The 119,537-nt window shown below is 40.6% G+C and overlaps 1 protein-coding gene across 1 annotated transcript; it reads left to right on the top strand.

Moving 5' to 3' along the window:
* Nucleotides 1-851: 851 nt before the first annotated feature.
* LOC127648398 (collagen alpha-1(XI) chain-like) lies at nucleotides 852-81,607 on the top strand. Its single transcript, XM_052133063.1, has 68 exons — nucleotides 852-1,130; nucleotides 17,111-17,278; nucleotides 20,003-20,216; nucleotides 20,884-21,046; nucleotides 28,139-28,261; nucleotides 28,427-28,444; nucleotides 30,701-31,123; nucleotides 32,958-33,077; nucleotides 33,182-33,307; nucleotides 33,747-33,797; nucleotides 33,887-33,928; nucleotides 37,490-37,552; nucleotides 39,212-39,286; nucleotides 39,572-39,655; nucleotides 43,326-43,382; nucleotides 43,494-43,547; nucleotides 43,662-43,715; nucleotides 46,036-46,089; nucleotides 46,946-46,999; nucleotides 47,179-47,232; nucleotides 48,139-48,183; nucleotides 49,197-49,250; nucleotides 49,380-49,424; nucleotides 50,516-50,569; nucleotides 50,711-50,755; nucleotides 51,125-51,178; nucleotides 53,143-53,187; nucleotides 53,962-54,015; nucleotides 54,970-55,014; nucleotides 55,234-55,287; nucleotides 57,106-57,213; nucleotides 57,957-58,010; nucleotides 58,261-58,314; nucleotides 58,446-58,490; nucleotides 59,521-59,574; nucleotides 60,136-60,180; nucleotides 60,296-60,349; nucleotides 60,463-60,516; nucleotides 60,905-60,958; nucleotides 61,074-61,181; nucleotides 61,408-61,497; nucleotides 61,714-61,767; nucleotides 63,787-63,894; nucleotides 63,989-64,096; nucleotides 64,183-64,244; nucleotides 64,316-64,370; nucleotides 64,456-64,563; nucleotides 64,901-64,954; nucleotides 67,237-67,290; nucleotides 68,879-68,932; nucleotides 69,118-69,171; nucleotides 69,260-69,367; nucleotides 69,452-69,505; nucleotides 69,618-69,671; nucleotides 69,760-69,813; nucleotides 69,893-69,946; nucleotides 70,027-70,134; nucleotides 70,273-70,326; nucleotides 70,477-70,530; nucleotides 70,818-70,925; nucleotides 71,502-71,555; nucleotides 71,742-71,777; nucleotides 72,070-72,123; nucleotides 72,210-72,519; nucleotides 74,302-74,414; nucleotides 74,534-74,602; nucleotides 76,632-76,865; nucleotides 78,300-81,607. The coding sequence occupies exons 1-68, from the start codon at nucleotides 1,049-1,051 to the stop codon at nucleotides 78,444-78,446; spliced, it is 5,670 nt and encodes a 1,889-aa protein (XP_051989023.1). The 5' UTR covers nucleotides 852-1,048; the 3' UTR covers nucleotides 78,447-81,607.
* The last annotated feature ends 37,930 nt before the right edge of the window (nucleotides 81,608-119,537 follow it).

Below are 119,537 nucleotides of genomic sequence, written 5' to 3' on the forward strand. Positions count from 1 at the left end.
AATAGAATTAAATGGTGGAAATAATGGTGATGTAAATTAGATTTTTTATGTTTTTATTAACTAAATGGCTGACTGCTTTGTTTTAGTTAAGGCTAATTTAACAGTTAACATTTTATGTAACCAAAAACACACAATTAAATAAGATTTCCACATATTTTGCATAATTTGGCAAAATTACAGCTTGATTGGAAATAACGGCCAGAACAAATTCTCCTCACAAGGGATATTTACCTTGATTTTACTTTGTTTATTTTAATTTCACAAGTCTCATATCTCAAGCATGCTCGTTACATACACTTTTGTCGACTTAACAAGTATACTAACTTTTGAAGGAACTTTATTAGGGGCAATTTATTTTTGGGTGTGATGGAAATGACCCCGTAATTAAAAGAAAAAAGAAAGAAATAATTTTCACTTAATAAATATTGTAATGGTTTATTTCAATCTTCATTTGGATTTTATATATATATATATATATATATATATATATATTATATATATATATATTAAGATTAAGATTAAGATTCAACGTTATTGTCATTGTGCAGTGTACAGGGACAGAGCCAATGAAATGCAGTATATATATATATATATAGGCTATATGAGAGCACAAGCACTAATATAATTTAGGCCTGTCGGTGCTTGTGCTCTCTAGAGATGTGCAGTCAGGTTGAGATATCCATAAAGGCCATCACATCAATGTCACATCAACCTATTTAGAGCGTCACGCAATTTGCGAAACGTATCCTGTGGAGGCACCGTTATCTGAGTCTCGACATAAGTGCATCATGGGAAGGGAGAGGAGTGGACGCGGAGAAAGTTTGGAGAGGAGTGAGAGGAAGAAACTAAATGAGAGGGACACAGCTGAGTGGTCTTGGATGAGAGGATTCTTAAAGAAACAACCGTCTCCATCTTTTGCAAGTGTAGACCGGGGCCGGACCATTTCCCGCTCTTTCTGTCTATGCTTATGGCTTCTGAGTTTCACCCATCATAACTAATCTTTTGGCTGTATGATAAAGCACTCAAGCGGAGGTAACCGGTCTTAAACATGAACCGGGTGAGGAGGTCTGCGGTGAGCGCGATACTGCCGCTGCTTCTTTTTATTTTGTGCACTACTAAGACGAAAGCAGGTAAAGTACATCAATTTAAGATTATTTTTTTATTTGTTGTTCGTAGATGAGTTCATAATCGTTTAATGTCTTACTGTAATGTTTCTCGCCTGTGCACTTGTTGCAGACGCGTTAAGTTGGATAAATGGGTTTAGATGAGGATATATCATAATATTGTACTGTTGTGTTGCCTGTTAAGGCTAATTTGACCACCCTTTTCTCTTCAGTGTTCTTTTTTAAGGTAATATTTTTAATCAGGTGTTTTAAAGGGATAGTTCACCCAAAAATTATCTCAAAATGTATTCACCCTCATGCCATCCCAGATGTGTATTACTTGTATCTTAATATGCAGAACACAAACACATATTTTTAGAGCAATATTTCAGCTCTGTAGTTCAGAACAATGCATTTAAAGGCAGCAAGAATGTAATCCATACAACTCCAGTGGTTTAAAAACCATTAGATGTGTGTGTTTAATCCAGGAGTGTGTGAGAAACAGATCAATATTTAAGTCCCTGCCCAGTAAGTTAAGATATGCACGAAGAATGTGTATCGCCAAAAACAAAAGAAGAATGTGGAAGTGGAGATTGAAAGGAAAAAATGACATAAATATTGATCACTTCAGAAAATAGGGATTTAACCATATGGATTACTTTTATGCTTCCTTTATTTGCTTTTTTCTCTTTAAAAATCTTCATTTGTGTTCTGTAGAAGAAAGAAAGTCGTACACATCTGGGATGGCATGAGGTTGAGCAAATGATGAATTTTTGGGTGATTTTTTCCTTTAAGACAGTTAACAGGCTCATATAGATGGAGTTGTCAGGGGAGGGAAATTCTCCAGCAGGCTGTGATGTCATGATTGAGTTTGCTCGTGACCCGTGCCGCTTTGCTGTGAAACAGTTTAACATTGGCCTGAGACATAGGTCAATGGGTGCTTACTGACCTACTCCAGTAGATTAAAATTCCTGTTTGGCAGTTGGCCAACTGTGCTGCTAAGGTAAAATGTAGTATACATGTCAAAGCCATAACCCCAAAACATGCTTGGTAGATTTTGCTTTGCTTTTGTGGCCGAAGCTATTTTAACTGAAAACTCAATGTGAGGGAGGTCAGGATTATTAGTTAGTACAATAAACAAAAAATGGCAATGGTTGTTATATTATAACATATGTGTATTAATAATGCAAAACATCGGGGCCTTGGTAGCTCAGTGAGTGATGAATGAGTAGAGACGCTGACTACCACACCTGGAGTCATGAGTTTGAATGCAGGGCATACTGAGTGACTCCAGTCAGGCTTCCTAAGCAACCAATTGGCCCGGTTGCTAGGGAGGGTAGATTCGCATGGGGTAACCACCTCGTGGTCGCTATAATGTGGTTCTCACTCTCAGTGGGGAGTGTGGTGAGTTGTGCGTGGATACTGTGGAGAGTAGCGTGAAGCCTCCACACGCGCTATGTCTCCGTGGTAACACGCTCAACAAGCCACGTTATAAGATGCGCTGATTGATGGTCTCAGACGTGGAGGCAACTGAGATTCATCCTCAGCCACCTGGATTGAGCCGAGTCACTATGCTACCACGAGGATTTAGAGCACGTTGGGAATTGGGCATTCCAAACTGGGGAGAAAAGGGGAGAAATAAATAAACAAATAATTAAATAATGCAAAAAATTTGTGGTGGTTATGAATTGGTAATTATGAGTATGACAATTGCTTTCATGTTTCATAATAAAGGTGGCATGTTTATAGTGAGATGATACACACACAATAATAATAATAATAATAATAATAAATAATTTTTTACAGCTACCGATGCGATGCGATTCACCCCTATTACGATGCAGTGCGATCCGATTTTGATTCGATTCAACACAATGATGAATAAGATGCATGAAAAAGAAAATGCTATGGAGTTCAATATGGTACAGATAGTTTGCTTTTATTTCTTTGGTTCAGACACACAGCAAACCATAAATTAACTTAAGTGCCTTCTGACTTCTAATGCATGGACCTTTCACAAACAAGCCTTTGTAGTGCATAAAAACAGATGTTCTTTTCATGTTTTGTCTCCAGTTACACAATTAACAGTGAAACAATTTAAGGATGCTCAGGTATAAACAATGAAGAAATGTTCTGTAACTTGCCAGGCGTGGAGGAGGTATTAGAAGCCCTCGTTCTCTGTAACGCTGAATATCTTTACAAATAAAAAAGGCGATTGCGTCGGTTATTACGTTGGGACGAGCAGAGCTGTTAGCCAGCAAGGAGTAAAAAAAGTGTAATCGTTTGCTCACCCGGCGTCCTGCTAGCAGTACCGCGACTAGTAGCTACAGCTGAATCCAAGGGTGAGGGCGAGGTGTGGGAGGCAGACGTCTATGCACTCTACTAATTATATAAATAAATAGTTTTTTACAGATGCAAATATGTTAGAAACGATGCATCGCGATATAAATGCCAACTTGTATCCAATGCACACTTTTTTAAATCGATGCATCGCATAGTTTACTTTTATGCCGATGCACCGTTGCGAATCGGTGAATCTTACCATCCTTAATGCCTGTATGCACCTCCTACTCTGCCTCTGAGGTTCTGAAACTTTACATGGCCTGATGTGGACTCCCACAAAAGAGCTGCCATGCATGTTCCTTTTGATCCCACTTCAAGTCAGAGACAAATAAGCAAATGAAAGAGTATGTTTGAGAACAGTATGTATGGGAAAGACAGTAGGCCAGTGTGGATGGGAGCTTCCCTCTCTAAACAGACAAGCCTCCCTGCTGCTGGCCATCAGTGCTGCTGTGCTTCCCTCTGAAAACTGTCATCCATCCAGCAACAATACAGACATCTGTCTCACAGAAGCAGAGCTTTATCCTCTTTCTAATATGGCCATATACTGTATTTTAGCATCAGAGGTGTTTTGTTCCTTTAAGAGCAGTGAAGTCCCTATTTACATAATAATACCCATGTAAACTTCACACATTTTTTCCACTTTAGTTTGTATATTTAAATTTGGAAAATTACAATAAGGTTCCATTTATTAAAATGTGTTAACTGTATTAGATAACATGAACTAACACTGAAATTGTTTTTAAAAAAATATTTTTTAAATCTTACTTAATGTTAATTTCAACAGATATTAATAAATGTTTTAAACCAAAAGTTGTATCAAGAAAAGTTGTATAACTAAACATTAGTTAATGCACTATGAATTAACATGAACTAACAATGAACAGTTTTATTTTTATTAACTTACATTAACAAAGATGAATAAATTCTGTAAAAAAATATATATTGTTAATTGTTTGCTCATAATACCTAAAGCATTAACTTGTTAACGAATGGAAACTTATTGTAAAGTGTTACCGATTAATTTAATTAGATGAGCAATGGCAGAAACTCTTAAAGAGAACTTATACTTTTATTTGACTATTTTATATGTTTTATGTAATTATGGTTTAATGGTGAGAGGTGCATATTTTATGTGGCACTAGTGGTACCAAACAGAGTAACTGTCATACTCTGTCTCCCTCATGTTTCCTAGGACTCTTATTTTGAAGTGTATCCCCCGGACTCTGTTACCCAGTATACACTGCCCTCATCAGTAACACATTTTTTATTTTTGTTACTATTACTATTACTATTCTTGTTATTGGTTGTGCCAATGTTGCTATGTTGGGCTGCTCAAACCAACAGAGTACTGTTGAAACAACATGACCACAAGGGAAGTCGGCATGTTGTTTCTGAGTGTACAGACCTGTGGATCAGCCACATTATGCTGACTCACCAACAAGCATCTCGTTTCAGACATTATTGCATCAGCTTTAGTGCTTTTATCTTCACCTGTGTTGCAACCGGAGGCGAGTTGTGCCATCTGCATGAGTGACACGGGTTCTAATATAATTTTTAAACCAGGAAGTAATTGTGTTGACATAATCAATTACGAGTACGATTTGGAGGGTGTATTTTTCCCTCTAACATTATATTTTTTCTCCACTGATGGATGTGGTTGGGAGGCTCATTCTTCAATGTGTTATATCCTGTACTGCTGAAAGCAACTCACTTCACAACTCGTTGTTCGCGCCAATCTGTAGACATTTTACCCAGGAAAATGGAGCTCACATGTGTCCATACACCCAACTTCACTTACCACTTCAGCCACTAGGGGCAGTGTTTCAATTTTGGTAAGCACAGACCTATTTCAGCTAAAGAAACTCAACATACTGTTTTGGATTTCACTATTTGATCAGTCTGGTTGAAAGCACCACAAAACCACATTAATGACACTCTTCAGAAATCAACCTACGAAATTATAGTTGTTTCATACATTAAGCTAAGATAGGAGAAAGTACATCTAAGTACATCGAAAAAATTACTCAGTTCCTTTAAGGTTTAATGCAGATTAATGACGATAAATCATAAATAAGTCAGGTCAAGTTGAGAGACTAATTACAGTTCCAATAATTGTGTGTTTCTCTGGACCCCAGAATACTAAGATTTGTTTTTGAGTATGGCTGGAAGAAGCAGCAGTGTTCAGTAAGGGATGGAGAGATGCAGGTGTTTCCTTAGTAGACAGCTATAGTCTGTCAAGCTGTGTATCTCACAGTGAGCAAATATCAGCAGAACAAACATCTGAAAGCCCACATACTGCTCTCAACGCCATAAAAAATTGAACAGACTTCCAAATATTTGAGATGGCTTGAAAAAGATCCAGTCTCAAAACTTATTCATGGATGTGCTCCAAGCTCAAAATGTTGGTTGAACATTTTGTCTGTCAGTTTCATTTACCGTTAACTTAAAGGGCGTTTATTTGAGAGATTTCAGTTGATGATTTCCATGTATAAACAAAACATACAAGAATTTTATGAAAGATTCAAATTGGATCCAACACAAAACCGAGGGATAAGTACATTTTGTATTATACAAACATTTAATGTAAAATATAGTAGTGTTAAAGGGATAGTTCAACCAAAAATGAAAATTCAGTCATCATTTGCGTTTGTTTCATACCTTGGTCCCCATTCACTTTCTTTGTATGGAAAAAATTTATGAAAGCAATGAAAGTGAATGGCAACAAAGACTAATATGTCTGACATTATCTTTTTGTGGTCCAAATAAGAAAGATAGTCATACTTGTTTAGAATAACTTGATGACTAAATGATGAGACAAATTTTATTTTTGAGTGAACTATCACTTTAAACAGGATCCAACACAAAACAGAAGGAAATACAACATTTTGAAACATGATCTGTGTTAAAGTGTTTGTAACTAGAGATTGACCATGGCTGAGGAGTGGTGGGCTGGAAGATTGTTTTTGTGCCTTTGGGCATGTTTGAGTTGTTTTGTCCTCTCTATCTTCGCTTCATTGCTTCTGCTGTCTACAAGGTTGGGCTCCAGGCCCCTTGAGTTCAGAGGTTAGGGCCAGTGAATTTGATTATATCCAGCCTCAGAAGGGTGTTAAATGTTTGTTTTTCCCCACAGATTCAGACACCTACAGATATCTGTCTCCAGTTGTGCATAAAATTATACTATTGTTTAATTATATTTAAAGGTTCACCCCAAAAATGTTTATTCTCTCATCATTTACTCACCCTCATGCCATTCCAGATGTGTATGACTTTGTTTCATCTGCCGAACACAAACAAAGATTTTTAGAAGAATATTTCAGCTCTGTAGGTCCATTCAATACTTGTGAATACAAGTGTCAAAAATGTTATGCTCCAAAAAGCACATAAAGGCAGCATAAAAGTAATCTTTACGACTCAAGTGTTTTAATCTATATCTTCAGAAGTGATATGATTTGTGTGGGTGAGAAACAGATCAATATTTAAGTAAATTTTAGCCTCCCTGCCCAGTAGGGGGCGATATGCATGAAGAATGTGAATCACCAAAAACACAAGAAGAATGTGGAAGTGAAAGTTAAAGTGGAGATTGACTGAGCAGTGAGGAGAATTTACAGTAAAACTGGACTTAAAAATGTATCTGTTTCTCACCCACACCTATCATATCACTTCTGAATTCATGGATTAAAACACTGGAGTTTTATGGATTCCTTTATGCTGCTTTATGCGATATTTGGAGCTTTAGAGTTTTGGAACCCATTCCATGCATTGCATGGACCAAAACAGCTTAGAAAATCTTCTAAAAGTCTTAATTTGAGTTCAGCAGATAAAGGAAAATCACACACATTTGGGATGGAATAAGGGTGAGTAAATAATGAGATAAATTAAATTTTTGGGTGAACTGTTCCTTTAAGTTAATTGTTTAGAATTGATTCTGGCTCTGTACATAAGGTTGTGGTAATACGTTTCCACATGAGTCATACTCACAGTGTGGTAAATATTCCTGCGGTCTGTAGCTTTACATTGTGAATGGATATACACAGAGTGATGAAAACCAAAGGGAGTTCCCTCAAATTATGGTTTATTTGCAGCTAATAATTTAGCCAAGACTCCTGTCCCCAGTGACTCAAGTTCAGTGATACATGCATGAGACAATATGAGTACTGTGGACATGTTAGCAAAACATTGGTTGATACTCTAGTGTAGCCAACATAAACCAAAATGTATAATGTTACATATGTTTGCGCTTATTGTAAACACATTAAATCTGTAACAAGATGTAGTGCAGAATTTAGCCAAAGCACTTTACTAGTCAATTTAAAGTTTGATTGGATAGAGTGGAATGTTAATCTTATATTGCACTATAAATATTCATAAATTTTTTACTACTAATTTTTTTGAAAATTGGATAATAAGTTAATGATTCACAGTCTGGAAAGCTGGCAGCATTGCTGACAGGGTTTTGTAATGCATAGAGACATTCCTGTCAACATGATCGTGACCTTAACAAGTTTGCTGTAGAATATTCCAGTATCCTGATATTGATCCCATTCTGCAGAGGTAATAACAGACATTTTTGCATCAGTTAAAATGTGTTTACATTTTTCTGTGGCGCTAATGATAGCATGTTGCACAAGCAGCCTCTGAGACTCAGGTTCTGGTCCCATGGAAACCAGGAAGTAATTGTGTTCACCTTAACAATAATGAGTGCACTTAGGGGCCTGGGTAGCTCAGCGAACATTGACGCTGACTACCACCCATGGAGTCGCAAGTTTGAATCCAGGGCGTGCTGAGTGACTCCAGCCAGGTCTCCTAAGCCCAAAATTCCAACCAAGATTGTCAGGTATGCTGTGGAAAATTATCAAATCCCACAAAAAATAAATAAATGCTTAAAAAAAATATATAATTTCAGGGAACCATTTTGAAACCATAATCGGTCTCTTTTGTGATTATGAAGAGCAAAGATTAATGTGAAAATTGACATTTTCACATTAATTTCATTTGACTCACGTCAGCTCTGCAGAATACATTGAAGTCTATGAAGTGACGTCACACCCGTCACAAAGTGTTTTTCACACCCACGTCTTTGCTTCACCAATAATGTCCTTGAGAGTACTAAGCAACAAGAAATATAAAAAAAAATATTTTAATTACATTTCCTTAGTTTAGGAATATCAGAGACCCCAGTTTTTGAACGAATTTAAATTCACCAAGAAAACGCTTCGACCTAAACATAAACGAGTCCTTTTATTACTTTCTGCTATCAAAGTAATTAATTAATTCACTCATTATGAGTGCACTCTGGTGATTGTATTTTGCCTCTAAGATTGAATTTTTACTCCACTGATGCTGAGGTTTAGCATAGAGGTTTGAGTTATAAACCCAGCTAGAGTAGAGTTAATAAAATATTAATTCCTGTTGACTGTATTACATAATTTACAACTAAAAACAACTAGCTTTTGCCGCCAACATGTGGACATTTCACTCGGAAACTGGAGCTCACATGTGCTAAGACATTCAACAGCACTTCCAGCTTCGGCCACTGGGGGCAGTTCATCGAATTTCAGTAAGCACAGACCAATTTCAGCTGAAAAACCTTCAACCTACTGTCACCGAATTCACTGTGAGATCAGTCTATTCCTGGTAAAGCATGGTACCAAAAATGTGTTTAGAAGGTGAGCAGGTTCACTCATTTTTACACATTTACAGTATGTTGAAATTGCTACAGTTCAGTGCAAGAGGAGGAGCAGCAGAGTGCTTTGTGTTCAAGTTATATAAATCTGTTAAAATCGTTTAGTGGTTATTTGAGGTTGGAAAGCAGCCACTACTGTATAAACCCCACAGATATGCCAGAAAGCCACACCAAGACAGGTATAGGTGACATAGCTACTGGTAGAACTGCGAGAGCAGCACTTGGCTGAATCGTACATGTGAATAAAACACACAGGTAGCTCTGCCTTGAGTCACACAGTTCCTGATGAATGCAATTTGTAAACTTGGCTCAGATTTGGCAGATGGCTGCAGTACAGAATATACAGCGCATCAGCATGTTGCTTCTGGACTGGCTCCTGATCTCCAACATGGCATCCAGCCACCTGCCCCAGGCTCCTTTATGATGCTTGGGGAGGAACATTCCCTAGTGCTGAGAAAAGAGCTCAGTGCAGAGGGGCATGTTTTGTAAAGGATTTGTTAACTGGGAAACAGGGTTTATTTTGGGCATGTGTTACCATTTATTTACTCTCCTATCCCTGTTCTGATGAAACCCTTGTAATCACATAGCTTTTTTGACCATTTTAGGTTATTCTGGTGGCATAATTGTCTGTTTTCCCAAGCAATATTTCAAACATTGGTATTTTTTCTTCATAGCTGATTGTAGTTCATTTGGGATGTTATTGGTTTAATGTCACAAATGTTCCTAAGAGGTATGATCGCGGTCTATGTCTCGGATGCTTTGTTTTGAGAGCATTCAAGAAAATGTTCACACTGTATCTTGGGGATTTTCTGAAAGAATTCTCATTCACAGGAGGCATTTCAACTCCTGTTCTCAAGCCATCAGGCCGCTGTTATTACCATCATGTGAATTTGTCTGAGGTCAGAGGGCAGATATTTATTAACAGTGCAGTGTTTGAGCTATTCCCTCTAGAATTTCATTCTATGTGTTTGGTCAACAAGGTCTATTTTCTCTTATGGCTTTCAGCTCAATGTGTGAAATATAAGTGGGTAGTTGACATGACATGCCAAGCAGTGACAGAAGTGTGCAGTGCTATTCTTTATCTAAAACTATTTGAAAAAGCAATTTTCTGATGTTTGTGTATGAAACATACACATTTTTTACTTAATATTAATGACATAGAGATACTACAATAAGTATTTGTACTTTTAAAAAATAAGTTTTTCACACCACAGGACTATTTATATGAGCTGCAAAAGGCTCAAAGGTAATAAGTGAAAAACTTAAAATAAATGTGACTAGTTCCAGCTCATTACACATTCCCATTAATATATACATTCTAATCTAAAATCCTGATGCCCATGTTTATACTGTTCTATTCAACTTGGTCTCAAACATTCACTTTTGTCTACCTACATTTTGCTAAATTATTTTTATGCGCCTTGTTGTACATCCCGTGACAGTTTCCTGCTGAAATGAACACTAGAGGCGCTACAACAATAAGTACTTTTATTAAGTAAAATGGCTGATTATCTGTTCATAAATACATACTTTTCACCCTGTTCCTCACACATTGCTTATGATATCAAAAAGCTCTTATCATTGCGTATTATAGTTGCATTACATCCATATGCATACGTTATCAACTCCATTTACTGGCTTGTCCAAATGCGATTACATTTTGTGGTAGCTCAACTCATAGAGCATTGCACTTGTGACAGAAAGGATCAGGACACAAGTCCTAAAGAGCACACAAGTCAACATGTGAGTCAGACTCAGAAGGGTTATAGAAGCACCACAAAATTATGTTGCTGCTTCAGTAATTGCATTTTTCTACTCACATTCTGACACTATTTGTTAAGTTTCAGTTAAGTGTAGGGTAGGGAGGTCGGTTTTGTTGACTTAAAACTTGATAGAGCATTAACATGAAAAACCTCATCTGTTTTTCATCTCAAATTTGCATTTTATGATACTATCAGGTTTAGGTTTAGAATTTAGTCTAGGGAAGTCAGTTTTGCTGATTTAAAACTAAATAGAGCATTAAAGGTGCACTCAATATTTTTTCCCCCCATTAAAAATGTTTTACTCCTAAAGAAATTAATTGTAATTTTGAAACATGTATAAAATCATGAGAACTAACATGAGATGAAGACTCGTATCACTAACCTTATACACTCACCTAAAGGATTATTAGGAACACCATACTAATACTGTGTTTGACCCCCTTTCGCCTTCAGAACTGCCTTAATTCTACGTGGCATTGATTCAACAAGGTGCTGAAAGCATTCTTTAGAAATGTTGGCCCATATTGATAGGATAGCATCTTGCAGTTGATGGAGATTTGTGGGATGCACATCCAGGGCACGAAGCTCCCATTCCACCGCATCCCAAAGATGCTCTATTGGGTTGAGATCTGGTGACTGTGGGGGCCATTTTAGTACAGTGAACTCATTGTCATGTTCAAGAAACCAATTTGAAATGATTCGAGCTTTGTGACATGGTGCATTATCCTGCTGGAAGTAGCCATTAGAGGATGGGTACATGGTGGCCATAAAGGGATGGACATGGTCAGAAACAATGCTCAGGTAGGCCGTGGCATTTAAACGATGCCCAATTGGCACTAAGGGGCCTAAAGTGTGCCAAGAAAACATCCCCACACCATTACACTACCACCACCAGCCTGCACAGTGGTAACAAGGCATGATGGATCCATCTGTCCAATTTTGGTGAGCTCTTGCAAATTGTAGCCTCTTTTTCCTATTTGTAGTGGAGATGAGTGGTACCCGGTGGGGTCTTCTGCTGTTGTAGCCCATCCGCCTCAAGGTTGTGCGTGTTGTGGCTTCACAAATGCTTTGCTGCATACCTCGGTTGTAACGAGTGGTTATTTCAGGCAAAGTTGCTTTTCTATCAGCTTGAATCAGTCGGCCCATTCTCCTCTGACCTCTAGCATCAACAAGGCATTTTCGCCCACAGGACTGCCGCATACTGGATGTTTTTCCCTTTTCACACCATTCTTTGTAAACCCTAGAAATGGTTGTGCGTGAAAATCCCTGTAACTGAGCAGATTGTGAAATACTCAGACCGGCCCGTCTGGCACCAACAACCATGCCACGCTCAAAATTGCTTTAATCACCTTTCTTTCCCATTCTGACATTCAGTTTGGAGTTCAGGAGATTGTCTTGACCAGGACCACACCCCTAAATGCATTGAAGCAACTGCCATGTGATTGGTTGATTAGATAATTGCATTAATGAGAAATTGAACAGGTGTTCCTAATAATCCTTTAGGTGAGTGTAAAAGCTGTTTTATTCTACATGAGGCAGGGGTGCCCTCATGGGGGCTGCCATTTTAATATCACATGGCCAACTGAATACTTTACTCTTAAAGGGATAGTTCACCCAAAAATTTTAATTCTCTCACGATTTACTCACCTTTAAGCCATCCTAGATGTTTATGGCGTTCCTTCTTCAGCAGAACCAAAATGAAGAATTTGACAAGCCCATTTCAGCTCTGTTTGTCCATACAACGCATGTAAATGGCTGCCATCAGGCTCCTGGCTGTTTGAAGTTCCAAAAGGCATATTTAGGCAGCATAAATGTAATCCACATGTCTCCAGTCAATCAAATAATGTATTTTGAAGCAAATCGATACATTTGTGAAAGAAACAAATTGATAATGAAAGTCATACACATCTGGAATGGCTTAAAGGTAAGTAAATCATTAGATAATTTACATTTTTGGGTCAACTAACCCTTTAAACTCGTTTAAACTGACTTGTTATTTGATTCTTGGATTAAATGAATCATGGCTGACTGAATAGTGAAGTTCTACAATGGCATCTGAAACTAAAAACTATTGATTTTTAATGATGCTGCATCCACACCACTATCCTACTGTGTCACTATCCAAGTTGACACGAATACTAAGTTACTAAGTGCACCTTTAACCTTAAAAACCTCATCTGTTTGGGAATTTTTTATTTTGTTATGTACTATGTGCTAAGATGAACTAACAATGAACCATTGCATTCTGATTAACTAACAGAAGCACAGATTAATTAATTTCATTCAGTTCATTGTTTGGTCATGATACCTAATTAATAAACACATTTTAACAACAGAGTCGGTCCTAGCCTTTTGGGGGCCCTAAGCAAAAACTTGTGTGGGGGCCCCCTTCAATATATTCATAACACTACTTACAATGTCTTTGACAGTGTGGGGGCAGATCAGGGGCCCTAGTTTGCAGATAAGGAGGATCGGCACTGGTTAACAAATGGAACATTATTGTCAATTGTCACCCACATTTTATATGTGCCTGTTATTTGTCAGCTACCCAACCACACACCTTGTATAACAATCCATTTGATTGTCATTCTGTGTAACATCTTGTTTAGATCATATCCTTTCTGATCAAACTACTGCATTTTTCATTGGCTTTGTCAGGGATAAATGCTTGTTTTTTTAGACTTGGCGATTGACTGGTTCTGGATTAGAGAGCAGTCTTAAAATATTGTTTTTGGTCACTGAGATATTTTCAGTTTCATAGTGTCTGATGTTTGCTGAGTCCTACCAGTTTCTTGTGATAATAAGGCCTATTATGTCACAGATTATTTGGCTGCTCAGACATCTAAACACCACTGCCATACTGACCTGTTTCTGCATGTGAAGTGTGTGTGTAAATGTACATTATGTGTTATTTAAAAGAGAGCATAGGAGCAGTGTATAGAAAGGGAAGTAAACAGACATAGACACACTCGATTTGCTGTATTCTACCAATCATCCGTATGACAGTTGCTTTCAGTGATGTATTTGCTTACATAGACACATTTACTGAACTGTCAAATACATTTCACGTCAGATTGATGTGCCTTAAATCAGTGACCATTAACAGATGTGGCAGCATTTATAGATGTTTGTGTGACAGTGGGCATTAAGCTGAAAACTTAATTTATTTACAAGGTCTGTGTAATGTAATATATAGGATTTGAATTGACACAGCCCTGTTTGAGGAATCTTTAAAGAGTACCTGTTGTTTTCAGTTGTGTTTGAGTCTCGCCTGTATTTTAGCAGTGCCTTTTTACAAGTCTGTTACCATTCTTTGAGTCAGCTCAGAATAAAGGCATCCGCTAAACAAAATAAATAATGCCATAAAATTCAGTTCTCTTTTTCAACAGGCAGTCGCTTGGCACAGACAAACTCTTCCCACATGTTTAATTAACAAAGGAGAGAAAGGAGGGCCGTGGAAACAGGAGGGCAATTTAAATTTAGGATCCTCATTCTGCCACACATGCCAGAGTTGTGGTTAAGCAACCCTCGCTCAAAAGACACCCCACAGGTTGCTACAGCCTCGTCAGATAAAACCCTCATTCCCATTCTATGTTATTATAGATTCATTAAATTATAGATTTATAACATGATTTTCTAAGACTCTTTTGATTTTTTTTTATAAAGTGTACTTTCTGTTGAATACATTTCATGTGATTGTAAACATCAGATCGAGGTATGGCACTATAGGAGCCCTTTTTGTTTGTTTTTTAGAAGAGGCATTGGCAGGTGTCAGCTGTCAGGTGCGTTTTTAACTGTCTCAGGCTAGACTGTGTTTTAACTCAATCCCATAATGACACCCCATTGATAACCACCTGTGGGCTTCATTCTAATACGGCTGCATCTTGGAGCTTCAAGGGAGATAATAGTTTGAGCTGGCTTCAAATCAGCTAACTACCGGCAGCCAAAAACTCAGCACTGTGTTCATTCCTGCTCAAACACGAAGGGGATTGGCTTACAGAATAATACAGCTGCAAGACTATCAGGCTTTAGTCCTTTGGTTTGCATTCATCCGTTCTAATGTTCCAAACTAGTGGTCTTTTAGAAAAGACTCTCAGGGTGAGAATTTCTATACTGCTTCTGGAAAGTAGACCCAATGTTATTTGGCTCAACTTTCTGGAAGCAGCAGCATATTCTCTGCCAAATAATAATGCTCATTAGTCTAATTGAAAGCTTTTTATGGTTGCGAAATGATGCAACTTGGCGCATAAATACAAAATTCAAAATGTACGGTCATAGGTGTGTGTTTATTGCCTATTTTATATTGGCTTTAAATGTGGCTCATCCAATCAGAGCACATTTTAGCTGAAAATGTCACTTTTATTTAACATGATCACACAGAAAATGTATATGCTGCTGTTCATGTACCCTGAAATCGACCTCATTCTGCTGAATTACTGACAAGCGCACTCCTAACGGAATGACTGACAATCACCCATCAGACATTTTTTGCTTCGATTTGAATGTGTTTACCTTTCCTTGTTTTGCTACTGATAGCATGTTGCACATGCAACTCTGAAAAATTGGTTCTGGTCCCATGGAAAGCAGGAAGTAATTGTGTTCACATAAAGAATGAATGATACATTTATATAGTGCTTTTCTGACATAACACTCAAAGCAACAGGGGAATGCAGCATCCGCCTGGATGATGCGACAGCAGCCACAGTCAGGACTTAATAGACCTTTTAAACTCTCCAGGTTTTGGAACAAATGGAATAAAAAATTTGCAGGGTAAACTTCGACAGCGGTGAATGGGAGATCACAGCAAATATTATTTTATATATATATATATATATATATATATATATATATATATATATATATAAGCACACTGATATATTGCTGCACTGTTTTAAAATGTACTCTTAAAAATGTATGTCATAAGAGCCCAGTTACAGAATCACCTTGAATATGACATCACATTACACATTAGAAAAATCAGTGTTAGCATTAGAGCCACAACTTACCTCAGTGTGCTGCCTTAAATTGGAGCTGCAATTTTAATCTTGTAATATCTGCTTTCTTGGTGTTAAATGAAGGCATTGCATGACAGAAATATATATTTTTTACTGTGTTGAGTAAAGAAAGTGTTTCATTTTAAAGAGCATGATGCTGCAGCAGCAGTGATGGAATTGACTTGAGTGACAGTGCGTGCAGCTGTGACCATCCGCTGTCGTAAAAGTCCCATTCAATAATCTCTCAATAAATTACACATTAACTAAAATTAAACCCAGTAATGTAATGACAGGAATAAATTATTTAAAAATAGAAATTCACTTGAGTGAGATTAAAAAGTACCCACTTTTAAACCTACTCTAAAATAAATTTTTCTGCAAAAAGTTACTCAAGTAAATATAATGGAGTAAATATAGCATGCTACTACCTACCTCTGGACATCATGTGGATAAAGTAGAGAACAGGTTGTTTTGGCAGCTTGGTGTCAACAAATGCCCTTTTTGCAGTGAGGAGGAAGTTTTGAGTTCTGAAACTTACAGTATGTTTTTATAGTACAATGAACTCTTAAAGGTGCACTCAGTATTTCTAATATTCTAATAGTATTTTTGTCAAATTCTGCAAATATTTTCTCACGGTCTGCTAGCTGTCCGTTCTGTGGGTGGGCTGAAAAAAATCTAGTATTTGTACACTGCACTGGCTCTGTAAATGGGACAAAAACAAAGTGGATCAGACCGATCTACACAACACTACTCCAGCCAATCAGCAACAGGGGGTGGTTCTTGCATGTGCACAGGATGGTGGGTGGGGGCAGAGTTAGAGGGAATCTCATTAAAAGAGCGATGGCAAATCTGGCTGATGCGAACTTTATAAACTCCAAGGAGGACAAATGGCTGAGAAACAGACCAAGAGAAAAAGGTCAGATGAATTTAAACTAAAAAAGAAGGATTATGATAAGTCATGGGCTAGGAGCCGCATCAACATCGGCGAGGCTTTTCAGCGGTGAAGAGACCACAGAGAGGTAAAATGAATGAATTTGTATGCATGAATTTTGGGGGGTGGAGATTCCAAGGAGCACTGAAGGAAGGGGTGTGTTCATCAACAGTGTTTCTCAGGAATCGCTGAGTGCACCTTTAAATGTGAAAAGATCTGTGTGAAAATAGTGAGCGCAAATTATTTAGACTTGTGAGTGCCTAAAATATCTACCATCTCTTTGCTTTGTGCAGCCAATCTGATTGATGCATTACGGGTACTGGAGCTGTCAGAAGACATGGAGGGAGTGTCGATAGAGGCCGGTCTTTGCACTGAGAGAAAGGACACGGCCAAAATGGACATGGCGTACAGGATAGACAAAAAGATTCAACTCAGTGCCCCAACTAAACAGCTCTATTCAGGTATGGACACTTTGAAATGTACTTGCACAACGGTTCAAGCGGCAATTCTACAAGTTATGTGTTATATGAGTAAATGGCATGACCAGGGCTGCCAAATCTCACGCATCGAGCATGAGACTCACGCAATCGACACTGTTCTCATGCTCTCACGTTACGCGTCCCTTTCTGGAGCAAAGAGGGCACTGACAGCGCATGGACGACAAGACAGAGCAGGCAGCACCGTGCAGCGGCAAGTTATTCAAACCAATCAGGGAAAAGCAGCAGCACAGTGCCCCCCCCCTCCCAAAAAAAAACTCTCACATCGAGCTGAACTAAAAAGTTGCCAGCCCTGGCCATGACACCACCTTTTTAATGTCCAGATCTACAGTATTTCTACTAATTATTACTAGTAATACTTTGGATGATTAGTTTGACATAATCTTTTATTATTATTTATTTAAAAAATAAGCTGTAAATCAGGTTTGTTTTAAAATGTTAATAATATTTGAAGGACTTTTCTTTGCTGTGTCTAGAAGCAATAAGTGGGCCCAACAGCTTATACAAGCACCCCTCAACAGGGCCTTGTGACTTTGAGGGCCCCCAGCCCTCTTATAGGACCCTTTTGCCTTCCTGTTTCTAATTACGCTGCCTGGTGAAAGTCTCCATGCTCTTCTGGAAGTAGAAGACCTTGTAAAATAATTTCCAAAATAGCTACCTTCATGTTTTTTATGTGAAATCTTTGCTGATTTTGATAAAGTAAAATTAACAATAAAGTTTATCTTGTTACTGATATTCCAAAATGAGTATTTATTGAATTTAAGCAACATGTGCTTACAATGTAATTATTTTATAGAAAAATAGGTTTAAACAGGTTTAAAAATATAATTTCGTGACTATTATTTTATATGTTAGCTTTATATGGTTAAGCTTTTCTTTGTATAAAATGGCTGTCTAACAAAAAATGTTATTATACTATTCATTGCTATAACTGCATGTTTGCCCTACATTACAAAGAAATAACTTGGCTTAGGTGGTTGGGTAAAAGAAAATATTGATATTTTACTTTATGTGGTTCAAAAGCATAGACTAAACTAGATACATAAAGTTTGTTGAGACACACTATAATGTTGGTCATACAAAACCTTGTCTGAAAATTTTAAATAGATTTAAATGCTTGAAGTTAGACATTTTTACAGGTTTAACAGTAAGAAAGAAAGAAAGAAAGAAAGAAAGAAAGAAAGAAAGAAAAATGAAGAGAGTATCTTAAAGCAGATTAAAGGGCTTACGTGGAACATTCCAAAATAGACTCATAGCTCATTTAAATATTCTGTCAATATAATGTCATCTAGGGAATTTTTGGGCATATTGAAAAGGCTTAAATGATGCCTTAGCATGGCTTTTCGATGGAAGAAAAATAAAGGTAGCCAAGTTGTTGGGTGACATAAATCAAGGAAAATGTATTACGTAAATCTCAACTTTAAAAGATAATTGTTCAGAGTTGACCCTATAAGAAAACTGGCCCAGGGGCCCTTGATAGTCATAATCCGCCCCTGTCTAGAAGGTAACACCCAGGCAGCTTAAAGGCCTTTGCACACCAAATGCAAATTTTTGCCATCACATGTCAGGAGCCGTTGCACTTAACAAAACCAGTGCAACAGGTGGAGTTAATGCACAGAAAGCTGTTTTAACCACCGACATCAAAAGCTTAAGGAACTTAAGGAAAAAATCCTGAACCAGCATTGAGGTTGTGCATTTTATTAGCATCAAATGCCTTAAAAAAATAATAATATAAATACAAATAAAATAATACTATTCTTAATTCTTACATGGGTTCTCTTAACATGTAAGGGTGATGGGAAGTCTGAATCATTTCCGCGAAGTCCTTTTGGATGGTTCGTTTCAATGAACTGGTTAAAAAAAAAGTGATTCAGTGATTCTTTTACATCATTACTTAACTGTGGTCATCAGAGAGAAGTTCTCAGGAGAACTCGTTTGTGTGTAAACTTGTCGTTCTACTTCTCATACGTGATGAGCAGAGGGCAGACCAGCTGATACCTCACCAGGGTAAAATTGCTCGTCAATAAGCGCCACCGGATTGCTAACAGCAATAATTTGTGTTGCTTCCTTTGTGAAAGGGCCATTCGTCTGTGATTCACCTCTCATATTTGCATTGCATTTGGTGTGCAAAGGCTTTTAGTCTGGTAAGAGTCTCATTTGCTGCTACTAAGGTTAGATTTAGGGTTGTAGTTATTGGTAGGGTAAAGGTTAGGGTTAGGTGTAGGATTTCTTAGGACTCTTAATAAACAGTGTGTGAACGCCACATGTGGCTATCGCAGGACTTTAGGTAACAATTTTTTTTCTCCCCAATTTGGCATGCCCAATATCCAATGCGCTCTAAGTCACTCAATCTGGGTGGCGGAGGACGAATCTCCGTCGCCTCTGTGTCTGAGATTGTCAATCCATGCATTTTATCATGTGGCTTGTTGAGCGCATTACCACGGAGAGCTAGTGCATGTGGAGGCTCACGCACAACTAACCACGTGCCCAACCGAGAGACACATTATAGTGACCACAAGGAGGTTAACCCAACTTGAGTCTACGCACCCTAGCAACTGGGCCAATTGGTCGCTCAGAATGCCCTGGATTCAAACTCGTGACTCCAGGTGTGGTAGTCAGCATCTTTACTTGCTGAGCTACCCAGACCCTGACTTTAGGTAACCTTAACCTTTGCTGTTTTCCTCACAGGCTCTGAGTTTCCTGAGAACTTCTCTCTGATGACCACAGTGAAGGCTAAGAAGAACTCTCAGTTCTTCCTGCTGTCTCTGTATGATGAGCAGGGAGTTCAGCAGCTGGGGCTTGAGGTGGGCCGGTCACCTGTATTCCTCTATGAAGACCACCAAGGCCAACCCTCCCCAGATCTCTACCCAATTTTTAAGAAAATCAACATGGCTGATGGGAAGTGAGTGCTGTCAAACTGTTCGAGTACTGTAGCTCGTGTGCTACAGTACTATGCTTCAATTTGAACAGGAAGCTACGGCCCCTAGTTTCCTTTTAACAAGCATCTATTTTAGAGTCTTTAATTAAGAGAACAGTTAGTTGTGTTAATGAGTAATTAATCTCCAATCGGTCTCATCCTCATAAAGAGTGTTGTGTGACCCCTTCTGAAACACACTAAAACTTAAAGATATGTTTGATCATTTGGCTGTGTTGAAACTCAAGAGTCTTAGCTAGAAACAAAAGTAGCTTAACTAGCTAGCTCAACACTCAAGCAAGTACCAAACATTCAAGAAGAGGGGGGAGTTTTTCCATCTCTAATGGTGTGGGACAATTCACTGTTAATTACAGATGATGCACAATGAATTATGTCTTCCATTTCTTCTTATTAATTGTAAACACATTGCAAAATGCTCAATGGTTTAAACATTTTGTTGAGTAACAAAACAAGGTTGAGTTCCACAGCCGTGGTGTGTCACATCATAAAATGTTGCTTCATACCCATAATCCACCTGTCTCAACCCATGACCCTGGATGATGTGTAAATATATTTTTTACCGCTGGGTTTCTAGCTCTGTTAGGAAGCTTTCCCATTGTTGATGCTGGTTAACCCTGCTGTCATCTCTTCTCAGATGGCATCGGATAGCCTACAGTGTGGATGGCAAATCTGTTACACTCTACCTGGACTGTAAGAAGGTTCAGACTCTGGAACTGATGCGTGGAGACAGTCCTGTGGTCAGCACGAAGGGAGTCGTTGTGTTCGGCACTCGACTGCTAGATGAGGAGGTGTTTGAGGTACGAAACCTCAGAAGCTTTCCATAATAAGGACATTTTCATATGCATCCAGCCAACTAAGAATGAAGTTAGGGTACCTTTTTATAGTTCATTCAAAGTGTATAATGTATGCACAGTATATTGTCATTCATCTAGCAGAACTCCTGACATTTTTCTCAGCATAAAAACATGTAATTTGGAGGTCATATTTACACACAGGTTTTTAAAGGAAAGAAATGTCACAAAGAATCAATTTAGGACTATTATTTTTTTTTCATTGCAATATGAAAATCAAGCACCATAAGTAGCTTTTATTGCCATAATGCTCACAGATGTTTAAATTTGAGAGTCTATCTCTCAATCGTTCTTATAAATAAACCTTATAATTCTCAATAATAATTCTTATTACATTCTAATTACTGTAATTTATTAAAATCCATTACAATTTAAGGCAGAACAACAATTGCTACCATTACATACTTTACAATTGAAAAAGAATGTTATTATTATTATTGTTATTATTTGCATTACAAAAGGGGAGGATGGGGGAGGAAGGACTTTATTCTAATGAAATAATAACAACTCTAAAAATCTTAATGGTGAAATGGTGACCTGGACATGTTCTGGAGCAGGCTGTGTGAAATTGATGACCTAAACACAGTAACAGGATTTTTATTTTTCTTGTATTGATCCACTTTCTATTTCTCTCACTCTTTAATGTTTTACTCTCTCTTATACCCTTCCAACCATCCATTCTTGAACTTTTGTTATAAATGCATTATTTGCTGGTTTCCACATGCACCCTAATGCTTATACTCCCCTGTGACTTTCAAACATACAGCAAACAAGAAATCTATCTTGAGAGGTCACAGCGGCTCTCACATTAGCATATTGTAATGTCATACACATTTTATATAATGTTTATGTGACAGCTTCGTTTGGATTAAGCTGCCACAGCTTGTTTAATTGAATAGTTTGAGGCAGAGTGAGTTTGGTCTTGGCTCCTCAGAGAGGAATAAACAAGTGCTGCCCAGGCTTGTTTCCGGAGAATACCTAGAAGTAGCACCCTCCTCACCTGTTTGAATTAGTGCTGTCTGGCTGAACATACTTCACGAGTATTTGATTTTAAAATGACTCCATTTGTGGATATTGCTGACATAAAATTGACTGTGTTAAAATGTTGCACGGAAGACAAGGTTTATCCTGGCATCAACACACCTGAAGACTTCTGTCTCCATTATCTTTATATCACACGGTCAATAGGCAGATATTTGACAATTTCTCGATGTGATATTTGACAGGAGTTTTTGTTAACTTCTATTTGATACTGTAAACCTTGGGTATTTGTTTCCATTGTGCCTTGAGTTTTGGGTTGTATGTGTATCTGGGGATCAACTGTATGTTACATTCTGATGAAGAAGATGATCAGTTTGAACATGCACTGCAACCAGGGATTAGAATCGAAATGTTTCTTATTTTATTTTATGTTCTGACCAGAAACTGTATTTTTACGTTCCTTCTCTGGCATTCCGCTGCCTCCTTTTCAAATTGTAACCAGTCAGAACGAAATAAAAAAAACAGTTATTAAAGTGAGAGTGGATCTACACCATGATAAAAATCTTTGAAATCAAACAACAAGTCATTCAGAAACAGGTGCAGTTGCAACCTAAACATTGTATTTGTAGATTTTTTTTTATTTTTATTTATTTATCTAAAATACATTTAAATAATCAAGAAAAATTAAGCAACAACATCAAGTTACTAACTTTTAAAAATAAAGTTTTCACTCTGGAACAATTGCATTGGTAACAATTTATAATTAGTTTCTATTTGTTAACTTTAGTAAACTACAAAAAAAAAAAAAAAAAAAACTTCTGCAGCATTTATATGTTGGTTGATGTTAAATTCTTCATACTAATGCATTTCTTCCATTACATTGGTTAATGCATTATGAACTATCATGAATAAACAATGAGCCATAGTTTTTTTTTGATAAATGAACATTAATTATGTTTAATAAATGCTGTAAAATGTAATTTGTTAATTTCTAGGGATTTTTTTTCGATAGCACTATACTAGCATTAGTTAATGCACTTTGAACTAACATGAACTAACAATGAACAATAATATTTGTATTTACTAACATTAACAAAGATTAATATATGCTGTAAAAAATATATTGTTCATTGTTTGTTCATGATACCTAAAGCTTTAACTAATGTTAACAAATGGAACCTTATTGTAAAGTGTTACCATTGAATTCTATTCCAGTTTCACATTCTGCAAAAAAATCGTTCATTTTAATTTGACATTTATCGCTCCCTGAACTGTTTCTAATCCCCAACTGCAACTCCATGTCTAATCTGTTGTTATTGCTTCTGCTATTCTTGGGCTGAAGAAATGGTTCTAGCTAAAATCCGAAGTGCATTAGATTTGAAGTCAAGTCACTGCTCTCATCCATGTCCTCAAGCATATATCTGCTGGACTTCAGCAGAGAGCACTGGAAGGGGCTGCTGTCCTAAGTACCATAGGACAACCTTCTGGACAGTGATGTTTTACATATTTAAATCAGAAACAAACATAGGGAAGTCTATTGTCAGTTGAATGGACTTTTTAAGACTCCTCTATCTGCTTTAACCTAAGAAACCAGCTGTTTCTTTAAGTCCAATGTAGCACATTCAACATTCCCTCCAGCGACCCTCTAATAACATAATAACCCTCCCCGACTCCTCCCATCCAATAATGTGGTCTCCCAAACCTATCCCACCCACAGCTGTTATTGTCTAAACCCCACCTTCAGAAACTTTATACCTTAAGTGCCCTATTTCATACTTCCATACTACTCCCAAATCAAACCCATCACAACAGGCCATTGTTCACCAAATCCTGTTAAGTGCGAAACAATTTCCCCAGACCTTCCTTCACTATGCATTTCTCACAACCAAGAAGGTCTATAAGGTACGTATATACCTGGGTAGGGTTATCTTGTTGCATTCCCATTCATCTCAGTGACAGTTGATCGACTGGTGCGTACGCCCTCCTGGAAGTTCACAACCTTTTTACAACCATCTTTTCTCATGAACACTCAGTTCTGGCCCAACCAATCTCCTGAGTCATGAATGCCATGTGCCTAATTAATCTGGAGCCAGTCAACCCTAAATGGCTGTTGGCACCACATCGTGCACAGTTGCCCTTCACTAGTGACTATCCTGCGGCTATACAAGCTGTGACATCAAAGACAGCAGACAGGGAATAATACAAATCTATTTTATGCTTTGAAGAGCCCTTCAAAAAATTATGCACTGGTTAAACGTAACAAGTCAAGTCAAGTGGTTTTTTATTGTCGTTTCAACCATATACAGTTGTACAGTACACAGCGAAACAAGACAACGTTCCTCCAGGACCATGGTGCTACATAAAACAACATAGGACAAACCCAGAACCACATGAGACTACACAGACTAAATAACATACCTATATAAAGTGCACGTGCAAACGTGTGCAAAAACTACGGGACGCTACAATAAATTACTAACAATGAACAGGACAATAGACACAGTAAGAGACAGTGCAGCGCCAACCAGTACACAGTAGTGCAAAAGATGACAGTTTCTAAATATGCCAAATGTAAACATATCATACTATGAGATAGTGTTCTATGCACATAGCAGTTATTGAGATGTTCTTACCGACATCTTCAACATCTCTCTGAGCAGCGCCGTCATTCCAACGTGCTTAAAGGCTACCACCATCATCCGCATGCCAAAGAAGTCTTCAGTGTCCTGCCTCAACGACTACCGTCCCGTCCCGTCACACTCACATCCATCATCATGAAGTGCTTCGAGAGGCTTGTCATGAGGCACATTAAGACCCAGCTGCCCCCCTCACTAGACCCACTGCAGTTCGCGTATCTTCACAACCGTTCAACAGACAACGCCATCGCCACCAGCCTCTATCTGGCCCTCACCCACCTAGATAAAAAGGATTCATACGTTCGAATGCTGTTCATAAACTTCAGCTCAGCATTCAACACAAACATTCCCCAGCACCTGATTGGAAAACTGAACCTGCTGGGCCTGGACACCTCCCTCTGCAACTGGATCCTGGACTTTCTGACTGAGAGACCTGAGTCAGTCCGGATCGGGAACAGCATCTCCACCGCCACCACACTGAGCACTGGGGCCCCCCAGGGCTGTGTGCTCAGTCCACTGCTGTTCACTCTGCTGACTCACGACTGTGCAGCAATACACAGCTCGAACCACATCATCAAGTTCGCCGATGACATGGCCGTGTTGGGTCTCATCAGCAAGAACGACGAGTCAGCATACAGAGAGAAGGTGCAGCGGCTAAAGGACTGGTGTAGAGCCAACAACCTGTCTCTGAATGTGGACAAAACAAAAGAGATGGTTGTTGACTTCAGGAGAGCACAGAGTGACCACTCTCCGCTGAACATCGACGGCTCGACTGTGGAGATCGTCAAGAGCGCCAAATTCCTTGGTGTTGACCTGGTGGAGAACTTCACCTGGTCCCTCAACACTAGCTCTATTACGAAGAAAGCCCAGCAGCGTCTCTAGTGGTTCTTAAAGGAATATTCAGGGTTCAATACAAGTTAAGCTCAATTGAAAGCATTATTGTGGCATAAGGTTGATTACCACAAAAAATATTTTTGACTTGTTCCTACTTTTCTTAAAATAATAATAATAATAATAATTAAAAAAAAACAACTAACGAGGTTCCAGTGAGGTTCCACTTACAATGGAAGTGAATGGGGAATTTTTTTGGAGGGTTTAAAGGCAGAAATGTGAAGCTTTTAATTTTATAAAAGCTCTCCCATTAATTCTTCTGTTAAACTCATATATTATTTGAGCTGTAAAGTTGTTTAAATTGTAAATTTGACAGTTGCTTTAGCATTTACGGTGTTACATTGTCATGGCAACAAAGTTGTAAAATGGGATATAATATACACAGAAAAGGTTAGTAATTGATTTTATTACACTACAATCATGTTAACACACATATTGTTTACGTCTTGTGGCTATAATTTTGAAACAGTTTTTTAACGTTTACGGATTGGCCACATTCACTTCCATTGTAAGTGCCTCACTGTAACCTCGATTTTTTATTTTTCTTTAAAGATTGAAATATATAATCGTGGTTAATTTTGTGATTCCAGAAGAATTTCTAACGGTATCTTGTACAATAACAACAACAGTCATTAAAAAGAGTTGCTGAATTACCCTAAGAAATTTATTTTTGAATGGTGTATACCTTTATTTTTAGTGGATCCCCCCCCCCCCCCATCTACCAGCAGAGGCTTACTGCCCATACCAACCAGCCAAAGTTTGACCACCTGATTTCAACACTCCCACACATTTTCAACGTAACATCTCCATCTGTACCATTAAAAAAAAGTCACAACCACCTCTTGTGCCCATAAAGAAAATAAAAAAAATCTCAACTTTCATCTTTGTGTACTCAAAAGCAACTGTTATGTCTAACTCTTCCCATTGACTGTTCTCTCTGGGTCCACATTTTCAAGCACATGGTTCTGATTGACCTACATCTGTGTCATGGGTCAGAGTGTGACCAGGGTGAGGCTGGTACTGGGGGATGTGAAAGTTTGACCTGACCTCAGGCCAGTTCCCAAGCCCTGAATCCTTCTCCTCAGTGTGGGAGAGCTGCTGGGGAGTCTGGGGACAGTGCTGCAGGACTATTGCTTTCAGATTCCTACAGATTGCTAAAGATCTGGAGAACCCAAACACACACAAACAAAACAAAGAGCAGACTATCCACATCTGAAATGATTTTTTTTGCTTTGCTTCTGATAGTTGTTTACATTTTCTAGCTGACTTAGAACTTCAAGATGCAGATAATATCCACTAATATCCAGTACAAGTCTGGGCATCTGGTCCTAAATGGTTATCTTAAAATATACAGAACTGTGTTGACTAGCACGTTGAGTCCATGTGTTGTCAAGCATGTCTTGTAAGGAGACTCCTATTTTAGCTGGCTTAAAGTTTGGTTTGGTGGGGTGTAATTAGTTGGCTAGGTAGACTGATTTATTTTCCTTTAAAGATAACATCTGTCAAATTAGTGTAAAAAATGCTGTGGTTTGGCTGTATTCTAGTCTGCCTAGTGAGTTTGTGTGGATCTTGGTGATTGCCAGTTCTTGACCTCTTGTGCTTCCACCCATAGATGTGCTGGCAAGATACTAAGGATGAATCATAGATTCTCCACTGGCCTTATGATGAAATGCACTTAACAAGAACATTAGTTCTGAATAAGTCAAGTCAGAAAGTCTTAACAATTTAGAGGAATTATCATTGGCTATCAATTGTGGGGCCACCACTTGAATGCATTTGTTTAATACAATGAAAATGAATGGTGACTGGGTCTAACATTATGCATCTTTTATGTTCCACAGAAGAAAGTAAGTCATACAGGTTTATAACAACACAAGGGTGTGTAAATGATGACATGATTTTCATGATTAGGTAAACTAACCCTTTAAATAGTATATTTAACTTACAACTTGGCTTTTTTGTTAAAAATACAAATGTGGCTTCTGTTAAAGTCTAAACTTTTCGTTTTCTGTGTTCTAAACAATTTCATCAACATTCACTCACTCCAGTCATTTTAAAGCCAATTTAACATGCTAATAGAGCAGATGCCCTCTTGAATGCAGCTCAGTGGGAGATGTGAAGTCATTATTTACATGTGCTTCATGCATTGTTCTGGGACTGATACTTCATTGCTGCCCATTAAAGGGATAGTTCACCCAAAAATTAAAATCCTCTACTGAATGTTGCTCAAACATCCAGCAAGGAACATGTAAGTGACATATTGCAGATTTATTGCAAATAGCAGAGAAATCCCTTTAAAAATCACATTGTCCAGATGCAAGCATCCAAAATGTGTGGTATTAGGGCATTTAATCAATCACACACTCACATATACACTATTGCAATAGTATGCACAAGTATTATGGACAACATATCTACAAATACACAAGTCTTATGGATCACATCTGAAACCATCATCTGGAGATTTATTGTACTCTCTAGGTTCTGTACATTTTATATATTTGTAATGTGAGTGATATTTGTGTTACAGGGAGACATCCAGCAGCTACTGCTCGTGGATGATCCTCAGGCTGCGGCTGACTACTGTCAAGACTATATTCCTGATTGTGATAACCCTTTGCCCTACAGCACCCAAAGGCTTGAAACTGAAGAGGTTAGTGCTTCTTCTATCCTGGCAGTCACCTCGATGACAAGACATGATTTGTATATTTCTGACCAGTCGCACAAATTTCAAAATGGTACATCATTGTTGTCCTCTCTTCAGCTTTCTCCAGCTGCTTCATTTTACATCTAAATGACTTTTTGTTTTCCTCCTCAGATGTATTATTCCATTCAGGTCAGTTCCTTCTTTATTATTCTCATCAGACGCTTCATATTGTAGCCAAGAATAAAGTATTATGAGTGTAATAAGAGAAAGAGACGCTTGTATTTCCAATGAACCTTGTACAACCCACTTTAGAGTTTTCTACTAAATTGCAGAACTTTATGGAGACATAATTTGTTCCAGCTTGGCCAAAATTGTTTTCCTCTCTTTTTGGATGAGTACTGTCGAAACTTTCTGTGTGGATGATATGCCTTGGCTTTTCACGTCCACATTTACATTTATCTGTTTGCTCTTCTGGGCTCCGCTCCCAGAGTGCTCATCTCTAAGACAACGAATAGGACAGTCATGCATACAAATAAAGTTGTTCATGCCAGAGGACAGAAGCGTTCAATGCTAATGAACGAAAAGCTAGGATGAGTTGGAGCCATGGTGCAGTGGTAGCAGATACGAGCTGTGATGCTCTTGCAGGGATGCAAGTTTTAGTCTGGCCAGTGTCTCTTCCCTATACCATTTCACTTTTTCCTTGCATTGCTTTTCTATCAAATATAAGCCAAAAGCTGATGAATATAAAAGCTTGGGTGAGCTCTTTGATATGTTACTAGCACTAGTCTTTCCTCAGTCATGTCTACAATAAGTAGCCGTTCACACAGGACACATTCTAGCATTAAAAACAGGTACAGTATATGGATCACAACGGCAACACAAGGTGTGTGGGTGAATCTCACGAAACCTGTCAAGAAATGTCCAGGTCACATTCACCAAACCCTCCACCCCAACTAAAACAACATTTCAAATAAAGTACTTAGATTATGTAGTCTGTAATTGTAGTTTACCTATTACTGTAAAAAATGCTGCAATGGTTTTTAAAAAAAATATATATTTTTTGTAATAAAAGGCAGTTATATACTGTATTATGGTCATATTTTTTTGCATTACAGTAATGAGAATTGGTGGGTAAAATGAGCTTAATTGCCACAGTGCACTTACATTAGACTATATTTTATAAATGCAAAATATTAGTTTTTCTTTTGACCTCTTTGTGAGATTCACCCAGATGCATCCCATACATTATTACTTATGTACATGCTGCAGGACCCAGATTCATCCAATTGGTCCACTTATTTTTTTTCAGATAAAAGAGCCAATCACCTTATAGATACAGAAATCGCTTGTCTTGAGAATTTGCACATGCATTAGCTGAACCAGCCTAAAACATGTACAATTTTTTCCTTGACTTGAGCCAAAGAAGCAGGATTTATGATACCACTGTTGATTTGAATGTTGAATGTGATGGCCGCCAAGTGGTCTAACTTGCTTTGAAAGGGACTTTGACCGAGTCTTGTAAGAATGGCCCCTAAATCTAAAGCCTTTCAAATCAATAGACTGACATTGTAGAAAGGTCCCTATTTCTTTTCAATATGTGTGAAAGTTTGTGTGGACACTTTTAACCTGTTTTTGTGAGTCTGATTATTAGTGTTTGTTGTGAGCGTGAGGGTTTATCAGTGCAGTGTGTTAGCATTTTTCAATGGCCTTCTGCGATGAACGTTTAAGGTCATCGGGAACCTTCATTTCTCCATGCAGCTCCCACACCCAGTTATGTGCAAGTGTGGTGAATATGAGTATCTGTGAGTCTCTCAGTTGGCTCCAGAGAAACTCTTTCAGCAGCCATTGAAAGGCAGAGCCAGTTGGCTTTCACTTCCCACTACAGCTGAGAGAACAGCAACTAATGGCAGGATTCATCAGCACTGCACACATTACTGACCTATTACCATTGCTCACACAGATCTGATTCTATCCTGGCCGACTTGGCATCTCAACACCTAGTCTGGTTCTCACATTATTCATATAATCTCCCCTCCGACAGGCCTCATCAAGTCCATTCACTCAGGGCCTCTGATAATAGCTCATAAGCAGCTCAACTCTGGCCACTTGAATTGTGAGATGAAAATGTACCGCACATCTGAATTGTGAACAACTTGAACTCTGACCTAATTTGCAAACAGAATAATACATTTTCTGGTGTAATCAGTCAGCGACATTCATCATACAGTATAACTGCCCCAGGTAAAGGATGCAGAGATTGCCAGTGTTATATTTGAGTGTCAGTACTATTTATGTCTTTCTTTAACAGTTTTGCTTTTCCTGCTGTCAGAATGTCTCAAATATCTCACAGTTTTTATTCTGTTCACCTATGTCCCACCCAATCTTGGACTCCTCCACCATCTATAAAATGCCCCTCCCATCCATAACCTTGATGGTGTCATACAGGGAGGTCTGCCCAAGGAAACAATAAAACACCCCAAAAAAGAACGAAAGGGCAAAAAGAACAAAAAAAAGAGGGATAAGTCATATAAGAAAGGGGGCAAAAAAGAATCCCGGAAGAAGAAAAAGGAGGTAGAAGTTCTTGAAGAAAGTTATCTTGAGTATTTCGCCCAAGAACCTCTGCATGGAACTTTACCTGCTACAACTGAGCAAACCGCACCAACTACAACAGAGCAGCTGAAATTACCTGTAGAAACTTCTGCGATAACTGTTGACAAGATGGACTCCATACCTGACATGCCTACTCATGAACCTGAAGGTTATCAGGAGAACACCACTATACTGCTCACTACGGTTCCTGTGTCAAATCTTGACAACCATTTTGTATCACCCCCTGCACTTCCTGAGTCCTCAAAGGTGGAGTTGGAGGTAGATCATAGCGTGCCACTGTGGTTTCCCATACATCCCCCTGCCTCCCCGTCATTCTCCTTACCAACCACTGACTCTCCCTCACACATTTTAACCAATGGCATCTTCTCCTCCCAGTCACCCATCATACTAACCAGCCTGTGCCTTTCTAACCTCCCCAATAATAGTGCACTGAAACATAGTGTAACTATGGTCACAAAGGAATTGATAATATAGTAGTAATTTGTAGATGTAGTAATGCATATGGATTATATCTCATTTCAATAGTGATACTGCCCTGCTGGAAAAAACTAAACAAAACAAAAAAACAGGTGATCTTAGCTGGTCTCCCAATTTGGCCAATCTGGAATTTGACTGGTCCAGCTGGTCAGCCTGCTGGTCTCCGACCCTGACCAACTTACAAGTGCCTAAAACCCTTAAGCCAGAAAACCAGATGAGCCTGACCAGGCTGGGAGACCAAGCAGCTGAGACCAGTTTGATTTGTGTCAAAAACAGGGCCAACACTGGCCAAATTGATGCCCTCGCATGATATGAGCGTGAATCGATCATTTGTGTTCCGCAACTGCTTTCGGGTCCTTGAATAACGTGCGAGTAAGGGCAGCCGGTGGACTTTCTGGTGCCCTCCTAAGGTGAGATAGTGCCCCCTAAGGTAAGTTGGTGCCCTATGCAGACTGCGTAGTCTGCTTATAGGGAGTGGCGGTACTGGTCACAATTTGAGTATGAGATATGATGCATATCATTTGCTTGTTTTGGCATAGACTTAGTGTTCCACCAAACCTTAGATTGTAGTTTTCTCTGTTCACTTGGCATAGATTATAGATTGAAAGATGTGTTTGAAGATGCAATGACGAATAGGGTTGACCCAAGATGAGTCTTACATTAGCATAAATCCATCTTTTTTATGCATTTACCATTGACAGGACTGATAGATGTAGTCTTTACCTTATGAATCACAAATTTTTGCTGAGTTAACTTGAGATGCTTATATCAGTTTGCCAAGTTTGCTCACCCTTCCCTTCATGCTGTTATGGCTGCCACCAGAACATATGGCTGCCCTGCTGACATCACCCTTTGTTAATTAAACCTCCTAAATATTTTCTACCCCACCCGCACACACCACCTCAGCAAGCCATAATCTAATTTATGACTTGATGCCAGCTTTGGAACCAGAATGTTTCTATAACCCCTGCCTGTGAACTCATTACACTTCCACTTGTTGTACTAAACAGTGAACTGGAGATCTGGGGCACAGTTAGGCCAGAAACACAGTCTATTCAAATACATAATAGCTTCTAGCTATGCAAGCTCAAATTTGGGTATTGTTTAATTGAAAAATGTGTCAGACTGCGATTCTTAACATGAGCGCAGTCTCAACATCGCCACAAGGGGCACTATAGTGGACAATACTGTGAACTGTCCATTAGTTGATCATTAGCGTGTTCAGCCAACTCGTGCTTTGGCAATGTGCTGGCCAAGCACTTGCATCTGCGTAAGTTTAACATTCACTAACTTGCTCTGCAAGATTTTCTTCAAACTCCGCCATGGTTGACTTGAAAGAGAAAACAGTAGAAGACAGTTTGTGACAATGCTGAGAATGCAATGCACATGTTGCATAATGAATTGCTTTCTGAAACATTTTGAAACTCACATAATGTCCTGCTCACTTAGCTAGAAGCGTTTGCGTTTATGTAATTACGTGCAATATGTCTGGGCCTTAGTGTTTCTAAGGTTCAGATGCCAAACTAGTGCAGAATGGAAGTGATTAACTGTGCTCGGGATCTCCATGGTTGTGGTTTAACTGCGCTGTATATGACTCTGCTGTGCTGGTGTGCAGGAGGAGAGGCCGATTAAAACACCAGAGGTCGAGGAGTTTAGTGTAGACATATACAGCGATCAGCATGATGAACTTTTGGTCTCCACTGTGACGGTTGGCCCTAATATTACAGAGTACGAGGTAGGTTTATGCTGGTTTATGCTTGGGCTAGGAGTATAAACACTGGGAGTGTTTCTGAGGTGATTACCCTGACTATGCTGTTGATGTGTTTGGTGCATTTATAGCTCACTGAGTATGATGACTTTAAAAATGGCTCGGACAACTTTGAACAGGTATATGAAGAGTATGAGGTTTATGAGGACCGCTTTGACCAAGCAGAGAGGGAGAAAGCAGGCACATGGAATGGAGAGGTACACTTTTTGCTCTGTCTACAATCAATGAACTTAAAATACTCGCAAATAAGGAGTAAAAAATGGGTGCAAGGCACATTTTAATGTAAAAACAAATAAAAAAACGAAACAAAAAACATGTTAAAACCCTTTATTCAAATAGTTGTTTCATACCACAAACTCATACATTAATTCAATAACACAATTTCTTTATGTTTTTAAATTATTTTACGAGTTTCTGTTATTTTTTTTAAATATATATATATATATATATATATATATATATATATATATATATATATATATATATATATACGTTTATATTCGTTGCACAATTTTTAACAGACTTAAGAGCACAGCAGCAAGTTTTCTTCATCTTGTGACATGCAACTAAGTATTTTACCTGTGTCCCAACCAACTATGACAGAGAGCTGATTTTTACCTGTTCTTCCTCTTTCAGGGCAGGGGATTTGAGAAAGGACAGAAGGGAGAGCCAGCGGTCATTGAACCAGTGAGTGCTGAAGAGTGAAGTGAAACTTACAGAACATTGATGTATTTTGGCTAATGCTAATGCTTCTTGATGTATTTTATATTCACCAGGGCAAATTTTTTGAAGGACCTCCTGGCCCACCAGGACCACCAGTAAGTCTTAATGCTGTTAAGATTTAAAAATACTCAGCAGCAACAAAAACAATTGCAACCCTTGGTAACAGACTTAAAGATGCTATAAGCCCTTTCAGTTGTTTTGCTAACTTTAGCCAATTGCTAATTTGCATCACATGCTCTCTTTCCAAAACCCCGTCCTCCAAACACACGTCAGTCACAATGTCATCAATCTCAAATGTGCAAAATGATTCACAGGCAGAAAGTGTGTCTGATTTAAAATAGTTTCATGTTTTTATCAAGTACATTTTTTCGTGTCCCTAAACAAATTTATGTGGTGCAACCATAATATTAACTTAAAATAATAATAATCCATCCATCCATCCATCCATCCATCCATCGTCAACCGCTTATCCTGTGTACAGGGTCGCGGGAAAATAATAATAATAATGCACAATATTTTAAAAGGTTTCTTAGTAATACAGTGGTGTTTTGAAAACTTGTTTGGACTGTTTTCTTATAAATGCAAGTCATACTTTCATATTTATCGTTTCATAGCAGTTTCACATGTTTTCGTGAAATTTACGTATCCATTTTGTTGTTTTAAATTCCATAATGTTTTAGAAAAGGTATAACAAAAGGCTCTACTTTAGCATATTGTATCAGTGATTAATATTTCAGACACTGAAATTACATATCTAACACAATCAATTCCATGAAAGAATCAAAGTCATTTGAATACTTATTGAAAGCCCTATAAGCATTTTAAAAACAACTCAATCTTTTAGTCTCTTAAAAGTTTTATGAAACATTTCAGTGAAGGTCATGTATAAGTATTTCATAAAAAACATGTCATTGATTCTTGTGTTATGATGTCATGACGTTTGGTCAAGAACCAATGTGGTTCCACGTAATTGATGTGTCACCATATTGGATTTGCATTCTGTTTACATGAATTTACAATAGAGCTGTTTAGCCGTAACGTCAATTTGTAGGCAGACCCAGATGTCTAATTCACTATGGGTTTCCTCAGGATTTTCCTATGGGATTTTATAATGAGGTTTTTCAACTTAAGAGTAAAATAAGATCTGTGGTAAATATTACTTGATGATAGGGGAACGTTTTGTTCTACAACATATATTATACACTTTCATACCACATATGTGAATTTCAAAGCCGCTGTGTGATTTAAAAAAAAGAAAATGCACTTCAATATGGCTTCAAATTCACGATTGTTGTATGAAAGTGTGTAATATATGTTGTAGAATTAAATATCCACGTATCGTCAAGTGATGTTTACTACAGACCTTATTTTACTCATAAATCCAAAGCTCCCATTTTAAAACATCATAGGAAAATCCAGAGGGAACCATGGCGAATTCTTATCTGGGTCTGACTTCAAACTGAATAACTCTATATTTTAATTTAATTTAATTTGATTTCAGAGTGAATAACAACTTAAATTTTGTGTTTGTTTATCATACAAAGTGATTGTGTGCTTTTAGAAGACATGGAATATGATGCACAAGTCGCAAGGACTACTTTTATGACAAATTTGGGGTCTTATTTAAGCTTTAAAGTGTGTCACAATCAACTGTTGTTGTATGGAAATCAGCAGCTGCAGCATTTTTAAAAATGACACCTTTTTGTAACAAGCGATAGCGAGACAGAGAGAACCAATAGTAGAGGAACAGTTCAAAGGATTTATTGACAAAATAATAAGTTCAGATTTGTGGAATTCTCTGTAGAAGCATAGCAAAGTGAAGAATAACGCTCGGCAGGGTAGGGCAATGTTACTCCTGACACACGGGCAGAGATGAGGTGTCCTCCTTGGAAGACCTGCTGACATGCTGTAAAACTGGAAGGCAACCACACACCCGACACACGGGCAACCAACAGATACATGAGACAGGACCAACTAGGCAAAGAGGGTGAGCTTAGTGCTCAACATCAAACAGCAATGCACAAACACTCAGTCAGCACTAAGCAACATTAAACATGAACAAACAAGGAATAGGTGCTGCTCACAGCTGAAATATGATCAGCGTTCCCATGTAAACAATCAGGGTTCCCATGGAAACGCTGATTCCGCATGCCAGCGACACCTGAAACACATGAGGAAGAAAACGTCAACACGCTTGGAACATAACAAACAGAGAACAATGATGCCACGGTCCTCGTCAGACAAAAACCCAACCTGACAAGATAACAGGACCGTGACATCACGGGAAAGCGCACGGCGGTAACTCGTGCACGGCGGTAACTAAAAACAAGACCCATGTGCTCATACATGAAACACGAGACAGACAGGGGACGATAATGCCACTATCCCGCCAGACAGAAACCCAACCTGACAAGTATGACATGAAGATGGGTAAATAATGACAATTACATTTTTTTGGGTGAACTATACATTTAGGTTGAAGGTTGACCATTTAGATGAGAGTAAGAGGCAATGGAGGCATTGGTGGTGCTATAAAGTTTGAGTGACACACGTCATACTTGGTCTTGGGACATTTCAGAGCCTCCCCTTTCCTCCAAACAGTTCTAGGGGCTGTCATAGACTCCCAGCCTGATAATAATTAATCATAAGAGGAACAATAACAAAACTTTATATTAAATAATAATATAAAGATAAGTAATGAATGATTTCACTAAAATGAATATTAGGCTTCGAAGTGTAGAAATGTGAAAATCAGGACATATTTCCGTCATAGACAATGTTCAGCAGTGGTCGCACCACATGATGTTTTTCAAATTCAGTCAAATTTACAGGCAAAATTTTCCACCTCAGCACAACAGGCGTAATTCCCACACAAGGCCATTATGAATTTATAATGAAATTATAGATTTTTTTGAGGTCATAACACATGATGGTCAATTTTGGCAACAACACACCAGCATTTTAAAAAGTAAGATGTAGCTTAAATAAAAAATAAATAAATCCACAAAACTTCCTTGCACCACATGATATTTTATAAAGCAGTCTTCCTATAATTTATATAACTATTTATTTTGAAATAATATTGAAAATGCATCAGGGTTTTACTCAACAATACAGAACAGTTATGGATTCATGCCAAATTTGAAAACATTACTTTCAAAAACTTTGTGTGTGCTTTTAAATAGATTTTAAGTTGTGGGTGAACGATCACACCACGTGATGTTTTAACATTTACATGTGAAAAAAATGACATAATAGTAAACATTGGAAAGTTCAAAGTGTTTTCATATATTTAAGAGGTTCTAAATATATGTACATGCTACTTTAAAAAACATTTAAATATTTAAATATTAAAAAATAAAAAGATAGAGAAGGATAGAATAAGAAGGTGTCACGTCATTGACCTAAATATATGTGCATATATGTATTGCATATGTATCAGTAGTCTTATATCAACTGATGAAGATGCGAAGTAAATTTTATGACTGCTGGGAGTGTTTTTTTACAGCAAATCTTTTGGATGTGTTTATTGTAACATTAAGTGTTGTCTGGCAAAGTTTTCCTTGACTGAACAAGCCAAATAAATAAATAAGATCATTTTAATATAATAAAACAAGCTTTTAATCACATTTTAATATGTGTTTACTTCTTCTCAGGGTCTTCCAGGAATTCCCGGCATCACAGGCCCTCCGGGACCCAGTGGAGACCTAGGTGATTGGGTGAGTGCTCGAATTGAGGGGGGTGGGGGCCCCCATAAGGCATAAGTATTTTTGTTTTAGTAAAGATAATAATGACAAGTAAAAATGTAAATGCCCTTTCCTCACAAGACCGCTAATCGATTGCCCCCCCCACCCCCAACGCTTCTCGCACGCAACCCCCCCAACAACCATGAGGGGTGACAACCACCCATAAAACTGGAATCAATTCGAGCACTGCACGTGACGCATGTGACCCAGCCTGAACCTCAAGGGGAGGACAAAAAGGACACATCTACAGAGACAGGAGAGATGACTAGATTTGCATGCGGATGCAACGAACCTCACATATGACTCATATAAGGGACCCCCAAACTCTACTGAGACCTTGGGCATCAGAAAACCATGACTTTTTTTGAGCTAGAATGTGTCCCAGTTTGACCTAATTTGCTCTGGACAGTGGTAAAATGGTCTGCACTTATATAGCGCCGTTTTAACCTTAACGGTATTCAAAGCGCTTTACACTGTGACACATTCACCCATTCATACACACATTCATACAACAATGGCAGTAGAGCTGCCATGCAAGGCACTAGCCTGCCTTTGGGAGCAACTTGGGGTTCAGTGTCTTGCCCAAGGACACTTCGGCATGAGGAGTCGTGTGGGCCAGGATAGTGAGCCACAACTGCCCCACTGAGCCATAGCCGCCCCAACAGTGTGTCTGTACAGTGTTCCTGTAGATTGAGTAACTCCTTATACATGTTCCCTTCGTAGGGTGAGACATACTGTAGACTTCCAACTGCTGTAAAACTCCTGAATTCATCATTTACCACTGACAGTGTGGATGAAGGTAGATTGTTATTTGGTCTGCCAGTTGTGCATCAACTTCTCATCTGTGTCAGTTTCACAAAAGAGTGTAGTTTTAGTAAAAACATCAAGCTAGGCTGAGAAAGCACATCCACTTGAGAAATAAGCCTTTCTTGGCCTTGTATGTCTATAGAGGGCTTTAACAATTCCCAGGTTGAAAGGCAGGGAAAAATATTCCAGCCAGAGGTTTTATGTTTTCTTTTGAAGATTGAAAAGCTTTTCAGAGAGGACTGGTGACTGGCAGCTTTGATTAGCTGAGCTCTTAAATGTTTTACACAGCACAGTGCACTTTGACACAGGCAATGTGTAAAAAAAAAGGTGTTATAGCTCATTCAGGAAGCAAGCTAATTATTACATTATATAAAAATAATTTTTAATCAGTATTTTTGTCTTGTTTGCCAGTAAAAATATAGAGACATCCTTCAAACAAAATATATTTTCTTGAGAAGCAAAACTTCACAGGATATTCAGACTGGTTTTCAGAAAATATATTTGGAATTATGTTTTTTTTAAAGATATTTTTCCTATCCCATTTTTTAAGCATAATAAAGCTAACCAAATTGAATGAGGTTTATGTTTCAAACAAGAAATGTTTCAAACATCAGATATGTTACCTGAAATCAAGTCTTATTATCTTATATTATTTACTTCTCAAGGAAAGCTTGTTTTAGACAAAGAATGACATACATTTTGGAAATGAAGCAGTTCTTGCTGCAATCATTTTTTCTTTAAAATATTTCTGACACATTACTGCATGAATACACATTTAGAAATACTCTAATAGTAAACTGAACTCATTGATTCTCCTCCCCAAAGGGTCCTGAGGGACGTCCAGGCCTCCCTGGTGCTGATGGATTGCCTGGTCCTCCAGGCACTTTGCTGATGTTACCCGTAAGAGGAAGTTATTGCTTCAGTAACACATTTAAACCACTTGCATACTCATTAGCGGGACTTGTTTGCCAGAGAAAAATAATTAAACTTTTACATCACAAATCACAGAGGCTAGGTGACAATGACACATTTTGGCCACATGGTGGAGCTGTGATGTAATCAGACTTAATTGCATGCAGAAAGCCTATCTATTCATTTGTGTACTAAACATATTAAAAGCTCCCTGTAATGGAAGGATACTTCATTTAATGAATATTTAGTGAGTAATCTCTCTTTCACTCTCAGTTCCAGTATGGAGGAGACTCTCAGAAGGGACCTGTGGTATCTGCTCAAGAGGCGCAGGCTCAAGCCATTTTACAACAGACCAAAGTAAGATTTAAACTATCTCTGACACTTAAACTAACTGACCTACAATTGGGCCCTTTATTAATTCAGCAGTGCTGTATAATCAGCGGTGTTTGCTAAGCCAAGCATACTAGTGGTTAGAGATTTAAACAGCTTGTTTTGTAACTTGTAACATGTCTGTAGCACCGTTAGTGCTACAGACATGAATATTCCTCAAATCGTCTGATTTATTGAGGATCTTTTGACTCGGGCCAGTAAGTAACCACCTAACATCCATCCAAAATGCCCAAGCAACCACATAGCAACACCCTGACAACCACTCCGAACACCTTAAGATTACAGTAAAAAACACTCAGAACACATAAGAAACCAAAAAGCAACACCCTGGCAACCACTCCGAACACCTTAAAGGTGCTGTAAATGATTTTATCATGGAAAAGTATGCCAAAAATGTTCTTACTCCCTTAAAGATATTAATTAAATAATTGTCCTGAGATATCTCACCGGTCTCTGTGACAGCTGTATACTCAAACAAAAATGTGTCCACAGACCGCTGACAATGACACTTTTCACCTGTCAGTCATTTTGCTCGTTCTCTTAGTGTTGTATTTGAAGTGGATCATTGAGGCTATGATTAATAATTTTTGTCAGTTGAGGGCGCTATTGTGCAATGTAGAGTGGAGGAGGGCAGGGCCGGACTGGAATGATGCACGCCCGGTCCCCAATCGGCCTGATGGGGCACGCGAGGGATAAAGGTGACCAGTGACGACAGCTCAAGAGAGAGTGAATTACAGGCAGCTGCCCTGTATGTGTTTGTTTGTGTATTTTTATTTAATTAAATATTATTTATATTGTTAAGCCAGTTCTCGCCTCCTCTGGAGTCAAACCTCCAACCCCCAGTGGACAGAACGCCCCTCCGCTTTTCTGGCAGCACGTGGGGACACTCCTCCACCCCTGGCAGCGGTCCTACTGCTCCAGGCGTTCGGGGAGTCGCTTCCCTCCTCCTCTCGTGGACGGCGATGTTCTCTCGACCCCTCCACGTTTCTGGGGGACGGCAGGGCACTCCTCCACCCCTGGTAGCGGCTCCATCGCTCCAGGCGGTCAGGGAGTCCAGTCCCCACTCGCCCCGCAGATGGCGGCCATTCCCTGCATTAGGGCAGTCGGGCTACTCCGTCACCCAGTGGATGGCAGCGGCGCTCCTCTGGGTGGACGGCAGTGTCGAGGACTCTGAGACGGGCATCCCTCCTCCTTCCCGGGTTTCGGCACCAGTGTACGGGGGTTAAAGGGAAAGGAGGCGGCGAGAACCCGCTTAATAATATAAATTGCATTTAATTAAATAAAAAGATACACATAAACACATACAGGGCAGCTGCCAGCTCTCTCAAGAGGTGTCATCACCGGCTGCCTTTATCCCTCGCGTGCCCCATCAGGCCGATTGGGGACCGGGCGTGCATCATTCCAGCCTGGCTCCGCTCCGCCCTCCTCCGCTCTACATGCAACTGTTGAATTTGACAGCCACAGGAACAAATAATGCTGCTCTTTTGCTCGGTTTTGGTCTCAAAATTATCTTTGGAGGGAGGGGTTTTGGAGTGAGGGGGCGTGGCTAATTCAACAGCTCAGTCACATGAAAGCTTCAGAATGCTAAAATGCACCTTTAAAAACATAAAATACGCTTAAAACACCTCAAAAACCAAAAAGCAATGCCCTGGCAACCACTCAGAATTGATTATTGATTATACTTTATTTGTCCCATTGCTGGGAATTTCTTCTTAGACCCTTGTATTACAAAATTTTTTTACAAACATCACATTCACATGTAACGTAATTTTATATCCCTACTGTGTACAATTCATTCTCTGTCACCCACATCTACCACAACACCTAGTTAGTATACCTTTTATTTGTTCAAGATGTTAAATAGCCATAGGCTGAAACAAGTGCTTATACTTGTTTAGTCTGCACTGGGGGACCCCAAATCTTCTCCCCGATGGAAGTAGCTGAAATTCATTGTGGAGAATATGAATAGAATCAGCTACTATCTTATGTGCCTGTCTAAGTAGACACTGTTCTTAAGTCAACTAGAGAGATGGGTAGATTTTAACACCAATGATTTTCATAGCAGATTTGACCGAATGAAAAATCTTAAATTTAGCTTGTTTCGACAGGTTACCAAACCAGAATGTAATGGCGTACCATATTTGTTATAGTTTTACAGTGTCCCATAATTTATTTTAAGTTCATGTCAGAAAAGCTTAGTTCAATAGTGTCCTTGTCCTTGCTACTCTGTAGAGCCATTCTATTAGTTGAAATAAGGTGGATGGTATTGTGATCAGAGTTGCCTAAAGGAGGTTTGGCTCCTTTAAACATAATCACTGGCTACATTAGCATAGCATTTGTCGAGAATTCTACTATGCCTTGTGTCACATTTTACACACTGGTGAAAACCAGGGAGGGAAAGTGCAAGTTTACAGTGATTAAAGTCTCCTAGAATAAAAACAGGGGCTTCAGGACAGCGTAAAGGTTGTTGATAAACACAGTCACTAATGTGTACTGCTGCACTTGCAGCATTTCCATCAGGAGGAACATAAATGGAGCAAAGGATAATAGTCCCAAATTCCCTAGGTAAATAGAATGGTCTTAACTTCAAGCATAGTAGTTAAACATCAGGGGTGCACATGATTTCCTTCACCTTGTATTGCCTGCACCACTTGTTGTTGATGAAGATCTTACCTTTGCCTGACAGCTCGTTCCTATCAGCGCGAATACGGAAAAACTCATCTAGCTTTCATAGGGAGTCCAGTATATTTCAATGTAACCATGTCTCCATCAGCACCAACACACATGCCCTCGATGTGAAGCTCATCCAACTTTTTCCAAAGAGATTTCATGTTACTCAGAATCATAGAGGTTTGGGGCATGCTGTTAACCCCTTGTCGGAGCCGTTGTCTAGTACCTAAATGTCTGCCTCTTCTGCAAAGCTGCCTCCAGGGAGCAATGGACAATTCTCCAGGTAGGTCAGATAATGGTGGTGATGGTAATTCCAGATGGAGCATGGTGACAACAGTGTGTCTCTACTGTATGAGAGCCACTGCTTATCCCCCTCCTTTGTAGATAAAGCGCTGCTCATTGTAAGGAATCCCAGGGCAGCAAACGGCAACAGTAAAAGTTTAACCATCACTGCCATTGCTTAACGTACAGCTTGTGAAGTTGCACCGCTGATGTATCGATACACTGTTGGCTAGTTACCTTTTTAACGCTCAGCACATAAAGGAACCCTAAACACATAAACAAATGGATTAACACATTACAACGTGAGAAGTCTGGGTCGCTAACGAAACCACCAAACCGGACAAGAACAAATTGTAAACCAAATAGCAGCACCCTAACAACCACTTAGAACACCTTATATACCACCTGGCAATCGCCAACAACACCCTAGAATTGTGGCAGCAAGTTTTGCATGAGCAAGCACCACTCACATTTTCACATTCACACTTCAGAAATAGTAATAATGTAGTTAATGTCTAACACTGAACAATGCTATATTAGTAATGCATACAAAGTGGCAGTCTATAATTTATGCTCATCTTGGTCAGGTTTTGGACTTTTGGGATAATAGTTAAGTATGAATACACACTTAGTATGAGGAGGAATCTGAAAGTTTCTTGTCTGTCTTTTTTTACTTTGCTTCTAGCTATCACTGAAGGGCCCTCAAGGTCCATTAGGTCTCACAGGGAGGCAGGGCCCAGTGGTAAGGAAAAATGTTCATTTCATTTCAAAATTTTACCTTTTCCTGTGTTAAATTCAGAATGTTTTTGGGTTTAATGTCTTTTAAACAGTAAACATTGTATGTTTGTTCCAGGGTCTTCCTGGTCCCAGTGGACTGAAAGGGGCCAGTGGAGATAGTGGGCCTCTGGTGAACACATTTCCTTTATAATTCCTCTTTACATTCAGAAACCTTTAGAAACCCTCTTAGCCAATGTGTAGTAGACTCACCAACTCTATCACCATCTTATTCCTCTCTTTTAAGGGACCACGTGGGTTGCCAGGTCCACCGGGTCTTAATGGAAAACCAGGGAAGAGGGTAAGGCTGAACATCAAAAATATTTTATAACCAGTGGGAAATGCTGAATATATTTTCAGCCCCAATTTTTCAGATTTACACGGTATCCTAACCAGACACAATGCGATTTGAGATTCCATCTACAACTGATCTGTCTGTTTCAGGGTTCAGTTTGCAGTGGAATACATAGTTTATTGGGGAAATGGGAGTTCAAGGGGTAACAAACAGAGGTGAGGGCTAGACTGGATAAGGTCCACAGACAATGACCTCCTGCAGTGGTGGCAGGAGGGTCGGGGAGAATGGGAAGGGAGATGGCAGTGGGGAAGCTGGAGGTGGCGGGAAGATAAGCACTGTCCAGCAGCCAGGGAGATGGGGAGACTGGAGAGAGAGAGAGAAAAAAAAGGAAAACAAGACCAAACTGATCTGAAGGCAAGCCACAGGTGATCAAATAAAATAAATCAAAACCAAAAATAATTAAACTTAAAAACCTATTAACTATGCCAAGTAAAAGTTTAGAAAAAGGAAGAGTAAATAAAGTGGATAAAACAAAAAATCAAAACAAGGCTGGATAACAAGCAGGGCTTAAGACACAGCAAAATTATAAAGTAAAGCAAAATAGAAATAACTTGGAATCCAAAGCAAAATCAAAACAGAAGAAAATAAGGCTTGACTAGACAACTAGACTACCAGGAACGGTAAGATGAAAAGCAAGACGTGAATAACAAGACGCATAAACACGATCTGGCACAGAGTAAAAAACATGAAGGGAATATAAAGGGAAGCTAATGAGGGGTAACACATGAGAGAGATAATGAACTAACAGGGTAACAAGAGGGCGGGGTGACAACTGACAGTTGAACGCATGGCACACACAACAGAACACACATGCAGAAGCACATGGCGAACACAAACACCACACGCCGAAGCGCGTGGGCAAACAAACAAGACAGCCATGCACTCCGGACAAACAACGGCACAGACACAAACACAACTAGGCTGACCAAACCGGGGTCCTGACAGTCTGTCCACACTGAATGCGAAAATGCTGCACGACACGTCCCAATCACAGCCTATCAGAACATATTTGATGTTTAATGTACTGTAATTAGAAGCTGGATTTTGGACCAATGAGAGTTGGCAGTGGGTAGGGCGACCCGTGATGCTGCTGCAGAAATATAAAACATGAATAACAGAATGTAGCGTCCCTGCCACTGGTCGCAACCGCAGCCAGTTAGAACAAAAATGTTATTACTGTAACATGGAAGACATACCTTATATTGTGTGTCAATTTATCATGTCATGTCTGGTTAGGACACAGTGTTGACACGAGTCTAAAGAATCATAATGGAAACGTATTGGTTTGGGTCATAATTAAAGGAAATATCCTTGTTAAATACTGCTTAAAATCATCTGTGGCATGCTGGTGATTACCACAGATTTGTTTGCAAAAACGAACAAATAATGATGTCTATAAATAGAAGTGTAAGTGTATTTCTCGCAGCTTAGACTTGGGAACGTTACGCATTCATTCAATTCAGACATCTCATCTAATCACAGTCCAACCTTGAGCTTTATAAGCTCTGCACAGCTGTCTTTCAACGCTCATATGCCTCTGTTGTTTACACCCCCCGGCACCCAATCACAAACACTTTAGGTCCCGTCTTGCCATAGGTGTCATCTCCTCTCCCCTGTCGTCATTGGCTTCTGGCAGGATCTGACGATTTGAGTAAATATCTGAGCGCCGAACCGTAGTACGGGGCTTATGTCAAATGAAGTAAATATCTCTTCATTCGTAAGAATTCCAATCATTACGAGCCTTTCTGATTGAACTATGTTGCCCTTAATTCCATAGTAAGCGCATAACTGTCATCAGGTTGTTTTGTTTGTTTTTACAAAGTGTTGGACATGTCAAAATGCTTCGATAGAGCTTAAGCTGTATTTAACCTAGCACATTTCATTGAAAATTTTGACTGTATTATTTAGTTTGTGCACATTTTGTTTACTTTTTATGAAAATATTGATAAAGCTTGCCAGAAAATACTACTCATTTAGCCAGGTATTGGAGACGACAGTCAGCGGTTTATGATAAGACTGAGCATTACAGCCTTATTTTTGTATTGTGTAAAGACAATCATAAAGACAGCATTGTAATCAGAGGTCAAGTGGTCCATTTATCTTAAATAAATGAACATCGTCATGAATGTGAAATGAATTGGCTGATATACAAACAGGTTCTGTATCTATGTGCTGTGTTGTTTTCTGTTCATGAATATTGCACAAGTAGTGCACAGCGGTGCATATAATATGATGACAGAGTTGTGTTCTTTGTTTAAACTTGCAGGGCCGGTCAGGGGCAGATGGAGGTCGAGGGGCTCCTGGAGAGACAGGAGGAAAGGTGAGTCACTATATATGTCCCATAAATAAGACAAGCACCAGTATCACTATTGCTCATAGTTAAAGAAAGAGATCTGAACAAATCCCAAACCCTAAATATTAAACGTAACTCATCCCGCACCATTTGGGCTATGGATATGAGTGATAGCAAGCAATCAGACTTTCGGTTTTCACCTGGAGGATGAAAAAATAGTGGATCAAAATCACTATCAAATTTAAATTCTGTCATTATTTACTTACTCAGGTGATTCTAAACATGTATGACTTTCTTTCTACCGTGAAGCACAAAGGGAGTTCTGGCAGAATCTCACCTTCTTTTTCTCTATATAATGAAAATGAACTGTGACTGAGGCTGTATTTCAAGGATGGAAGGAAGGAAGGGTATGTTGGGTGAACTATCCCTTTAAATGGAAACACATTGAATTTGAACCTAGCAGTTTCAGTCATTGAAAGAATTGTTTGCTATTGCAGGTTGTGTAGTATCGTGTGTACTGACAGTAGTGAGCTGTCAGTCCTGTCCAGCTGCGGGACCTGTCAGTAAATAAATCATGCAGATATATTTAGCACAATTGTGTTAGATGAGGAATGGCGAGGTCCTCTAGTGTCTCTCATAGTCCCAGCACTGGTTGCGGGCTGAGACTCGGAGCATATGGGAAGGTTCCTCTGAGGCGGCCTGTCAAACCCTGCTACATTCCACACACACCTCTGCCCCAAATCACTGCTTGTGCTGTGTGTTTGTAGCAAAGCAAATGACTTTGAGGAAGGGCCTGAGTTATGCTTAGTTAGTGAAGTGTGCAGGGGGAGCATGTGTTTGAAAAGGGTGTTTTGTTGATCTTGGATCTCTGTCTCTTTTGCAGGGTGACAGGGGCTTTGATGGACTACCTGGTCTTCTGGGGAACAAAGGACACAGAGTGCGTAGATAGCACAGAATTGCTCAATCAAATCACACAATCTGTTTACTGCTCAGTCTGTAGTAGCTTTTAGATGTGTCTAAATGCTCTGCTTTGACTATATTAGGCCCTATGATCTAATTTAGACTTTATATTGTGTGCTGTATCTCATACACAATTCTCTTCTGAACATTTCTCAGGGAGACAGAGGAAAACCGGGAACCTATGGTCCAGCTGGAGAGCCCGGTCACAAGGTAATTCAGCCCCTGCTGAAAAAGACCAGCATAAGTAGTGACAAGCAAATCTTGTGTTTTGGATGCTGGTGTCCCTGTTAGCCCTCTTGACCAACTTAACCAGCAAGACAATTTTGGTCAACCAGCTTAAAAATAGAGACCATGCTGGTCGACCAGCATCACCACCATATTTTGGCATTGCTTTGCTGGTCCACAAGCTATGCCAGCTCTAAGCCAGTGCTAACATCAAGGAAATTCACTCTAGTCTAAGTTGGTCTTTTCAGCAGGGGATTCTCCTTTTCTTCTTCTTTGTTGTTCTGAGCTTGGTGCAACCCCCTAAATGAGTCTTTTATCAGATTACTAATAATCCCTTTAAAGATCCCCTGCACTGCCCCAGGTGTGTACTCACGAATCGCATGAAAGAGACAAGCCGCACACTGAGTGGGATGTTCAAATTATGCAGAGTTGAAAAATTTATGCAGCAGTGATTCACATTGATCACAGCTTTCAAGAATGAGAGCGAATGGGAATATTTTGGTATATAGAACTCTTCTGAAACCTCTCGGACTTAAGCCCGACTCATGGAGAAACGCAGTGTCTGAAATCTACCTGCCTTGCTGTCTAGTCAGTGAATTTGACAATTTCTAACAACTTGCAAAGCACTATAACGTCTTCTCTAATGTGCTAGAGCAAATTCAAGTGAGCTTTAGACATAATCAAGCAAATATTTAATGACTGCAATGCTTATTTCTCAGTAAAAATGGAATCGGACTTTGGAAAAATTGTACCCTTTTCACAGACTATGATGACGCTTTTCCGCCTTATTTTGCAACGTAAATCTTGGAAACGTTATTTTGCACAATTTAAATGAGCATACTGTGCCACTGGTCCAAGATCTGAGATGCTAATTGATGTTTTCTATTCCAGGGTTCAGATGGACCTGTTGGACCAAGAGGACAACCAGGAGAACCTGTGAGTGACATGACCCAACCCACATACAGACAGACACACACACAAACACATATAGACACATACACACATACAAGTCTTTGATACCCCAGGGGCAGCCCCATGGCACAGCCTGATTAACGGCAGCTCAAGCTCCATTTAAGTCTCGGCAGGTGAGTTGTGATCCATTGGGGTACCGGCTATTTAAATGGATCACCCAGAGCAGTGAGGGACTTAGGACAGAGTGAGCATTATTACAGAGTGCTGAGAGGAAAGAGAGAGATAAATGTGGAGATGGAGATAGATGAGCTGGGAGATTGGTGAAGGAAAGAGATGAAATCCTGGCCTGCATGATTATATTTCCATATCAATCACTTCCCTGGAGATCACAGATGTGGCTCTGGAACAGGTGGCTTGGCCGATGTACAAAGACCTAGGCTTACAAAAACAAAACACACATGGCAACCATGCATACACACACACACACATACTAGAGCAGTAGATCTCAACTGGTGGGCTGTAACCTAAAAATGGGTTCTGATATAATTGTGGGTAGAAGGGAATAAACAATGGTAACAAAAAATTATACAGCTATGTAACTAACTAATAGGCTTACCATCTTTTGAAATGTAGGATAAAAGCTCTTTCATATCTTTTGTTGTTGCTGCCAAAGACTGTGCATCCAGTCTACAGTATTTTGTGACAAATTCATCTGTCATTTGGTAGAAGCTAGCCAAATTAGACAATTTTAGTACTGGGTTGGGTTGCCAGTTGAAAATGTGGGTCCTAAAGCAAAATCAGTTGACAACAACTGTACTAGAGGAAAATGGATGACCTATATATGTCAGGGCATACTAATACATGTGTATTAGATGAACAAATACACCCTTATACATATTCCAACACCAACAAATGTCCGTACCTCTCTTAACACCTGTAATGTACCACCAGTGTACTGTTATTCAATTATTAACACACTTGACCTTAATTACCTTAATGGGAGTTTATGATTAGTTTGTGGGGTTTTTTCTTTACAGGGGCCAAGAGGACTTGTGGGGCCAAGAGGGCCACCTGGTCCACCCGGGCAGCAGGTAAAACAATTACCAATCAATCACATTTACATAATGGGTAGTTTGCATGCACAACATTCAAAGAGGTGCCATGATATTAATTAAACTGTTGGGAACATTGTCAAGCAGGACCTTTTGTTTTGCTTCTAGGGAATACGAGGAGTGGATGGTGTTCAAGGGGCAAAAGGCAACTTGGTGGGTCGACTGTGAGGTTTTCCATCCACAAGTTACACAATGTCTGCTGACAAATATACTCCAGAAATATACTCTCATTATGTGAGGTCATTCAAAACAGCATGTCAGATGTTATTGGTTAATAGCATCTGACATGATGGCATGACTGAGAAATAACCTATAGATCGTCTGTAGCACTGGCAGACAGGGTAACAAAACTGTTGAGAATTGTAGAGTTAACTCAAGCACATGAAGTCTGCATCCATTTTAATCGGATATTTAATGTCGGAATGATAGTATTTACGAGATGAGCGCACATGAACAGCACCATAATTTCATAATTACCAGTGGAAAACTCAGGAGTTAACAAGTTGGGAGCATGTCAATTACATTATCAAAAGAAAGCTAATTTGTATCGGTCATAATTAAAATAAAAAATCAGGTTTAATACAAGTTAAGCTCAATCGAGAGCATTTGTGGCATAATAATTACCAGTAATTCAGACCCTGTTTTTCAAAAGGGTCTGAATTACCTTGTGACCGGGCTCGCCAGCTGGACCATGGGGTCCTGGTTTCCCTGAGAAATGTTCCTTTTCTGTGTAAAGTTATAGCCAATTTTACAACTTTGTTGCCATGATGTTGTAATGTCAAAAAAACATTAAACAACTGTTAAAAATTATAGCTTAACTTCAATTGAACCCGGAATATTCATTTAAAGAAGTAATCTGTGTTAAATGCAACTTCAGCTTTATCGACTATATAGTGTATATAGGTACCTTGCCCCATAGACTTCTCTAGTAAGCTCATAACTATCAAGGCAAACAATTTGTTCACAGAAATCCACTTACAGTAGAAGTCTATGGGGCACATCAATGGTAATGTTGCCCTTTAGACTTCCATTGAGCTGAAATGATTGTCTTTGGTAATTTAGTTTGTTGCATATTGTGTACTCTTGATGAAAAATAGCTATTAAGCTTGCCAGAAAATACTACTTATTTTGCAGGTATACAGTACCTAGTACATAGGAAATTAAATTGCCCAACAATAAACCTTTGCAAAATAATGATTATCATTAAGCAAAAGCAATGACTCTCTTTCTTCACCATTTCATAGGGGCCGCCAGGTGAACCCGGCCCTCTGGGTCAACAGGGGAACCCAGGCATGCAGGTAGATTCATCCTTCTTCACTCCAATACTGCCTAATTAAGCCATACCAGCAAAACAAATGTACTGTACACCACCACATTCTCTATACCTAACAGACGTTTATCACACACCCTTTATAAAATGTTTGTTCTTTTATTTCAAGGGCTTCCCTGGTCCGCAGGGGCCTATAGGCTTGCCAGGAGAGAAGGTAAGCCATTTCTATTTAAGTATTAAAGCACTGACATGTGACCCTTTAGTAGATGAGCATTTGAAAAAAGTCTTGAGTGTAGCTGAGTAAGCGTCCTGCTCTGTGCTTTTATTCAGATCTCCATAAGAAACTAGACAGATAATCAATAGTAAAACTCACACACACACACACACACACACACACACACACACACACACACACACTGATAAAACACATCTTCTCTCAAATGTGCCTAAGCATGTTAAAGATTATGGATATTTATTGCAGTTAACAAGGCGGGCATGCTGGGTTTAAAGGAGGGTTTGGTTTGTGTCTTTGGTTTTGGTGTCTGTGTTTGTGTTTATGTGTGTGTTTTCTGTTCCCAAACAGGGCCCTCAGGGGAAATCTGGAATGCAAGGACTTCCCGGGATTGATGGTCCTCCAGTAAGTATTGTTCTCCAAAACAATAGCTTTATTCAGAATACCATACTTCACTTATAGCAAACACCATTCTAAAAACCTATAGGACATTCCCGAGGGAGCTCATGGTGAATTAGCCTTCTGAGTTCGCCTACAAATTGAAGTCATGGCTGAACAGCTCTATTAAAAATGACATGTGACAAACCTAATTTGGTCATTTGATGAACATGTTTCATGCTAGTGTAAAGTTTGTGGTTTTATAATTGATAGTATTTTCATATACTATTTAAAAAACAACAACAATTAGGCAGTATTCAGTGTATACTGCACAGTACTGTCAGAAATTAGCTTTTCCATATAGGGGCAATAATTGCCCCTCAATTAGATTTTCAAAGGCATTCTTCTTTTATGTTTATAAGGGCATTAACCTATAAGAATTATAGTGTCATTGAATCAAATTGATTGAGAATATATTGCATGATAATGTGTAAAACTAGGTTAGAATAGAATGTTAAAAACTAAATGAGTTCTAAATGAAATAATAGAACAATTCATTACAGGGCTGTAAAAAGCTTCACAGCACAAGGGAGAGGAGGAGGACTGGCTTGACAATATAAATTATATTTAATGATCAACTTAAAGCAAAAGATATACAACACAGACGCATACACGGCAGCTGCCTATAGCTCTCTCTCTCCCGAACTGCCACCTCTGGCTGCCTTTATCCCTCTCGTCGGCTTGATTAGCCTGATTAGGGACCGGGCGTTCATCATCATGGCCCGGCCCTGCCCGGCCCCGCCCCGCCCTCCTTCTTGCTACAGGTGCATTCTTTTTGCCCCTACATTTTTAATTCCAGGGGCATTTGATTTTTCACTTTTTGTGGGATTTTAATGCCATCCCAGATGTGTATGACTTTCTTTCTTGTTCAGAAAACAAATGAAGAATATTTTAGCTCTGTAGGTCCATAAAATGCAAGTGAATGGGTGCCAAGTTTTTGAATCTCCAAAAAGTACATATCGCCATCATAAAAGTAATCCATAAGACTCCAGTGGATTAATTAAAGTCTTCTGAACGGAAATGCTCGGTGTGTGTACGATATAGATAAATATTTAAAGCTTTTTTAGCATTGGCAAGTTCACGCGAGGTCTGACATGTGAAATACAAATTAATTTGGAAGAGCAGTGTTGCTTACAACAGAGGAGCATAGATAGTCATACGTAGATGCCTCATTCAGCTGGTTTGGATCTGTCAACTGTGGTGACATCTTGGAGCGGTCAACAAGGAGAGCTATTTGAATCGGTTTGAATGCATGTGAGTGAGTGGTGGACATGCCTCAGACCGAGCTCCTTACTCATACTGCTGCATAAACTACTTTTGTGTCGAAACAGTATCGCAGTCCATAGAAACAGCTGGTAATAAGGGATCTACGAATGAATCTCTATGCAGAGGAGGTTTTCATGCTTACGTCACGCGAGAGGCAGTCTGAAATCCACCCTCCTCAACGAGCTGGCCGGAAGCAAGCATTTTTAAATATTAAGTTTTAAACATTTATCCATTTCCTAGAAACACCTTGGGTTTTGCTTCAGAAGACAGTAATTAGACATCTTGAATCATTATTCTATATAATATATTATTTTTACGATATTTTTATGTACTTTTTGGAGCTTCAAAAAGTTGGCACCCATTCACTTTATATTGCATTCTTAATACATCTACCATCCAGCAGGGTGCACTATGGAGCATGTGAACACTGACATATTGACCAAATTGCATTCGTGACTCATGCTAAACCACAAACATCCCCAATAATGTTTTACAGCATAATTTTCTGTCGAGCTCATGCACAGTTAGCTGAAAAAGCAATGTTGCTGAGTCCTTAGACTATACCTGGCCTTTCATGCTGGCTCATTAGCTCTCTCACAGAAACAGGATATCTCCTAATCAGCCTGCTGTCATGCTAACACCTGCTTATTATGTTCAAATCACAGGGCCATCCTGGAAGAGAGGGACCCCCTGGGGAGAAGGGACACCAGGTGGGTTACAATCACTCACACATGCGCACGGCTGCTCCACTGACCTGAATAAGCTGTGAAAATTTGAAGAGGAAATACAGAGTGCCAAGTGTCTAAATGCGACAGGGCACAGAAAAGCAGCGCCCTGTTCGCAGTCCCCTCTCTCTACAGCCTTTTGTTACAGCCGCTCCAGCTGCAGTAGCTGAACTATCACTGTTCACAAAGCATAACGGCAATCTTTTATGCATGCAAGCTATCGCTGTAATTGCCTACTTGAAGCAAACCATCGGCATTGTGTGGTCATTGTTTAATATTCCCCCCAAATGCACATGTTACGTGATTATCACTAAGCATTCATGAAAACGGATTGTCGTCTGCACACATGGACCATAAAAGCTCAATTGTAGACAAATGGCAGAGCATTGTTAGTGCAATGCTTTTGACATTGAGTGCATTCACATGCATGATCTTACTCCAGTTTTGCATAGTAATCTGACACTGTGTAAGGTCATGTAAGGAGAGGGAAAAGTCATAAATGATTTAGTAGATTTTTGTCCATTAACCAGATTTCACTTAGCATGTAAACACCTTTACTGGCATTTTGGTAGCATAATCAATGTGTAATTGCTTACAGTATGCCTTCAAAAAAAATACAATAAAAAAATCAATAATATAATATTTTGTGCACACGTTTTTTTTTTTTGTGTCTATTTTTAGAATGAGCAGATTTTTCTGCTGATTCAGTGAATTGTCGGATGTAAACACACTTAATGCCTTTTTTTCCCTTTTATTCAGGGTTTATCGGGAGCACAGGGGCCGGTTGGATATCCCGGGCCTCGTGGAGTGAAGGTGAGAGTGATTTAAGATCACAGACTGTCTGGTTAGCTCTTAAGACACTCAAAGACATTTGGTGTGATGCAGCAGACTTTTGGATTGACAGTCCGATTATGAGTAAATGGCAGCAGACTGGCTCAGGTAAATCACTTTAATTCTCCCTGGAAAATAACATGACAGGGCAAATATCTCATGATGGACAGTAGAAACAGCAATAAGAAAGAAAACAAATCCTGTCTGGGCTTGTTTGTGTAGAGGTGTGTGGTGCGTTACAGCAAGTGGTCAAGAGTATAAAAATTACTTTTTGGTTTTGAACTTGGCAAACCTACAAGCTCATAAATTTACTATGATGGTGTCATCCAGATTATTATCATCTAATAGCCATCTGAATAAATCGATTGAAAATTAACGAACAAACTAAAATTAGTGGGGCTACCCAAAAATGCATATGAAAGAGAATTTGATTAGCTGCAAAGCTGCATGTGCAATAAAATGCGGAAAGAAAATGGGTTTGACATATTGATAGGATATTGGTATTTGCGAACTAGATCTGCTATGCTGCTGCTGCTGCAGAGCAAGACTTGCTACTGCTAGAACATACACCTACATTCTGAGTAAAGCATATGGAAATTCTGCTGCTGCTGCACAATTAGAAAAACACAACACATGCTGCATCAAGCATGTGGGACATACTGCTACCCAATTAGAAATAATTTAAATCCCCCTGTAGCAGATCTAGACCATTGGAGCTGGGGTGGAGGTGGGTTTCAGAGACAACTTTTGAAGCGTGCTACAATGAAACCGGCTTACCTGCAAAAGGAGCAAATTTAATTGTTAGGCAAAGAGAGAGTACACTTGATTTGCTACCTGGTTACATGTCAAAGGACCTATCAGCTTACACTATGCAAGCTGATTGGCTTGACATATTACATTACAGATAACCAAATACATTTTGTTATTTTCTAACAGGGTGCAGATGGGGTGAGGGGACTGCAAGGTAGCAAAGGCGAAAAGGTGAGAATAAATATGATCCCCCTGTTTTCTTCCAAGGAATTGAGAAGTCAACACATTCACTTGTCAGTGTGAAGGATAGTGGCATCACAAAATACATGATTTTCTATAACGTTTCTAGAGTGTATTTATGTTAGCAGATATAGACTGCTTCACATCTGTGTGAAGCAATTGGAAAGAGAGTGTTTTTCTGTCTTATTGAATCTCCTTTGTCTGTAACAGGGTGAAGATGGTTTTCCAGGTGGCAAGGGTGACATGGGCATCAAAGGAGACAGAGTGAGTTTTATTGGCCCATCCAGCCTGAATAACCTATTATTACTGGTGCTTGCTGAGGCAAAGTTTTAGTATTTCTCTTACTTTTTCAAAACCTCTTACCCTGATTATTAAACTTTCATACATGTACCATGTGTGCTATTGGCACAAATTATTCTTCAATTTGTGCAGCTTGTTGAGGAGAGTGGTATTATTGTTCAAAGTGTTCAGATTTACAATTTATGACTGGTAGACTATAAAAGGGGCAATAAAACCCATTGAATGAGGGAACCCAAACTATATTTAGGGACATCACAGATACTTTTATGGCTTTTGATTTTAAGCAGTAAGTAAACACAACATCACCGTGCAGCTGGGTCCAACAACAGTTTCGCCTTCCAAAACGGTCAGAAATCTAGGGGTAACCATTGATGATGAGCTAAATTTCACAGACCACATTTCAAAAACTGCAAGATCTTTTAGATTTACACTCTACAATATCAGGAAGATAAGACCCTTCCTCTCTGTACATGCCACACAACTGCTCGTTCAGTCCCTTGTCATAACTAGACTGGACTACTGTAACGCTCTCATTGCAGGCCTTCCTGCATGTGCTATTAGACCTTTCCAAATGATCCAGAATGCAGAAGCACGTCTGGTCTTTAATGAACCTAAGAGAGCACATGTTACACCACTCTTTGTCTCTCTCCACTGGCTGCCGGTTCATGCACGTATTAAATTCAAGGCCCTAATGCTGGCATATAAAACAGTCACTGGGTCTGCTCCAGCATACCTAAAAACATTGATGCAGAGCTACGTTCCCACCAGAAGCCTGCGGTCGGCTAAGGAACGTCGCCTTGTCGTACCAAATCAAAGAGGCACCAAAACACTTTCCTGGACTTTCAGTTTCATCATACCACGGTGGTGGAATGACCTTCCCAACTCAATCCGGGAAGCTAACTCACTCTCTATCTTCAAACAACGGCTAAAAACACATCTTTTCCAAAAGCACTTAACCGGTCACTAAAAAAAAAATGTACATTTCTTGTTGCACTTAAATCTGTTTTGTATACTATTATGATGATAGTGAAACATTGTAATATGGCACTTTGTACCACTGTCTCCCTAAGATGATTCGCTGATGTTCCTCCTCTTTTGTAAGTCGCTTTGGATAAAAGCGTCTGCCAAATGAATAAATGTAAATGTAAATGTAAACCGCTATTAACCACCTAGGTACTGAATAGTTACACCCTAGCAACACCCAGAACATTCTTACAAAACTAGCAACTGCATAGCAACTGTCAACCACACAGAAAACACCCTAGAAACACCAACAACACCTTATCATTGTGGCATGGGCATGCGCAATTTACTTTTTCTTTAGAAACTTTAAAAACCTAGTTTTATAGATGCCTGTAACAAAGGTTCAAGTTGGGCAGGTAAAGGAGGAAGCGGGAACTGGTTTACACAGTTCACATGAGCCCGTTTTATTCACAAATATCCAGCAATTGCTGTACAGCTTCACTCAAAACATAAGATGGCTTTTCAGCATCACTCAAATAAACAGTCTACTTTTCTGCTTCACACAACACAAGACTCTCCCTCAGGGAACAGACACAAAGACTTTGGTCTGCCTGTCTCTCTCCTCTCTCTGTGAACTGGCCATCCTTTTATCTCTCCCGACTCTCACTGTGAACATAGAGATGGTAATTAGTCACACTTCATCTCAGGTGGATGTCCTTACCACTTTTACTCTCCCCAGACAGGCGCTCGACCACGTCCTCATCTCCACGATGCAGTATAGATTTAATAGTAAGATTGTCTTTGTGTGTATGTGCTCAGGGCAATAGCGGGGCTCTTGGAAATAATGGTGAAGATGGCCCAGAGGGCCCGAAGGGTCAGTCAGGCCCCTTGGGAGAGCATGGACCTGCTGGCATTGCTGGGGAAAAGGTAATTGCTGTTTCTGTACCAAAAGTTCACTAGGTTTTCTTTGTATTTCCATCATTTTTGCTTACCTTAAAGGGATAGTTCACCCAAAAATTTAAATTCTCTCATAATTTTCTCACCCTAATGCCATACCAGATGTGTAAGACTTACTTTCTTCTGCTGAACACAAACAAAGAATTTTAGAACAATATCTCAGTTCTGTTGATCCATACAATGCAAGTGAATGGTGATCAGACCTTTGTAGTTCCAAAAATTACATAAAGGAAATATAGAAGTAATCCTTAAGACTCCAGTGTTTAAATCCATATCTAAAGAAGTGATATAATAGGTGTGGGTGAGAAACAGATACAAATGTAAGTCCTTTTTTTACTCTAAATCTCCTCTTTCACTTTCACTATTACATCTAAAAGTCACAAGTGGTGTCTGTTTAGTTTCACTTTCACATGTAAAAGTGAAAGTTAAAGTGAAGGTTCAGAGTAAAATATGACAAATATTGTTCTGTTTCTCATGCACACCTGTTATATTGCTTCTGAAGATATGGATTTAAACACTGGATTCATATGGATTACTTTTAAGGTTCCTTTATGTGAATTTTGGAGCTACAGAGCTGAAATATTTTTCTTAAAATCTTTGTTTGTCTGCTGCAGAAGAAAGAATCTGGGATGGCATAAGAGTGAGTAAATGATGTGAGAATTAACATTTTTGGGTGAACTATTCTATTAATGTCACCTCACCTTCATTTTCAGGGCAAACTTGGTGTTCCAGGATTGCCTGGATATCCAGGCAGGCAAGGCTCCAAGGTAAGAGCTTAATAAAAACATCTGAGATCTGTGGGTCTCAATCATGGAGCATTAATATTTGAAAATAAAATTTTATCTGAGGATGATTAATGACCATTTAGCGGCTGTTTTATTAATATCTGAGGCTACAATTAATATTTGGCTTATTTATGATAATGGAACTTCAGAGGTTAATTTGTGGTTAATTAAATGTAGAGGTTGATTAATGAATGCTATGTGGTAATTGATTAACATTCGTGTCTCTACACAGGGATCGGTGGGCTTTTCTGGAACAGCTGGGGTGGCAGGAGAGAAAGGGAAGAGGGTGAGAGGCCTGTGCCCAATAGACTGTCTGAGGGATTAAACACACCCTGCTGCATGAGTGTGTGTTTGTGTGTGTGTGTGTGTGTGTGTGTGTGTGTGTGCATGCTCAAGTTTTGTATTCTTTCTTTGCAGGGGCCTGCTGGACAACATGGTCCAGATGGTGAACGTGGTCCAAATGTAGGTGTTCAAGAAAGTAAATTCTAGCATCACTTACTCATCCCCATGTTGTTCCAAGTGAATGATGACAAGAGTCTAACAATTTGTTTAAAGGGTTAGTTCACCCAAAAATCTCTCTCATCTTTTACTCACATGCATGCCAACCCAGATGTGTTTGACTTTCTTTCTTCAGCAGAACACAAATGAAGATAATTAGAAAAATATCTCAGCTCTGAAGGTCCATACAATCCACGTGAATGATGACGAGAACTTTGAATCTCAAAAAGTCAGAATGAAAATAATTTATATGACTCCAGTGAGTAAATGCAGGATTTAGAAGTAATATGATCAGTGTGAGTGAGAAACATATACATTTTTATGAGATACAAATAATCATAAATCTCCACCTTTGACTAGCCCGATATGCATGAAGACTTCTAATAGCCAAAAAACAAAAGAGGAGGAATGTGAAAGTGAAAGTGGACATTTATGGGGAAAAAGGACTTAAATATTTTGCTGTTTCTCACCCACACCTATCATAGCACTTTTGAAAGTGTGGATTCAAACACTGGAGTTGTATGGAAGCTGCCTTAATGTGCTTTTTGCAGATTCAAATTTCTGGTCACTTTCACTTGTGTTGTAAGGACCCACAGAGCTGAAATATTCTTCTAAATATATTCATTGGTGTTCAGCAGAAGAAAGAAAGTCATGCACATCTGGGATGGCCTGAGGGTGAGTAAATGATGAGAGAATTTTCATTTTTGGGTGAACTCTGCCTTTAACCTCTCCTTATGTATTTCATAGGAGAAAGAAAATCAAATGACTTTGGTACAACATGAGGCTGAGTAAACTCTGGAAATATTTACATATTTGGGTAAATTATTCCTTTAAACATTCTAGTGAGATGTGAGCCTAATTTGTTTTAAAGCATGCATAAATGATTAATGGGGGACAGCCAAAAATAATTAATGAACAATAATTTTTCTTATACATATCTTGCACAATTGTGCTGCAAATAGTAAGAATGAGGGTCCTGTTGTTCTACCTGCAGGGTTCACGTGGAGGAAGAGGAGGACGAGGGCCGACAGGGAAGCCTGGAGCCAAGGTGAGACAATCTGTCCTTTTAAAGTGTACCTCTTAATGTGTTCTTGCCATTCCAGTTAGAAAGAAAATCTCTTGGATAGCTTTATTGTCCCGTCTGAACAGTAGTGTGATTAAATTGAGAGCAAATGGAGATGTCTGCTGAAGTATATGGTTTTGCAGATATTTTGCAGAAAATGACCCTAGGGATCTGAACAATGTCAAAGATGTCAACATCTGCTATTAAAAGTCAGAGATATCAATATGAACTGAAACAGACCAAATTATCTGAGCTACTGTATGTAATCCATATTCATTTTAAAGCACTATACTCTTACTATATGCCACCAATTGTCTTATTTGTGTCCATTTTTAATCTCCTAAGGAATTTTAGAAGATGCATCTGAGAAAAGTTGATACTTCAATTAAACATTCTCCTGATATCTGAAAGAGTAACCTCTGAGCAATATCATTTCCTACTGATTTATTAGTAATGTGGTCAAAACGTCTTGGCTATAGGATCACTGAGATTAGGAAGGTGTTTAAAATGTGTTTAATATCCATCTGACATCTGTATTTCGTTCAGGGCTCTGCTGGTCATGACGGCCCTCAAGGTGCCACAGGAGACCGAGTATGTGTTATCTATTACAATTCCTCTCATATTACACGGCCAATCTAGCAGACTAATGTAAGATTTCACATTGCAATTCAATTGTTGGAGAAAGTGAATCTTTCTTGCCTTTCAGGGCCCCCAAGGGCCACTGGGACGAAACGGAGAGCCCGGACCAAAGGGACCCAATGTACATGACTTGTAATTCCCAAAAAAAAATTGGTCTCTTCAAACTGTCTCTTTGTGAGACTGAGAAATAAGAAAAATGTCTTATTATATATATTTTTTGTTCTTTCTTCTCAGGGCCTTGCTGGAAAGGATGGGTTGCCAGGTCATCCAGGCCAGCGGGGGGAGCCGGTTAGTTGAGAAGAATTCACTTTAAAGCTTAAAATATCACTAAAAAGTACCATAGAAGTGGTCCCCGTGGCCAGTGCATTATAATGCACAGGTTTTGGTAAGAAACAACATAAAATGTACGTGATTTGTCAGCTAAAATCTTGACCTATGTGGATTGCGTGTTCACTTGAAAACTGGCATCTGCTTTTATGCCAACCAATGCAAGATCTTGCGTGAACATGTGAACCATTGTGAACGAGCTTCTAGAATTGCCATTACTAGATGCATTTAGTAGTAATCATATGCATTAGCATTGTTTTGTAAGCAGCTAAAGGCAATTGAACAACCCTGGAAGCTACTGGATCATTTAGTTTTAGTTGGGCACTCATTTTCATACATTCTCATGTAGGGATTTCAAGGAAAGACTGGTCCCCCTGGGCCTGCTGGAGTGGTTGGACCACAGGTGAGTCAATCATAAAGGCTTGAACGAGCAATGCCTTCCTGCTTCACAGCATTTGTTCAATTCCATGAAACAATGCAAAATGTATACAAGTGTTTGATCTGATCTCCCATCTCAGGGAAAAACTGGGGAGACTGGTCCCATTGGTGACCGTGGACATCCAGGTGCCCCAGGATCCCCTGGAGAGCAAGGTCTGCCAGGCATTGCGGGCAAAGAGGGAACCAAGGTTGGATATCAGCAGTAGAATCACCATCATAAACTTTATCATCGAGAAACACACCAAACGCATTCATTTAGTTACACTGCTCATTACGCTCCATATGTTTCCGCTCATTCAATATGAATAGAGCGCCCAGCATGGCTCAGTGCCTATAAAGGGTGATGGATGACTCCTAATGAGTGAGTGAGTTGTGGAAAGAGAGATCCATCTTTCTTTGTTCTCTCATATCCAGGGAGATTCAGGCCCTGCTGGGCTGGCTGGCAAGAGTGGCCCTGTTGGTCATCGTGGATTCAGAGGAGAAAGAGGCTTGCCTGGCACTCCGGTAACTTCACCTCACTTCACTTCAGCACATCTGACTCAGTATTCCGAGAGAATTATGTTCTTATTTTCCCCACTGTGATGACTGCTGTCTTTACATACAGTAGCTAACTGTTTCAGTATTAAAGTAAACTTTGTCAAAACAGGTAGATGCCGGTTGCTGTAAAGTTTTGACATCCATGTGTTCTCATGCCCCTTTTGAATTCTTGTGGTTTAATAGGGGGCTGCTGGTCTGAAGGGTGGAGAGGGCCCCCTTGGAGTTGCAGGACCAATTGTAAGCACTTTTTCCAATAATATTTCATTAAAGACAGCACATTTGTAAATCACATTGTTTTATTTAAAAATGTTAAATGGACAATAGGCATTTTTTGTTGAAACACGAGCAGAAAAAATGTGTGTTAATTGTTTCTATGTAAATTGTTGGTGCGTAAAGAATGGTCTCATGAAAGATTTACGCACAAATTCATTCTGCTCATGTTTCATAAGGCCCAATATTATTATTTCATTCACACACCGAACATGCTAACAGTAAGTTTAACACCCACCCACACATACACACTGATAAAGTTATTATTAAAAAATAATTAAGAATGTGAATGAATAAATTGACCATATACAGTATATATACTTATATACATATTATATACATATATATATATATATATATATATATATATGCTCAGATCAGCCACAACATTCAAACCACTGACAGGTGAAGTGAATAACATGTATTATCTTGTTACAATGGCACATGTCAAGGGGTGGGATATATTGAACAGTCAGTTCTTGAATTTCATGTATTGGAAGCAGGAAAAATGGGAAGCGTAAGGATCTGAGCAACTTTGACAAGGGCCAAATTGTGATGGCTAGACTACTGGGTCAGAGCATCTCCAAAACGGCAGGTCTTTTGGGGTGTTCCTGGTATGCAGTGGTTAGTACCTATCAAAAGTGTTCCAAGGAAGGACAACCAGTGAACCGGCGACAGGGTCATGTGTGCCCAAGGCTCATTAATGTGCGTGGGGAGCGAAGGCTAGCTTGTCTGGTCCGATCCCACAGAAGAGCTACTCTAGCACAAATTGCTGAAAAACTGAAAGGTGTCTGACCTCGCAGTGCATCACAGCTTGCTGCGTATGCTCATGCTGACCCCTTTTCTCTGCCGAAATTGCCTACAATGGGCATGTGAGCATCAGAACTGGACCATGGAGCAATGGAAGAATGTGGCCTGGTCTGATGAATCATGTTTGACCATTAGATCATGTGGATGGCCGGGTGCGTGTGCGTCGTTTACCTGGGAAAGAGATGGCAGCAGGATGCACCATGGGAAGAAGGCAGGCCGGCAGAGGCAGTGTGATGCTCTGGGCAATGTCTTGCTGGGAAACCTTGGGTCCTGCCATTCATGTGGATGTTACTTTGACATGTACCAACTACCTAAAGATTTTTGCAGACCATGTACACCCCTTCATGGCAATGGTATTCCCTGATGGCAGTGGTCTCTTTCAACAGGATAATGCACCCTGCCACACCACAAAAATAGTTCAGGAATGGTTTGAGGAACATGACAAAGAGTTCAAGGTGTTGACTTGGCCTCCAAATTCCCCAGATCTCAATCTGCTTGAGCATCTATGGGATGTGCTGGACCAACAAGTCCAATCCATGGAGGCCCAGCCTTACAACTTACAGGACTTAAAGGATCTGCTGCTAAATTCTTGGTGCCAGATACCACAGGACACCTTCAGAGGTCTTGTGGAGTCCATGCCTCGACAGGTCAGAGCTGTTTTGGCGGCTCAAGGGGGACCTAAACACTATTAGGCAGGTGGTTTTAATGTTGTGGTTATCGGTGTGTGTGTGTGTGTGTGTGTTATAGATAATTTGAACAGTATTGAAATCCACCAAAAGTTGTATAAGTTCAAATTAGTTATTGCAATGTAAACTTACATGAACAACAATGAACAATATTGTTTTAATAAATTAACATTAAGATTATTAAATTCAGCAAAAATCATTAATCATTGTTAGTTTGTGATATGCAATGCATTAACTAATGTTAACGAATAGAACTTCGAATAGAAGTGTTTACATAAAAAATAAATAATTAAAATATTTATATATTGATGAGTAACTGATTTTAAAAAAAAAATAAGAATTACAGGCCTCCGCTGTACAACTGTAAGAGATTTTTCATCGCCTTACACCTGCCACTGTCTCCACCTATTTATTATCCACAAATGAGGCAAATTGGACTCAAACAATATAGCTCACCTAACTAAAATATTACATTTGTCCATCTGCACAGGGTGCCACAGGAGAGAGAGGGCCTTCTGGACTTGCAGGTGCCATTGGTCAGCCTGGTCGTGCAGGAGCCGTCGGCCCTGCTGGCCCAGTGGGAGAGAAGGGCGAGCCGGTGAGAGTTGATAAAATATTGTACTCTGAATTGAGAAGCTGTACTGCTGTGCTGGCTTCTGGAGTAATTACCAATTACCTGTGTTCCTCTTCAGGGTGATAAAGGTCCTATTGGCCCTGCCGGGCAAGATGGAGTACAAGGGCCTGTGGGATTACCTGGGCCTGCAGGGTCACCTGGTCCACCTGGAGAGGATGGAGATAAGGTACACTCTCGGCTTCTTTATCAGCAGTTCTGATACAGTGCACATGCTCATGTTAAGTGTTATTTATGGGTGTGAATATTTTTAAGGGTGAGACAGGAGGACCAGGGCAGAAAGGCAGCAAAGGAGGCAAGGGAGAGGCGGTGAGTATGTCTTCACATCTTTTCATGAACTTTCATTAGACGTCTATAACAACATCTCTCTCTGTGTCTTATCTCGCAGGGGCCGCTCAGGGCCACCCGGGAGCCAAGGACCAGCCGGACAGCCAGGATTACTGGTATGGCCTGTGCGAACAAAGTTGCTTGGAATTGTGTGTGTGTAATGTTTATGTGTTTACAGTCTGTCACTTATGTCTCTTTCAGGGTCTGGATGGAGAGCCTGGGCCCCGGGGACAGCAGGGAATGTTTGGGCCGAAAGGAGATGAAGGAGCACAAGGTTTTAAGGGGGCGACAGGACCAACAGGGTTGCAGGTACACAGACACACCACATATGTGCCTTTTTAGACTATCTTCCCATATTGTGGCTTTAACATTAAGGGTCAAAGAATGAGACAATAATGAATAACAGAGGGTTGTTTGATATACTAGCCATTTTATAACTAGACTGCAATTCTAAACGCTAAGTTGCCATGTCATAGTGAGCATTCTGTCTGATCCAAATATTCTATGTACTGCATGCATGAATACACCATGTTTGTAAAATCTCAGTTCATCTTCGTCCAGATGTTGCATAGTTTTTGCAGTTCAGTGGAGGGGTAAATCCACTCTAATTCTGTAACCGTATCTAAATTTAAACGGGTATTTTCAGGGAATGCCAGGACCTCCTGGAGAGAAGGGGGAGAGTGGCCATGTTGGATTTATGGTAAGATTGTCATATCAACAGCAATGCTGTTTGTCTCCTTGTCTCCATGCTAACCATAGATGTAGCAAAATATGTGCAATGTTTGCTGATTCAAACATCACTATTACTAATGCTAATATGCAGGCTTAAGGATTTAAAACTATCCCGTAACCCTAGTAAGAATTAATACAATTTCAGCGTGCACCTGAATGATACCTCTAATCGTGCAGCTTGTTAAGTAAAGGTGTGCAAGTTCTTTTTTTATGCAGTCAGACTTTCTATTTTTGCCTGGTGCAAAATAAAACTGAAAAATTCAAATGTACTTACACTGAAGGTGCCATATCAAGGGATATTCATAGATCTCTCATGAGTTGGAAGTGTTTTTTTTACTGGGACTAGTTAGCAACCACTTAGTAACCACTCAGAGTACCCTAGCAACCACATAACAATGCCCTGGCGACCCCCCAAACACCTTAGCATTATGGTGAGTTTTGCATGGGCAAGCAGGGTAGTATTAATCTAGGTCTGTATCACAAAGTCATTCACTCGCACAGAACACTAATTCAGTCCAACATTCAAAAGGTGCACCGCATTTCTTTCAAGGACTCAGAGTATGTGTGTAGAAGGAGGGTCAGCAGAGATAACTGTAATACATTAGGATGAGGAAGAATATTGGAGAGGTTGTGTAATACCGGGGCATCAGTTATGTGAAGTGACTGTCTGTGTGAGTAGAGAGTGACAGGAGTGAGAGAGCGTGGTGCTGATTCTGAAATGGAAGGCAGCATGACAGCTGCTAATCAGATTACTGTGAGCCTGAGCTGTCTAATGAGCACGCTCCTTTGTGAGTCTTCTCACAGCTCCGTCAACCATGAAGGAATGCAAAACATGATTCTCAACGGTTCCACACACTAGCAAGATTAGATGAAGTGCATCAAAATTGAGCAAAAACAAAGGCACAGGACCTTGCATGGAGCGTCTCATCCTTGTGTGAATGCCATGGATCATGGGATTTACAGTACAGGTCCTAATGCATAGCCAGCGAATTTCCAGTTTTTCCTACACCTGTGTGTGCTAAGCTTCTGTGATGGATTTTAGTGCAGTGTTTCCCAACACAAAGTTTTCATGTCGGCCTCTAACACACCTTATTCAAGTAGCATTGTGACGATAATTAAACAATTTGAACTAAACATTCTTTAAATCACACACAGAACCAACAGTGAAATTTCTTAATGAAAATAATTACCTAAGATCAAAACAAAATATCTGATTATGAAAGCTGAAACTAAACACTCAAGAGCGATACTTACATTTCACAAACTGTCAATCATGTACATTAACATTTCAGTAATTGGCCGTTTCTTGCAAAGTCACACCCTTTTTAGAGCTCGACCAATAGTCATAGAGAGAAGCCAGGAATCCAGCCAAGAATAAAATAAATTGATTGAAATCTTTTCAATGCAAATAGTGCTCACTAAGCTCCCATAGACTCCCAGAAAAGCATGGCATCCAGATGGGACCCAAAATTACGCATTTAGAGCCTTTCGTCCACTGAACATTGATATTTACTCCCCTGAAATCTAATGATGCAGGCACAATATCTGCCATAGACTCCCATTGAAGCACAACACTGATAGCACTCTATGGGCCATGCGTCCACTTACCTCTATGGATTTAGTCATGTAGAAAAAATATAGATTGCATGATATTTTACACTTTTATTTGCTAAAATATTGAAATGCACAAAGAGTAATATGCAATTTATATATATTATTGGTATATATTAAACGTACCATTGCTGCATTTCTTAGGAAAATTCAAGGGAAGTCTTGCTTCCCATGTAGTCTTAAAGCAATCGCCACTGTTTGGGGTACTCTAGGGATCCAGGAATGATTAACATTTTTCTGGAGTGTGGGGTGTTTATGTTTTCAAGACTACAGATACAGCCTTAGTGTTGATCATCACTATAGTCTATCTAGCTGGATGCCTCTCTAAGCACTGATATCTCTCAGTGGATACTGCGTGAACCACCCTACCTCTGCTAGCATCGAGTTTGGCCAGTTTGATTAATGGCTTGTGTTACACCCTGCACAGCATTAAAACTCAGACACGGCACATAGAAAGGAAATCAGCTCGCCCTTAATAGCCTGTCACCACCATGCCAGAGTTGTACGAAAATACCTCTCTGACACTGAGAAAGGTGCTGATTGTGCAAAAAAAGGGAGAGAGAGCAAAAGAGAGAGATAGACTGTGAGTATATGTCTAATGATATGTGGAAAATGCTTAATCTTTCTCCATTTCATCAGGGCCCTCCAGGACAACATGGTCCACGTGGCCCTCAAGGACCCATTGGGGGAGAGGTAAGTATCATTGTGTTTTTTCTCCTGTCTGTCAGTCTGTGATGCTGTAGGTTTCAAGCACAGGACAGTAGATTAGCACTGATTAGGGACATTGCTGTGCTGGTTGAACTCATAACGAGGCGTCTCTTTGCTGCATCTGAATATGCAACCAGTGGACACTTTACTATCCCATACAGTATTCGGTACCCTGTATACCTGCATACCTACAGAATGCACCTCATCCATGGTTGAGAAATTCTTCATCGAAATTCAGCACACAACCATGAATGTAATAGAAGTCAGATTCAGCCTTTGTTTCTCGACTCCAAAGACGACAAAAAAATCGGTGTATCAATGCTTGGCTGTACCGTGGTTCATGCACAGAAGATGAAAACCCCTCAGGCTACTATGAGGTTGCATAAACACCTCATTTCTCATTTCAGTCTTTCATCCTCCCCATATCTCTTTCTGCCCTCCCTCTGCTGATTTTGAGCTTTAAATTATTAACAAGTAGTGGGATGTGATCCCTCCACAAGAGTTATATTTACTTCTCTATGAATGATTAAGGAATATTAGACTATCATCCCTGAGAGAGAGTTATATTTACCTCTATTAATGGGCACCTTTGAACATCTCCCATGTGTTAATAATTGAAAAGTGAGAGTTACGGAGATAGGCATAGAAGTGACCCGCATGCTGGCACACAGAGCTGGAGAGGAGAAGAGATGCGCATTGTGTCAGTTAGCAATGTGAATGCAGCAGAGGTAGTCAAGACAGGAGATGGGGAAAAGCGGCAGGTAGACATATGCTGGTCATCCATTCTTGCGTACTCCTCACTTAAAGGCACTCAGCAGAAAGATTCCAGAGACCCACTTCAGTTTAGGCTCAAACAAGAGAGTCGTACCCAGGCACAGCAGCCAAAAATGCCTCAGCCAGGAGAAGCAGAGCATTGTGGCGTTTTAACTGTGCAAAAGTTTTAAGCACTTAATGTTTCACAAAATCATTTGTCTTAAGATGGTTATTTATATCTTCAGCTTTAGTGTTTCAATAGGAAAAATACATTTTAGACTCCAAACATTACTTTTGCAAATAGAAAAGATTAGAATATATGATCGGGGCACTCTGCAAGAGATGGTATTGCCTCCACAGAGCCCCCCACTGAACATCGAGTCAATCTGGGATTACACAAAGAGACGGAAGCAACTGAAACTTCTTCTATAAATATATTGAAAAACTGTGGTGATTTCTCCAAGAAGCTTGGAACATCCTATCTGCCAACAACCAAGAAAAAGTGTCCAGGTGTAACTAGGAGAATTGGTGCTATTTTAAAGGCAAAGGTGGCCACACCAAATATTGATTTAGCTTTTTTATGTTTACTGGACTTTGTATGACATTTAAGTGATAAATGAAGACTATTTATGTCATTATTTTGGAAGACATCCTCACTATGCAACATTTTTCACAAGTGCCTAAAACACAGTACTGTGCATACAGAGACCGTACTCAGTAGTCTGTAATCTCATCATTATAATGTCAACAGTTTTCAAGTAGAGGAGACAGCTAACATGCATTATGTATGAAACTGACTGAGTTTTTCCTGTGTTGCTAGGGTCCTCAGGGCATGCCGGGTGGAGTGGGCCAGCCTGGAGTGGTGGGAGAAAAGGTAGACCTCTCTCTCGCTGTGTATAAGTACAAGTGTTTTTGTTATTAATGGGGGAGGTTGTTTATTTGTTGGAGGGTGCTGCCTCTGTAACTACTAAAACATATAAGTCTAACTATGATGGTTGGTCGCTTCTTTTGCACTTCCTTTTTCAGTGTCTTTCGCTATTTATCTTGTGCTTTGTGTAGGGTGAAGACGGAGAGGCAGGAAGTCCAGGAAATCCAGGGGAAACTGGGCCACATGTACATACTTCCTACTTTCTCCCCTTTATTTATTCCCAGTCTTTCATTTACCATGTATAACCAAATGCCCCGATGTCTTGATTTCAAGGGAGAGAAGGGTGAGGTGGGTGAGAAGGGTGATACTGGCCCTTCTGGGGCTTCAGGACCCCCAGGAATCAGCGGCATACCTGGAGCGGATGGGCCCAAAGGAAATCTAGTGGGTGCTACTATTTCCCCTCAGATAAGGCAGTGGTAATGTGAAGAAATTTTTAATTTGACCCCACACCTTTTTCTTCAATAGGGTCCCCTTGGTTTCCCTGGAGACGCAGGCCCCCCTGGAGAGCCAGGTGCCAATGTAAGTTCACCAGCTTTGACCTGCATAAATTCAAGCTTCAAGATTCAAAAATGTTGATTGGGAAATTCTCATGAAACCTTGCATTATATTGGTAAATGATTGCTGTTTAAAGGGCATTGATGGTGGACCAGGAGTGAAAGGGGATGATGGAGATCCTGGTAAAGCTGTAAGTTGCATTGTACAGAACTTGAGAATTCAGTGATGTCAATGTAACAAGATATATGGAAACCTTATTCATAATCTATACTCCACAGGGGCCCCAAGGAGCCTCAGGGGAGCCTGGCCCTCCAGGGCCACCTGGACGGAGGGTGGGTTTCACCACATTTCGGCAATGTTTCCTGTCTTTTAAAACTGTGACCACTGCTAATCTCTTTTGCATCCACACAGGGTCATGTAGGTCCTGAAGGAAAAGAAGGGAAACACGGGAAGAAGGGGGCAAAGGTGAGTCCTTAAAACAATGCTTAATCTGAACTTGCAACATGTTGTTGCATATGGGCAACAATCAACACTCTCTTCTACAGGGTTCTGCTGGTGCTGAGGGTTCGACAGGGAAGACAGGGCCTGTGGGGCCTCAGGGACAACCTGGAAAGCCTGGTCCAGAAGGACTGCGTGGAATTCCAGGCTCCGCTGTGAGTCTCAGGATATCAATCCACAGTGTCTGCTGTAGATAACTGATATCTAACCATGTGACCCACCCACACTTGTTACCGATCTCTCTGACCACTCAATCTATCTTGAACTGATCACTCTGTCTGCTTTTTCTCCAGGGGGAACAAGGGTTAAACGGGCCCCCGGGACAAACCGGACCCCCTGGCCCTATGGTAGGATTTCCACCACATCTCTCTCTTCAATATCAATTTACAACTGTATAAAATAAAGCTTTAAGAGAAAAAGACAAATGATTTTGGGCTTGCAGCACATTCTGCCACACAAATGAAATTGCCTGTTTTACCAGCTTTGCTTTTATATAGGGGCCAGCTGGATTACCCGGACTGAAAGGAGATCATGGCTTTAAGGGAGATAAGGTATGAGAACATCCTAAATACTTGACAGTGTGAGGTATGATAAATTGACTGCATCACTGTTGTGCTCCCTACACATGGGACCCAAACAATACCGCTTGAAAGAGAGCAGACAGCTTGCAAACTGCTTGTAAACATCTCAATAAATCCCAACTCTGAAAGCATAACTTCCCAGCACTGTGATCACAGTGATATAGTGTCAAGTCTTCGTGCTTGCAAAATTATGGCATGTGGTAATTTTTATGGCTGTTGCCATTTATCTTAGCTCCACTGTTCTCTGTGCTGTCCAGGGTCATGGTGGGCTTATTGGACTGATTGGACATCCAGGAGAGATGGGGGAGAAAGGAGATCGAGGCCTGCCAGGAAATCAAGGAGTCCAAGGCCCCAAAGGAGATGGTGTATGAATACAGCTCTGTTATATACACAAGAAGCAATATATATTAAATATTAGCATTACATTGCTGGGATGAGCCATACTTTTAGATTGTATACAGTATGAATATGTAATGATGTGTGGTAAGGGAACTGTATACTTGCAATTGTAAACATACATACAAGAGTGATGACACTCAAGGCCATTAACATGAATGACACATACTAACACTGTCGTCTGTTGCCATAGAAGATTTAATCTTCAACTGTAATAGTATTTATAAGATAGAAATTGGAGGAATTAATTGAATGATCCAATCTTTAAACTATGTAATATGAATAATAACAACATTATTTCATTAAATTATCTAGTTAAAGAGTTTCTTGTAATGTGATTCAGTAATATTATGACTTAATAAAGTAAATATTTTAATCTTACTATTACCATTAGAACATATCTATGTTTCCTTTACCACAAGATGGCAGATAGTTTTATAGTCTGTGAGTTGTGAAGATACTGTAAACAATGTTACATTGGCCTCCTATCTATCCTGTTTAATTATGTTCTTTGTGAAAATATCCATTTGATCGCTTGATATTAGGGTGTTGCTGGTCTCCCCGGCCCAACTGGCCCATCTGGACTCCCTGGGTTGTCTGTGAGTTGTTCTTTTTCATATAAATTTTTCCTCACTACTTTTTTGTTTAATTACCAATTAAACTTTAGCTTTGTTGTGGAATAACAACTGCTTGTAAAAGTACTAAGCTACTATTGTTTAGATGCAGCATCTTTGTGGCATCATAATACCTGTTTTTATTACTGTTATTTTCTCTCGCACTGGTAGGGAGCCATTGGTGAGAAAGGATCTAAAGGAGATGAGGTTGGTTGATTATTTTCCCCCTAGAACCTTGAGCTCAGTGGTATATCTATATTTCTATTGTATTTGTATCCTCTGATCTGTATTAGAGCTATTATTTTGCCAGTGAGCTCTTGCTGCTGTAATGAAACCTTTGAGAGACATTGGCAGTGCCTGATTTTTATCCTGCTGCTCTTACTTGGATAATCCCTCTGAACGAATCATCATATGAAGCGCTGAGTTGGCAGGGGCCTTTGAGAGAAGTGCCAATTTTAGATATTCCTGACTGAAGTGTTTCTATTTCTCTTGCTCATAGGGAGAAGTCGGTCCAAGAGGAGATCTAGGACCTGCTGGTCCACCTGGCCCACCTGTGAGCCATCATGATATCTCTTTACTTTCCTATTTGCTGCTTTTATCCTCTCCCCCATTACATCTCCTCATGTTCTATTCTTCTAGGGCCCATCAGCCACCATGATTGAGCCACTGCCAATTAGAGAGGGCCGTAAAAAGCGAAGGAGACACTCAAACCGACAAGGACCTGGAGCTAGGGCAGAGTCTGAGGAGGAGGAGGTAATTCAACTGAACGTGGAGGACTTCCTACAGGCAGACCAGCCACTGAATGACCCAGAAGGCATGGAGGAGGTTTTTGCATCACTCAACTCAATGAAAACAGAGGTGGAGCTAATGAGAAAGCCACTTGGGACCTTTGAGAGTCCCGCTCGCACTTGCAAGGAGCTGATGTTGTGTCACCCAGAATACAAAGATGGTGAGGAGATCCACACACATAAAAACAAATACCACCATTCCTTGTAACAAAACAGAATATTCCCAAAACTTTGTTTTACAAAAAAAAAAAAAAAAAAAAGAAGAAAACACAAAACAAAAATATTTGTGTTATGGGCTTAATTTGCTCAATGCAACTTCAATGCATTGCATAATGAATGTGAGACCAAACATTGCATTTCTTAACTTTTTGCAAATGTAGGGCAATATCTGCAGCCTAAAAAATGAAAATGCGAAGACAGAAACTAATAATAAAAGTGATATTGTTAATATATTTTACATTTGCCTTTTTACATTTTTTTATTTATTCATGAATTAATTATTTTTTATAGTTTTAACAGTGTTATTTGTAACAAGACCATAGTAAGCACATGGAAGCATGGATCTTCTTCACTACCATGGTTAGAAGTAACATGATTTCTATAAAACAAACTATGGCTTTTTTGTAATTATAAATGGTAGACCTACTCTAAACACATGTAAAAACAATAAATACAAAATATGAATATTTATAAGTTGTAACAAAAAATAATTATATTCTCTCAATCCCCTAATGTAGCCTATAATACATTTAATAGAGCTGAAGAAGTGGTATGATTTTTGTTTTTATTATCTATCTATCTCTGCCTAAAGTACAGTTAGTGTTAATATAGTAAATTCAAAGGTGGTGATGTAGAATTCTGTGCCGAATTCAAATGTTTTCCACGACTCGTGCCGTGCTACTCAATGATTCTCTCAAAGCTGCTAGTTTAATAGCTCGCGCTGTCCATTGAGCTGTATCCATCTACACAGCCATACAGTTGCACTAGCCGAGGTTGTGCCTCCGCCTGTGTAATTGATGCTGCTAAAGCAGATTCTTCAGATGTGTCGCTAGACTTCAAATCAGATGAACAGCAGTACAAATGCATACCAATCCGTATAATTGAGAACCAACTGATATACTCCAAGTCTAGATACACATGTTATTGCATGAGGAACTTGACGATTGATTATTATGACTGATAAATGCCCCCCATTTGTAACCTAACACCCCCCTCTCTACTAATTTGCTCTCAGCGCCCTGGGGGGGGGGGTGTATTTGGTATTTCCCCTGTTAAAAACCCCTGTTTTAATGTAAAGAGGAACTTAATGATAGATTTGATTATTATGACTGATAAACACCCACATTTGTAACCTATCGCCTGCCCCCTCTACTACTAATTTGCTCTCAGTGCCCCCTGGCATCCTTTGAACGCCCCCGTTGAGAACCCCTTTGTCAAATCATGCGACACAGAGGTGTGCTGAGATTTAAGATTTTCACCTGGCAGAAAATAAAATGGGCGAATATCTATCATTGAGCCTTTGGGATGAACCGTTTTAATTTGGGAGTGTAAGCAACCACTTGACAACTGCCCAGAATACCTAAGCAACCACCTTGTAATGGTCTGGCAACCACCCAAAACACTCTAGCATATTGTTGCAGTGAGTTTGCATGGGTAAGTGGCACACATTTTCCTCTCACAATTTTCCTTTGTAATGTATAAATCTAGGTTTTTTGCTCCGCTAACAAAAATGGTTTCATAATAACTATTAAAAAATGCTACAAACGCCAATAAGCGGAGTGATACAATCAATGAAATGTCCCAGTGTCGTTATACTAAATATAAGCACACTTGTTCACTTCTTCAATCAGATTCGAGGACAAGATCTAGCTATTGTTTAAATACACTAAGATACAATTGAGTATATAAAGCATTTTTAGACACACTGCAATCCAACCCCTCAGGTGAATATTGGATTGATCCAAACCAAGGCTGCCACAAAGACTCCATCAAGGTGTTGTGCAACTTTAGCGCAGAGGGGGAGACCTGTCTGTACCCTGATAAACTATTTGAAATGGTAAATCATAAACCACACTCACATACACCACACACGTCTTACTGCAGTCTCCAGTTCAACAGGCCTTCTAGAGTCTGGAGAAAAATGTGTCTGATCTGTCTCCTCACCTCTCAATACAGGTGAAGCTGGCCGCCTGGAACAAAGAGAAACCGGGCAGTTGGTACAGCCAGTATAGAAAGGGCAAGCAGGTGCAGACCTCTTCAAATGTTTCCATCTCATCTTTTAACTGTTTGACTGTCAAAATGTCTGGAGAGCTAAGTTTAGATCTAGAGGCTTTTTCTTATTGCAGTTCTTCTCGAAACTGTTTATTGCAGAAAAAGTACACATTTTTGTTAGAAAATTGATGTCTGCAATGTGCCTTGTGTAGATAAGTTGACTAGTTGTTGTGGAGGCTTTTTACTCTCTTATTAATTGCGAAACATGGTAAAACAGGTTTTCTAAACTGTTAAACAATCAACTGAGATGAATAACTCAATGAATGTGTGTCTGATGAAAATAAAATAATAAATTATATCTCTGGTTTAGATAAGGGTATGATGAAGTTTATATGCGGCTCTATCTGAAATGTACGTACATACTAGCTCCATCCGTCTTGACTCATTAAATGATGGTTGAGACTAACAGCCATCCTAAAGTCCTGTTTCACTCTGAGCTCATCCGTAAGGTGTGACATCTGACCTTGTTATGGAGATTCAGTGAGACAGATGTCATTCTCTCCTGCCTTCATTATAAATAAAAACCTAGTTTGCAAGTTTGGATGGGTGTCGAGCAATAAAAGTGTCTACAGAATTAACTTTGATTAAAGGCATGTATGCTGCATATTTACCCGACACAAGGCATGGCGCTTCGTTGATGTGCTGTCTACACTGACAGGAATTACTAGAACTTCTAACTAGAAGTTCTTCTGCCTAAAACAGTAGTCCCACTGCAAAACATTTGATTTAGACAACTTTACAGGTCAAATAAATCACATTTACAGAATTCCTTTAACAAAAGTTTGTGCAGAAATATTGAGGTTGACCGATTTTGCACATACCAATAACTAAGGTGGTGGAAAAGTCCGATAACTGATTAATCGGCTGAGAGTTTTTTAAAATTGAATTATTAAATGTTAAAACAAATACTTAGTCATTCCTTACTGTGAAAGGCACTGACATAGTCCACTGTCCAAAATGAGTAATATCCCAGTTGCATATTTGTTGTGTGAACAAAATCCCAATAATTACCAGAAATACAATTTATTATTGACTTTTCATTAACAAGCCTGGAATAGATTGAGCACACTTATTTTGAAATGTCTGTACTTCCAGCATTACATTTGAACCCTCTGGATGCTGATACAGTTTACCTATATTGTTAGTGCTTTCTTTGAATCCTCATTTTTGCTTTACAAAATGAAAAGAGGATTAATTCAACAGTTTTTTGTTGTTGTACAAATCATTATTATGCAACAAATGCTGTTGATTGAGGTCAACTTCTATTGAACCCAGAACATTCCTTTAAACCCATTACTAGTTGTCTCAACCAATTGGTAAACCATAGTTTGGAAGGAGATTAAAAGTGTCAAATCATTATGAATCAGGCCCAGATCTGATAGACCTTATTCACACTAGTGTCATTGTTGATTTTTAATGGGAATGAAAATTAGGCTGTGAGGGATAGATGGGCTGCGTTTATAGTTTATAGTTTTTTCCGTGGACAAAATCTTCATAAAAATATCTGTCCAAGAACATTCAGTATACAAAGAACTCTAGACAACATCAGTTGTGGAAAATTGGATATGTTTTATACAGCTTTATACGGTGTGTGCCATTGAAGCGATGGTAAGTCTATCCATCACTGCCTTGTTGTCATTCCCATTAAAAATCAAAGATGGCACTAGCGTGAATAAGTTCTAATTTTCAGCTCATTTTCAGCCCCATGATAGTCAAATCCCCACATGCAATGTCATAAAAAGCATGAAACCATCTTGCTTGGGTTATTTGATCTTCTATATTATACTGTGCAGTACTTTTATATTACTCAGAACACAACACATTTATAATGATTGATTAAGGTCAATAACTTTTTTCATTAAAGCCAGAATTTCACTGTTATTTCACTCACTAGGTGTTTTTCTTTAAAGAACAAAAAATGTCCCCTTTAGTATTTCTAATAGTGACACTTAAATGGCTGTTTAGTTGAGTGGTTTTAACCAATAATTCCCCACTTCTGCAGTTCTCCTACATTGACACTGATGGTAACCCAGTGCCTGTGGTGCAGCTGACCTTCCTGAAGCTCCTCAGTGCCACAGGGAAGCAGACCTTCACCTACAACTGCCAGAACTCCATCGGATGGTACGACTTGACCAGCCACAGCCACCAGCATGCCGTGATGTTTCGCGGAAGCAATGACGAGGAGATGACACAAGCCAAATCATCCTTTATCACATCATTGTATGATGGTTGTCAGGTGAGGAGACTTCTAAGAGGAAACTACAGTATATGGCCATAAAATGTGGATACCAGTTCTGATTAAAGAGTTTGGATAGCCCTCTTATTCAAGTGAAGACAAATCTCAATGCTACAGCATACGATGAAATCCTAGAGAATTATGAGCTTCCAACTTTGTGGTGACAGTTTGGGGAGAGCCCTTTTCTGTTCCAGCATAAGCATGCGCCTGTGCTCAAAGAGAGTCTGGTGTGTAAAAAGCCCAGACCTGAACCCCAATGAACAACTTGGGGATAAATTGGTATGCTGACTCTGAGCCAGGTCTCATCGTTAAACATCAATTCCTGACTGCCCTGATGATCTTGGTCCGAACCCTTGCAGCCATGCTCCAACATTTATTGGATAGCCTTCAAAGAAGTGTGGAAGCTGTTAGGGAGTACTCTCCACTTTTCTCCCCAATTTCGCATGCCCAATTCCCAATGTGCTCTAAGTCCTCGTGATGGCATAGTGACCCGCCTCAAGCATGCCCAAGTCCTCATGATGGCGTAGTGACCCGCCTCAATAATGCCCCATTCCCAATGTGTTCTAAGTCCTCATGATGGCATAGTGACCCGCCTCAAGAATGCCCAATTCCCAATGTGCACTAAGTCCTCGTGATGGTGTAGTGACCCGCCTCAAGCATGCCCAATTCCCAATGTGCGCTAAGTCCTTGTGATGACGTAGTGACCCGCCTCAATCCAGGTGGCAGAGGACGAATCTCAGTTGCCTCCACGTCTTATCATGTGGCTTGTTGAGCACATTACTGCGGAGACGTAGTGCATGTGGAGGCTCACGCTATTCTCTGCTGCATCCATGCACAACTCACCACGCACCCCACTGAGAGCAAGAACCACATTATACCGACAATGAGCAGGTTAACAAAAGTTACTCTACCCACCCTAGCAACCGGGCCAATTGGTTGTTTAGGAAGACTGACTGAAGTCACTCAGCATGCCCTGGATTCAAACTTGCGGTTCCACGTGTGGTAGTCAGCATCTTCACTTGCTGAGCTACCCAGTCCCCCAGGGAGGACTCATTTTTAAATGAAGTGCTCAGCATACATAAGTGGGTGTGGTGTTTGGGTGTCCACTTAATTTGCCCATATAGTGTATTAGTTCGGTACTTCTTGACTTAAAAGTGAAGAAACGCCCACTCTTAGTTTGTTGCTGTTTTAATGACTGACCCAGTTAGCCTTCCATCTGAAGAGCTAAAAACAACCACACGTTAATTCTAAAATAGCACCAAAATAAGTCTATTTCAGCAGGAGTATAACGCATTATCCAGGAGAAAAGCCTCACAGGGATACATTCAGCTATTCATCCTAGAGCAAATCTACACTGTAAAACCCTTTTCTCTCAAAGTAGGTACTCAAACCCAGTAACCTTTTTTAAACTCATATGTAATTTTCTTCCCACAGACACGTAAGGGTCAAGAGAGGACAGTGCTTCAGATTGACTCTCCGCGATCAGAGCTGCTTCCAATCATAGATATAGCAGTATCAGACTTTGGAAATAACAACCAGAAGTTTGGATTCCACATTGGACCAGTCTGTTTTCATGGCTAATGCCAAGCACCTCATTGCAAGGCTTAGCAACTACAGAATCAAACCACAACCCGTTTTTATTATGTATGTAACATGTAAACGTGGGTTTGTGGCAGTTTTTAAATGACTTTTGAACATCTGAATGGTTAATAAAAACCCACAATTTCCATGGTGGCTATTCAAGTATGCCAGCGAGGAAGAACCAAGTACATTTATCAAAGGGAAGTCTTTAATTTTTATCCCATTTTCTTTCTTTTTTGTTCTCACCTGTGGATTAACAAATTAGGCGTGACCCTTCAGAGTTCCAAGAACTGCGCCAGCTGAAGCTGACATTGACAAAAATTACATCATTTGAGGTTTGTATGTCATCTGTGCTACAGACCATTTACGCCCACGGCATATTTGTTGAATTTACCGCCCGTGTCGTGGATTTCTTGTTTGTTTGTCTTATTCGATAGCAATGATTTTAAATTAATTTGCCACTTGAGGGATTGGCTTTCACATTGAAGAGTAAATATTTCTACAAAAAAGTAATTTTCCTGCCTTGACTGCAATGTGATGCCAACTGAGGCAAAGTTATACCTCTTTACTAGCTTTGACAAGAACACCCCGATCTGTTTGTAATTCTCCACTTGAATATTTCCTGTCACATCAAACTTGCAGTGTTACTCATCTTTAATCAGTGTACGCTCATACATAAACAATGTTAAATAAGGCCTGAGCTTTTCAAAACGCAAAGCAGTGTGCATGACTCAAATGGAGCCCAGATGCTTATTAATATGTAAATAGTCCGCTCACTTAAGCTACTTGTCTTGTTAGCAGGCCGCCTAGTATGTTTTCCTGTCAGTGATCCATGTTTCCATGGTGCTAGAGCGTATCAACCTTTGCGCCACACAGCTGAGTTGGTTCAAATGTACTGTATGTGGTAGTGAATGAGAATGATGTTGTTGCTTTGAGAGAGGGGTTTTATACAAGCATTACTCTGAAGACTGGCTCTATTATGCTTCCTTTCTTTGTAAGCCCAATCCATATGCATTTATGATTAGTTCAAGTGCCTGACCATCAACCTTTAGAGTGTTTTATTTTTTGTTTTGCTTTGTATACGTCGATATGTTGTTTTGATTGTTGTGAAAATGTGTGACAATACCGTGATGCTATCTGTTTTGCTATCTGTGAATTGTTGTCTCAGGGGCAGAGGTAGGAAAAGGGAAGAAGACATCTGCGGTGCTTCATACTAATAGACACTGGGAGATAAATTCTCTCAGGATAAAAAACCAATGCTGTAATATATAGCCAATATGGTGCAAATCTAGTGGTCGACCGATATGGGTTTTTCAATGGCCGATACGATGCCTAAAGAGCAGGTTGGCCTATTAAATGCTGACATACACATACAGAATGCTTTATCAAAGTGCATTCAAGGTATACATTTAAGCAGTTTGTATGTCACCTGGCAAACAAACCCTGTGCTGTGCTCTAGTAGTTGAGTTACAGGAAATCTGTTCTCATACAAGGACAAATGAGATGGACACAAAACAGCTAAAATCAAATTTTACATGTTCACATTTTGTACAGTATTTACTCAGAATTTGTAACAACAAAAATGTAAAACAGAATTTGTTTTATTAATTTTACATTCCACAGATAATGCTTTACAAACCGACTACCAAATCTGTTTATCTGCTTATCTGGTTCGATTATCTTCAGGGGCGGAGCTAGGGGGTGGCCAGGCTTCGGTCTATGAAGCTTCTAGCTCCATTGGCCATCCTACTCGCAGCTGCCATTTTGGTAGTTTTTTGTCTTGGGCACAGTTTAGTTTGTCTTTCTTCATCAACAAACACCATGTGCCATCACAGACTGATCGCTGGACCCTACCTGGCCACCCCTGTGAAAAACTCCAGGCTCCGCCACTGGTTATCTTTAACCCTATTTAGATGGGACTATTTTCGAAACGACGTTTGAGTTACAATTATTATCAAATGATAACTGATTTCAAGCACTGATTTGGACGGGACTGAGAACCCCGTGTTTATTAAGAAGGTGGTCTAGTGTCTGTTTTCTTAATGTGGCCGTTACAGAAGGTTGAATATGTAAAAAGGTGTTCAAATTAACATATCTTTTAAACGTTATATGTTTAAATGTACTTCTCAATTTAAAAAAATAAACAAGACTTATCAGTAAATTATATAATTATAACATTACATTACTGATCGGAGAAATTAAGATGAGTATCTTGCCTGATGCTGGTTTTACAGTGGCCATATGGAGCAGTTTCCGCAATTTGGCTCTCCTTGTTGATTTGATTTTCTTATTTTTTCATCGGATGGCAAAACAAATCTACATTCATATTGAAAGGTGGCTGCAGGCAGAAGATTTGCGCACATACTGTAAGTACGAGCTTAATGGTAGTTCATGCAGGTCAAAACACATGATGAGATGCGTTGTTTAAAATTCAATATCAGCAATCACAGACATTTGCATTTGGACGGGATTAGATTTCTCAGAGGACCCTTGAGTTAGCTGAAAAACATTAGGTAATTTGCTCTTCCTTTTTTATACAGAGGTTGTATTTTTTTTGCTGTATTGACTTGTGAAACACAAATTTCCTTGACCTCCTCTGGGAAAACTTGTCCCGTCCGAATTTGTTTTGTGAGTGTGTTTACACCCAGCATAATACTCTGGTAACTACCAAAAATCAGCTTAAAAAAAATCTCTAGATGTCAAAATGTAAACATGGATGTATGTGAACAACACTTGTGCACACTGGATAAGCTGGAAAGAACGGTGGTAAAGGCTTTCACATGCAACGCTAAAACGTGGTAAAATGTACAAATCTATGCGTGCCGATTGGTTTTAGGTTAAAGGAAAAATGTTTAAGGCATTTATATGACCTTACATGTTGTCATCTTATAAAGCATAATCGATGTAAGATTATGCATGTGAACGTGCTCAGTGATTTGGTTACCAATGTTACCAATCTCTAAATGACCAAATATTGGCCGATATGTTGGTCTTTCACTAGTCCTATGCTTATACTAACTTCAATCCCATCCCTCCTGACCTCTGACCTCTCCTGTGTATAGTGTCTGTGCTACTAATTTACATAGTGAACAGTTATTCTAAAGTATGAATGATAATAACAATCTGCTGCTTGGCAGTTGTATTTGTGAAAAAAATTGATAAGCGAATTAAAAAACTTTTTAAAGAAGACCCGCTCATTGTCTCCGAGTGCAAGCGTTCTCGGTTCTGAGAACGTCCTTTTTTGGCAAGGATCAGAGAGACTGTGATGTCTTCTCTGAAGACAACAGACAAGCATGCCTCTTCATTAGCGCAGCTACATTCTCTCGCTCATTCTGCACTTGTAATCAACATCACTTCCTACCTCACAGATGTAATCAACTCTGATTCACTCCCCAGTTCATTTATTTCAATTAACTTTTGTTTCCGTCCTCAGGAGACGAAGCCAGAGGAGAAGGGGAAGCAGACAGCTCTTTTGTGTGTACGTGTGAGCGCGTGTGCGTAAATAATGAAATGGCTCTGGATTAGAACGTGAGCCAAGGAGAATTAAGCATATCTGTGGAGGAGCACAATGAAATAGGGGAGGGAATTGGCAGCACACCCCTCTTCACCTCCCCTTGCCTGTCCCTGCCTGTGGTGTGTTTTGCTAATGTGTCGTTTCTTTACACCGCTCAACATTTGCAATTATTTATAAGCACACAAACGAGGCATTCTGAACTGAGGGAAAGATACCCGCTCACCTCTTGAAAGTGAATAAATTGCCTTCATGCTGTTGGCACAACAAACGCTTTTCCTAGAAGCATCTTATTATCACGTTTGAACTACAACAGTTACTCAAAAGTGAAATGCATTCTTTCAAATATGATTTCAAGTAGCAGGTGTGAGATGCTTTTTCTATGAAAATATCTTAAACAGATGTCTGTGTCAAGTCATACTCTGACACAATGCTATGTGGCCAAAAGTATGTGGACTCCACCTTGTAATTAACGGGTATGGCTATTTCAGCTACACCCATTACTAACAGGTGCATTAAATCAAGGACACTCCTTAGACAACCATTTTTTAGTAGAATGAGGTGTGATATGTAAACGTAAGCATAGTTCTAGCAGGAAGATCTCGGGATTCACTCTATCATGCATCTCATCCAGTCACAATACAGCCCACACTTTATAAGCCTGCTCAGCTGCCTCTCATTGTTCACATACCCCACCCCATCATCACCAGTTTAGGTTCCGTCCTGGGTGGGGGTAAGCTCTGCTTCCTTGCCATCATCGTCTCTGGCAGGATCTGGTGGCTCAAGCAACCATCTGAGCGCTGAACCGTAGGACGAGGCTTATGCCAAATTATACAGTATAATTATCCTTTAATTTGTATTAAAGGGCTAGTTCACCAAAAAATTTAAATTCTCTCATAATTTATTCACCCCCCTGGCATCCACGATGTGTATGACTTTCTTTCTTCTGCTGATCACAAATAAAGATTTTTAGAAGAATATTTCAGCCCTGTAGGTCCATACAATGCAAGTGAATGGGAGCCAGTATTTATTTTAAAGCTCCAAAATCTTCATAAAGGCATCATAAAAGTAATCCATAAGACTCCAGTGGTTAAATCCATATGTTTAGGCACGATATTATAGGTGTTGGTGAGAAACAGATCAATATTAAGTCATTGTTTGCATACATGCTTCTCTCTGCCCATTAGGGGGCGATATGCAAGAAGAATGTGAATCACCAAAAACAAAAAGGAGAAAGTGAAAGTGAAAGAAAAAGGACTTACAAATTGATCTGATTTTCATTTACACTTATCATATTGCTTAAGAAGAGTCATCTGGATTACTTTTATGTTGCTCTTATGTGGATTTTGGAGCTTAAACATTTTGCCACCCATTCACTTGCATTGTATGCTGAAATATTATTACAAAATAAAAGTATGTTAAAATGATTAAAGATTAAAATCTTAATTCGTTTTATGCAGAAGAAAGAAAGTCATACCCATCTGGGATGTCATGAGGGTGAATAAATGATTCATTTCAAATGATTTCATTTTTGGGTGGAACTAAAAATTTCTTTCTGATAGAACTTTCTGTTCCAGGATGACAAAGCAAGATCCAGAAAGAAATGGTCCATTGTGTCGTGGACCACTGAGAACTTGGCTGGCCTGCGCAAAGTCCAGACCTGTCCCTCTTTGAATACCTTTGGGATAGATAGTCTCTTAGACCCTAAAAAGAATATAAGGGTTAAATGTTTCAAGCAGTAATTTTTGCTTATATAGTGTATTAAAAGATGCACGGTGTGCATGTATACTGTACAATAACTAAAATGCATTGGCATATACTGTATATCATTCACATGCAGTAAAATGACTTCACAACATTTGCTCTCCCTCTCTTCTTTCCCCTCTCCTCATCTCTTATGGAAAAAAGGCCTCACTGGGACACTCTTCAAGGTTAGCATCAATGAAAGAAAAAAGTCTATTTTCTCCTCTTTTAGCTTCCCTCTATTCAATAAAATTTTAACCATTTTAAGCTATCTGTCTTGAAAGGTCACTCCCCATGGCTGCCAGAGAATAGCGATGAAGTGGAGGTGCCTCTCCGCATGCAGCTTATTCCAGCTCAGCAATTTCACTCCTGAGAACTTGCAGTACCGTGTTTCAGCATATGCTGATATCTGGCCAGTCCCTTACATTGATCTCTTATCAGTAGGAGGCATAGAATGTCTACATTGCTGATGTTCAAAGAGCTCTGGCTCAGAGGCACTGAGATATACAGGCTTGTCATTTACATTAATCTCTACATCTAAAGCTGTGCTGTTATCCTCTGGCCTCTTAGTGATGTATTGCGATCTGATAGATGAGTTGTGTTGGGGAGTGTTACTTTTAAAAGTAACGTGTTTCAATATTGAGGCACTAATTATAAAAAGGAACTAATTACACTACATTTCTACTACGTTTCTTTTACAGTAAGTTAAAAGTAACTATGCGTTACTTTTTGTGATACTTTATTTTTCACCATCCAATGTCATGATGTCAACTGATACAGGGTTCTTAATGGTGATGCCAATATCCAGAGAGCAGGGTGGCTGATAGGCTTATATAATGCTGATATATTACACAGTTTGTTATTGTAAATAACCTTTAAATATAATTGATGGCATGAACACTTTTATTTAGCATGATATGTACTAGAAATTTCACACAAAACTTTAATTCAGTCATTACCACTTCTGTCAAATGAATGCTTGACTGAAATATTTAAATGAATACTTATATTTACTAATAGACAATTAAAGCAGTCTGTTGGTGTTGGTGGTATGGTTCTGTTCTGAAAGAAATATCCACCTAGCCATAAATGGACAGAGCAGGGAGAAAGAAAAAAACCCAGGGGTGACAGAACAGATCATGTTACATATATAACAATATTGAGCCATTTTAAAACATTCTGACAGTGCAACATAATAGATTAAATGGACACTTAATAGAACTCAAATACTGTATATCAAATTGGTAAAACAAGAACAAGGCGCAATAACATTCCATTGATAGGAATTCCAGACTAGCAATCAACTGTAGTCTTAGAGCACAGAACAACAAGACCGAGATAGGGATGGAGGATGGCGTAAAGTGCAGCTTGCATCTATTCAATGGAATGGCAGCTAAGGCAATGAAGAAATCGAGGCCTTAAATACAGTAGAACCGCTCTGATAAGTGTCTGAATTGTATCGGTAGACATCATGATCAACTGAGCATCAGCTGACCCCTGTCCACCACCAGAAGCATCTACAATGTGCACGTGAGCATCAGAACTGGACCATGGAGCAATGGAGGAAGGTGGCCTGTTCTTATGAATCACGTTTTCTTTTAGATCATGTGGATGGTCGGGTGTGTGTGTATCATTTACCTGGGGAAGAGATGGCAGCAGGATGCGCCATGGGAAGAAGGCAGCCCGCCAGAGGCAGTGTGATGCTCTGGGCAATGTTCTGCTGGGAAATATTTGGGTTTTGCATTCATGTGGATGTTACTTTGGCACGTACCACCTACCTAAAGATTGTTGCAGACCACATATACCCCTTCATGGCAGTGGTATTCCCTGATGGCAGTGTTCTCTTTCAGCAGGATAATGCACCCTGCCACACCACAAAAATTGTTCAGGAATGGTTTGAGGAACTTGACAAAGTTGGATGTGCTGGACAAACAAGTCCGATTCATTGAGGCCCAGCCTTACAACTTAGAGGACTTAAAGGATCTGCTGCTAATGTCTTGGTGCCAGATACCACAGGACACCTTCAGAGGTCTTGCAAAGTCGATGCCTCGAAGGGTCAGAGCTGTTTTGGCAGCTTGAGGGGGACCTACACAATATTAGGCAGGCGGTTTTAATGTTATGGATGATCGTGTATATAAATACATTTAAAAGGAGTGTGGCCAGAAGGGTGGCATGGGGTGGCAGCTGCCACCTTAAAAATGAGCATTGCCATCCCACTTGCCACCCCAACTTGGAGCCAGCTCCCATATGATACGCCTCTATCACACCCCTGACTTAAACATTATGAGCTCATATGTGCCTTGACATGCGGGACAGTTTACATTAGATGTTGTTGCAGGGCGGTCGATTATTGTAGTAACACCATGGTGTGTAAAAACAAAACAATATGTGAATGGTCATTTACATGTCTCAGATTATTCTCGTTTCCCGTGGCTTGAGAAAATAATCAGCCAAACAGAAAAATGTATTGGCTGATGCAGATTATTTGTAAAAAAAAAAATGTCGGCCAATAAATAGGCCTCAACCCAAAATTGGTCCACCAATAGTCAACACCGATTGTCATGACAACGCCAATGCAGGGCAGAGCAGAGTGAGAGTGAAAGGAGATTCCTCTAGTATAAGCTGTAGTATAATGTGTTTCATTTTCCACACGCAGCTCTTCTGGAGCTGAGACTCTCCTCGTTCATTTATTTTCTGTCAACCTCTCTACAACCTCACAAGCATTCTACATCTTCCTTCGCTTTATGCTCTTAATTTCTCTTCCTCCTGCTTCTACACTTCAGTGTGACATTGATTCTAATCAGGCTGAACTTGTCATGAGAAATTCATGAATTAAACAGGCATTCAGATTAATGTGAGAGAGAGAGAGAGAGAGAGAGAGAGATGTGGGTGGGGTGAGAGAAGACTTCTGCATTTGTTATCTGAGAGACCCCACCGAACTTTGTTGCAAACATCCCCACCCAGAACCACAGGCCCCCGTGTCACCATCAATAATGGAAAAGATTTTGCTTTTATTCCACACAATTGTGCGAAGGTCAATATAAATTCCTGACAATAAAGAGCAATGCTTTTTTATATTCAGAGCTGGTACTGCTGTGGAAGGTCCCAATCCATCTGTCAAAACAGCGTAATGATGTTTAGATGACAACAGAGAACAAAAACCTGAATGTTACACTAAATGATTTTCTAGTCTGAATGTGAGATTTCTGTGAAACTTTTAAGATGTATGTCTTGTGTGTGAAAATTTCCCAGTCAAGTGTGCAAAAGATTTCCATTTCCCTTTTTGATTTGTAACTAGTATTACCTAAGAAACAAGCAAAAAAATAAATAAAATAATAATAATAAAACAATAACTATTATAATAATAATCACAATTTCTAGAGCAAACAGAACAAACCTAAAAATGTATGTCCACATATGTGGACAGCGGGTCTAAGCTGTGAAATTTTAAGTAATACCTAATTTCTATAAGATATCAAATATTTTATGTGTCCAGGAGTGTTGGTTATTCATGTTTTTGAGACATTATAGACATTACAGCTGATTTTTTTATAAAGCTGAATTAATAATTCTGATTAAACGTAATGGCCAGCCTCATCCAATCAGTGCCAACCATGTTAAAATACAAATTTGCATTATACAATTCTGAATCTATGTACTGATGATTATCATTGTCCCATGTCTGCCAAACATGTTGAGTGGTCCAAACATCATCTGCAGCCAGAAACTGAACTTTTGGTTGGATTTTATGAGTGAATGCACTGAACTGCATAGAAAGCTATAGGGGATGCTCCCTTGCTACCTATTTAGTGAAGGACTTAACTTCCAGTGTGCTGTATGTCTGCACTGGTCTCAGAACAGTTAGAAATGCACCTTTTTTAAATACAATATAAATTTAACTCAATATAAAGCCTCTAAAAGCAAAGTTTTTCTGCTTTTTTCATAAATACATTTATTCTCAATGTGAAAATGCCAAGTAAATATCTAAGAATGCATTTATTAATGTTAGTGGAACCATACTGAACAGTGATAACAAAATAAAACAATAACAAAATTTAGCAAAATATAATCAAAATAATTACTTTTGAGGGAACGCTGCCCTATTTTCCACATATGTGGACTTCATCTTTATCAGTGTGCTAACGTTCAAAAAATGAATCAATTTTTAAAGCGGCATATCAAATGTAACTAGAGACGCTACCCTTTACAACCAAACAGGTTTCAATGAAAAAAACCTAAAGAGGTTTCTTACCAGAGGAGTTTGTTTTGGTGCTGCGCCCATGGTAGCGCTTCCTGGAAATCAACGTCATGCTGTTGTGTCACGTGACGCGGTGCACTAGAAGTTTAACCCTTAAATGACAGCGTAGAGTCTTGCCAACAGTATTCAGTCGGATTTCATTCATTTAAATTACGTTGTGTATAGCAAAGCCAAAATACAACATCCACACATATGGATGTGAGGTCCCACAAGGTTAAGGATCTATTTCTACTTAATTGAACTTTTAAATTAGTTTTGTTGGTGCAACATCATTTATTCACAGGTTGATTCCATAGGTGTTGCTAGGACCTATTTAAGGGGGCTTCAGCATTTAAAGCAGCCGAGAGCAGGCGGTGAAGCTATATTAAAGATTGACTTGTGTTCTATATATTTTTGTTAATAAATGAGGAACAAAAAAAAAGAAGAAGAAAGGAATAATTAAGACAGATGAAACGTTCTGCCAACAAATCCACAATTATAACAATATACATTCAATAAAATTATTTTAAGATTTATGCATTTCAATTTCATAACAAAATTCCATTAAATTGAATTGAGTAATTATTAATAAAATAAAATTGAATAAAATAAAATAAAAAACAAAATTTTATTAGTTTAATTAGTTTTGTTTATTTACGTTGTTCAACATTATACAGTTTTATTGAGTAGAATTAAAAAAACTAATATATATATATATAATAAATATAGTTAATTTGGATGTTACCACATAAAGCACATTGTTTTAGGTTAACATTTTTTCAGTTTATGTCACAAATGTGGATAAACATAAAAAGACGCTTATTGGTCTGCACTGGATTCTACTCACTATTTTCTTTATGCTGTATATATTCGCTTGCCTTTGGATGAGAGAAATTATTTCTCTGGCTTTGGGCCATCTGAATTCATCATCAATAAAGCAAACACTGTAAAAGAGAGAAAGCGGGATAGAGATGGAATTAGCACAGCAGCAGCAACCCCGTGAACAGCGCCATTGACAGGGAAAAGGACAGGTTCAGATTATTATCTCTGAGATGGAAAGGCCTGGCCCAGGACTCCCAGCCTTCTGTTTGAGCTCTCAAAGCACAGCGTGTGGGTGTCATTTTCACTTAATGTAGTCTCCAACATGAAGGGTGCACCACTCCCTCTGAGTGGCAGCATTAGCCCTCCCAATTTAACTGTGCGACGTAAAAATCTTGACCGATTTAAGGCTGGAGGATGACATACTATATTTGCAAGATGATTATGACTCTAGAGAAGATGTGGCATAATAACCATAGTTTCTGCCAAAATATCAATGTCAAGCCATGGTCACAGTTGGCGCTCCATTCACTCCTATTCAAACAAATCCAAACATGGGAGATGCAAGCTCATGCGAAAGAAACTGGCATTTTCCCAGCACTTGAAAGTTCAAGTTTGTTGAACTCTGACATTAAATTTGTTTGACGAATATGACGAAACATATGACAAACATAGATGTTAATAGATACAGCTTTCGGCTGTTCGGGATACGTCAAACATGCTGGTTTCCATATTGGAATGGTAAACAAGGGGACCTGTTTTGGACCCCATGACAGAAAATTCCTCTCTATAGCATCACACACAAATGCATACAAGGTACTTGCTGCTGTTATATATATATATTCTGCATATCGCCACCCCCTTCGGTATATTTGTTTGTGGCCTGTTCTGCATAACGCGATGGCCCATTTCAGCTTATTGCTGCTTGCCCTTCGGCAATAGACCTGGTTCTCCTGATGGCCATTTCCCTGTTCTAAGGTCCAGAGATGGTTAGAATTTGTGTGCAATGCATTTTACACAGTATAGAAAAAACACACTTTCTGACAGGAACCATAATGAAGCAAACATACAACTTCCTGTCTAACGAAGTGACAACTGCAAAATAGTTGATGATTACACAAATTTAATTTATGAACTGGAGAGGAAACCTGTTCAGAACCTTGGACAGCGCATTTGGAAACAACTGATCAAAAAAGGCTGCAGACAACCTAATTTAAACTGACATTTGTCTGTGTATATTTAATCAGAAGTGAAAATAATGTCACAGATACATTGAAAAGCCATTTGGCATTCAAAATAGCTTTGCATACTTCTCTAACTGCAGTGTGGATGCTTCTCAGTTTACCTTCAGCTCACATCAAACACAGTAATATAGCTCAGAACCAATGCTGACATGGCTGGATAGAATCAGATAGAGTCAGACAAGGTAGCTTTTCAGAAGAGAATGGATACTTCTCATACATTTTTAAATGCAGATAGGGAGGGAGCAAGAGAGACATTGTGGCTTTCGTATGTCTTAGCAGAGCTACCTCTGATCTTCGGGGGAGAATTTTAACTATCACTCCCCACTTTGATTTTCATTTACATGCACCAAGAATCAGGGATATCTGTGCTGCATTCACCAGTACAGCAGAACGAGAAAGACAGAATATGTTGTAAACATGCCATAAATTAAGCGAAATCTGTGAACTTCACTTGTCTCAGTCACAACCAGGAAACACTCATAGCTCAATAACATGCTGATGTTGCTTGCTATAATCACAATTATTGTAACATCAGTTACTGAAGTTCAGTAAGCAGAGCTAGGCTTTTAATAAAAAATATACTTCTTAACTTTAACCCTCTACTGCAAAATGTTGCTTTGAGGCAACAATTTTTTTTTTGACATATTTGTACAATAACAGATAACTGAAATCTTCCAAATATTAGATGTAAGAAGCACAGAGTTTGAACCATAGCGACCTTTTCAGGACGCGTCTTTTTAAAGATGGTTTACACTTCTGTGTAGTCCCTGGATGCGGTCGATATCTCTCCACTCCTGATGGTCATAGACGCTGCCTCGTGTGTCTGGGCCGCGATCACACTGAGGCGGCGTTTGTGGATGGTTCTTGTTCTCACTGCGAGAACTTAACCAATGGCAATGTTGCGGTTGCAGCTTTCCTTCCTAAAAAGGAATACCACTCCAGCCGAAGCCCATGACGCTCCTTCTTCCCACTTGATTGAGGACGACCCGGCTGGTAATGGAGGCAATTTGGGGATGGCAGTGGGCTCGGTTTGCCGGGTAGATCCCCACAAAACACCCGCCCCCTGGCACGCTCCAGGCTCGAGGTGAGAACGGCTCACCTCATGGCCAGTCTGATTACTCCCTCGGACCCGATGAGCTTGATGATGAATTCGCCTCTGCATCGGAGAGCATCCCGGCGTCTGACGTAGAAGGCTCGACTGGGCTGCTGCCTTCGGGTCGACCCGCCCAGTCTGAGGCTGACACACAGATGGCCGACATGCTTTCCTGGTCCGCCGTGAGTGTGTGGTTGGACTGGAACCTCTGTCCTCCCCGCAGCCCTCACAGCTAGGCAATTGGTTCCCCGGGTCCAGGCAGTGCTCATAGCCGTCAACGACTTCGGCCAGCAGTTTTCGGCGTTGAAGAAACAGACGGAGGCCATTTCTCACATCATGCCTCGCCACCGTTCCAGCACGAACCGTGCTCTGTCTACTTGCCGAGGGCACCCCCGGGCGGCTTCCAAACGTCAGGCAGCTCTGCCTCAACCTGGGCCCAGCTCTCAGCCCCAGCGTCGAGTGCCCCGCAGGAAGTGCACACACCCTGTCTCTCGGTTTTCCTGGAGGACCCGGAAGGCTCCCAAGCATTCCTGAAGCGGACAACCCAGGGAATGAGATGTTTGCTCTTGAGCTGGTAAACTGACCAATCTGTCCCCTGGTGGAGGGCCGGGAGGAGAATCTTCATTTACCCTTATTTCTGTGCCGCACCCCCTTCGGACTGCGGTACCCACATTCTCATTGAAAGAGCTATTTCCTCGTTCCCTGGGTTGTACGTCTCAGGGGCGCTTAGGAGCCTGCCGAGCCATCATGCCGACCCGTTAGACGGGGAGCATCAGCTTCCTGCGGGGGGCTCTATGCTGGGCTTTCCCCACCACGCCTGGGCTTTCACCGCAAAGAGGGGGGATGCTCTTGGCAAGCAGACGGGGTGTTGGATCTTGAGCAACGCCGGGGCAAGATGTGCTGGATGGCCTCCTTCTGCATCTTCACTGCTGGACGAAGTCCTCAACCTGGGAGGATGGTGTGTTCTGAGAAAGCGTGCTTTGTCGGCATCCCTCATCTCAACCAGATTCAGCCAAAGGTGGCACTCCTGGACCACCAAGGTGGACATCGCCTGCCTGAGTGCTTGTGCCGTGACCTTCGTCGCCCTGCAGCACATCGGGATCAGGACTACCCATGTGCCGTTCTTTTAGTGCCTTGGCCTGGTGTACCTGCAGGAGGGCCATGGCATGCAGGGTGGAGGCGGCCTGTCCAGCAGTAATCACGCATCTTTAAAAAGAAGTTTAACGTCAATATGTGTGCTCTAATAGAGCAAATATACTCTTTAGCAGGAATATATACACTTTTAGTGCTGTTGAAGCGCCCAGTGGCGAAATCTGCATGCATCGTGCAGAAGGAGAGAAAGCCGCTATAAATGTGCTGTATATCCAACAGCATACACTTCTTAAAAGGTGAATGGAACAGCAGTAGTATTCAGCTCGCCAATAGTACAACTGCTCGGCTAACAATCAGCTAACAATCACATTCGGAAAGTGATTTGGAAACATTCACCAAATATAAAGTGTGATATTTACATCTTCAGGATATAAAGCTGGAACATGAACAGTTGGTACTGTTCAATGTTTTTTTTGTGAATAAAAAAAAATGAAAATCCTGCTTTATATTGACACTCATTCACAAAGCAATCCAGTGTAAAATGATTTGCACAAACAGACACACATTTTTGTATGTTTTGGGGCACATTTCCTTCAAAAACAAAACTTGTCCACTGTGTCTTCAGTGGCTCTGATGCCTGGAGTACATGAAGACTCTTATGTTCACTTTTACAGCCAACAACAGAACACTTATGATGCTCACGGACCTGAGACATTATTCTTCTCCCTGTATCTGCCCCAGCACGGAAAAATGGTGGACTGTGAGTAGATCACATGGGAGAATCTATGATAATAGGGTGGAGTCCGTCACTAGTCGTGGGTGAGGCAGTAACGAAAGCCTTTCATTTTGACACACTGTTTTTGATGAATAGAAATATAAGAAAGAGGAATGGGTGGACTTTTAACTGGGTGGTTGTGTACACACACTGCCGACTCACATTTATGTACAAAAACCATGTTAAAGTACAATTTGCATAATAGGTCCCCTTTAAATTACTAAAATTAGGCTATATTATCAGACAAACATTTATAAAAGAAAACAAAGATTTGAATGTAAACAAAAAAAATCTATGTGGGGAAAAGTTGTGATTGAAATTAAAGGCAAAAAGAGGATCATTTTTTTATTGAAAATAATTTCATTGAAAATTTCTTTTTTGTTTGCTTCAACGTCTAATTCTCATGCCAATCAAGCCAATTACTGAAACAACAATGCTGCCATGGAACAAATAGCATGTAGCCTTTGATATACATTCGTAACACGAGAGTGACATTCCCCGTTGTGGCCAGGCCGTGATGATGTACGCCCGGCCACGCCCTCCTCCTAATCAGCTGGGAGGGGGAAAAGGCCAGTTTAAATTTGAGTTTGAAATTAAAGTTCTGTTGATTGTTCACTTTGGTTCCCGCCTCCTCCTTGGTAGGGAAGGCAGAGTCTGCCACAGTGGTGCCGAAACGCGTAGCAGTTGCTATAAATTTGAGCAGAACACGTACCCTTCAGCATACATCACCTTAATACATTTTTATATCACTCACAGCATTTTATACATTTAACACAGGCTTAAACTCTCACAGTATTTGATGCATTTAACACAAAGTGTTATGACTCAAAAAAAATTGTATCCAGGCTTTAAGGACATGTACTGCAGTTTAAAACAATAGAATTCTCATTACATGTGTTCTCACTGGTTTTCAAATATAGCACATATTACAGTTATTCACTAAACTTGAAATCACTCTGGGCTGTAAATTATTAAATGACATATCATTAATAGTAGGGGTGTAATGATCCATCGATCTGGATCGATGCATTGATCCAATGACCAACGATCCAATGTTATCGATACAATGCGTAAATGTTTATATATAATTTTTTTTATCCCCTTTTCTCTCCAATTGTTAAAACCCATTGTGCTATAAATCCTCATGTTGACGTAGCGAATAGCCTCAATTCAGGTGGCGGAGGACGAATCTCATTTGCCTCAATCCGAGACAATCAATCAGTGCATTTTATCACATGGCTTGTTGAGCACGTTATCGCAGAGAATAGCGTGAAGCCTCCACATGCGCATACACGCACAACTCACTACACGCCCCACCGAGAGCGAGAACCACATTATAGTGACCACGAGGTGGTTACACCATGTGACTCTACCCTCCCTAGCAACCGGGCCAATTTGGTTGCTTAGGAGACCTGGCTCTCAGCATGCCCTTGATTCGAACTCACAATTCCAGGGGTGGTAGTCTGCGTCTTTACTCGCTGAGATACCCAGGCCCTCTAGATGTACCTTTATTTTAATACTCTCATGTCACCAACATCCGTATGCATTTCCATCAGGCAATGAAGCAACCTTATTACATTCATTTGACTTTATGAGCACTTAATATGCTTTTCATGTGGGACACAGATGTGTGCAGGGTCTTTGAAGCCAAATTATGCTCTGCTATTCGTGCGGCGTGCGCACGCTTCCTGCGAAATAAGAGCTGCATTGACAGGATCCGTGCTAGCACATCAACCGGGCACTCCTTAAAATGTGTGCTCTCGTGACAAACGCAGAGTGGCCAACATGACCAACATGTATTCCAAGTAACATGGACTAGTTCAACCATGTAAAACATCTTGACAACGCCGACATTCTAAACAGCACTAAAGAGGGAAAGAGAAACATCTGCTCATAAGACTCTTCACATCTACACATCAACACCCTTAAAAAAACATTTATCCCAGTTAACTGTAACAGAATTTTTCATTACAACTGTAGAAGCCAAGTTGTAGCCAAGAAAACCACAGATAGCACAGATAGTTGGAAACAAGTCATGGGTAGTATTTTGTATTGTAAAGTATTTTAAATGTTTCTAAACTGAAAAATTAGCTGTCATCAAATGAGTGATGATCACTTGTGTGACTTTATTTTTATATTATTTCTCTGTGTAATTTTTTTTCCATATTTGAAGTACCTTATTTTTTTGTGGATGTCCCAATGTGTATACAGAGATCTGAATGAAATAATCAAATTATAATTTGAGGGCAAAAATATATATATATATATATATATATTTGATTGTGTAAAATAGGCACATAAAATCTGAATATCAATCGTAGGCTCGTGAATCGAATCGTATCGGGGCAGACTTTGAAGTATCTACAAATATCAGATCGCAATCCAAGAGAATCCATTTAAGATCGTATCATGATGAAACGTCCGATTTACACCCCTAATTAATAGTAAATTTACATACCCAAGTCGCTGCACATGCAGCAAACGTGGTCAAACTCCACACATTCAATCCATTTGCATCCTTCAAAAATAACCCAAAACAAACACTACATTTTAACACAAAACTCTTCTGAACACATATTTAATGCAATTTATGAACATTTTGTGTAAAATCTGATATTTACACAAAGAACTTGCAAACGATGAACAAAACCAGGAGCTCTTCTTTGATGTTTACGGCAGTTGGCATCCACAAAGTTGCATTACTGCCACTTTCAGTTTTATTCTGCCTCAGTGTCCATTCTTTTTAAAGTTGACTTTCCAGTCCAGTCAACCTTAAAAAACGAAATAAACATTTCCTACCTTGAACACTGTCTCCACATTCTAATATAATTTGAATATTGTTCTCTACCCACCCTATTTCCCATAACTGTGTGTTTTTGCCTTTTCATGTGTACATTTCTTGCATGACATAAGGATATGCTCAACTGTCTCATCCTCATGGCATTGATCTCAAAGACCCGTTAGATGTTTTCCCATGGTGTAAAGTGTACTATTTAGTTTACTGTGCCCAATTCTCAGCCTGCTTATTATTACTTGCTCTTTCTGTTTTGTTCCCCTACTTCTTAACCTACCTACTCTGTTTTGGATTGAGTATAAATGTCTCCCTTTTATTGCGTTATCCCAATGCTGCTGCCATTTTTGATTTACTTTTCTCAACACTTTGCATTTCCCCTCTGATTTTGATAATTTAATATTGATTTCAACAATTCATTTTTTGACTGATTGTTTTGCCAATTCGTCCGCTCTCTCGTTTCTCGGGATACCTGAATGTGCTGGTCCCACATGAATGTACATGAATAAAAATGTATTTTTCCCTTGCTTGACTATTCTTGAATTAGCAAAAAAATATTTTATAAAGCAGATCCTGGTGAATTCTGGCAGTTTCTGTCTTAATGCTTGCAAGGGCAGACACAGAATCACTATACAGTGCATCCAGAAAGTATTCACAGCGCTTCAATTTTTCCAAATTTTGTTATGTTACTGCCTTATTCCAAAATGGATTAAATTCATTATATTTCTCAAAATTCTACAAACAATACCCCATAATGACAACATGAAAGAATATTGTTTGAAATCTTTGCAAATATATTAAAATAAAAAAAAAAACGGAAAAATAAAATCACATGTACATAAGTATTCACAGACTTTCCTCAATACTTTGTTGAAGCACCTTAGGCAACAATTACAGACTCAAGTATTTCTGTGTATGTTGCTACAAGCTTGGTACACCTATTTTTGGGCAGTGTCTACCATTCTTCTTTGCAGGACCTCTCAAGCTCCATCAGGTTGGATGGGGAGCGTCAGTGCACAGCCATTTTCAGATTTCTCCAGAGATGTTCAATCAGGTTCAAGTCTGGGCTCTGGCTGGGCCACTCAAGGACATTCACAGAGTTGTTCCGTAGCCACTCCTTTGTTATCTTGACTGTGTGCTTAGGATCGTTGTCCTGTTGGAAGATGAACCTTCACCCCAGTCTGAGGTTGAGAGCGCTCTGGAGCAGGTTTTCATCAAGGATGTCTCTGTACATTGCTGCATTCATCTTTCCCTCGATCCTGACTAGTTTCCCAGTTCCTGCCGCTGAAAAACATCCCCACAGCATGATGCTGCCACCACCATGCTTCACTGTAGGGATGGTATTGGCCAGGTGATGAGCGGTGCCTGGTTTTCTCCAGACATGACGCTTGCCATTCAGGCCAAGAGTTCAATCTTTGTTTCATTAGACCAGAGAATCTTGTTTCTCATGTTCTGAAAGTCCTTCAGGTGCCTTTTGGCAAACTCCAGGTGGGCTGTCATGTGCCTTTTACTGAGGAGTGTCTTCCGTCTGGCCACTCTACCATACAGGCCTGATTGGTGGAGTGCTGCAGAGATGTTTGTTCTTCTGGAAGGTCCTCCTCTCTCCACTGAGAAATTCTGGAGCTCTGTCACAGTGACCAACGGGTTCTTGGTTAACAGATCCTTTGACCCATCTGTAAAAATCTGAACACTGTCTTTATACTAACAGTCCCTATAACTTATTCACTGTATTCACTGGTTAAATAAGCAGACTTATTACTGTTTAACCTTTTGCAGCTGATCTGTATACAATACTTCCATAGTCTAATTTTGATCTTATTAGAGCTATATAAATATACTTCAGAGATGCAATACTAGCTCCCCACTCCAATCCTTCAAGACACTTCATGACATTTATCACTTTTTTTACATTTATTAACTACAAATCTAATATGCTGTCTCCATGTTAATCTCGTATTGAAAAACTCTCCCAGAAAATGAAAACTCTCAACTCTCAAAGTTATTTCCATACAGTTTCATATTACATTTCCTTACATTCTTTCTTGTGAAGAACATAGCTTTTGTTCCCCTTCTGTTGCTCTCTCCACATTGTGTCAGAGAAGCGACACTAGGGGTCTCTCTTGAGCGCCGATATTCACCTCTGGACTATGAAAAAAGGCCAATGAGAGTTGGCAACCAGTATTTGCATGTCCCGCCCCCGGACATACGGGTATTTAAGCGCGCAAATACGGGAGTTCATTCAGAAAATTTCTTCGAGCCGATGGTCGTGTTCTGCAACTGCTGCGTGTACACACCGAGTTCCTGCTATCCCTCTGATGCATGCTGTTGGATTCTACGGCGCACAACAGCGGCTTTCTCCTGTTTGCACGGCTGTGCATTCCTGCCCCTGGGCGCATCGACAGTGCAGATTAAAAAACTCTCACAAGTTTTTTCCCTAAAAAAGTGATTTTATTTAAAAGAGTAATTTCCTCTAAAAGAGCAAAACACAGCGGCGTTGAACGTCCTTTTAAGGATGCGTCTTTATAAAGATGCCTTTCCGCCCCTGTGTTGTTTCTGGATGCGGTAGAGTGCTCTCCGCTTCCGACGGCCACAGGCGCTGTCTCGTGTGTCTGGGTAGCGATCACACCGAGGCTGCGTTTGTGGATGGTTCATGTTCTCACTGCGAGAACATGACCATGACAACGTTGCGGTCGCGGCTTGCTTACAACCGTGAGCAAGCCACTCCAGCCACCCCCCGTGTCGCTCCTTCTTCCCACGGGATTGAGGACGATGCGGCTGGCGATGGAGGCGATTTGGGGATGGCAGCAGGTGCAGCTCCGCCGGGTACGCCCCCTCGGACCACCCGCACCCCGACACGCTCGTTGATTCCCGTCCGTGCTCGAGGCAGTGGTGACTCGCCTCACAGCCAGTCTGCCGACCCTCTTGCGATGGAAGCAGATGAGCTCGCCGCGGCATCGGAGGGCGTGTTATCTGATGCTGAGGACTCCCCTGGGCTGCCACTTTCAGGCTTGCATGCCCAGGCTGAGGCTGACGCACAGATGACCGACATGCTTTCCCGGGCAGCCAACAGCGTGGGCTTGGATTGGAACCCTCCATCCTCCCCACAACCATCACGGCTGGACGACTGGTTCCTGGGGTCTGGGCGCGCCACAGCCTCGCCCCCTCGGTCCCGTTTTTCCCGGAAGTGCATGACGAGCTGACGTCTTCGTGGAGAGCACCCCTCTCCACTCGTCACATCGCCACAGGCTCGTCCGCCCTCGCAACCCTCGACGGCGGAGCGCGCCATGGGTACGAGGCGATTCCCCAGGTGGATAGGGCGGTTGCGATCCATCTATGCCCCGGTACCCCTACCACCTGGCGAGGTCACCCCGTACTCCCTTCCCGGACCTGTAGAGCAACCTCCTCGCTGACAGCGAAGGCCTACGGCGCCACCGGACGCGCCGCTTCCGCCCTGCATGCCATGGCTCTCCTGCAGGTCCACCAAGCCAAGGCACTACGCGACATGCACAGGGGTGGCCCTGATCCCGACACGCTGTAGGAACTGCGCTCAGCGACCGACCTCGCCCTGAGAGCGACGAAGGTCACAGCGCAAGCGCTCGGGCAGGCGATGGCCACGCTAGTGGTCCAGGAAAGTCAACTGTGGCTGAACATGGTCGAGATGCATGAAGCCGACAAGACTCGCTTCCTCAACGCCCCTGTCTCCCAGTTCGGCCTCTTCGGCGACACCGTCGAGGACTTTGCCCAGCAGTTCTCCATGGTGAAGAAGCAGACGGAGGCCATCTCTCACATCATGCCTCACCGCAAGCCTGCCGCCACGGCCCATGCCCCGTCTGCTCGCCGAGGGCGTCCTCCCGCGGCCAGAAGGCAAGCTCCTGCTCCGCCTCAACCCGGGCCCAGCTCTCAGCCCCAGCGTCGAGCAAACCGTGGGAAGCGCACGCCCCCTGTCTCACGGACCCCCTCAAGGACCCGGAAGGCTCCCAGGCGCTCCTGAGACAACGCACCCAGAGCCCAAGACGTTAGCTCCGGAGGTGGTAAGACCGCTCCGTCCCCCGGTGGAGGGCTGGGAGGAGAATCCTTTGTTTTTTCATTTGCCACACCCCCTAACACGGGCTGCGGTACCCAAATTCTCAATAAAAGAGCTATTTCCTTTGTCTCTGGGGCACATGGCCTGCAAATGCCGTTCTCACGGAAGTGAGTCAAGAGTCCAGAGGACGCCAGCATCAGACCTCCTCCTCAGTCATGAACCCGCCCCCTGCCGGATGCGCGGAGCAAGGTAAGTGCTTTGAGTTCATTCTCAGCACCAGAGCCTCGGGACGCCACGTTGCCTCCCGACGCCACGTTACCTGTTCCGCACTGCTGCGAAGCCCCGCCGGGTATATCCAAAAAACCCGTCCCCTTGGTGCCCCTAGCACGGAGTTTAGAGGCGTGGCTTTCACTGCCCAACCCGTCACGCTGGCTGCACCGGACCATTCGACTCGGTTACGCAATTCAGTTTGCCAGGTCTCCAGTACAATTCAGTACACGGCCAACATGCCCACTCCCTGCGCGAAGAAATCGCCTCCCTTCTATTAAAGGACGCGATAGAGCCTGTCCCTCCAGCCGAAACGAAGAAGGGTTTCTACAGCCCTTACTTCATTGTACCCAAGAAAGGCGGCACTTACGACCGAGCTTGGACCTGCGAGTTTTCAATCGGACCTTGTCCAAACTCCCGTTCAAAATGCTCACCCAGAAACAAATTCTATCTGGCGTCCGGCATCTAGATTGGTTCGCAGCGGTAGACCTGAAGGACGCGTACTTCCACGTCTCAATTCGCCCTCGACATCGACCCTTCCTAAGGTTCGCGTTCGACGGCCAGGCATATCAGTACAAAGTCCTCCCCTTCGGCCTGTCTCTGTCCCCTCGCGTCTTCACGAAAGTCGCAGAGGCAGCTCTTGCCCCGCTCCGAGAAGCCGGCATACGCATACTCAATTACCTCGACGACTGGCTCATACTGGCCCACTCCCGAGAGTTACTGTGCGCACACAGAGACCAGGTGCTCAGCCACCTCAGCCGTTTGGGGTTTCAGGTCAACTGGGAAAAGAGCAAGCTCTCCCTGGTCCAGAGCATCTCTTTTCTCGGTCTGGAGTTAGACTCAGTCCCAATGACAGCACGTTGACGCTCCAACGAGCGTGCTCAGTCAGTGCTGAAATGCCTCGCTTCCTTCAAGCCAGGCACCATGGTCCCGCTAAAACGTTTCCAACAGCTCCTGGGGCATATGTCATCCTCCGCGGCGGCCGCGCCGCTGGGGTTGATGCATATGAGACCACTTCACTCCGAGTCCGGAGCCAGTGCCACTTCAGCACTGGCTCCGGACTCGAGTCCCGAGACGAGCATGGTGCATGCACAACATAAAAGTTACCTCTGCCTGCTGCCAAACCTTCAAACCCTGGACAGACCTCTGCTTCCTAAGGGCAGGGGTACCCTTGCAGCAGGTGTCCCGACGTGTTCTGGTCACAACCGACGCCTCCAAATTGGGTTGGGGCGCCGTGTGCAATGGGCGCGCAGCCGCAGGCCGGTGGAACCGAGGCCCGCTGCGCTGGCACATCAACTGCCTAGAGCTGCTGGCTGTTTTTCTGGCCCTGCAGAAGTTTCTCCCGTTAATTCGGAACAAACACGTCCTAGTCAGGACAGACAGCACCACGGTCGTAGCCTACATAAACCGCCAAGGCGGAGTACGCAACCTCGACATGTAACAGCTCGCCCGTCGTCTCCTGCTTTGGAGTCAGCAGCGACTCAAGTCACTGCGCGCCACTCACATCCCCGGCAACCTCAATGTGATAGCGGAAGCGCTGTCAAGACAAAGCTTGCCTGGTGGAGAGTGGAGGCTCCACCCCCAGTCAGTCCAGCTGATTTGGGACCGGTTCGGCAAGGCTCAGGTAGACCTGTTTGCCTCCCAAGAAACCTCCCACTGCCCGCTCTGGTATGCCCGGACAGAGGCTCCCCGCGGGGCAGACGCGTTGGCACACAGCTGGCCTCGCGGGGCTGCGCAAGTACGCATTCCCCCCAGTGAGCCTTCTTGCACAGGTGCTATGCAAGGTCAGGGAGGACGAGGAGCAAGTCATTCTGGTAGCCCCTTACTGGCCTACCCGGACTTGGTTTTAGGACCTCACGCTCCTCACGACAGCCCCTCCCTGGCGAATTCCCCTGAGGAAGGACCTTCTTTCTCAGGGACGGGGCACGCTCTGGCACCCGCACCCAGACCTCTGGAACCTCCTAAAAGGTGCCCGGAGGATAACTCCCTCCCAGCCTAACCTGTTCCCCTCCTGGGATCTCTTGGTCGTCCTTACGGGACTCCAGAGACCCCCCTTCGTGCCGCTTGACTCAGCTGGACTCAGGACCCTCTCTCTCAAGACTGCCCTGCTGATCGCGCTCGCTTCCATCAAGAGGGTCGGGGACCTGCATGCGTTCTCTGTTAGCGCCGCTTGCCTGGAGTTCAGTCCGGCAGATACTTTCGTGATCCTAAGACCGCGACCGGGCTATGTGCCCAAGGTACCACGCCCTTCAGGGATCAGGTGGTGAACCTGCAAGCTGCCCCGGGAGGAGGCAGACCCAGCCCTTTCACTGCTGTGTCCAGTACGTGCCTTACGTATTTATCTGGACCGCACACAGAGCACCAGACGCTCTGAGCAGCTCTTCGTCTGCTTTGGGGACAGCAGAAGGGAACGCTGTCTCCAAGCAGAGACACGCCCACTGGGTTGTCAACGCCATTTCCCTGGCTTATCACACCCAGGCCGTGCCCCCCTTGCGGGTCCGAGCTCACTCCACCAGGAGTGTTAGCGTCCTCATGGGCACTGGCTAGGGGCACTGCCCTAGCAGACATTTGTAGAGCAGCGGGCTGGGCAGCACCTAACACTTTTGCGAGATTCTACAATCTCCGAGTTGAGTCAGTATCGTCCCGTGTTTTCTCAGGTACCGAGCCCGTAGAACTCGGTAGCACGCCCACGATCTGACCAGGTGAATCGCTTGCACCTAGCGCCCTTCCCCCTAACCAGGGGAAACAGCGCCTTCATTCCCAGGATATCTCAGGTTTGGGACACTGGTCGATTCCTCCCTAGCCCTCGTGGGTCGCAGTTCAGCGGAGGAACTCGCTACCTCTCGGGTAGGCGTGGCCTCCGCAGGGTCTTCTCCACCCTGAATAAGGGCTAAGACCCCCTTCCCTCAATGCATGTAAGGGCCCCGGCCTTAGTTGCTCTATGCGAGAAACATAGAGAGAAAAGAGGCCCGGTCAGGCTTGGCCCGTTCCCAGGTTGGCGGCCAGCACCTTGTTCCCCCCTCCAGGGTAACGATAAGGAATCCTGATGGCTTAAATGGGGCATTGGGGAAGGGTACGTGCAGCCTGATACAGTTGGTCGTCCTGCACGTAAGAATACCTGCTCGGTCCTGTATCAGCAGTTCACGTACACGGCTCAGCGCATGGCACTTTTATAAGTGGACCCCTAGTGTCGCTTCTCTGACACAACGTGGAGAGAGCGACAGAAGGGGAACGTCTAGGTTACGTATGTAACCTCCGTTCCCCGATGGAGAGAACGAGACGTTGTGTCTCCCCTGCCACGTTGCTGAGCCGAGCCACTGTTGTGGCCGGACCATTTCCGGCTCCTCAGAAAAATCCTGAATGAACTCCCGTATTTGCGCCGCTTAAATACCCGTATGTCCGGGGGCGGGACATGCAAATACTGATTGCCAACTCTCATTGGCCTTTTTTCATGGTCCAGAGGTGAATATCGGCGCTCAAGAGAGACCCCTAGTGTCGCTTCTCTGACACAACGTCTCGTTCCCTCTATCGGGGAACGGAGGTTACATACGTAACCTAGAATTTTTTCCACAAAAAATGTGTTCCCCACTTTTCAACTTGACTAATTCTATCTTGCAATTTCTTAACTATATGTTCAACATATCTTCCTCTTTTCCACAAAGCCCATCATCTGCAAACAGTGATTTCCCAATATCCATTGGAATATTTACAAATATATCATTCATCATAATGTAAAATAAAGTTGGACTTAATACACTCCACTGCGGTGTCCCGTTTTCTACAACATATTGGCTTGATAACTCTGACCCTATCTTCACCTGAATAGTTCTTCCATCTAAAATGTCCATAACCTAACTGAACATTTTCCCTCTGATTCCCATTATTCACAATACTTCCACAACATATCAAAGGCTTTCTCAACATCAAAAACAACTGCCAGCACTGTTTTTGTATTTACTTGGGCTTTCCTTATTTCGCCTTCTAGACACAGGGCTGGATTCAGTGTTCCTTTCTTTCCTGAATCCACTTTGATATGTAGCCACCATACCTCTATTCTCCAACAAATACATTAACCTCTCATTTATCATACATTAATTTACAAATGTGTGATTTCAAGGCAATTGCACTGTTGTTTCCAAGTTTGCTAGCATCTTTTCCAGTTCCCCTTATGTCACTCACTCTACGTTGTGTCGATGTAGTCACACTAGGGGTCGCTCCTGGGAGCCCCAGACATCTCTGATCTTTGAGAAAAGGCCAATGACAATTGGTCCGGATGGACAACACAGTGACTGCTGTGTACATCGACCGCTAAAGCAGCCTACGCTCTCGTCAAATGTTGCAGCTCGCCTGCTGTCTCCTCCTCTGGGGTCAGCAGTGACTCAAGTCGTTGCGAGCCACTCATATCCTGGGCAACCTCAAAAGAAAAGAGGACATGCTGTCGCAGCAAGTCAGTCTCAGGGAAGAGTGGAGACTCCCCCCTCAGGTGGACCAGCTGATTTGGAGTCGATCCGGTAAAGCACAGGTGGACCTGTTCGCTTCCCGGTAATCCTCCCACTGCATGCTCTGGTATTCTCTGACCCAGGCTCCCCTCGGCACAGATGCGCTGGCTCGCAGCTGGCCCCTGGGGCTCCGAAAGTATGTATTTCCCTCAGTGAGCCTACTTGCACAGACGTTGTGCAAGGTCAGGGAGGACCAGGAATAGGTAATCTTAGTGGCACCTTTTTGGCCCAGTCGGACTGGGTTCTCGGACCTCACTCTCCTAGTGACAGCCCCACCTGGCAACTTCCCCTGATGAAGGACCTTCTTTCTCAGGGACGGGGCACCATCTGGTACCCCTGACAAGACCTCTGGAATCTCCATGTCTGGCTCTTGGACTGGACGTGGAAGACGTAAGTGGCCTAACACCGGCAGTGGTAGACAGGATCAGGCCAGGGCTTCCTTGACAAGGCACCTGTAAGACCTGAAGTGGCCTCTGCTCTCTAAGTGGTGTTCTTCCCGACGTGAAGAGACCCCCAGAGATGTGCAGTCAGATCAGTGCTTTCCTTTCTGCATGTGATGCTGGAGGGGCAGCTGTCCCCCTCCACCTTGAAAGTGTATGTTGCCGCTATATCGGCACATCACGATGCATTAGATGGTAGATATTCAGGGAAGCACGACTTAATCGTCAGGTTCCTGAGAGGCGCGAGGAGGTTAAACCCCCACAGACTACGCCTCGTTCCCTTGTGGGACCTCTCTGTGGTCCTTCGGGGCCTTCGGGGAGCTCCATTTGAGCCCCTAGGATACATCAAGAGGGTAAGGGACCTGCAGGCGTTCTCTGTCAGTGAACTGTGCCTGGATTTTATTCCGGGTTACTCTCACGTCATCCTGAGACCCCGACCGGGATATGTTCTCAAGGTTCCCACGACGCCGTTCAGGGATCAGGTGGTGAACCTGCAAGTGCTGCCCCAGGAGGATACTGACCCAGCCTTGGCTTTGCTGTGTCTGGTGCATGCTTTCGCATCTACTTGGATCGCAAGCAGAGCTTTTGAAGCTCTGAGCCGCTCTTCTGTTTTGGTGGACAGAAGAAAGGAACCGCTGTCTCCAAACAGAGGATCGCCCACTGGCTCATTGATGCCATCACTATGGCATATCATGCCCAGGACGTGCCGCCCCCTGCGGGGCTGTGTGCCCATTCTACCGGTGGTGTAGCAGCCTCCTGGGCTTATGACGGTTTCCTTACTGGAATAAATATCGCCTCTTTCCAGTTCCCTGGCAATCTTCCCTTTTTCCACACTTGTTATACCGCATCAGTAGTTTCTCCAAGCTTTCTACACTTAGATGTAGTGTACATCTAACATATTTGAACATGCCATAACATATTTAATCTTTACCAGGTGCAGTCTTTCCTGATTTATCCAGTGACCTTCTTAATTCTCCCATGTTGAAAGGGACATCTTGCTCACCATCACTATTACCTTTTCTACAGAATGCCTCGATATTTTCATATTTTGTTCTTTCTCTGACTCTTCTTGCTTCTTCTGACAAATTATTGGATCTATTCACCATAACAAAAGTGTTTTCCATCATCTCTACCTTTTCCTTATTTGTTACTGCAGTCTCATTTTCATCAATTAGAACCAGATACTTTAACTCCACTCCCTTCTGTCCCCACCCATCTTTTTAATCATTCCCCACACCTCACCTACATGGCTTGTATTTCCGATTGAATCACAGTACTTCCTCCAGCATGTCTTATTGCCCTCCTTTCTACTGCCTGGGCTTGCTTGTACTGACTAGTTTAAATGCCTTATTTCTATTTCTCACTGCCTTGTTAACACTTATCATCCACCCATGGTACTACTTTCTTATTTATACTGCCTTTACTTTTAAGAATGGATTCTAATGCAGCTAATATTATGCTTTATTCTGTTGTCTAGTGTTTCTAGGTTCAATTCATCATTAACCGGGCTTAGATACCACTTTCTTCCAGACATTTCTCCCAATTAGCTTTTTCAAATTTCCATTTCCCACCAGTGTGATCAGACTGGGTAATGATCACTCACTAAAGTTCCTTCTTGATACACAGAAGAGTCCTGATCTCCGCATGCAGGGCAGACACTGCGGAACCCTGGTGGGTGCCTGGCAAACTGAATCGCATAGCCGAGTCGGATGATCCTGGCCAGCCATCGCAATGGGTTGGAGAGTGCTAGCCATGCCTCCAAGCTCCGGGCGAGGGGCATCAAGGGGACAATTGCGTCTGACGTACCTGCTGGTGGGGCAGAGCAGTGGGGCGGAGCAGGAGACGCCACGTCGAGGAGGGGATGAGTGGAACATCGAAGCACTTACCTTGCTCCGCATTCCCAGCATATGAATGGTCAGCGATGGGGGAGGAGGGAGACCGCCTGGGCGTGGGTGTGTGTGCCGCAGCTTCCTGCAGTGGGCTCTACACCGGGAACATCCATGGCGAGAAGCAGGACCTTGATCTGCACCGGTGCAGGATGTGTTGGATGGCCTATGTCTGCTTCTTGACTGCCGAGAACTGCTGGGTAAATTCTTTGATGGTGTCACCAAATAGGCCAACCTGGGAGATGGGAGCATCAAGGAAACACACCTTGTTGTCCTCCCTCATCTCGACCAGGTTAAGCCACAGGTGGTGCTCATGGACAACCAAGGTTGACATCGCCTGACCTAGAGACCTCGCTGTGCCCACCCATTAATGTCACAGTGAGTGATTTTACTGATCACTGTTTAATATGGTGTCTCTGCCTTTATAGTTTGGGTCATGCATTGATAATTGTTCAATTTATACATAATAAGCTGTATTATGCACAGCATAAAATTATATACAGATGCTTTGCCCTGAAGGATGTTACATTTTAGCAGCAATAAAATGGATTCCTTGTCAAAATAAAATTAAAATAGAAATGGTCTGGCAATACTCATTTGTAGTCAGATTTTCAAAACTATGTCCAATTACGCAGCTCACCAATAACAATAGGTCATCCAGCAGGAACACCTATTAGCAGTCAACAGTACAGCGACCTGGTAACAGGGACAAAAAAACACTCAGTGTGAATGGGGCATTAGAAAATATGCAACACTTTCAGATACTACAGGCATGAAGAAGAAACTAAGTGCTCCTTGCTGACAAGAACTTTTCTGACAAGAAATGTTCTATTGTTGGTTTATTGACTGAAACATTAAGATTATAATTACAGCTCTGTTTGATCCCTAATAAAGCATGGAGCATGTTGGTATTAATAATATAGATATGAACATCAGCAGAATAATTGAAGAAAGTGTTTTATATGTAGGAGACAGATAGGAATGAAGTGGAATTGGATCTCAAAGAAAATGAAAACAGGGTAGCGAATCTCTGGAGACGGGCTCACAAAAGCTCTGCCATGTTTGTAGAAAATAGAGGATAATTAGAGTGGTCAGTACCTTCCTCAGACTGGAAACCTTCTCTTTCTCTCTGTCTGTCTCTCACTCTCAAACACACACACACACACACACACACACACACACACACACACACACACACACACACACACACACACACACACACACGTTGTGTTTCCATGTTTTATGGGGACTTTCCATAGACATAATGGTTTTTATACTGTACAAACTTTATATTCTATCCCCTAAACCTAACCCTACCCCTAAACCTAACCCTCACAGAAAACTTTCTGCATTTTTACACATTTTCAAAAAACATAATTTAGTATGATTTATAAGCTGTTTTCCTCATGGGGACCGACAAAATGTCCCCACAAGGTCAAACATTTCGGGTTTTACTATCCTTATGGGGACATTTGGTCCCCACAAAGTGTTAAATACACGCTCACACACACACACACACACACACACACACACACACAAAATCACACACAGAAGGTGGCTCATTTACACACATATACACTCTGACAGGCATAAATCAGTTGACTTTTGAAGCTCCCATGAGCGCTTCATGAGACAGCCTACAGTGAATACATATAATTCTGAGGAATAGGCAGACGATCACCCTGCACCAAAATCACTTTAGTTCCATCACATTTCTCTTTGACTTTCTCTTCAAGGGGGCCAATTTTAGCTAATTTTGCTAAAACAGGCGAGTACACTCATGTCTTTCCTCCCCTAGTTTAGTTGTAAGAGCTAAAATTATTTCTCATACTTCTCCCATCAGAAATGAAGGGTAGTATCGAGGGTAGAGAGAACCCCGTACGACACTCAGGAATGAGAGAAAACATTCTCGCTTCAGATCGTATATTGATCCCAACCCTGGTCCCCACCAGCCTGTCCACGAGACGACAGCAATTAGTCTCCTTGACAACAGCATTTTAGAAGCATTTTCTTATGGATTTTTACCTGTGAGAATATACCACACATTTTAAGCATATGCCCACACTAAGGGATTACAGTATCTATCTCAATTAACCTCCTGAGACCCGAGCATGACTGCTGTGTGCATTTTACGTTTACCTTTTTTGATTTGTAACTAATAGCACCTAATAAACATAAGGAAAAATCTAGAGCAAATAGTTTTCCTAAAAAGTATGTCCACATATGTAGACAGCAGGACTAAGTTGTACAAATTTTAAAAAACACCAAGCTATAGCAAGTCAGATATTATTATTTTTTTAAATCAAATTGTTTATTATGTTTCCAGGAGTGTTGGTTATTCATGTTTTGAGATGTTACAGAAATTACAGGTGATTTTGTGTAAAGCTTCTTTGGAACAAAGTGTATTGGGAAAAGCACAAATAAAACTATGCAAATAAAATAAAATTAATTGGCTTTGATTTTTATTTTATAATGTTGTTGTTTTTTCTACTTCAGCAATACAGTCTCAATGTTCTCTCTTTGCACTATAGTGGTCAGTCGTTGTGTTTAACAGTGTGCAATTTCAAGATAAATGTAATTTAAAAATGGTATATTGGATGAAACTAGAGACTCTAATCTTTTGACTCAAATAGGTTTCAATGTAAAAATGTATTTAGGTTTATTACCAGATGATCTACAGTTAGAAGTTTACATACACCTTAGCCAAATACATTTAAACTCAGTTTTTCACAATTCCTGACATTTAATCATAGAAACCATTCCCTGTCTTAGTTCAGTTAGGATCACTACTTTATTTTAAGAATGTGAAATGTCAGAATAATAGTAAAGATAATTATTTATTTCAGATTTTATTTCTTTCATCACATTCCCAGTAGGTCAAAAGTTTATATACATTTTGTAAGTATTAGGTAGCATTGCCTATATATTGTTTAACTTGGATCAAATATTTTGAGTAGCCTTCCACAAGCTTCTCACAATAAGTTGCTGGAATTTTGGTCCATTCCTCCAGACAGAACTGGTGTAACTGAGTCAGGTTTGTAGGCCTCCTTGCTCGCACACACTTTTTCTGTTCTGCCCACAAATTGAGGTCAGGGCTTTGTGATGGCCACTTCAGTACCTTGACTTTGTTGTCCTTAAGCCATTTTGCTACAACTTTGGAGGTATGCTTGAGGTCATTGTCCATTTGAAAGACCCATTTGTGACCGAGCTTTAATCTCCTGACTGATGTCTAGACGTGCTTCAATATATCCAAATAATTTTCCTTCCTCATGATGCCATCTATTTTGTGAAGTGCACCAGACCCTCCTGCAGCAAAGCACCCCCACAACATGGATATTTCTCCAAAAAGTAAGATCTTTGTCCCCATTTGAACTTGCAAACTGTAGTCTGGCTTTTTAATGGCGGTTTTGGAGCAGTGGCTTCTTCCTTGCTGAGCAGCCTTTCAGGTTATGTCTATATAGGACTCGTTTTACTGTGGATATAGATACTTGTCTACCTGTTTCCTCCAGCATCTTCACAAGGTCCTTTGCTATTTTTCTGGGATTGATTTGTGCTTTTCTTACCAAACCATGTTCATCTCTAGGAGACAGAATGCATCTCCTTTCTGAGCGGTATGATGGCTGTGTGGCCAAGTGGTGTTTATATTAGTGTACTATTGTTTGTACAGATGAACGTGGTACCTTCAGGTGTTGGGAAATTGCTCCCAAGAATGAACTAGACTTGTAGAATTCCACAATTTTATTTCTGAGGTCTTAGCTGAATATTTTTGATTATCCTATAATGTCAAAGATACACTGATTTTTAAGGTTGTCCATAAAATACATCCACAGGTACACCTCCAATTCAGTACACCTCCTATCAGAATCTAGTTGGCTAATTGTCTAAAGGCTTGACATCATTTTCTGGAATTTTCTAAGCTGCTTAATACTTAAACTGTAAACTGCTGGCCCACTGGAATTGTGATAGTCAATTAAAATTGAAACAATCTGTTTTTAAACAATTGTTGGAAAAATTACTTGTGTCATGCACAAAGTAGATATCCTAAAAGACTTTCCAAAACTATAGTTTGCTTATATGAAATCTGTGGAGTGGTTAAAAAATGAGTTTTAATGACTACAACCTAAGTATATGTAAATTTCTGACTTCAACTGTAGTTTTGTTGGTGTTTCTCCTTTGGTTAAATAAAGATCTCTCTTTTTATCGAGAACCATTTTGTGCTTGCCTATAAAGTGTTCTTGAGTTGACATTATGGTTCTTTGGAGACTAAAAGGTCAAAAGTTTAGATACACTTGAATTAATTTTAGTTTCTTATGATCTTAAAAAACCTTTTGATTGTTTTGTTTTGTAGAAAAATATACGTCTTAAAAAAAATTATATTGTTTAATGGATGACAGCAAAACAATCTAAAATAAAAGATGTTTTGATTTAACATTACCTGGCCATTGTACACTGCCCATACCTCCATTTTCTATTTATTTTTATACTTGCATTACATAACCTACTGCATTTACAAGCTTGGACAAGCACAGTCATGTTGTGCATTAGCTCAACTGATTCAGAACAGTGTAGAAATATAGAACACATGAGTCAAATCGTGAGCCAAAAATTTCAAAGAAGCACCCCAAAATGACATGGTTGTTTCAGCAATTGCGTATTTTATGTCACATTTGCTTAAATGACACTATAGGTTAGGTTTAGGATTAAGTCAGAGTGTAGGGATGTAGTTTATTTATTATTATTTAAAACTCAATAGAGCATAAACCTTCGAAACATCTTCTGTTTGGCAGAAAAATGTAACTCATTGGACATTTCATCTCTGAACTGCCGCAATATGCGTAAGGAACAGCAACGTTTTAAAAATCTGTTGCCACAGTCACCATAATTTCATGAGATCAGGCTGAAAAAACTTCTCCTGAGTTCTGTATAGCTCCAGTAAAAGATAGTTTTCTCAAGAAATTCAGGGGAACTTAAAAAGGGTCCTCCTATAGGGGCCTGATTTGCTCAGCGAGTAAAGATGCTAACTACCACCCCTGGATTCATGAGTTCGAATCCAGGGCGTGCTGAATGACTCCAGCCAGGTCTCCTAAGCAACCAAATTTGCCCGGTTGCAAGGATGGGTAGTTTCACATGGGGTAACCTCCTCGTGGTCACTATAATGTGGTTCTCGCTCTCAGTGGGGCGTGTGGTAAGTTGTGCGTGAAGAATAGCATGAAGTCTCCAAATGTGCTATGTCTCTGCAGTAATGCGCTCAACAAGCCACGTGATAAGATGTGCGGATTGACAGTCTCAGACACGAAGGCAACTGAGATTCATCCTCCGCCACCCGGATTGAGGCGAGTCACTATGCCACCATGAGGACTTAGAGCATATTGGGAATTCCAAATAGGGGAGAAAAAAAAAGATTCTCCTATGGCATCAGTATACCATTTTCATCAGTAAGCCATTTTGTTCGAGTGTTATTTGAGGTCTTCTACAGATCTCAATTCAAGCGTTTAATGACAGAGGGACAATATAAGTAGAAATAAGACCTGTGGTCACCCTCCTCCATATATCTCTCTCAACCTAAATCCCTCTGTATTGATCAGCCTAGGAGAGTACAGGTGAGAGAAGACAAATAAGTAGTCAATGGCCATGAACATTCTCCTTACGATCACATGAGTGGCAAAAGAATCATTTTCCTGGATTTATAGCCTCCAGCTGCTCTGACAACTCATGCCTCACCTTGAAGATTCAAAGAGAATCACCCAGCAGGTTACCCACAAGTTCTCCACTGCAGACCTTCCTTTAACCCCATAGCATTCAACAGTCTGAGACCCTGAGTAGAGGGTTGATTGGCATTCGCAGAACCACACAACAGCACACCATACACAAGGTAAATTATGGCTGATAGCTCGCTGTGCTGGGGGCAGTGAACCATCACTTGCGCTCTTTTCCTCTTTCTCTTGCAGATTTTTCAAACCCATATCTGTATCAGGAACAGCAAACTAAAAAGGCAAATTGCCTTTTACTCCCAGCCATGCTTGACTACACTGAATAATTGCACTGCAGCTTTGGAAAGACCTGTTTTTCTTTTATCTTATGAAGTCCTTATGGGGAGGGAAGGGGGTTTGTGTACAAGAACATATTGGTGTTTGTATATACAGTGACTCCTAAAAAGTATTTAGACACTAAAGCCACACTTAAAATACTTTATATGTGAATTTCATTGCATTAGAAAACAGTTGGCAAATTGTCCTTTCCTTAGCATATAACCATTTTGAAATTACCTTTAATCAACAGGAACCAAGACCATTTTTTGTGGATTTACTAAATGAAGTCAGTTACTCTCAAGTTCCCACAAGTGTCTTAGCAGGGCAACCACAGGTGTAGTTCATCACATTACTGGAATAGTTCACCCCAAATATGAAAATACTGTCATCCTTTACTCACTCTCATTTACATTTATGCATTTGGCAGACGCTTTTATCCAAAGCAACTTACAGTGCACTTATTACAGGGACAATCCCCCCCAGAGCAACCTGGAGTTAAGTGCCTTGCTCAAGGGCCCAACAGTGGCATCTTGGTGGTGCTGGGGTTTGAACCCCTGACCTTCTGGTCAGTAACCCTGAGCTTCAACCACTGAGCTACCACTGCTACCACTCTCATGTTCCAAACCTGTATGCATTTCGTATGTGGAACTAAATATTTTTTTTTACAGAATGACTGAGAGCCTCAATCCCCATTCACATTCACTGAATGGAAGCAAAAGCAGCATATACATTCATCAAAATATCTAATAAATAATGACAGAATATTACATTTTGGGTGAGCTAAACTTTAACTATATAAAAGCATAGATTACACTACATAACTTAAAATTGGAACAGATTCTAAAAATACTATGCATCACTGCACTTACCGATATGTTAATGGATAAAGAAAAAAAAATGGGCTTCACACTGTCAAGTCAATTCGACAACAAATTAATCTGGAGACTTGTTCTTATAGGAGCCGCATGCATTACAATGCAATAGTGCCCACCATCTTTTTCAGTGTCTGGGTTCCATAAGTATATTTCCCATTAATTTTTCATAATATCCTGCATAAAAGAGATGTAAGCCATGAACCAAACCAATCATCTCTGAGGTGAATCACAATATTAAAGGGATAGTTCACCCAAAAATTTTAATTCTCTCATAATTTTCTCACCCTTATGCCATCCCAGATGTGTAAGACTTTCTTTCTTCTGCAGAACACCAATGAAGATTTTTTTGGTCCACACAATGTAAGTGAATGTATGCCAACATTTTGGAGCTCAATCATAAGTTAGCATAACATTTATATGATAGGTGTGGGTGAGAAACAGATCAATATTTAAGTACTTCTTTTTTTTTTTTACTATAATTATTATTATTTTTTTAATATTATTATTTTTTATGTTATATAAGTGCAGAATATTATACATATATTTATTTAACACAGAAACTATAAATAATAAATAACAGAAAATTGTAGGCCTATTGTTAGTTTTCATTGTATTTTCAATTAAATTAAATGATTTTTTTTTTTTACATGACACTGAAAGAAAATGTCGTTAATCGGACGTTGTTCTTGTTTCGGGGGGTGATTAGAGGACCACTCTCCTTATGTATGACTCATCAGATGCTCAATTTTTCTGTATAGAGACAAAAGCTAATATCTTTTTTTTTTTTTTACAAAGTATACTAAATAATGATAAATAAGTTGTTTACATGTTTACCACATGCAAAAGTGAATGAAGTGAGGACAGCGTTTGAGACAAAAATACTCCATAAACAATTGCTTAATTTTGGTCTATGTCTGATAATATGGGTAGATAGAAATAAATAAAATATATTAATATATGTTAATATAGTTGTGACAGATGGATAATTCCCACCCGCCTCCTTGGAGGTGCCACTGCTTGTGCTATCGCTCTTCAAAATAAATGCCACTTGGCTTGATATTAGTTATCTAATGCAATGACATTCACACATTTTTAAGTGTGTGGCTTAAGTGTCCAAATACTTCTTGGGCCACTTTACATTCGTGGGTTGTGAAAGGAGATAATGATCATGTGCCTCTCCACAGCAGTGTATTGTAATACACTGATTGCTCAGATCTACATATGGCCTGGGCAGTGTCCAGCTTCTGGTGGAGGCAAGCATCGATTCAATAATGCCAGAGGGAAGAAAAGACAGCAACGGTCCTCAGACAGAAAGCCTTAAAAAATGCTGACACTTCATTCTACATACTGATACCTGCAGGGTTGCTGAGAGAAAGAGAGAGAGAGAGAGAGAGAGAGAGAGAGAGAGAGAGAGAGAGAGCGAGAGAGAGAGAGAGAGAGAGAGAGAGAGAGAGATGATGTTGCCAGAGCCAAGAGCTCAATCAGACAGCTTTTTGGCCAGAGGTGACTGTCAAGTATTCAACCTTTAAATACAGAAAGAGAGACAGATTGAAAGAGAAAAATTGAAGTGAGAACAAAAGAATGACTGTATGTCAAGAAATAAGGTAGGTGGAAAACAGGAGACTGAGTGAAAACATAAGCAGAGATGGGATGCTCAATTAAACATTTTTATTTAGCTACAAATGACAAATACATGCTAAAAATTGAACTAGTAAGCTGGTAATTGGTCATATGAAAGTAACAGACCTAATTCAGTGCCATATTTGATTTTTGACAGGAGTAATAACGAGGCTGTGAGGGATAAACGTGCAGTCTCTTCAATAACATGCACTGTTTAAACCTGTATAAAGGTCCTAGATCACTTCTGATTGTAACAACTCTGATGAATATATATATATATATTTTTTAGCGAAAAGATCAGCACCACTTAAAACAACAGTATAACCAATTGAAGAGACTGTAAGTCAATCCTGTCACAGTAATGTTTTCATATCAGCCAAAAATGTAATCTCAGCTTTAACTAAACTTCAACTTTAATAACTTTTGGATACCAAAAGGCCAATTGAAGACAAGAACAATTAGATGACCTATACATACAGTAGATGTCTTCTGTACGGTAAAATAATGTTACCATTACGATGCACTAAATGAAAGCACTTTTTCAGTAGTGGCCACCACAAAAGAACTGGTCAGAGTGCTGGAAGACTCGGAAAGCTGCTGGTGTCATAATTCATTTTCAAAAAGAGTTGCAGTCTGAGAGTGTGAAGATTCACCATTGGTGGTGATAGTACTACATTTCTGATGTTATACATTACAATTTATAATTCTGCTAGTATTCCCCATTTTTTACTTCATATAATGCAAAAATTAAGGTTTTACATTTTTTCTTGAATCAGAATGGGTTTTTATTGGCTAGGTTAAGTTGGTCTCAAACTGCATCTGACACATCATTGTATAGCCATATGTGTAGTTCTGTGGAGTTTAGTTTTTATGATACAGGAGAGTGCTGAGGAAGTTGTGTGGTAAGTAAGGACACAGCACTGAGAATCTGTCCCGGTATTTCTATGTAAACATACATTGATAAACGCATTTGACTGAATATTGTTGCTTTTTCAGTGTCTCGAGCCATGTGCACATCATCATTTATTCTGTTCTGAACATTCTGTTTCATTTATTGAGCTGCATCTAGGTTTTTTAATGCAACTTTGTATTCTGTGAACAGCCCCTTACTGAACTGATTACGTAATTCCATTACAAATATTCCGTTACTTGCGACGTCTGAACGTAAGAGATGTAGAACAGCTGAAAGTGAGAGTGGAGGAATCCATCAGATAGGTGTGCTGCACAGTCAGCCAGCAGGGGAAGTGCATCATAATGACTGTTTAATTACTCATCCTTTATCTTTGGGGTAAAAGAAACACTGGAAGAGAGGGAAACGCTGCTTCGTTTTGGGCTAGTGCTGTGCATTTCGGGGCAGGTTTGCGGATTGTGCAGACGGGTTTGAAGTGATTGTTCCATAGCAGAGCTGTAATTAAACCATCAGTGACAGTTTGGAGTATTTAACTTCATAATGAGCCTGATTGTGTGGAGTTCAGAGCTCTGCAGCTAAGCTCCTGTAATCGCTACTATCTGCTTAATTATGTAAAACCATTCTTTTATCCCATGCCCCTTTCTCTCTGTCTCTCCTCATGCACACATACAGACGCAGTGGGAACAGATGCGGAAACATACTTGATTCTAACTAACCTCTAAGGACACGGGTTCACTTTCGGCAAAGTTGAATGAAAAGTGAGGAAATGTAGGGTCTGTTCCAAAACCTAGTGAGCTGCCTCTCTGTCTTATACCACTGTATCCTAACAGATATAGATGTATTAAAGGGTTAGTTCTCCCAAAAATGTAAATTCTCTCATCATTTACTCACCCTCATGCCATCCCAGGTGTATATGGAAAAAAATAAAAAATATCTTAGCTCAGTAGGTCCTTAAAATGCAAGTGGATGGTGATTAGACTTTTGAAGCTCCAATAATCACAGACAGTCAGCATAAAACTTCATCCACAAGACTTTACATTAAGTTAATGTCTTCTAAAGTGACATGATCGCTTTTGGTGTGGAAAAGATCAATATATATATATATATATATACACTGTAAGTACTTTTTAACTATAAATCATTGCTTTAGGTCAGCAGCAGTATGTGCGTGTGATGTAATTGCGTTGGCAGGTTCACGTGTGAACACCCGGAAGAACAGTGCTGTTTACAACTGAGCAGGAGGAATGCTGTACAGAAGCTTTGTTGTTTTTTGTTTAGATCTGTGTTTGTATCTGTTTCTTTACTCACAATGGTGCATTTGTGTGCTTATCCTGGATGTCTCAACAGAAAGGAGAACGTGAGATTATGTCCTTAACATGCCAAAGCGAATACATCACAAAAGAGACCACGTGAACTATGCGCTCTCTTGATGCTTATCTGATGCATTTGATTATAATTAAAACATTTATAACTTAAATATTGATCTTTTTTCGCACCAAAAGTGATTGTGTCCCTTTAAAAGACATTCATTTAATTGCTGGAGTTGTATGGATGGCGTTTATGTTGACGGTCTGTTACTTTTGGAGCTTGATCTGATCACCATCTTCTTGCATTTTAAGGACCTACTGAGCTAAGATATTTTTCTGTTTTTCTTTAAATGTGTTCTGCTGAAGAAAGAAAGTTTTAGACACCTGGGATGGCATCAGGGTGAGTAACTGATGAGAGAATTAACATTTTGGGGTGAACTAGCTCTTTAAAATGAATGGGAGAAGTTGGAACGGTCAACAAATGTAGAAAGGAAGTCCCACCTTACAGGTAAAAGAGCCAAACAATTTTTAGATACAGACATCGCTTGTCAGCCAACTCTAAAACATGCATGCAAATTAGCTGAACCAGCCTGAAAAATAGCAGGTTTTTTTTTTTTTTATCTGAGCTAAAGAAGCACAATTTATGATACGATTGTTGTCAGATTTTCCTGCTGATTTAAAGTATGGTCTTTGATCATAATCTTGATTAACTAGTTTGGAGATTTTGGTCTTTCCCCCATTCAAGTAGATAGGAATTGTACTTTAATGCTGCTTGATTACACAGTAAAATAGCTGCCTGGAGGCGTTCATAAGATGACCCCCGAGTGGATCTAATCGATGTTCTAAAACACAAATATAGGCCTAGTACACAGAAATATTGTGCAAACTAGTAACTTTTTAAAATAAAACTTTTTTAATAATTTTTGATTTTGCATGAATTATAAGTATATTGAAATGGGCTAAAATGAGGAATCTTATGAGGCAATAAAATAAAGTTGCTAATCTTTTGAAACTTCCTCATTCTATGAATGTGGATGTGATGCTTTAAAATGCTGCCTTAGTAATCTGCACACTAGGTTTTCGAACAGAACTTTCAGTGATTGGTTTCATAATTCTATTGTTCATCCTTTTCCAGCTTTAAATTTGGTTTTGCAATGCTAGCAAGGGAGTGATGTGAGTGTGTTGATGGCACTACTGCCCTTGGTTTACAAATGCCGTTGCCATGCCAACTCTAATAGCCCTTTACAGAATCAATTGTGATATTTGCATGAACAATTCTCTTAAAAAAAAGGATGTAATTTCACATCAGAATGCACATCAGAATGCACTTTATGACCAACACACCTGCAAATGGCTTGTACTGTTACAACACATTTGAGAAATGAGAATCCTGGTCACCATGAGAAATGCCATCTTAACATCATTCTTAAGGTGACAACATATTTCAATCGTTGGGTGACTGTCAAAAGACCTTAAGTCAGATATTGTCATCAACTTGCATTCAAACGAGAGTCTCTAGGCTGTTGAAAAACACAGAAATCCCATTTTCGAATGAAAATTTATGGATGAAGCATGAAATGTCTTCTGTTTCAATGGAGCAGAAGAAAAACAACAGACAGATAATTGTCAACAGCAAATAATGTAACTGCAGGTTTCGGTTGGCAGCAAAAACAGTAACTTCTGCATTTTCATGTATCCCATTATGTTTTTTTTTTTTTACATCCAATTAAACACAAATAAAGAATACAGAGTGCAACACAACAAATGTCTCAACTCTTTTCTGAATGAGTATGTACCTGTGTGTGCCTGTGGTCCACATCTGCCTGTGGTCCACAGAATTAATGTTTCTAAGTGTTGGATTGAAGTGCTTTGACTTTACTGATTGTGTGATAAAAGGATTCATTTAAAAGAATCTTGGGAAGTCTAATG

The sequence above is a fragment of the Xyrauchen texanus genome, chromosome 8 (genome assembly GCF_025860055.1).
Source record: "Xyrauchen texanus isolate HMW12.3.18 chromosome 8, RBS_HiC_50CHRs, whole genome shotgun sequence".
Lineage (NCBI taxonomy): Eukaryota > Metazoa > Chordata > Actinopteri > Cypriniformes > Catostomidae > Xyrauchen > Xyrauchen texanus.

Bases quoted from the DNA above. Each gene is read 5' to 3' on its own strand.
- LOC127648398 (XM_052133063.1), top strand. From the start codon at position 1,049: ATGAACCGGGTGAGGAGGTCTGCGGTGAGCGCGATACTGCCGCTGCTT. The intron at 43,716-46,035 runs GTAAGGCTGAAC...TTAAACTTGCAG, and splicing joins ATGGAAAACCAGGGAAGAGG to GGCCGGTCAGGGGCAGATGG. The intron at 60,517-60,904 runs GTTAGTTGAGAA...ATTCTCATGTAG, and splicing joins CAGGCCAGCGGGGGGAGCCG to GGATTTCAAGGAAAGACTGG.